Source organism: Rana temporaria, chromosome 3, assembly GCF_905171775.1.
Source record: "Rana temporaria chromosome 3, aRanTem1.1, whole genome shotgun sequence".
NCBI classification, from domain to species: domain Eukaryota; kingdom Metazoa; phylum Chordata; class Amphibia; order Anura; family Ranidae; genus Rana; species Rana temporaria.
In genome coordinates this window covers 237436106-237580284 of record NC_053491.1, presented here as the reverse complement: position 1 = coordinate 237580284, position 144179 = coordinate 237436106, and the positions used below count along the sequence as shown (strand labels likewise).

The following is a 144179-nucleotide window of genomic DNA, read 5'->3' as shown; positions in this document are numbered from 1 at the left end:
AAACCGTTCAATTCGAACATTGGGACCATCCCTACTCCATCACCAATAAGGTTATGTTCTTTTTCAAGCAGTTTTGCCAGGAACTTACCTGTGATCCTCTCACTGTGTCCACCTGTTTCATTTGTGTCTGTTCCTCAGGCCCGGACTGGCCATAGGGCACACCGGGCATTTGCCCGGTGGGCCGGTAGCCGCGAGTTCATGTCTCCCCACTCTCAGCTGCTTGGCCGGCCTCTCAGTGACAAGTTCGTGGCCGGCTCCGCGGCTGACGTCCGCATTTATTTCAGGCAGAGTTCCGGCCGGGTCCCCACTCTCAAGTCAGCGAGCTTGGCTTCTGCTTGTGCCGGTGCTGGCGCCGCTCACCACGGCCAGCTCCACGGCCGGCTCCACGGCTGTCCAGCCAGCCTTCTCAAGCTTAGAAGGAGGAAATTAAGAGGTCAAGACCGGTCATGTGACCATGAAGGGGGAGGAGATGCCTGGAGGAATCTCTTCTGCCTGATGTCGGAAAGATGCATCTGCAGCCACAGATACCAGGGCCTGGAAAAGACTGCTAAAACGTAAGTGATGGCAGCATGTCTGTTTTTGCAAAAAAGTATGTTTTACACCCGCATTTACACAGCATTATGAGAGCATGCTTTGGTCTGGCCAGCGGTCTCTTTTACACAGTAAAAAGTAGTTCAGCATCACTCTTTACTATGTAAAAGAGACCACTGACCAGACCAAAGCATGCTCTCATAATGCTGTGTAAATGCGGGTGTAAAACATTGTGTGAGAGAGGGACAGTTCTTGGGCACAAAATGTGTCCTGCATTTAAAGTGTATATGTGATTTTTTTTTTTTTTTCTTGTGTTTGTAATTGTGGTATATTTAGTACTGGTTGGCTTGGTAAGTGTGGTGCAGTGTTAACAAAAAAATCATACAGTATATACACTTTAATTGGATTATTTTATATATAATTTTGGGTAATATATTTTTAATGTGCCCTAAAATTAACTGTTATCTCTTAGCCTGGGGTCACACTAGATGTGATGTGAATTCACAGAAAATTTGCTGCGGTTTCAGCACTGAATCTAAAATCACAACCTGTCCATGTGAACCAATTGCAGAGTGTGTGTTAAATTAATGACACCCCGCAATCGGTTTACAAAACGCAGCTCAGTTTGACGAATCAGATTGCATGGGTGTGAACACCCATGCAATCTGATTCTGGTGTGGACAACAAAGGGTCCTGCACCAGTTTGGTTTGAATGCAGTGCGATTTGAGCCATACAAATCCATGGCTCAAATCGCACCCCAGAGACACCACATGAAATTCACGCAGGAATGTGCTGTGATTCCTGTGCGAATTACATGTGGTGTCTCACACCGCAGTAGTGTGAACCCGAGCTGAGGCCTTAAAGCCAGCTGCAGCATTGCACTTGGCAGGAGTGAGCTCAGGTGTGTATGGATCCCAGTCTAAACTATCCTGAGCTTTCCAGCCAGGATAGCCCCGCAGCTGCACACTCCTCTTGTATATGTACAGCTACAGACCATGAAATGTCTCAGATGCTTACAATTGGGGGCGCACTTTGACAGGAGGGGGCCGGGGTTTGATTAAATAACAAACATGTCATGCTTCCCTGATCTGTATTAAAAAAAAAAAAAAAAAAAAATGGGCTGCTCAGCCTAAAATGCCCGGGCCTATTTTTTGTCCCAGTCCGGGCCTGCTGTTCCTTATGTCCTTTCTGGTCCCAATTGCCTATCAGTTTCAACTTCTGAGTTTATTAGGTTTTCTGCAGTTATGTCTGTCTCACTGGGTTCTAGTGCTAGGGCACTACCTTCATTTATCTGTTTATCTGGGCTGTGCGCATGCACGGTGTGGATAAAGGTGCCTCCTTATTGCTCTATACACCTTTACAAGGACGCAGTCAGATATGTTCCACTTGCCCATTAACCACTTTAATACTGGGCACTTTTAGCCTCTTCCTGCCAAGGCCAATTTTCAGCTTTCAGCGCTGTGACACTTTTAATGACAATTACACGGTCATTCATCACTATACCCAGACTACATTTTTATCATTTTGTTCACACAAATAGAGCTTTCTTTTGGTGGCAGAAAGATACATTTCTTTTTATATCTCTCTTTTAGCACTGTTGTTGCTTTTTTTTTTATAGCTGTGAGCAGGGAATGATGGTGAGGCGGGAATGATGAGCACGGTGAGGCGGCAATGATGGGCACGGGTTGGGGGACTTTCAGAGTTTTTTTTTGGGCAGGGAGGGGTAGCACTGAAGGACCCGGCCTTGGGGCGGCAAAGGGAGTAAATCTGTGCCTGCCTCTTGGAGTAATTTTTGTAGGCCGGCCACTCCTGGGAAGGTTCCCCACTGTTCCTAGTTATCTCCATTTGTGGCTAATGGCTCTCCCCGTGGTTCACTGGAATTCCAAAGCCTTAGAAATGGCTTTGAAACCCTTCCTAGACCAATACATGAACAATACTTTGTTTCTAATCTGTTCTTTTTAGATTGTGGCATGATGTGTGGCTTTTTGTGATCCGTTAGCGTGCTTCACTTTGTCAGACAGCTTCTATTTATGGGATTTCTTGATTCAACAGGACTGGCAGTAATCAGGCCTGGGTGTGGCAAGTGAAATTTAACTCAGCTTTCCAAAACATTGTGGTTAATCACAGTTCATTCATGATTCAGCATGGGAGGGGGCAATTACTTTTTCACATAGGGCCAGGCAGGTTCGAACAGCTTTTTTTCCCTTAATAAATGAAATAATTTGAAAACTGCATCTTGGATTAACTTGGGTTATCTTTGTGTAATATAATTTTTTTTTTGATGATGATTTGAATCCTTTAAGTGTGAGGAATATGCAAAGAAAATATATAAAAAAAAAATCAGGAAGGGGGCAAATACTCTCACAGCACGTTATATATACACATATTGTAGCATAGCGTCCCAGAGAGAGCCTGGAAAAGTCCTGTTCGGGGTTTACACCTCTCCAAGGCTCCTCTCTTATACGTTAAGGGATCTCTGAGCTCTGATCCAGTACTGGTGTTGGCCCTCTCCCCCAGGCCAATTTAAGCTCACCTGTGCAGACAGTCATTGCTCTGCCCTGGGACACACAGATAGTGTTGGTCTGTGAGAGCAAGAAGGTTGGTAAACACAACTGTTAAGCAATCTATGTGAAAGCTGACAAGCTGTAGGTTTGTTTAGCCTGGTAGTGAGGGCGTGCATATTGTATAGTTAGAGCAGGGACACGGCTAGGCTTTTGTTTAATTACTTTTGTTTTGCTTTTCTGCACACTGTACAGCACCTGTAAAAAGACTTTGTATATAGCACCAATAAACACCCCACTGTTTGTCACTTATATTATGGACTTGGTATCTGTGCCTGCTCATCCCAGGGAGCTTTTGTACCTGCTACCTATCCCCCAGCTTACAATACACACACTATATGGTCAAAAGTATTGGGACCCCTGCCTTTATAGGGTTCAATATAGAGTTGGCTTACCCCTTGCAACTAGAACAGCTTCAACTCTTCTGGGAAGGCTGTCCACAGGGTTTAGGAGAGTGTCTATGGGAATTTTTGACCATTCTTCCAAAAATGCATTTATGAGGTCAGGCATTGATGTTGGACGAGAAGGCCTGACTTGCAGTCTGGCTCACAGTCTCCAGTCTAATTCATCCTAAGGGTGTTCCATTTAGTTGAGGTCAGGACTCTGTGCTGGCCAGTTAAGTTTCTCCACCCCAAACTCGCTCATCCATGACTTTATGGACCCTGTTTTGTGAACGGGTGAGCAGTCAGTTTGAAACAGGAAGGGGCCATCTCCAAACTGTTAGCACAAAGTTGGGAGCATGAGATTGTCAAAAATGGACTCTGGAGTGATGAGACCAAGATGCATGTTTTTTGGAACTGATGGCTTCAAAACTATATGGTGTCGCAGAGTACAAAGAAAAATGCATTGTGCCTACAGTGAAACATGGCGGTGGCAGTGTCCTTCTATGAGACTGCATGAGTGCTGCTGGTGTCGGGGAGCTGCATTTCATTGATGGTATCATAAATTCACAGATGTACTGCTCTATATTGAAAGAGAAGATGCTACCATTACTCCGAGCCCTTGGTCGTCGTACACTTTTCCAACATGACAATGATCCAAAACACACATCTAATGCCGCGTACACACAACAGTTTTTCAATATGTGAAAAATTACATTTCTTTTTAATGTCATTAAAAACGATCGTGTGTGGGCTCCAGAGCATTTTTCATGACGTGAAAAATGACCATTAAAAATTTAGAACATGCTCTATTTTTTCACCCCGTTTTTCACGTTGTCGTTTTTCATGTCGTAAAAGTGTGTAAGCTTTAACGACGTGAAAAAAAACGTGAAAAAAAACGTGCATGCTCAGAAGCAAGTTATGAGGCAGGAGCACTTGTTCTGGTAAAACTAGCGTTCGCAATGGAGATAGCACATTCGTCACGCTGTAACAGACAGAAAAGCATGAAGACTGAAAAGCACGAATTGTCTCTCACCAAACTTTTACTAACACAAAATCAGCAAAAGCAACCCAAAGGGTGGCGCCATCCGAATGGAACTTCCCCTTTATAGTGCCGTCTTACGTGTTGTGCGTTACCACTAGGGATGAGCTCCGCGTTCGATTCGAACTGTATGTCCCGCATGCTTGGCCAATCACAGCGCTCAAAAAACGAAGAGCCATAATTGGCCAAAGCCAGGGTGGCTTTGGCCAATTATGGCTCAGGGGGATTAGTACACGCCCCACACTATAAAAGGCAGCCTGCACGGCTGCCTTCTGTAGTGTGTTCCAGCTTGTTACAGAGAGGAGATCAGTCAGACAGAGAGAGATAGATAGAGACGTGTCTTTTCTACCAGATAGATAGATAGAGTAGGAAGTGTAGTCAGTATAGTTAAAACTACAGTTTGTAGAGAATATATTCACATCCTTAGGCGTTGTCAATATATTTATAAACTGTATAGCTCATCTAGTTGATCTATTAGTATCTGTCAGGCAGGAGATTGTTCTACATGCAGTGCTCTAACGTGTTGTATTGCCTGCATTAGGGATTAGCTTGAAAATATTATTCTGAGTTATTGAACGTGTGCTAGTTTAATTGCACACACAGACGCATTACCTGTTATTGCATGTGTGCAATTTATTTGCACAGAAGCGCAGTCGCGGTTAATGCAACTGGGCTATTGAATTGCACAGAAACGCAGACATTCTTACTGCGTGTGTGCTGTTTAATAGCAACTAAACGCATTTGGTGTCATTGCATGTGTGCTGTTAAATCGCATTTGACCACAGTCGCTGTTACTGCGTGTGTGCTGTTTAATAGCAATTAAACGCAGTCGGTGTCACTGCGTGTGTGCTGTTAAATCGCATTTGACCGCAGTCGCTCTTACTGTGTGGTTGCAATTTAATACCATCTGAACGCAGTTGGTGTGACTGCGACTATTTTGTTACATAACACCTGAACGCATAACTATGGCTGGAAGGACAAAGAGAGGCAGAGAGTCACGAGGGCAAGCAGGCTCTGCATCTAGAGGTAACGCTGGTGATGGATGTGGTGCATCCTCTTCAGCACGTGGCCGTGGCCGCTCATCCTTCTTTTCGGGAGCTGGCCGTGTTGAGCCTCAACATGCTGAGAAATTAGTTGAGTGGATGACCAAGCCGTCCTCATCCTCTCTCACACAGACTGATCATAGTTTGTCTGGCAAAGCAGCTGCCAAGGCGTCCTCTACCCTCTGCACAATGGCATCACACAATCCTTCCCTAGTCCCACCGTGTCCTTCTGAGGAGTCCCCCGAACTGTTTCAACACAGTGTTGGGTACATGCTAGCTGAAGATGCGCAGCGTTTTGAAGACTCCAATGATGGAACACTGATAGAGGAAGGCATTGATGTGAGCCCAGGGAGAGGGGGTGGCCGAGAGGGACAACAATCTGGGAGTGATGTTCCCCCAGCTGGAGCATACTGCCAGGTTGTCGCCAGTGATGATGATGAGGAGGGAGGGGATGACGAGGTCATTGACTCTACCTGGGTGCCTGATAGGAGAGAGGAGGAGGAGGAAGAGGAGGACGAGGCACAGGCACATCTCCAAAGAGGCAGGATGCCCTCCAGGGGTCAGCTTAAGGGCAGCACACCAACTGCATTACGTGGCGCTGCTGTGTCTCAACGGTACAGCAAAAGTTCTTTGGTGTGGGCCTTTCTTGAAACCTGTCCATCAGATCGTACCTTTGCTGTTTGCAACATATGTCTCAAGCGTATCTCGCGTGGCCAAAACATCACCCGCTTGGGCACCACATGCTTGTCCAGACATATGTCGACCTGCCATGCAGCTCGTTGGCAGGCATACCAAAAAGACCCACACCAAAGACCAAAGCGGTCCTCCCCTTGCCCTTCTGTGACCTCCAACCCCACTAGACCCCCAGTCCTCTCTGCAGCCTGCACCGAAGGTGTAGAAATAGGTGTGTCACAATGTAGTTATGGTAGTACATGCGGGCAATCTACTGATATTACCAGACAAATTTCCATGCCCCAACTGCTGCAGCGCCGAAAGAAGTACGCTCCCAGCCATCCACATGCCCAGCGGTTGAATGCTAGCTTAGCAAAATTGCTAGCACTTCAACTGCTACCTTTTCAGTTGGTAGATTCTGCCCCCTTCCGTGAGTTTGTGGAATGTGCAGTACCTCAGTGGCAAGTACCCAAACGCCACTTTTTCTCACGGAAGGCGATTCCAGCTCTCTACCGGCATGTGGAAGGCAATGTCCATGCCTCGCTGGACAGGGCGGTCAGTGGTAAGGTGCATCTTACCGCTGACTCATGGTCCAGCAGGCATGGACAGGGACGTTACTTGTCTTTTACGGCCCATTGGGTGACTCTGCTGGCAGCTGGGAAAGACGCAGGGCAAGGTACAGTAGTTTTGGAGGTTGTTCCGCCACCACGCCTCCAAAACACTACTACTGCTTGTGACACACCTCTCTCCTCCACCCCCTCCTCTTCTTCTTCCTCTGTGGCCTCTTCCTGTGGTGATGTTGGCTCAGAACCAGCCGTGCTCCGTAGGCGTACGACGGGCTACGCAGGAATGCAGGCCAAGAGATGCCATGCGGTGCTAGAGCTGGTGTGCTTGGGAGACAGGAGCCACACTGGGGAAGAGGTTCTTTCAGCTCTGCAGGGGCAGGCTCAGAGGTGGTTGACGCCACGCCAGCTGAAGCCTGGAATGGTGGTCAGCGATAATGGCACCAACCTCCTCTCTGCCCTGCGACGTGGAAAACTCACCCATGTGCCCTGTTTTGCGCATGTTCTCAATTTGGTGGTGCAGCGGTTCTTGGGCAGGTACCCTGGCTTACAGGATGTCCTGAGGCAGGCCAGGAAAGTCTGTGTGCATTTCCGGAGGTCATATAATGCCACTGCTCGGCTAACAGACCTCCAGAGGGAATACAACCTGCCCAAGAACCGCCTAATCTGTGACATGCCCACCAGATGGAACTCTACGTTGGCCATGCTGCAGCGGCTGCACACGCAGCAGAGGGCCATCAATGAGTACCTGTGCCAATATGGCAGCAGAACTGGCTCAGGGGAGCTTGGGTTTTTTTCACCACGCCAGTGGACCTTGATCAGGGATGCATGCACTGTCCTGTCACCATTTGAGGAGGCCACGAGGATGGTGAGCAGTGACAGTGCATGCATCAGTGAGACTGTCCCGCTTATTCACATGTTGGAGCACACCCTACGTGGAATAATGGACAGGGCCCTTGAGGCAGGATGATGATGATTACGATGACGATGATGATTACGACGATGATGATTACTACAGACGATGATGATTACTACAGACGATGATGATGATGATTACTACAGACGATGATGATTACTACAGACGATGATGATTACTACAGACGATGATGATTACTACAGACGATGATGATGATGATTTCAGACGATGATGATTTCAGACGATGATGATGATGATTTCAGACGATGATGATGATGATTTCAGACGACGATGATGATGATGATTTCAGACAATTTTTTAGTCCGCAGCCCCAAGGTCTGACCGGTTCCAGCAACCATCGCCGGCGTCTGGTTTACATGGTCCGGGAATACCTAGCGGCAAGATCCGACTTGGACACCTTCCCCACGAAAAATCCTCTGGCTTACTGGGTCTTGAGGATGGATCACTGGCCAGAGCTTGCACAGTACGCAATTGAGCTACTGGCTTGCCCTGCATCCAGTGTTCTTTCAGAACGCACATTCAGTGCTGCTGGAGGCTTTGTGACTGATCACAGGGTACGCCTCTCCACCGACTCTGTTGATCGACTGACCTTCATCAAAATGAATCAGGCTTGGATCAACACCGGCTACCAAGCACCTGATGCTGATGTTACTGAATAAGAATTTTGTGTTAAAATATCAGATCCCTTTGAGACTGCTGATGCTGAGTGACTGTCCTGTTGTGCTGCTGATGGAATATCCTTCTCCTCCTCACTTTTCATGCTGTTAGCTAGTAAGAAATGTTGTTTTTCTGTGCTCCGCCACCAGTGCCTAAGGCCTAATTTTTCTGCCACTGTGTAACAGGGGCGTCTAATAACAATTTTTGATGCAATATTTTGCATGTGGCCTAAGGCACAATTTTTGTGCCCCTGTGTAACAGGGGCGTCTAATAACAATTTTTGAGGGGTGCCATTTTTTCTACAATTTTGCTTTCCCAAAAAGATAATGCCACCCCCCCACCACCCCTAAAATAATCAAGATATTGTTCCCACACAGCACGTGCGCAAGCAGTATTAAATTACTTTGTTCTTATAATAATTTAATGTTGTGCAGGGACATTTCTAAACACGTGCCACTACTAGAGACACACAGCAGGTGTAATATTTGAAGGAATTTTTCATTTTTTTTCTTTCACTTTAAACATCATTAAAATCGCTGCTCCGCAAAAACGGCCGTTTTTAAAATATTTTTTCCGATTGATACATGTTCCCTGGGGCAAGACCCTGGTTCTGAAAGACGTTTACCAACATTAAATTGAATATTGGTCTTTAAAATGATCGTTTTTGAATTCGAACGTTCCCATAGACTTCAATGGGGTTCTAAATGTTCGCGCGAACCCGCGGTCTGTTCGAACGTTCTGATGCGAACCGAACCCGGGTATGTTCGGCTCATCCCTAGTTACCACGCTTTGCTCGAGCATTTTTCACGATCGTGTGTAGGCAAGGCAGGCTTAACATGAAATCGGGTTGAAAAAAACATTTTTTTCTAGACCATTAAAAATGGTCACGTGTACGCGGCATAAGGCATTTCTGAAGAACAGGATGAAAGGGATTCAGTGGTCAATCATGTCTCCTGCTCTAAACCCAATCGAACACCTATGAGGAATTCTGAAGAGACAAGTTGAACATCACTCTCCATGCAGGCTTTAAAAGGGGTTGTTCTTGAAGAATAGAGAAAGATAGATGTTGCAATATGTCGCCAACTTGTTTATTCATTTTTGCATTAATGAATTTGAACGGAAGATTTTGTACTCCAAGTTATATTATTAACCTTGCTTTCATGTAATGAGCTAAACAAATGTTCTATAAAACTCAGTTTTGTCAAAAAGTTTGAAATTTTTCTTGTGTTCATCCTTTCAAAAGGGGTGTATACATTTATGCTGACTTGCTGAGCACTGTATATATACACATTTCTTTTCTTTCTTCTATTTCTTCGTTTTACTTGGAAATATTTTTTAATTGGGCTATTGAAGAGTTATTGTACCCCAGTGACAGTGTAATTGCATGGTTTTGTTTCGCATTGTTGCTGTTTTTGTTTGTTACTCTCAAAAAGTCTGATGAATCAGGGCCCTTGAGTGCTATACAGTGGTCTGCATATTGGATTATTTATAGTCCTATTTAATAATTGTCTGCGTAAAAAAGGCAACTGTATGTACTTTTGTGTTGTGCCCAGCTGGTTGAAGGGAAAAAAAAAACTGACTCATCTATGGGCTGCCTAAGTGAGGATTTTTTCTTCACTTGGAGAGATTTCCTGTAACTTTCAGGTGTAGCTCCAGGACTGGCAGCGAAAGGAAATCTACCCAATGGAACACAGGTAGCAAAAAATAAACTAACAAGGTTTAACCCTTGGATTATACTGTACATAAAAAACTTTAATTCATAAAAAAGGAATCACAAGCAATATAGGACTACAAATCTCTGCCATTTATCACACGAGTCAAAACAAGCAAGTTTTTTTTCCCGTTCTAGAATCCAAAATGAAAAACAAAAATGATAATTACCTAAATAAGGGGAGTTGACTATTTAACCACTTAAGCCCCGGACCAATATGCAGCTAAAGGACCAAAGGTGTTTTTACAATTTGGCACTGCGCTGCTTTAATTGGTAAGTGCGCGGTCATGCAATGTTGTACCGAAACAAAAATTTGCGTCCTTTTCTTCCCACAAATAGAGATTTCTTTTGATGGTATTTGATTGCCTCTGCGATTTTTATTTTTTGCGATATAAATGGAAAAAGACTGTAAATTTTGAAAAAAATTGATTTTTCTTATAACAAAAAGTAAAAAATATTGAATAAACTAGATTTCAGTCAAACATTTAGGCCAAAATGTATTCAGCCACATGTCTTTAGTAAAAAAAAAAAAAAATCGCAATAAGCGTATATTTATTGGTTTTCGCAAAAGTTATAGCGTCTACAAACTAGGGTACATTTTCTGGAATTTACACAGCTTTTAACTAGGGCGGTGATCAAGAGGTTAAACCTTTATTAAAGGGGGGGGGGGTAGGGGGCTACCCTGGACCTAAAGCTAACTGCCCTAAAACTTTTTTCTGTCACAAATGACACTAAATGCAGTGATCAGAAAATAAATGATCACTGCAATTAGTGACACTGTGACAGGGGGCTGGAGGGGGGGTGATCGGGGGGTTGTGTGCCTATGTGTGACTGTGTCAGTGTACTGTTAAGTGCAACTCACAGTTCTGATGTCTTCTCTCTTCTCAGCGTCGGTCGAAAAGACCGCCATGAGGAGGGATGATATCACTTCCCCCTGCCTGTGTTTACACTTACACAGGCAGGGCGGGCAGAGGCGGCAGATGATTCACTGGGAGCGATCGCAAGGGGGTGGCTAGAAACGAATAGCCACCCCCTCATCCCGGATCGCTCCCAGACGATTACCGACCACCGCATGTACTGGGGGGTCCCGATCAGACCCCCGACCCACGTCTAGGCAGGGATGTACCAGCACGTCCATCTGCCTGGACGTGCCATTCTGCCGATGTATATTTACATGTGGCGGTCGTTAAGTGGTTGACTACTTTGCCACCCAAGCTTTTTTTGTATTATCTGCACGTGTTAAAATCTGTATTTTTGGCTAGAAAATTACTTCATATGCCTTTATATTTTCTAAAAAAAAAAAGCAGATGACTTGCATTCTACAAGAAGGTGTTTTCACAACGGTTTATCAAAATACTAAAACATGTCAAGCTTCAAAAATGTGTGTGTGCAAAACAAAATGGGGTGCTTTTAATTGTAATTATACTTAAATTGTTGTAACACTTGTTTTTTACTTACGGTAATCTTATTGCTATCACAACGGAGTCTGACAAACCCCCTACCTGATAGCATTAGGCAGGTGACTTGTGTTGTGAAAATTAATAAATAATAATTAAGAAATTATTGTTATTGTCATGGAAACAGGAAGCATCTGGATAGAATGCAACCTTGTTAAAGCAACCCCAGTTCTTTTCCAGAAAGTGTAGCGTTTATTGGGTCTCAGCAACAGATGACAAGTCCAACAAATTATATACAAAATAATACAATAAAAAACCAAGACCTTTAAATCCCCTTCAGAATAGTCATTCTGTTCATATTGTAGCAAGTATATAGACACTCCACACATCCAGTATATATATTATATATATATATATATCCATCCAATCTATATACACTCATCGGCCACTTTATTAGGTACCTGTTCAATTGCTTGGTAACACAAATTGCTAATCAGCCAATCACATGGCAGCAACTCAATGCATTTAGGCATCTACATGTGGTGAAGATGACTTGCTGAAGCTCAAACCAAGCATCCATTTATCCAGCAACCCAAAGGTGGAATGGCATACATGGGGGGGAAGGGGGGGGCGCGAGTACCCACTCCCCCAGCCACTGAGGTATAAATAATCCCACCACATGGTGCCTATTGTTTGTACAGGGTCAGCCTGATCTAGTAAAAAAAAGGGGGGGGGGGGGACAGAGAGATATAGAAATATCTCCGAGTGGGCTGAACTAGGGCAAGATTAATTCAAAAGAAGTAGAAGTCCATGCAAAATGTAAAATCTCTGCATCTACAGACACCAGGGATCTAACACCAACATCTCTATCCCTGAAAACAAAACATTTGTATACATACCTTTTTGGAAGCCGATCTGACCTGCTCCGTCCGGATCCCATGCTAAGCGGTCAGCCGTGGCTTCCCTATTGGGGTGGGTGCAGATTAGACGGAACGAAAACAAAATCACCATTCTATAGGCGACGTCACTTCCCATTCATTTCACAGGCATTGTCGGCCATGTTCTCGGCAGAGCTTCAGCTGATGAAGATCGGGTCAGAGTGGGTCAGATCGGCTTTCAAAAAAGGTATGTATACTCATTTATTCTTTATAGGGATAGAGAGGTTAGCGTTAAGCCCTGTACACACGATTGGTTTGTCCGATGAAAACAGACCGATGGACTGTTTTCATCGGACAAATCGATCGTTTGTGGGCCCCATCAGTTTGTTTTCCATCGGTGAAAAAAAATAGAACAGGTTTTAAATTTTTCCTATGGATAAAAAAACCGACAGAAAAAAAAAAAACAATAGAAAAAAAAAACAATAGTCTGTGTGGAAGTCCATCGGTCAAAAATCCACGCATGTTTAGAATCAAGTCGACGCATGCTCGGAAGCATTGAATTTCATTTTTTTCAGCACGTCATAATGTTTTACATCACCGCATTTTGGCACGATCGGATTTTTGACTGATGGTGTGTAGGCAAGACTGATGAAAGTCCGCTTCATCGGATATCTGACAAAAAAAAAAAAAACATCGGATTAGATTCCATCAGATATCTGATCGTGTGTACAGGGCTTTAGATCTGTGCAGTCTATAGATGCAGGGATTTTAGTTTTTGCAAGGACTTCCACTTTAAATTAACTTACCTGAGTTTCCTAGAGATATTGGTAGGCACAAGAATATCCTAATAAAAAGGACAGCAAGCCCATTAGATTTTATGGCAGGATTCACTGGGATAGAGATGGACATGACAATGAGTTCCCTGAACTCCAATGGCCTCTATAGTCACCAGATCTCAATCCAATAGAGCACCTTTGGGATGTGGTGGATGCTGTTGTCTACAGATACACCGATATTCTGGGTTTAGTTGTGGATTTGTATCATGTGACACACTGTATAGCCTGCCGATAGACTCGGCCCACTCCAAAGTCACTTCCTGCAGCAGCTAAAGTCTGTACACTCCCCTTTGTAGTCTTTCAGAAAATTATGTAACTTTCTTCACAGCTCTGATGGCGGATGGGATGGAATACATCCTCATTAGGATTTGTAACGGAATGACCTGGGATCCTGCCCAGTCACACCTAGAAGATTCTAAACCTCCTAAGTCTCACCTCACAGATCACATTACTCAAGGAGGAAACCCCTTCATACAAAGCCTGTTCTAAAAGCTAGCTGTGCTGCTGCTGGGCAGGATTGAATGGATTACAATTAGAATTCGGTCCTGCCCAGTTAAATATGCCAACCAGTGTTACCAGGGATAGTCCCATCCCTCAGATCCTGCCCTCCCAGAGCCCTGTTCTCTGTGAAGTGATTAATTTACATATACAAAAGGAAACACCTTCATAATAACCTCCCATGACCCTTCCTTTGTAGCATTGCATTGTGTTATTATTCTTTGGCATACTGCAAGACAGGAATGACACAGGAGGAGGCATGACATATTTATACCTTTCACCACCCACATGAAGGCTCAGAAACACCCGAAGTAACCCTAAGACCCACCCACATCAACTCCCAAAACTGGTACAAGTGACTCACATAGCCTACCCTGAAACTACAGAGGCCCAAAGAATTATGGGACATGTAGTCAGGACTGGAAACAGGAAGTCAGAGATCTTTGAAATTCAGCCAGAAGGAAGTGACATCACAGACACAGAAACCTGCTGTATAAAGCTAAAATAGGGGCCACTTACACACAAACGGACACTAAGGTTGCAATTCATTTACATAAACAATGCTGAAGTTCTTCTTTAAATCACCCCCTTGATCATTCATGTTTAGTTTATCCATGCGTGCATCTCTGGTCAAATTGGGAGATCTTCATTTATTCTTTTTTATAATGCCCCGACAGTATATCCTGACTGGTTTTCTTTCGTAGTATGATTTTTCTATTGGTATTGCCATGTTCTATTATATAATAAAGGCACATTGAACAACAAATCACCCCTTTATATACAGGTTAATACCAATAACTAAAAGGTAGGCCATAGACGGTGCAAATGTATTTCTTGCAACCAAGGAAGCCATCCCCAGCAGGAGAAGACAGTGTTGAGAATGGCCGATATGTTTTTCTGCATTGTACAATCGATAACAGAATGTATGTAATGGCAAATATTTATGTTCCTCCACCTTTCAAAATTGATATAATGCTTAGATTAAATGAATTTATGCTGGGAAAGGAAGAAATACCGGTTTTAGTAGTAGGAGACTTTAATGAGGTCTTAGACCAAAAGGTTGATAGGTTTCCCGCACCGTTGTGTCCAGACCCTATAAAGAAGAGCCGACTGAGCCAATTTATGGAAAAAGTTGGCTTAATGGATATTTGGAGAGTGAGGAGTCCAAGCGTTCAGCAATATTCCTGCTATTCAAGCATGCACGCCACACTCTCCAGGATAGATATGGCCTTGGGGAATGATAGAGCTTTACAGACCATGGGAAAGATAATATACTTGCCAAGAGGTGTGTTGGACCATTCCCCAATGGTTTAAACTTTAAACTTAGGGGGACAAAAAACCCAGAGAGAGTGGAAAATCAATCCATATTGGTTTGAGCTAATAAAGGAATCGGAAGAGATCCTGCCCAAATTGAGGGAATTTGTAGACTTTGACGAAGGCACCACAGGCACCAGGATACTATGGGACACCATGAAGGCATACCTTAGGGGTATCCTGATCCAGCAGGTGGCCAAACTTAATAAAAAAGTTAAAGGGGAGGAAAAGTCCCGTAGAGAGGCATTGAAGGCAGAAAATAACTATGTAATAGATCCAACATTTCACCACCCACATGAAGGCTCAGAAACACCCGAAGTAACCCTAAGACCCACCCACATCAACTCCCAAAACTGGTACAAGTGACTCACATAGCCTACCCTGAAACTACAGAGGTTCTTTTTTTTGTCGGGGCAAAAAAAAGAACCTGTTTAAATTTTTCGTATGGTTAAAAAACGATAGTCTGTGGGGAAATCCATTGGTCAAAATCCAGGCATGCTCAGAATCAAGTCGACGCATGCTCGGAAGCATTGAACTTCATTTTTCTCAGCACGTCGTTGTTTTTTACATCACCGCGTTGGACACGATCGGATTTTTAACCAATGGTGTGTAGGCAAGTCTGATAAAAGTCAGCTTCAACGGATATCTTAAGAAAAAATCCATCGGTTTGGTTTCATCAGACGAACCGATCGAGTGTACAGGGCATAACTCCTCTAACTCAAAACTGGTAACCTGTAGACATTTTAAACATCACCTATGGAGATTTTAAAGGGTCAGTTTGTCGCCATTCCACGAGTGGGCGCAATTTTAAAGCGCAACATGTTGGGGTAACATTAGCTTTCACAATATAAAGAATGGGTAAACTTTACTGTTGTCTTAATTCAAAAGTGGATTTTTTTCCCCCAAAAATTGCGCTTACAAGAAGCACAAATACGGTGTGACAAAGTATTGCAACGACTGACATTTTATTTTCTAGGGCGTCTGAAAAAAATATATAATGTTTGGGGGTTCTAAGTAATTTTAACTTGTAAACACCAAGTCTGAAAAATAGGCTTGGTCCTAAACTAGTTAAAGGGGTTGTAAACCCTGTGTTTTTTCACCTTAATGCGTCCTTTGCATGAAGATGTAAAAACACTTCTGACACTAAGCCCTAGACCCCCCGTTTTACTCACCTAAGCCCGTTCGTTCCCTCGGCGGAGACAAACTGTACCTCTCTGCCTGGGGTTCTTGGCTCGATCGGATAAATTGATAGCAGCACAGCCATTATCTCCCACTGCGGTCAATCAAATCCAATGACACGGCGCAAATGCTGGACTCGAGAGCGCACCCGCAAGGTAACCCCCAGGGAGAGCGCTTCTTCCAGGGGTTTACTGATGTGAGGAGGAGCCGCAAGCTCCTTCGGGGGACCCCAGAAGACAGTGATCGAGGCCACACTGTGCAAAACGAACTGCACAGTAGAGGCAAGTATGTTTGTTATTTAAAAAAAAAAAAAAAAAAAAAAAATGTGGGCAGCTGAAGCTACGGCCTGTTCACTTCCTGGATTTACACAGACACACGTCCAGCTCTGCAGCTCTCATTGGCCCTCTTATGACTCACCCCCTCCCTTCCTGGCAAACTCTCAGGAGAGAGCGCTGTGCATGATGTCATAAGCCTAGGCTTTTTACCAGACAAGAAACAGGAAGTGGGCTATATAAGGTATTTAATGGCAGAAAAAAATGTTTTACTACCCAAAGTTAAAACAAGGGCAGAGGATTTAATAGATGGAAAGATGAACAAATTACGGAAGTTCTGCTTTAACTTGTTATATTGCAACTAAAGGCTCCTGTATTGCTGTCTAAACAAGTACCCAATCCAGTTACTATGTATAAAGTAAGGATAAAACTTCAGTTACTGTCCCTGACTGAGCCAAATGCTTCTTCATTCATGTCTCACATGCTCTCCCTCCCAGACACTGAAGATCACAGTGGGAGGGTTTTAGCAATAGAGACAGGGCTGTCATCCATAAAGCCGTGAGCAGGGCTTTGCGTGGCAACATGTTGATTGGCAAGCTATAGGCTTACAAATCCACAGTGGTAATGCTGATAACCACACTCCATCATTTTCTCATCTGCAAAGCCTGCATGACAGTTGCAACTCTGAATTTAGTCCACAGTTCTACTTGAAGAGCATAAAAACATTTTGCCATCCTAACAAAGAGGTCACTTCTGTGACGTACATCATTTGTGTTGGCTGCTCTTGATTTTCAGAGACAAGTTTAGATTTTAAAGAAATACCCTTGAAAGTTTCTGTCAATGAAAAAAGTCCTTTGTTTTTCTTGTTAAACATTTGAACAGTAAAATTTGCCTTTATGTGTTAATATTGTTTTATCATTGGTTGGTTGATGATTGTTTTCAAAAGGCAGCAAACCACATATAAAGCAATCCAGGACCCGCCGCATGGCACAAAGGAGGTGGTCACAGCAACAATGGCCTTAATATTTGAAAAAGTTTGGCAGCTGTACATATAGCAGAACTTGAAAAAAGAAAATTATGACACATTATAAGAGAATATTAAGTGGATTGTGAAACTTTTTTTTATTCTTGCAACACATTAAACATATATATTTCAGAAAAGAATAAACAGGCAACAGATGGAGTACAAACCAGCGATTTTTAAAAAGAAAAAAAGACTATAGTAACTATGAAAAAGCCATTAATATATTGAATGATTGATCAGAGTGCATTGCTTGCTGTTATGTATAGAGGACATGGTTTAAAGAGTGGAAACATCTATGAAATTGAAATCGGACTCCAGAAAATTCTGCCCAGTCTTGCACTGTCGCAGAAAACTTGGCTGCACATCAGCGTTGTTCGTGCTGAAAGAACACATCAATTGCAATTACACAAGTTATTTTATAGCATGTTACAGAAGGTTGCAGCAAGATGTCAGACAGACATTCCATATAAAAAGGTATGGAGACTATTTAACAACAGTGACATCTAGTGCTGAAGTATGTAACGGCAGTCTGTAATTTTAAAGTTCAGATGGGAGTCAGCCCATCCAAGTTAATCATTAACCACTTAAGCCCTGGACCATTTGGCTAGCCAAAGACCAGGCCACTTTTTGCGATTCGGCACAGAGTCGCTTTAACTTACAATCGTGCGACGTGGCTTCCAAACAAAATTGACGACTCCCCCCTCCACAAATAGAGCTTTCTTTTGGTGGTATTTGATCACCTCTGCGATTTTTATTTTTTGCGCTATAAACAAAAATAGGAGTGACAATTTTGAAAAAAAGCAATATTTTTTACTTTTTGCTAGAATACATGATATATATATATATATATATATATATAACATTTTTTCCCCTCAGTTTAGGCCGATACGTATTCTTCTACATATCTTTGGTTAAAAAAAAAAAAAATGCAATAAGCGCTTCATTAGTTTGCGCAAAAGTTATAGCGTCTACGAAATAGGGGATAGTTTTATGGCATTTGTATTAATATATATATATTTTTTTACTAGTAATGGCGGGCGATCAGTGATTGTTATGGTGAATGCGACATTATGGCGGACACTTGATGCCATTTTGGGACCATTGTCATTGATACAGCGATCAGTGCTATAAAAATGCACCGATTACTTTAAAAATGATACTGGCAATGAAGGGGTTAACCAGTAGGGAGCGCTGAAGGGTTCAAGTGTATCCTGGGGAGTGCTTCTAACTGTAGTGGGGAATGGGCTGTGTGTCACACGACACTGATCACCGCTCCGGATTACAGGGAGCTGTGATCCGTGTCCTGTCACTAGAAGAATGGGGAAATGCTTGTTTACATCAGCATTTCCCCATTCTTCCTCTTCGTGAGACGATCGCGGGTATCCCCACGGACATTGAGTCGGCGGGACCCGTGCTCGGACTCACTGAGCTTGCGGCGGTGTGAGCGCGCCCACAATGCCGCATCTTAAAGGGGTCGTATATATAGACGTTGATCTGCCCACAGGAGGAATAGTGTCAACTTATATATGCGTGACCTGGTCGTTAAGCGGTTAAAAGGTGGGTTGTATCACCTATTTCGTCTCTCAGTGACTTTAAGCCAAACCTCAAGGAAAGTTCCCACTTGCAGTGGGGCTACTCTAGCATGCAAGGGTTAAGTGCTTTAGGTCTAGGGGACAAGAAAAGCAGTTCTACTTTCTGATCGCTGCTTCCCCAGCAGGCAGCTCTCCCCTACTCTCTTGCAGTGGAATGTCACTCTGCGTCCTCACATCCAATGTAGGGCCATGGGTCCTGTATCAGGCTTGCTGATGTCAGGACCCAGTGGTGGCCGGTGCTCCAAAATTTTGGGGGGGGGGGGGGGCGCAAACAAACGAAAAAAACCCCCCATCAATTGCAGCCTCACTGTGCCCATCAAACGTAGCTACTGTGCCCATCAATTGCCACCACTGTGCCCATCAAACGTCGCCACTGTGGCATGCCATCAATTGTCGCCACTGTGGCGTGCCATCAAACGCAGCCACTGTGCCATCAATTGTCACCACTGTGCCCATCAATTGTCACCACTGTGCCCATCAATTGCCGCCAGTTTTCCCCCCTCAAAAACCGCCAGATTGCTTCCCCCCATCCCCCAGCACTTACCTTTCTCGGGTCAGCCTTCATCCCTCGATGTCTTCTCCCGAGTCCCGCCCTTGATGTCTCTTCAGCCAATGAGGTTACTGGGTACCAGACTCAGTGAACTCGATTGGCCGAGATGTGTGTCAGTGTTAACCAGGGAACACACACCTTCTGCGTCCCCTGGTTAACTATTTGGAAGCCGATTACAGCTCTGATAGACACTTCCAAACACCAACCAACGAATGCCATTCAGATGGCCGGCGCTCACCAGGGGGCCGGCCATCTGAATAGTGGGCAGCAGCGGCCATAATACATAGAGATTCATGCAATGCATGAATCTCTATGTATTGTACACTTGAGTGAGTGACGGCGCAGGAGAGAGAGGGGGCAGGGCTCCTGCGCCCACTATGGACGCACCGCCGCTGTCAGGACCTGCGGATGCCAGAATATAAGAGTGAAGGGACTATGTCAGGTGTGGCAGCATGGAGGAGCCTGTGGGAACGGAGGATCAGGCAAGTAAAACTGCTTTTCATAGTCCCCTAGATATAAATGGGCACTTAACCCTTACAGTGCAGGGACATTTCCATTGCAAGGGAAAATTTGTACTTATCCCAGCATTTAGCTTTACATTTTTTGTTTTAAATCGATCCACACTGCTGGCTATAGGACAGAGAAGAATACAACAGCACAGCAGGAGGAAATCCCCCATCTACATCGAATGAGGAAATGTAGTAATTATATTTTATTCAACCTGCTGATGCTCAGCCTTACTTTATCACATGGGCTTCTGCTGGAGATCTGTCACAGTTTTCTGCCCAGGATTAACCACTTCAACCCCAGAAGAATTTACCCTCTTCCTGACCAGAGCGTTTTGCGATTCGGCACTGCTTCACTTTGACAATTGCGCGGTCATGCGACGTGGCTCCCAAACAAAATGGACATCCTCCCCCCCCCCCCACAAATAGAGCTTTCTTTTGGTGGTATTTGATCACCTCTGCGTTTTTTTTTTTTTTTGCGCTATAAACAAAAGAGCGACAATTTTGATAAAAAAAATTGCTATAATAAATATCCCCAAAAAATATATTTTTTTTTTCTCAGTTTAGGCCGATATGTATTCTTCTACATATTTTTGGTAAAAAAAAAAAAAAAAAAAAAAAAAAAAAAAAAAAAAAAAAAAAAATCGCAATAAGCACATATTGATTGGTTTGCGCAAAAGTTATAGCATCTACAAAACAAAGGATTATTTTATGGTACGTTTATTATTTTTTTATTAGTAATGGTGGAGATCTGCGATTTTTTTATCGTGACTGCGACAAGCCATGTCCTAGTAGTGACTTTCTGTGCCATTCACCTTTAAAATCAAGCTGTGCAAGCAGTGAATTTCACTTTTATTCCTTATGAGGTGTTCAATATCGATATATACCGTTGCAGATTGCTGGATATCATCTTAGCACCCGCTGCCTCTGTGTGTTTAGAACCTACAGGCACTTACCATTACCTGCGAGTCCGGACTGGATGAGGACTTACTGTGCTTTTTGTCTTGTTACAGGACTAACAGCGGGGTTCAAATTTCATTAATCAGACTTTACATCCATGCCCCAGGTGCAGCCGTCTGTCAGATTTCACTGCATTTACCCATAGTGGCTGTAAGGTGCAGTGTCCTCCACTCAGGTGTGAATGGGGCCTAAAGGTTCAAAATAGGGGGAACTTCACCTACAACTCCAATGTCTGCCCTTCAGCATATTGACAGGTCCCAGAACCTCCACAATGGTGTTGGTGGCAATTTTGGTTCCTCTCTGGGAGAATGGGATCTGTGTGCTATATTATCTGGATGATATACTAATCCTATCAAGAAGAGAGTCCTGGAGAACCACCTACAGAAAGTGATGGACACACTGATCAGATATGGATGGCTAATCAATTATACAAAAAGCCAGACTTCTTCCTGCACAGAGAAGTGCAATTTCACTTCTACTAGAGCTAACCCTTATGATCGTTGAGAAAGCAAAAAGCACTGGCAAGCAAGTCCATGTCAGCATTGGAATTCCAAAGTCTCCGGGGACTCTTCTCCTTGTGCAGCCCGATGGTAAAGTGGGTCCCCCAGCATCACCACAGTTTTCAACAGGGATTTCTAGTGGAGGAGAGCCCTGTCTCAGAGGATTCTGATCACACTAGCAATGAAGTCTAACCTGTAATGGACAAGACCACCCAATCTTCAAAATCACTGCCATCTTGGCCCCATCTCTTGGATCATGCTTACATCTGATTCAAGTCGGTTGGGTTGGGGCACCCTGAACAGATCAGTTGATCCAAAAGGAGATGGCAGTTAAACACAGGGGGCGAAGTCACCAACATTCTAGAACGGAGGGCAGCCTGTTGTAATCACACTTGGCACATCTTTTCAGAGGCAAGTCAATCCTGATACAAATGGACAACAGAGCGGCAATAGCCTACGTCCAGAACCAGGGGGGGGGGGGGGATATTGCCAATCTCAGAGCATCTTACATTCCAGCTCTCGAAAATCAACTGGAGGATTGCCTGTCGAGAGAGTTCACCAACAAGTGGTCTCTGGACCAAGGTGTTTTTTGGTGGATTTGTGATTAATAGGGCAGTCCTCAAATCTTTACGTCCCCCACTGAACACCAAGGCACCTCAATTTTTCACAAGATATCATGCCCAGTAATCATCGGGGGTGAATGCCCTGGTCCAACCATGGACTTCCCAGATGGGATATGCGTTCCTTCCGGTTCAACCAATTCTGAGATACCTTTGGCGCCTAATAGAGGAGGACGTGACCATCCCGGCAGTAATTCCTTACTGGTCGAAAAGACCTTTGTTCACACTCTTGACCCAGCTATCTCTTTGCAACCCCTTAGTCCTCCAAAAAACACACAACCTACTTATCCTGGGGGAAATTCATCCATCCACATCTAGAGATTATGGATTTGAGGGCTTGGAAACCGAGCGGAGAAGGCTGGAGGAGTTAGGACAAAGGAATACATACAGACACTGCTTCAAGCCAGAAAGTGATACACCAATAGCACCTACTACAAAAAATGGCAGAAGTTTGCAGAAGCCAACCAGTTTAACCTATTAAAACCAGGTGTTCAGGACATTCTTCTAAAAAAGGAGTTTAGATTTAGGTTTGGGGCTTAGTACTCTACAATCAATTCATAATTTCATCCCCAAAATTCCGTCTGTTTACCATCTTAATCAGGAATGGGTTCTCCTAGCTTTTGAAGACCCAGCTACTTTGATATTACATGAACTAGACATTGAAGGACTTTTCAACGGTACATTGAACACAGCCTTTTTCGCAAAGACCAACACCCGTTTGTTAGCCCTACTAGTATTAGGAGGATGGCAGCATCCAAAAGAACTATAGCAAGCTGGATTGTACATCTAATACTTAAAGCTAGTGGTCTTCCGGTTTCTAAGGCAATCAATGCTGATTAGACTCAGGTATTGCCTCTTCTTGGGCGGCTTTAGCGAAGGTCTCTCCAGAAACTATTTGTCGTGCAGCAAGTTGGTCTTTTACCACCTTCATAGCTCATAGCCTGGATCCAGCTGCACTGACCTCCGGGGATTTTGGGGAACAAAAAAAAAAAAAAAAAACAACCTTTACAATTGTCAGTTTTGTAAACCTAACTAAACAATATTTTTTTAAGCAACCCTCCCTTTGAGCAAGTTATTTACAATGTGTATGCTGCTTTGGAGGCACCAGGAAAACAACAAATTGTATACTTACCTTTCAGTAAATTTCCTTTCCTGGTGCCTATTCATAGCAGCATACGCCCTCCTCAGTTTTTGGAGACCAGTTAAAAGGAACGGCGTGGGAATATTTATTTTGTAGAGGTAAAGTGGTCCTGTGGGTTGGTTGTGGGCGGAGCAACCCACCATGTGGATGCTGCCATAGATCGGCACCAAGGAAAGTATTAAATTTAACATTATATCCACAATTATTCAACATGGTTTCCTTTTTTATAAAACAAATAAACTGTTTTAATCTTTCCAGCATGTGTTTGTTGTTTACAACATTAAATGATAATATAGGACTTATAATGTAGAATGGTACCGAGTTTGCATTAGAATATAGTATATGCAAATATTTACCATAGCATACCTCAGTATGGAGTATATAAAGAATCACACTTACCTGTGAACCACCAAGTACATATTTTCGATGTAGCACATATACAGGACATCCAATAATGTACAATCAGGGTAGAAGCATAGCCAGTGTGTAAATGAACAGTAAAGTGTCAGGTAAACAATGGGGATCTTGCATATATAAATTTATATTGAACACAGATGGCATCCAGCTTCGTGTACACATTGGTTTACGGTAATGGATGTACAGACATGCCACATGCGTCATAAAACTCCATCTGATAATGTAAGTTTTGTACTCTGTCACAGGAATCCTGACAGAACTAGTGTTAAACAACACTATGTAATGTATGTCTTGATAGAAACCTCATCAAGGATGCAACATGTATAACTTTTTTTTCCATACTGCAACATGCAGATGTGAGAAGGAAATGATAGCCATCAGTGTTATGCATTTCTGTTAAACCCGCATTTCCAACAAGCAGGCAAAACTGGAGATTTGGCTTCACCAGCTTTCAAATGTACCAGAATGTTTTAGATCAGTGCCTAAGTAGTAAACCCATCAGATTAGCCATGTAACCAGCACGTTGAGAACATTATGTCTGCAAAAGCCTCCGGATTCCCTTTAATGGGTTTGGGGGTTTACACAGCTGCATGAGCTTAAAATATCTGTAGTTATAGGCCCAGAACAGCAATACACAGCAGACTGGGAATGGGGTTGTGCTCTATTGTATCTATGCTGCCTGGTCATTAGAAGAATTGTAATCTAGATTCTTTTCCGAAGACACGTTACAAAACAGTAAATATGAAAGATACTATAATGAAAGAGTTGCATCACCAGAAATGTTTTGGAAGTCTACAGCTAAATGTGAAAATGACTAAATCAAAAGGATACTGGTTCCTCGGAAGACTCCAAATGAAAAACACAAACTGACAAGGTGACCAGTCCAATGAGCTTTTACTTGATGCGGTTATGTGGAAGGTGTAGGATATGGATTTAAAAATCGACACAAAGCTTATGGAAAAAGTTAACAAACTTATCTGTAATTAGGAAACAAAAATACAGGAAATATACAAACTTTTTCAGCTCTATGAACTGCTCTTTTATATCCTGATTTGCCTTCAATTCAGTGCAAAAGTCATGTTTCAAGGCCAACTCCACTCAAAAAGTGCCACTTCAGCTTCAGGTGGTTGGTGGCAGACTGATCCACAGGCTCCCTGTTCCCTCTGGGATGATGGCTACACAGCTCACCAAAAAGCCTCATTTCAAATTAAAGCAAGCAGCTATTACAAAGCCAGATAATGGTGTCAGGTTGTCATATTGTTTTCTTCACAGTGTAGAACAAATTGTATAATCCATTTTGTGGGAGGAAAGAACTGCTGCAGGAAAACCATCCTTTTCGATTCTTTAAGAGTCAGAAGTTACATTTAGTGGGCAATTCATCCAATTGGCATACAACCAAACCGGACAGTAATTTAAATGTGGCATTTGCATTAAAGGAAAAAAAATAAAAACGTAAAGTCTACTTTGTTTTGAACATGTGTGTAACCCATGGAACACAGTCAGTGCTGACTATTTAGCATGTTCTCTTGCAAATCAGTAGCCTCTACGATTAGGGACATCAGGTGCTCAATGTTTACAGAGATTAACTTGGTGGGCAATATATTCTAGTACCAGTTTTCCATCCCCAGCATATGCATCACTAATCTTCCAGCTAAATCACCACAACTGCTGTAAAAAGGCCAATTAAAACTGAAAAATCAGCACACAAATGTAAGACTTTGCCAATGGCAACCCAACATGGTTTCATTTTATGGAACATTTAAATAAGAATTGCACCATGGGCAGCAACTTCAGTTTTGCACTTACTTCCTTTCCTTCAGTTTTAAATGCAGCAGCTCCATACTACTTCTTATTAAAGACACTTAGGACATTGCCTTGTAATATTTAAATTCTAAGAACAAATGCCTCATTTCTATTAATTATTGTTACCAGAAGGTACTGACAAAGCCCAGATATCTCCTGCAGAGTTTTTTTTCTGGTATAATATCAGAATATCTGGAGACTGAAAAAAGAACGCCAGTCAGGCCAAAGATAATTACAACTACGTCTACTTAGTTGTTTCTTCAGTTGTTAGCTTCACAAGTCTCTTACCTGAACATTAAAGTGAACCTGTCATAATCTCAATGCCAACTTCATCAACACACAGTGCTTAGTACACTGACAATTAAGTTGTCCTAGTTCCATTTAGGTTTGTTTAGAATTGCTCATTAACCCAAATACTGATCTGTTGGAAGCTACCTGTGCCTGACTTACCAGTTTCCCTCCTTACTCGCAGTGATGTTCAACTGCTGCTTCGCTATCCTGGGATTAGCATGCAGCTTGCGAGTCAGACAATGGCATCCTCCTTCAGAAAGGCATCTAGGTTGATGAGATTTCCTTCACCTATTAACCAGCAGCACTGGTTTCAAGTATGCCTGCTTTGCTTTGGACTACTCAGTGAGCAGGATAATGGCATAGGATAATGGCATAGAATGGAGGACCACCGAACATGCTCAGAAATACTTGTGACACTTGGGTTTTAACAGACTCTCATCTACTGTGGATTGATGCCTCGTGCATCCAAAAATAAAATGCAGACATAGGTACACAGCTGTTCCAGTGGTTTATATACTAAATGTTGTGTTCACCTGAGGTTCTTCTTTAAGTAGCCAGATTTTTAGGAAGCCTATGCAGCCACAAATATAATAGGAATTAGTGAAGACTTGTTCAAATGCAAGTGCACCACTGTCACCAACAGTGTCAGAGCTTCCAGGAAGACGTGTACTAATAAAATAAAAGGGCGCATCGCTGCTTTCATAGCATTCTGGCCTTCAACAAAATATCCACCTGAACTTGAGCTGCACGGATTGCTTTCAGCCAAGTGGTCCAGTGGAAATGTTCATTTTCGTGGATCTCCTCTTGGTCTCTCTGTGCCTCCAGCAGAATCACAAGACTGATTTTACCTCTATATATAGTCATCTTCTACAGGTTCACCATTAACATCACAGTAATGTATAAATATGGCAACAACTCTCTGGAATACGCCTTTCTTCATCTGCCGCAGCTCTGAAATCTCCTCACCAATTGTTTCCATGCAGATGTCAGCTGAAAGTTGTCCTTTTCTTCGGGGAGCATATATGGTAGCTGGGATCAAGAAAAAAAAATGCATAGTTTGTTAAATTACTAGAACAGCCAATGGAAGCGTTACGCCAATTCCATTTTCTAAAAGGAATGCACAAAAGTTCTGCAACAGGAATCTGTCACAAAATGACATACAGTACGTTTAAGAAATATCAGAGGGATTTCACACAATGCTACATGAAAGCTGCTCTGTAATTGACTTTCTGGTCTCACTTTCAACAAGACTCTAAATTTGTCACTTTTGCCCAACTCACCTCGGACAGCCGTGTTCCATGTCTTGAGAAGTTTCGCTACCTTCAAATAAACAATAATTTTTTTAGTGCTCACTATTCCCCCTCTCACACTTCACCTCCTACCCTCAATTAAACCATAGGTCCTAAAAACCCGAGAGGTAAGGGTATTATATCGGACCTATATAAAACTGACTAATGATAACCTAATCCTAAATTACCATATATGTTAAAGTGGGAAGATGAAGGCGATTTACAACTCACCCCTGACAAATGGAACACTTCCATTAATAAAAAACGTAGAAAGCGTACCAAGTCTCTTATATTATCTCTCCTATTCCTCCCTATGATACCAGCAATGCGGCACTATTCCTCCCCCTAATACCAGATGTTTACTAACAATAAAGCCAGGAAAATTTCCACTCCCGCTGGCCAAAGTCCGGCCCTCCAAGAGTCTGAAGGACAATAAACTGGCCCTTTGTTTAGAATGTTTGGAGACCCCTGGATTAGAGAAACAGCCATGAAACAATTCACTAGATGGTATTTGACCCCAACCAAGCTTCATATATCTATCCTGCGGTCCCCCCCCCCAATTGCTTCAGGGGTTGTCTAATCCCAGGTACATTTTACACATTTTCTGGTCTTGTGAAAAGGTAGTGCCTCTATGGTGGAGAGTTGATACGTTAGCAGCTCACCGACTATGACTGTCTACTTTTTGCTCCCATACATGAGGCCTCTCGCACTTCGGAAAGGCTGAAACATACAGCCTGTGTAGCTGCTCAATGGGCCATCGCCTTCCAATGGAAATAAAGAGGTCCCATTCTATACTCATCAAAAATGGATTGGATTTGATTCTACTTATGGAACACACACACACACACACACACATTATATAATTTATACATTTATGTTTATATTATACGCTACATCACACAATGCCCCTTTTCCATAAACAATGGGATCACTGGTACGAATGTAGAGACACATTTCTATAACCCCTGGGGATTTTTTTTAAAGTTATCAGTCATTGAAATAATATTTCCTGGAAATATTTTTATCAGTTTGATGACATTTAGCATTCTACGGTCCATTTTTCAACTTTTGTATTGTCAGGACTTGTTCTTTTGAACTATAAATTTAAATATATGTCTCATTTCCTACCTCTCACCAATAGTCATATCAATGGCTTCATTACTGTGATGTACATGTATACTATTTTCTATGTACAATCTTTCTTCATAGGCTTCTTTGACGATTTTCTATGTATGATCGTAACTTTTCAATAAAAAGTTTGTAAACAAAAAATAAACCTCAGGAGGGTCTCTGCCACTCTAACTAAAAGGTGGTGTACTAGTTACAAGGCGGTGACACTAAAGCCTAGTACACAATGACATTGGACAAATTATCGTTTTTTGCATGCCAATCTTCAGATCGAAAAGGAAGCTACTAAAGTACGTAAATTCTTGATGACAGAATAAAACTTCTGAAGTCAGGTCATGTATTTGTATTGCATTGTATTGTATTTTCAGACAAACTGTACTGATTAACCACTTTAGCCCCAGAAGATATTACCCCCTTCCCGACCAGAGCACTTTTTACAATTTGGCATTGCATCACTTTAACCGACAATTGCGTGATCGTGCGATGCTGTACCCAAACAAGACTTGCGTCCTTTTTTTCCACCAAATAAAGCTTTCTTTTGGTGGCATTTGATCACCTCTGCGTTTTTTTATTTTGTGTGCTATAAAAACAATTTTTTTTTTTATTTTGCTATAATAAAATACACCCACAATTGTTTATTAAAAATAAAAATATTAGTTAAGGCCAATATACATTATTTGTTCCCGCAATATTGAGTGTAGATGCTATAACTTTAGCACAAACCAAACTATGAGAACGTTTTCTGGAATTTTTATCAAAATTTATTTTTTTACTAGTAATGGTGGTGATCTGCGATTTTTAGCAGTACTGCGATGGACAGATCGGACACTTTTGACACATTTTTGGGAGCATTGACATTTATACAGCAATCAGTGCTATAAATATGCACCGATTACTGTGTAAATGTCACTGGCAGGGAAAGGGCTCACACTAGGAGGCGATCAAGGGGTTAACTGTGTTCCCTGGGTGTTTTCTAACTGAATGGGGATGGGACTGAGTAGGGGAACACCACCGATCGGTGCTCCTATATACTAGGAACACACGATCAGTCTCCTCTGCTCTGACAGGACAGGGATTTGTGTGTCTATACACACATACCGCGCTGGCTTTCGCAATCTCCGGCCACGCACATCGGGTCCCCAGCCCTCTGGCGGCTCTTAAAGGAAAACTTGTATATGCACAGGAGAGCCATTGTGCCGCAGTAAATCTGAGTGAACCGGTCGAGAACCAGTTAAACAAAAATCGTATGATCTGGTACCGTACCAGGAAAACTTTCGCACTGGCCCCTTGGAAAATTTTCAGCTGAAAGCGGTGTACGAACGATCAAATTATTGTACAAGAGTTTCAAAATCGGTACATTTTGTACGATTTTCTGATTGTGTGTACAGGCCTTTAACCTATACATCAAGAGAACACTAGCCTGCTCTAATATGCACTTCTGAATTTAGAGAGCGCCAGTGTCCCTTATGGCAACCATTTTCCCACATGACGGATTTAATTTAGAACTGCTTTACAAATTATATATTTTCACCCACAAAGCAGGGTTATTCATAAATTACATTCTTTAAAGTGGATGTAAACCCAAAAATTTATTTTTTATTTTTTGATGTCACAATGTAGAGTATAAGATTTCCCATCATCTGTGCCCAGTCTTGCCACACAGAGTTAATCCAGCGCTGAGCAATCCTCTTTTAATGTTCAGTGAAAATTAACAGAATTCCAGATAAAAACTTGCCAAATTATAAAGTCCGTTTCTCTGTTCTTGCTTTGTGTTACAGTTTTTTTTACATATCTAGAGCTTGGACATGTTTATCATATGTTATGTTTATCATAATATGAGGTGATCCAAAGTTCATTGTATATTACCAGGATATGTAAATAACCTGTAACACAAAGCAAGAACAGAGAAACAGACTTTATAATTTGGCAGGTTTTTATCTGGAATTCTGTTAATTTTCACTGAACATTAAAAGAGGATTGCTCAGCGCTGGATTAACTCTGTGTGGCAAGACTGGGCACAGATGATAGGAAATCTTAAACTTTTTTTTTTTGGGTTTACATCCACTTTAACTAAACTGTACTAGGGCTGTGTGCAATTTGAACCAGCTCTGTCACAGGAGTGATGGGGCCTGATTGGACAGGGTTACGTACAGTTTTGTGGAGATGAGGGGGTGCATAAATAGCCCTATATAAAAATTTAAAAACTTGTAGAAAGTACAGCCTACTTAGTCAGCCTTTAATATATTTGATTACATATGCATGTTTAATTTTCAATTGCTTGTCTTTGACTTCTAATTTCCAATTCATCGCTTCAATAACAAATAACTGGCTGCTGGTTAGGTCTAGGAGTGACTTGTGTGCCGACACCTTTTACAATGGCTAGTCTATGCACAATTCTATTTTCTAGCTTACTTTTTTCATCATCCTCAAAGTCATATCTAGCATAGCTATTGGGTTCAGCAGTTCTGAGCGATCGCAGCCATGGAAAATCTGTGATCATGGAGTATGGAGCGCCATCTACAATGCCTAAAAAGAAGAATGGAAAAGTCAGCTAGCATTCAGAGTTCGTCATATAAAATCAACTGAAGTTAAATGGCAGCCTTATGTTTTTTCATAAAAGGGTAGAGGTTTACATAGATTGGCACAGTTCACAGTTTTTAATCTTGGTTCCCTGTTCCCACTAGTGGGAATCTATAAAAAAAACTTGCATATGTAATGCAATTGTAAAAAAATAAAGTCAAATTAGTTCAGGGCCCGCTCACACTGACCTGCTTCACGGCCATGCATTTCTTCGCATCACACAGTACATACACCAATACATAAAAGCTCATGAAAGAAAACATGAAGGATGTTCGGTCCTCTCCCATTTGGCTGCATCCTTGTACATATATCATTACAACATATTCCCAGAAACAAGGCTATAAAACATTAATATGCATGGATAAAATTATGTACATCCAGCCTGGGTTCACACTAGTATGATATCAGATACCCTTGCAATTTGCACCCACACGGCTGGTGTCGATCACATTCGATCTCTGAGCAATGAGAGCTCAGCCATACAGTTGTATGGCTGAACTCACATTGGATTCGCACAGGGACTGGTTTTTCCCTGCACTAGAATCAGATCACATGGGTGTTCTTACCTATGCAATTTAATTCCTTTGCAAGTTTACAGTTGGCAATGCGATCTGTGAACTAAACCGGGGGTATTGTTAACTTTGTTAATGACACCTGAAGCGATTCGCAGAAGGCAGTGTGAACTGCCTGTGGGAGGGATGCAAAGCGGGAAGCAGCGCTGTAATTGCACTGGTTTCCCCATCGCACTTATGTGAACCCAGGGTAAAGGGTACCTGTATGCAACAAAATAAGTAAACTGACCATAGGAACAACATGGAGGTACCCGCACACACACATGCCTACTGCCATTAGCAGGCCAAATCACCATCATGAGCAGCCAAGTACATTAAAAAGTGATTCTAAACCCAGGACCCTGCATTATATAAGGTCTCCCACAGTACACAGAATATGGAAATGCAATAGTTCTAGTAAATCTAAACTGCCAAATACCCTTTCTCCCCCCAACAGGTCAGGTTTTCAGGATTTCCCTCAGATGAAAAGGCTGTGGTGATTACTAAGGCAGTGAAACTGATCAAATCACCTGTGAAAAATAATGGAAATCCTGAAAACCTGACCTGTTGGGGGGGCCTGAGGACTGGAATTGAGAAACACTGGTTTAGTAACACTTTAAAAAGGAAAAGTCCAGCCAGAGTTTGTTTGGTTGGCCTTCTCCTATGGGTCGCAAGAGTACAATTTGTTTTGCACTCCTGCGACCCGTTTTCAGCAGAGAGCAGGCTGAAGTCTGCTCTCTGCTGACATCACAGCAATCAGTCCAGGCACCTCGTCATCATGACAAAGTCTGGATTCGCCAGGTGCCTCGAATGATGCCTGTCTCAGCCTCTCAGCGAGCCGCTGAGAGAGAGAGGCCGATCCCCGCCCCTCCACAGCTCAGCGCTCCAATGAGCTTGAAGGAGCAAAGAGAAGAGCTGCTGATTGACAATCATCAGCTCTCCGCTCAGGGATCTGTGAGAACCGAGCCATCGGCGATGTTCGATGGCTTGGTTCTGTGTAGAGTCGGCGGGGGAACGTTGTGGCATACACCTAGGCAAGTATAAATGGGCCAAAAAAACAAAGCATAATTCTCTTTTAAATAACCATGCCTTTATTTTGCCAAAATGTTGTTTATACCCTCTTCAACATACGCTTTTCGCACAACTTGAAATTGCCACTTCCCAAAGTGCAAGATAGCTCTAGCTCCCCTTGCTCATCATTTTCCCAATTATATGTCCACTTGCATGTCATAGCCCTGTCTCCAAGCAAAGTCTCACACAACCTGTGTTGACCTATAGCTGTGTGCAGCAGCGACAAGGTTCAGTAAAGAACATAACTCCCTGTCCTGTTTCACTGTATATTTGGGTCAATTCTCCAATCTACCCAACATGGACTTTGATTATAATATTTTCATTCCCACACACTCCTGTGTGGTTACATGACTGTGTAACGCTACAATAGGCACCGCAAACACACATTCTTTCTTGCATGTGCAAGATCAGTGCTACACCCTTTGATAGACTGAATTGTGGTAGTTGGGGCTGCTGACAAAAGGAGGTAATTTTGTCAGTGGGAAATAAAACATTCAGAAATCTGGTAAGGGGTATTTACCCTTGAAACCAGATGGCAAACATGTAAAAAGGAAACAAAAATTATAAAAAAAAAAAAGGGGGATTGGTCTCTTCAAAGCAGGACTCGTTCAAAACTTTTTTTTTCTGTGTTTGGACAGAGCAAGTTGTTTTTCTTGTCCAATTGGGGGGGATTTAGGATTTCCCTTCGTGCCCACAGCGGAAACAGGAAGTGTGAGGAAATCCCTCCAAAGTGAGGAAATTCTGGGGTGTCACTAGAACTAGTGTGCTCATTGGAAGATTTCCCCTGTCCTGTGTCAATTCAATTAAAATTACTTTTTTTATTTTCACTTTGATAACAGTAAACAGGACTAATAGAGAGGGTGAATCTCCCCAACATGGGCAGTGACAGCAATAAAACCTGACAGGTGCGCCAATCCTTTTCCACTCTATAAAAAAACAAAATTTTTTTGCCTTTAGTTATTCTTTAATTGTTACACACTTCTCGCCGATTGGGGGAGGCAGATAAATACCTTCTAGTGTGTATATGTCCCGGCCCCAAGGATACTTTGTATATTTTTTTACTTCATCTTCTGTCCGAGTGGCCTCAGGAAAGAATTCGTATTTAATAAGCTCTCTGTGGAAAGGAGGAGATCAAGGAGAGATTACAAATCAAAGCAGAGGATGAGAAAAAGGCAGAAAATGTCTGCGATATCAAAAGTGTAATAGTCTGATGCTTTGACAGAAAGTTTAAAATTGGAAAGAAAAATACCTTTTAACTAAAAATAGTTACTGCAGATCTCATTTTTTAACCAGGTTAAAACATCTTTCTTGGTTGAACTTGTACTGCTGTCTCCTACACATCTGAGGCATCAAAAAAAAGCAGATATTATGCAAATACTCACTGATTGATGTTAGCTATGGTGTCCATCCAGCTCCGCACACGGACTTTATTTCTTACATTAGGTGGATTGCTAAATTCATGTATGATACAGATGTGGTAAGGATATGGTCCACTAAATATCTGTCTCTCCAAGGTCAATGTATCTACCTGTTTGGAAAGAAAAATGATTGAGAATGGATTTAAAAAATACAGTTTACATGAGGAGCATTGGACAAGAAAAAAAATGGCAAGTATGAGCTTTATCCCAGGTCTATCAAATGTCCATGTACTGGCTATATCCTAGGTTTATCCCATACCCCAATGGCTTCATCAAAGAGTTTATGATTTGACCCAGGGGCAGAGATGCATTTTCCTCCTGGGCTGCTATCATTTGTTCTACAAAGACCGCTGTGTCGCCAGGGGGGTCTTAAATTGTACAAACTCTGAAAGTGAAAACTGAAAAACCTCCAGATTTTTAGAGCGTTGGTAATTTACAGTTTTGCATATTTTTCATTTTTACCATTTTGCAAAAAAGGCACAAATTAAAATTCACACGTTTGTTATTTATTGACTCAATACATGTTTAACTTGTATATTCATTAGGAATGTTGACAAAACATATTTTTTATTTTTTTTAGCAGATAAAAAACAGCAAAGAAATGCAAGTGTATTTTTAGCAACAATATTTTTATAAACATTTGCGCAAATATCACAGGCCTTCAAATTCAGTAGCGCCTTTTATTCTAGTGGTCTTAAGCTTTCATAAAATATATGGTTTGGGGGGTATTTTACAAACGCTAAAAGCTTTAAGTATAAAAAAAAAAAAAAATTAAAAATTGCTGCCGTCTATTTCTATGAGGGGAGAGAGAGCCAAGGGTCGCTGGGTTGAAATTGAGATCGGTCTCAGGTAAGCATAAAAGAGGACTGGGGGGGGGGGGTGGAGGAGAGCAGCAAGCTGCATAGAGGAGTTTTTTTTTATCCTGATGCATTAAAGGCAAAGTAAAAAAAAAAAAAAAAAAAAAAAAAAAACGTACCATCAGTATAAGTGTCCATTATCCGGATTCTTCAAATTTCAGCAGAAATCTTGCTGCGTCCTACAAACATTCTGCCTCCATAACTTTCATTGTGGGGGTTAGAACTACTAGTGGGCGGTCAGAAGCTCTCATCAAGGGAGTTGGAATATGCCCACCCTTTTTCTACAGCTTCTGTGAATGACACTAGATCTGTGAATGAAGAAAACAGAGCAATCATCCACCTGCCCCCCCACTCAAAGAAGCTGAATTACAGCTTCTATGAATGGCAGATTGGGTAGGAAAGGACGGGCATAGTTGTGCTCTCTCGATAAAGAGCTTCTGACAGTCCACTAGCTGTAGTAAGCTCAGCCACACGGAAGAAGGCAGAGATGGCAAAATGAATGCGGGTGGGAGAAAAAAACACAGCAAGATTTCTACTAAAAATAGAAGAATCCAGACAAGGGACTGTTATTATAAATGTAAGTTATGTCTTTTGTGCTGGTTCTTGTTTAGTTTCAGGTAACTTAGGCTTTAAGCCATGTATCCTAATCCATTTTACTAGAAAAAGATGAATTTTGATTTTTAAATTGTGTATCATGAAGTACAGTACAGAACACTGTTATCGATTCATAAACCATAGGGCATCTCCAAGAACGAACGAGAGGAGTGGGCAACAATACAGCTAAACCACTGCAACAGGCCCCCCAAGAAAAAACAAGGCTCAACAGACCAAATAAACGTAACAATAGAAAGATCTCGCTACTGGAGCAAGCAACAGTGGAGACAACAGCCACCTAGCAAACATAGGTTTGAGAGAAACAAAAAAACAGAAATTCAGGCGGTGGCTCTGATCAAAAGGAGTATAGACACTAGGTGCTGTATAGGCCCCAGAACTAGACCTCAATCAGGCAAGGAAGGACATAGGACAGAAACCCCATTTAAAAAAATAAAATAAAAAAATAACCATACATCTGAGTGAAAGCGGAGGGAGGAAACCCAAAAGGTAAACTTCCTGCAAGAAATGTAAAGTGGAACTTCACTCTCCCAATCAACATTGATTAGTTTTAGAGATAGAGATAGGAAAGTATGTCATATTTACTTGTTTTAAACTTTTTATTTTTTACATTTCTCAAGTTATTTTGCGATTTCTTGCCTAGGCAAATGATGTCATACTTCCCAGGAGACTTCAGGAGTAGAGGAAGGGTTTTCTCAGATAAGCACACTCTGCTGTTTGCATGCTTGAGGCAAGGGCAGATGATTCCAGGAAGTAAATGCTACATAAAACATTTGCCCTTACTCAAGATGGCCATGTCAGAAATGCTAGGGAGTTGTTTTTCAAAGATATTTTCCAACACAATAAAGCATAGACACATGGGTGAACGGGGGGAGTTGGCTTTGTATAATATAAATTAATTTGTGTTTTTTGGTTTGTGGTGCTCAGATGCAGTGAAGATCCACTTTAGGAGAAAAAGGGGGAGACCTGGCACATAGCCAGAGAGGTCATGCCCGACTCTTAAAGCATAACTAAAAGGCAAAACTGTATCTAGCTTTGGATAGAGTGGAAATAGCAAAAAAGAAAACCTGACAGGTGTTCTAATCTGTCTGTGCCCCTGTTGGGGAGATTCACCCTCTCTTCATTTGTCCTGTTTACCATCATCATTGAACGTTAAAGAAAATCCCAAATTTTGGGTTGTCTTCAGAAAATAATAGTGGGGAAATATTCCATTAGGGACATTTGTTCTGGTAACCTGGGGGTCTCCAGGAAATTCCCTTCATTTGCTCTCACTTCCTGTTTGGCTACAGGACAGGAAGTGATGCAAAATCTCCACAATAGTACACAGAAAAATCTGACGGTTATACTCCAAAATCGAAAAAAAAAAAAAAAAAAAGTTTTGCCTATAGATCTACTTTAAAAGCGGGTTCCAACCACAATTAGCATTTTTTAAATGTATGTCCTTTCATCATGCATTTTTATAATATAAATCCGGTCACTTACTATTTTACAATCCGCCGCCGCTCCGCATTGTTATTCAAAAAAGATAGTTTTATAAACTATGTCCACACCGTTGTCATTTTGCTTGTGGGCATTGTGAAGCCCACAAGCACTTACTTCCTGGAAGTCTTGGATGGGGAGTGATAATTGGGTAGCGCACTGCATCCTGGGAAATGACACACATTTCCCAGGAGCATTTGAGGGAGATGTCAGGATCCTAGGTGATTCCAAAGGCAGATTTCGTGGGACTGCATAGCAACAGGCATTTCCAGATGAGTAAAAGTTTTTTTTCTTTTTTAGGTCTAATGAGCACAATAATGAAAACATTTTTTGGGGATGGAAACGCCACTTTAAACCCCAAGGGGCGAAAATAAACAAAATGCCATGTTATCTAACAAGACATGACAGAGAAAGAATATATGAGTTGCCAAACAAAGGGAACCTTCAGGGAAACAAGCAGGAGAAGCGGTTTCTAGGCTACCATGTACACAAGTGGAAGGAGGAAGAACCCAAGGCAAAGTACCACTGCTGGTGGGAACGGAAGTAAAAACATCTACTTTTACAAGCATCACACAAAAAGGGAACCCCTGTGAATCAGAAAAACAGGGCTTGGTTTGGCAACAAGGTCCTAAAAAATTCCTAGCAGGTCACAGGAAAAGGTCATCTTCAGCAAAAAGTTACACAGGAGGTTCTCTCAGGAGATCCTCGGCAGAGGATGTACAGAATAAGAAGGAGTATAAAAAAAACTCCAGAGATTCCTTATCAGACTAGGTGAAATTATTCTTCTAGAGCAGGGGTGTCGAACTCGATTTCATAGTGGGCTGCATCAGCATTATGATTGCCCTCAAAAGGGCCGGTTGTATCTGTAAGATTAGATGTCCAGCGCATCCCCTCCCCTTACATTCGAGCCACCCCACCATCAGAAGTTGAGTCCCCCACTCTCCCTTACATCACAGTGCACCCCCCTTTCCTTATGCTGCTGCTGGGAAGAAGCTGGATGCATTGCTTGAAAGCAGAAAGTAAGGGTCTGGAGTAGGATCAGAGGGGGGCTGGAGCTCTTCTGCAGATGCAGGAGAGGTGCGAGGGCCACATGAAATGGCCTGGAGGGCCTGATTCGGCCCGCGGGCCTTGTGTTTGACATCTATGTTCTAGAGACTACAGAACAAGGAAACAACCTGCATAAATAAGGATGCAAGGGAGGCATCCAGAGCAAAGGATGGAATGCGCACAGAGGATATGACTGGCTGGACTGAGGAAGACAGCTGAGCTGTCAAGTGCCAAAACTCCTATAGGCCCCAGGTAGAGTGTAAAGGTAATTACCTGAGCAACTCTGGGGACAGAGGGGATGCCAACCATTTCCAATAAAATAAAAATCAGCAATTAAGTATTCCGATCAAAACCTAGGGAGGAAAGGGCAGGGTAGTCGCTGTACCCCAAAAAGGGTGAGTTGGCAATCTGCAACCATGGAAAGAGTAAAGAAGGGTGCATTAGGGTTCAGGGCCAAGGCACATGCCATGGAAAAATGGAGTAGCAGTCGCTTTAGGTTGTGGAACTAACCTCCTTAGTTGGAGCTTTGCCAGTGTCCATTCACCTGAAGGCAACGGTAAATAACCCACGGTTTATGAATCTATTCCTGTGTCCTGTACTGTACGATAAAGATAAGACAATTTACAGAACTCAAGCTGAAACGTACAAGAGCAAAGAGATATTACTTTGTCAGACAGCTTAGTTAACGTTTCAAGCAAACCAGAGCATTGAAATGTCTGCTGTGTGGTCTCAGTCTAGCTATCCCATATATTTATATTATACATACATTTAAAAAAAATGAGCATATGAAAGTAAAGTATAAAACTCGAAATATATAAAACTGATGCAAAAAAACAATATAGTTTACAATAAAATATAATATTTTACTACAACTCAAGCACAGGAATATAAAGAACATAAATCATTACATATATTAATCGTATGCATCTACTAAATTACTAGCATGACAGTGGAACTTTGAAAAACCGTGTTTCGCAACCTTTTTTCAGTCAAGGCACCCCTTTAAAGTGGTTGTAAACCCTTGCAGACCACTTTTCACTAAAAAGGTAAGCCTATAAAAAGGCGGCTTACCTGTACCTTAGAGGTGCACATCCTCACTGGTCTCACGATTCAATTGCGATTATCTGGTCAACGTTTCGATTCCCCGATGCATCACGATTACAGATACGCACCCACTTCCACTTGGGACGCCTAGGCGGTCCTTCCTCCCTGCAATATTCTGGGACACATTACAGGTCCCAGAAGATTGCCCGGTTATGCAGGACAGCGCAGCGAGACATGCGCACCCGGCTGTGAAGCTGCAAGCTGTCACAGCCGGATGCCCACAGTAGTACTGCAAGCGCCGTGGACAGGCAGGGGAGAGAATGGAGGGTTTGGGTGGCCACGTCGCTGGATTGTGGGACAGGTGAGTGTCTTTATTAAAAAGTCAGAAGATTTTGTAGCTGCTGACTTTAAACAAAAAATGTACTGAAACTCTGCTTTGAATTAAAAATAACCTCACTCCCTTAAAGCAGAATTCCACCCAAAAGTGGAACTTCCACTTTAAAGGACTCCTCGTCCCCCTACATGCCACATTTGGCATGTCTTTTTTTTGGGGGGGGTGTCCTCTTTAGTGGGACTTCCTGTCCCAGCCGCCTAGATGACTCCCCCTCTCGCCCTAGGCGGCCCCTCCCTGCCAGTGATCTTCTGGGACACAAAACAGACGATTCACTGGCCAATGGCAGAACGCAGTGCGCGCCCGGCTGTGAAGCCGTAATCTGTAACGGCCGGGTGCCCACAATAGATTTGATGATGCCAAGGAGAGGGGCTCTGTGTGCCCACATCGATGGACCATGGGACAGGTGAGCGGCTGTTTATTAAAAGGCAGCAGATAAACTTTTTGTAGCTGCTGACTTTTAATAAATGAAAAAACAGTGGAACTCTGCTTTAAAAAGTGTACCAATTCGATGCACTACAGGGTACAGGAATTCACACACACACACGGCTGCTGGGAGGTCAGGAGGGATTCGAATTCACAGCAAACAGCCCTGTGAAGTTCCCTGTACTGTCTCTGTGCTGACAGTTCCCCTGGCCTTTCCTGTTTGCACCTTCCGGCACACTAGGAGCTAACACAGTGGAATGTGCAAACGGGAAGACGGAGAAATGGCAGCACAGAGCACGCGTAGGAGGAGAGCAGAGTACAAACACATTTGTACTCTACTTACTGCTGTTAACATAACTGTGTTGTAATAAATGCAGTTATAATCCATTAAGTGCCCACCGCTGTATGTGTTTTTTTAAAATACATGGTGCTTCATACCCCATTTAATATTCTGTGTATACACTAATGCGACTGTCAGCCCGGTCTGGCCCACCTCTCTCCTCACACGTCTCTCCTGACGTCAGTGGGAGTTCTCAGCCCAGCCCACTGACCGTAGCTATCAGATCAGAAGAGGCGAGACGTGAGAGGAGAGAGGCGGGCCGGGCCAGGCAGTCACATGAGCGGAGTATACACAGAAATTAGGTATGAAGCTGCATACATTTAAAAAAGCACATACAGTGCTGGACACTTAATGGATAACTGCATTTATATTAAAAAAAAAAAATATTTTGATAGCCATGCTCGGAGCGCTCTCCCGGGTGGGGCAAGTCGGGATGATGTCACACCCGACATTGATTTTGCCAGTCGCATGCATCAATGCCGCATCGGGGACACCCGAATCACGATGCAGCGGTTAAATTCAGCACCCCTACTGTACATACCGGGGATATCTCCTAAACCTACATGGTTTAGGAGATATCCCCTGTATTGGCATGTACCAACGTCATCAGCAGAGCAGTGTGCTGGGACTGCTGCGGAGACTTCGATCTAAGGTGAGTATTTCATAATCAGCTAGTATGCCATGTACTAGCTCATTAAGCCTTGGTCTTGTTTTTTCGTGGGTTTACAAACACTTTAAAAATTTACAATCTTGAGGCATCCCATTCTAAAATGTAAAAACAATTCTAATCGTTTTACATAAAGCAGCAAGATCCACACATGTAGGACACCTAATGTTAGAGGCGATTTATTCTTCCAAAGTAAATACACTTACAAAAACAAACTGGTACTGACTAGTATGACAAGGTTTCTCTTCTCCCTCAATTTTTTTTCCATCACTAAGCCAACATGACCCCAATGCCTGGGCACCCTATTTGAAAAAGGCTGTTTTAAAGTGGATGCAAACCTTCACATACACCCAGTGAAGTGAACAGCCTCAGATGATACACAGAGATGAAACAAATGTTGTTTCATAAGTTTTACATATATATGTGTGGTCCTCAGCTTTCTACATTCTTTAGAAAGTGTACATTGTGTTAGCAATGCTTCATCCTGTTTCAGCAGTGGGAGGAGAGTCTGGGCATACACCGTATGCGAGCTGATTGGAGGAAAGGCATCCACCACTCCACATAGGCAGAGGATTGAAGAAACTTGCAGAGCTGTGAATGGACTAGCTCTCGGCTAATCTAGTTATAGCACCCACCCAACACAAAATTTTCAGCTGCTTATATCTCCTGTGTCAGAGAGCTTGTCAGGAGTTATAATTCTAATAACAGAGGAACAGAGTAGCAGAAAGACACAGGACTTGGGGCTTTGGAGAGAGACAAGTAAACACTACAGATACACATATATGTGTCCAGGTCACATTTCATGAATCCGGTTTACATCCACTACTTTCCCAGTTATGCAATTCAGTAGCAGTTGATAAGAAACAAGCATTTGGAAAGAACTGCAGTTACTTACTTGCTGCATTGGACGCAAGTAGATTATGCGATTCCGTTCAGGAGGCATTCTAAGAATCTGGTCCAATACCTGTTCCATATTAAGCTTTTTACATTGTGCATAGTCAAAGCGATTTACAATGGCAGCATTTTCAACCTTCAAGTGCTTTAAAACACGGCATCGTGTTGCTTTAAAATAAACAAAAGGAAAAAGATTTACACAGTGTAGAAGTTTTTATTTGCTCCATTTATTAGTCATCATTTACATCAGTGCGATGCAACTTTTTTTTATTTGTGTGGGTTTGCCGCAACAAAAAGTAGTTCAAGTACTTTTTTGGCACTGAGCCAAGCACGTTTTGCCACATTTTTCGTGTAATAAATTGCAGGACTGCCAAGAAAAAAAAAAAAAAATAGCACTGCAAGTGCATTTTGCAACATTTTACACCATGTTTCTGAAAACGCAGGCAGAAACAAGTGATTTTTCCCACGTTTTCAGAACTGTGGAAGGGTAAAAAGTGCTGCACTTCACATGTACATTGGTATACAGGGACTTCTTCAAAAAGTGACAAAGTGTATCAAACTGCAATATTGATAGAAGAAAGCCTCATTACTCCAAAGATCACCATGGTGTGCAAGTCGTCACCAGTATATAGGTTCAAATACGCTTACCAGATTGTGTGGACTCAAATATTATATTATGAGTCAGATGGGCATCAGGAGACTGTGGCAAATACACGATCTGTTCCCACGTCAGTCACGGTAAATTTCTTACTCAGTAGGTCAATTTTCACAGAAGCAGAGAAAATCTCAACATAGTGTAAAACCATTTATATCGAATATGTTAAAAGAATATTGCACTTGCATCCAACAAAAAAAAAGGCATGTCATCATAAAATTTAATAGAACGTATTAATCGAAACGCAGTGTTTAGATGAACATCAACCCGACATGTTTTGTCTGATAAGACACCATCTGGAGTCTGAATATGCCATCTTTCACTGCGTTTATATAGTAATATCCATTAAAAAATCACTAAACATTGATTGTTTCCATCAGTGACACTTCCTACCTCCAAAATCTCTTACAAGATGGAATTTTTTGTTGTTGAATAAATTCTACCAAACATATAGCCCGATTGGCAGGTGTCCCTGCAGTGAAAGCTGTTTCTAGTGCTGCGAGACATGTCCGCAATCAAGGGGAGGCTGTGAATATATAAGAGCAATTTTTGGGTTCATTACACTCCTCCTGTTGGAGATGGAAAGTCATACGTGCTGCCCTAACAACTCTTGATCTGTCATGAGATCTAGGCTTGAATGGCACATGCGCAGTTGCATAAACTAAACCGAGGCTTGACACACACGCCAAGTGCCATCTTGGAAGCGATTTCCAAGGTAGGAAGGGTCACTGATAGAAACAATCAACGTTTAAATTTTAATGGATATTACAATATAAATCGCAGTGTAAGATGGGATATACAGAAGCCAGATGTCTTATCAGACGAAACATGTCGGGTTAATGTTCATTTAACCACTGCGTTAGAGTACTACGTTTTATTGGATTTTATGATGACATGCCTGTTTTTTCCTGTTGGATCTAAGTGCAATATTCTTTTAATAAATTCGATATTAATGGTTTCACATGTGGAGATTTTCTTTGCTTCTATGGCAATTGACCTACTGAGTAAGATGTTTACTGTGACCGACATGGGAATGAAAGGTGGATCTGCCACACAGTTTAAAGTCCGGTTGAGCTTAGTCTCCTGATGCCCATCTGACTCTTATGGTAACATTTGAATCCACACAATCCGGTAAGCGCATTTGAACCTATATTACACCGATGACAATTTGCACCCTGTGGTGATCTTTGGAGCAATAAGGCTTTTTTCTATCAATACTGACATTTGATATATTTGAGGGCTTTTCATTCTTATGAACATTATTCTTTTGAAGTTACTTATGGACTCTTATTCATATGCAATATAAATATATAAGCAGACGGTTCAATCTGGACAGGATTGTATGACACCATCTGTTGGAATTGTTTTTTAGTAATTTCATTAACATTTGTCACTTTTTGAACACGTCACTGTATACCAATGTGCATGTATAGCGCAGCACTTTTTAATCCTCCATATTTGTGCACATTTTGTCAAATTGTGGTGTTTGCAGTGGTTTAAGTCAAAGGTCTATAGCGCAGTATTACAACATATTCACGTTTTCAGAACGCCTAGGTGTAAAGGCAGCCTTATGGCCCATCGATAAGTCAACAATATATTCAGTATGTCAGTCATGTTTCCCCAGTGAGTTTACATGCAAAAAGCTAATATTTGCGTGAGGTGTATTATGTCAAATGTCATACAAATATAAGCTCAAATTTGAACCCATTTACCAGTCACAATTAATGTGTATGTAAACCCCAGCAATGCACACTTATTTAGTCCCTTTTGGTCTGTTAAGTATACAACTGAAGGAGCTATATCTGTTTGAAAAATGTAAAAAATATCTGTTCATCATTCCAGAACTCTTGTGAGCCGATAACAGTCAGCACAAACACAGAGCACAGGGGTTATCAATTTAATTGATGGTACAATCAGGGAGGGGAGGTAGGAGGAGGACACAGACATAGGGAGAGCTGCAGAGAGCAGGATGTGGCTGACAGAATCATGCAAATGGACCACAATGTCAGGGCTAAGCAGTCATAATTACCGTAGTCTGTTTACAGAGGGGAGGGTATAGTCAGGCAGGGTCAGACAGGTTTTTTTATGGTATACAGGGGGCCAAATGACACAGCACAAGCACTGTGCTGTATAACATGCTTTAAAAGGAACAGCATCTGTTTTTTTTAGGGGTTAATAAAATGCTTTAATCTCTACTCTCATCACTAATCTGACTTTATATTTTCTCCATGGTGTTACATGAAACTACTCAGGAGTATGATATTGCGTACTGGGCTCTAAAAGGAAAAAAATAAAAACAAACTCACAGAGGGGATACTTTTGTATATATGTATAATCGATTATACCCATGTATATATCTTTTACTCACCATGAATGAACATCATTTTTGGGCAATCCTTAAGAACCAAATCAGTAATGCCACAGTTGGTTAGTGTAATACCCACAAGATTCTTGGATTTAAGGTTCAAAACCTGGGTAAGGGATAAAAAGGTAAAAAATAGTCAAGAGTGTACTCACAAGGCTTTTCCAAATGGTTGTACATTGCTGCATTTGATTTATGCACAAAGTATGTAGATAACTGATAAAAAAAATAAAAAAATCCAGGGGCATGCTTGACCTGCATAAATTACTCAAATCTTGAACGTTATTTGCAACCCAAGTAAACTGCTTAAAAAAAAAAATATATATATATATATATATATATATATATATTCACAAAAGGGTTGCTGGTATATTGTTGCAGGTATTTTGAAAAAAGACCGTTAGCAGTTTGTATGCCCAAGTGCTGGGCCATTGTGATCCAGGCTCTGGTGCTATGTTTCTTTATCATACACCACAGGACACAGAGCCTTAATCATTACATAGTGGGTTGTATGGGTCACCAGAGGTGATTGGACACTGGCACAACCAATGAGAACAAGTTCCCCTCCATATAACCCCTCCCATACAGGAAGTACCTCCGTTTTTTCACCAGTGTCCAAGGTGTTGGCCGTGATTAGGATGTGCTAAAGGAAGCTCTGCCATAGAGGCCCCCTGGGGCAAAAGAGCTACAGTTCGGGTCCATCCAAGACGCTTAAGATATTTCACCAAAACTGGATGGTATACGGGCCTTGCGCACGAGGTGTCGCCTGTAATGTCTCTTTGGAGGACTGGGCTCTAGGGTCCAGCACTTTCGCTTTTTAAAAAATGCTAAAAAGTCCTGGCAGAGTCTTCTACAAGGCCCAGGGAGGAAGCATCCTTTAAGTAGGAACCCATATTTCTGAAGGTTGGCACACATGCCTGTCTGAAGGTTGGCACACATGCCCGCCGTGATGGGTGAAGATTGGTTTTGTCTGATTTTCAGCAAACCTGCGGCATAAGGCAAGCAGGAAAAAAGTCCTAAGCATGCATCTTAAAGACTTTTCCTTTGACTGGGTGTCTGTTTGCCATCAGGTCTTAACAGACCTGCCATGGATAGCAACCACATCCCTCACAAGCATGATGCAGGAGGACCTGTTTCCCTCTTTCCAGGTTGCTGCCATTCTCCCCTAGGTTGCGCGATTTATGGGGCACAGAAAGGGGCGGGTCGCGCGCGGGCACATCATTCCACGGTGCTCAGGAAGTGCAATAAAGCCTCTTAAACCTGCAGCTCTCCCCTGATCGGTAACACATCGGCTTAGAGGCACGCAAGGTCTCTTGGGAGTGCTCAATAACCAACCACATAAAGAGGACAGCCACTTAGCATGAAACTGTGATTAGTTGCATACTGTATGTAGATTGCTTAACTAGCACAGGAGTATATGCATCGATAGTACCTTGGCTTTTTGCTTAGTAATATGTCTTCCCAGAGGAGAAATTTAGGGACTAAAAAATACAAAAAAGCATCGCCACCTGAGACGAGAGCCTCTAGGCGGGCCGCTTTGTACTTTCCTGTCCGGTAATATATGATGCACCTGTACAGGATGAGCCATTGTCTCCATCAGGAGTAGCAGCCTCTCCTATGGTGCCTGGGCCTGCACATGTCACTGAGGACACTTTGGCAGCAGCCCTGAACAATTTAGAAGGAAGAATCGATACATTAAATCGCAAAAGGACAAAAAGCGAAGCAGAGCTCCTTCTGTTACAGATATCTCTTCAGAAAGGTCTGAAGATAATGAGGATGAGGACGACATAGCACAATCAGAGGATAAGGATGAGGATAAGGATGGATCTGGGATTTCAGAAGAACCTTTTTCTGCTTCCCAGGTTCTTAAAAATTGCAGGTGCAATATTATTACTGAAACCGTACGCTCTGCATTCAAATTACCTTCTTCGGAGTTAACCGAGTCACCCGTCTCCTCCCTGGGTTCAATAAAATCCCCACAGTGCAACACCGCATGTTCCTTTAAGGTTCATAGTTTATTGGAGAATCTGATTCACGCAGACTGGAAACATCTAGATAAGCGTTTCTCTCCTCCTAGAAAGTTTGAAGTCCTTTATCCCATGGAGGAGAAGTTTACCAAGAAGTGGCGTCTGTCTTCAGTGGATGCGGCTATTTCTTGTGCAAATAAAAGCTTAACCTGGCCAGTGGACAATGCCCATGGTAATTAAAGATCCTTCTGAGAAGTCTTACTTTCGTCTGTCAGGCGCAGTGACCCAACCTGCTGTTGCGGCAGTTGGTATGTGTCAGGTCTTAAAGGATCAGGTGAAACAGGGGCTGAAAGATCTGCCTCCGGAGCAGATCAAACTTTGGGAGAATATGTTTAGGGCTTTATGTTTCACAGTGGATGCCATTAGAGATTCTATTCAACAAGGAATTCTTTGGCTAAAGAATTGGTCAGCGGAAGCCCAATGCAAAAATAGGATTTTTATAACAGCTTACCTGTAAAATCCTTTTCTTGGAGTACATCGCGGGACAGAGTCTAGTAATTACTAAGTGGGTTATATTCCACCTTCAGGTGCTGGACACTGGTGTAAATCAATTAGAACAGGAAGTTCGCTCCTATACTGGGAGCACCTCAGTTTTTGTCGCCAAGCAATAAGTGTCCCAATATCTCCATACAAGAGGGGTGGGAACTCTGTGTCCCGTGATGTACTCCAAGAAAAGGATTTTACAGGTAAGCCGTTATAAAAATCCTATTTTGTTTATCGTACATCACGGGACACAGAGTCTAGTAATTACTAAGTGGGACGTCCTAAAGCAATGCTTACTGAGGGGAGGGAGACACCAACAACGCAAACCGCCATCAGACATGAGGACCTATAATGCTGCCTGCAGCATACTGCGCCAAAAAAGGCTGCATTCTCCTGCCGTCTTATGTTCACCTGATAGGGATTAGTGAACGTAAGCACAAACGGCCAAGTTGTGGCCTGGCAAATCTGAGTCATAAAGGCTTGGTAATGCACCACGCATGAAGTGCTTACTATCCTGGTTGAGTGCACCCCAAAAGGGGGAAGCCCTCTCTTTAAACCACAAGCCTGAATAACGACCTGATGAATCAACATTTGACAACAGTTGATTTGGACGCTGCCTGCCCTTTCCTGGGGCCTCCTGGTAGCGCAACATCAGTTTTCCATATCCGAGCAGCTGCTTCAGATAGGTCTTGACCTCTCTTACTCCAACGAGAGAGCGTGTAGCCATTTTAATAGCCGATCCGAACACTGCCCGCCCACATCTAGGGTCTTCTGGCAGCAAAACAAAACATTAAAAATCTGAAAGCTTCAGATATAGAAACCTAACTGCTCTCATCTTATGTAGAGAAAGCAATAACCTTTTCTTCCGTGGACCAAAGTCTTGAAAAAAGAAAAGGCAGGCAAGAATATCTAGATTCAAATCAACACTAGATCCTACTAGTAAATAAAGGTTGGGTGAGGATTTAACATCGCCCTTCTTGAAAAAATAATTAAGTATGGCTCTATACAAAGAAAGTTGCCAATACTCTCTTGCCGAGGCAACCGCAACCAAGAACACCAATTTCCTCCTTAGAAGGATGAAGGGAATTATGGCGCATCAGCCCCAGGTGCTGACTCTGTAAGCCAGCAACACTAGATCCAATCCTTCGAGCACAAGGGCGACCTAACTGGCAGACTTATACCCGTCACCCCTTGTATAACGGCCCGGATCAAGAGTGTGACACAAGCGACCCTTGAAAATATTGACAAGGCCGAGATTGGATCCTTGATGGAACTTAAGGCTAGCTCCATCACCTTTCCAATGTAGGAAGGCAAGAACTTTACCCAAGACATGCTACCAAGGGTGCCACCTCTTGATTTCACACCAGGAACATGGGTCTTCCAGATCCTAGGACATCTGGTCCTGGAGGCCAGCTCTCCTGTATGAATGGTAATTGCTGCCGATTCTGAAAGCCCCGATCCTCAAGAACGTGAGCTATAACAGCCAGACCCTTAATACCCCTGTATGCAAGACAGGATGTAACCCTGCAAAGCAGGCCTGGACAAGCTGTAAGGGCCCCTAGTTACTCTACGATCACCTCTGCTGTGCCTGCACAGTCAGGTCGTATGGGCTATGCCGGAGCAATTAGGCCAGCTTCCGTTCTCTTCTGATGTAGCCTGGAAGCCACGAAAGTTGCGGCCCTGGGGGGAGAAACACAAACCAGCGACAACTGGTCCCCCAGGATCACTAACACATCTGTCCCGCATGCGGGTGGATCCTTTGTCCTTGACCCAAAAGTTGCTCAATTTCTTCTTGAACCTGGACATCAACACCCTTTATGTACAGGGTACCGTTTCTGTGACATTTGGTCAGAAAAAAGTCGGGGTGTAGAGGTCAATCTCCCGGACACTATTGTTGACGGCTCCAGCGAATCGCCCGTCAATCTAGTATTCCATGAAATGATAATTGACAATAGGCAAGGCCCAAGCTCCTCCCTGGTAAACAAAGTAAACCACTAGAGAAGTATAGTCAGATTGTATCCAGCCAGAGCAATCTTGTAACCTTAAACGTTCAGGCCCTTCAGCCAGATGCTCCATCCTTAGCTCCAGAAAGCTAGCAGATAAGGCTCCCTTGGAGCTTGACCACCTTCCCTGCGCCGTGGTCTCTACCAGGCCTGGATTCTATCCCTAGAGGCCAGCCCTCGCAACCTGCTCCCAGGTAACGGGTATGAAGGATATTCTCTTCTGCCAATCATTCAGTTAAGAACCCTAAACTGAAATTCCAGCATATCCCTGGGACCAGACTCCTGGGATAATGCTAGGTTAGGATCCATGCGTTCCAGGCCGACAGAATAGTGTTTATATCAGCTTTGAATAAAACTGAGCATAGGGAACTGTGTTTGAATGAAGCCGCATATTCCCTCCAGACTGGGATCCTAACCCAGGAGTTCTAGATATTTAACCATGCTGGACTCCCCTAGGCCTAGTCATGCTACTGACTGATCTGTCAGCAGGAGTTTTGCCTTGGTATGCCATTGCTGCTATACCCTGGGCCTTTAGACCTGCTAGAGGCGGGCCCTAGCAGCCTTGTAAAACAAACACACACGCAAAAAAAACTCCCCATATGTGCATGTGGCCAGCTTTAAAGCCACATGCCTCTATGGAAGCGTGTGTTCATGGAAGCGTGAATTCATACAAATACGTTCTCAGCAAAAAACATAAAAAGGGGGCGTTCATAGCTCACATGTAGCACGTGAGCTATGAACAAGCATCTTGCAAGTATGCGCTATGAACGTGTTATGCAGCATTATGCAACCCGTACCCCTGCAGACACGTATTCCTATGTAAGGCCAAGGAATCCTGTAATTAAGGAAACCTAATTATCATGCCTCACAACGCAAAATCTAGGCAAACATGCATCCTTATGCGATTTAGCAATTTTCATGCGATCCAACATCTATGCATCTTAAGCACTCTGCTCGAGCACCCCTCCGCGATCCAGCATTTTTATGCAATTAAGCATTTTAATGCGATTTTTGGCATTTCTGCGGACACATCCTCTGTATGACCAAATGTGCCTGAGTAATCCAGGACTCAGGTGATTAGATAACCATGTGTGATCCTGCAACTTTATGCACTCCAGCATCTTTATGCGATTTCAGGCATTCCTGTGGAAACAAGCCTCTCTGTGTGGCCCAATATCCTTGATAATCAAGGACTCGGGTTATCAGGTAACCATGTGTGATGCTGCATTTCTATGCACTCCAGCATTTTTATTCGATTTTAGGCATTCCTGTGGAAACAAGCCTCTCCATGTGACCAAATATCCTTGGGTAATCAAGGACTCAGGTTATCAGGTAACCATGTGTGATCCCGCATCTTTATGCACTTTAAGCATTTTAGGCACCTTGCTGTGATGCAACACCCCTATGTGACCATGTAAAATCATACAAACAAAAAACATGTATATTTATGTGATGCACAATAAAACATGCTCGGTTACCTGTTTTTACCCCACATGCATTTTGAACATTCCAAACATGCAGACTGGTAAAGAGGCAGTTATGCTCTGCAGATGTGCGTCTCCGCAAACCTGCGACGTTAGCCATGTGCACAGCAACAAATGTGCATCCCCATTGCATACGGTTAGCCTGAAGCCAACACCAGGATGAGGACTTAATAGAGACAGAGGCTCTGGCCGTTTAGGCTGAGGGAAGTTATATGCAGCTTGAATCTCTGAAAAGACTGCAGCTGCAACTAGAGCTTGTGGGGCTTCTGATAGTTTCTCCTCATTAGGCCGCATCTGTTTATCTGTTCTCCGACAGTGAGTCTTTTAATCCCCTTGTTTGAGAATTTAGAGCAGGGAAAGGGACACACCCTGTTTTCTGCTTGTGAGGATGCTGTGAATATCGCAGTTAACCTCTTATAGACCCATAAATGCAATGCAAAAAACATATGCAGAGTGACTGCAATGTTGGGGGAGGCTGCAACGCCTGACAGGGCTGATAGCTCATTATGTGAGCCGTCTTAAGTCTCTACACAGGGGAGGATAGTATCATGCAAGCATGATAAAGGGCCACCAGATTCAGGTGGTGATCCCCATTCCTACCCCTGAAACCTCTTTTACGGGGAGACAAAAGAAAAGTCTTAAGCCAAAAGGCAGAGGAACTTAACCCTGGAGCATCAACAGCTGAACTTAGTCTAGCAAAATAATGCCTGCTAATCTTCACAGCTTGATGCCGAGTAGGTGTCTTAGATAAATCTGTTTTCAACTTCCCATGAGGTGCTTACATGCCCCAAGCTACTGTGTGCCCCTGGCTTTACAGAGCTCTGATGTCTGGGCCTTTCGAAGAGGCGGCCCTGCGTCTGCATCATGAGCCGGCGAGCATGTGCGCCAGCGGCAACCACATCTTCCCCGCCTACAAAGCGCCCCCCCTTGCGCACGTAGGGGAATGGTGGAAGCAAGGGGGGAGAGGGAGATCCCCCAAGGAGCACCGTGGACCCGGACTACGAGGGACCCCCCCATTGTGGCAGAGCCTGAAGCGGAGGAAGTAAGCCGCACCATAGATCAGAAAACCTTGAGCTTCCGTTCCTGGAAAGCATGGTAAGCGAAGCACCAGGCATGTCGTTTTACTGCCTTTAGTGGTGAAAAACAGATAAGACATGCAGCTATTCATGACAATCCTTTGCATAGGACTTAGGGGTACCAGCCTCCTGAAGGGGAGATCTATGGGTACTACAGCCATCCTGTCTCGACATAGTGGTTTCTTTGCCCAGGCACACATGCATTATAGGCAAGACCCAATAGCCCCTTCAGCAGAGGACTAGAACCAACTAGGGAAGGTATATGGGTGCCAGAGCCATCCTGTCTCAGAAGACATAGTGGTTAAGTTGCCCATGCATAGAAGCATAAAAATAGGCGAGACCCATAGTCCCCATACAAGGAAGACCTACTGTCGGACCAAGTCCTGTAGGTACCTCCGCTTACCTTTCCACGCTGCAGGGTATTGCAAATCAAGAGGCCCAGCCTTCACCCCTCACCGTGGGCTTCGTCTCAGACCTTCAGGGACTGGGGTCCATAGCAGGTAACCTCTTCCCTGGACCTATATAGCACCCTGGCAACAGAAAAAACATTTGGTCTTTGGCATAGACCAATGTACTGGAACCCAGGGTCCAGCTCTCAGAGAGAAGCATTATAGGCAAAACCTTGTTCTTCGTATCGAGGCCCGGGTACCGTCCTCTTTGGCTATGAAGCACCTTGGACGGATCCGGATTTTATGGAGGCTTTTTAAAACCAGCATGGATCCCTCCAGTGGAGCTCCTCAGAGCACATGTTCACTCGTGACCAACACCTTAGACACTGGTGAAAAAAAACTGAGGTGCTCCCAGTATGGGAGGGGTTATATAGGGAGGGAACTTCCTGTTCTAATTGATTACACCAGTGTCCAGCACCTGAAGGTGAAATACAACCCACTTAGTAACTACTAGACTCTGTGTCCCGTGATGTACAATAAAGAAAAGCTTTTGACCAGTTTCCCCTTCCATGGTGAACGCCTCTTTGGGGATGATTTTTAAAAGTATATCCAAAAGCCATCAAGCAGCAAGACTACTCTATTGCCGAAGAAGAAAAACAAGCGCCCTTGTTTTAAATGCTCTCTCGCCCTGTTTTTCCGAAACATCTGCCTCCAGGCAGTAGCGACAGCATTCTCAGCCAGCCTCAAAGGCTAAAGACCAAGGCCAGGCCCAGAAAAACAAGCAGTGGGGGCAAAGAGCCAAAAAGCAAAGCCACAAATCTTCATGAAGGGGAGCCCCCGCTCGGCTGGCTTCGGCAGTTTTCAGCAGCTTGGCAGACAGAGATCCAGGACAAGTGGGTAGTTTCTGCTGTATCCCTAGGGTACAAGCTGGAATTTCAAGAGACCCCACCTTATCGGTTCCGAATTTCAAAAGGTCTCCAAAAGATCCAGTAAAGAGAGAATCCTTCGAGGATTGGATCATTTGTGGTCCCAGGGGGTAATCAAGGAAGTCCCCCTAAAAGCTCTAAACCAGTTTCTGAACATTCGCCATTTCCGAATGGAATCCATTCGGTCCGTGGTCGCCACCCTACAAGGTGGGGAATATCTGGCGTCTATAGACATCAAGGACGCTCATTTACATGTGCCTATTTATCCCACTCACCAAAAGTTCCTAAGGTTCGCGGTACAACATCACCACTTTCAGTTTGTGGCTCTGTCTTTTGGTTTGGCCACCGCACCCTGGGTATTTACAAAAGTTCTGGCCCCACTGTTAGCAAACTTGAGAGCACAGGGCATAACGGTGACAGCCTATCTAGACAATCTACTTGTGATAGATCAGATCACGTGGTGCTCGATACAGTAAGATACCCGGAGCATTTAGGATGGATCATAAGTAAATCAAAGCAGGGTATTCTTGCCAAAGATCAAGTCTCCAAGAGAATTGATCCACAAGGTCAGGGTGAAGAAGTGACCATCAATTCGCCATTGCATGAGGCTATTAGGGAAGATGGTGGCCTCCTTCGAGGCTGTTCCTTACGCCCAGTTTCATTCGAGACTACTGCAAGGCAGAATTCTAGCTGCCTGCAACAGGAGAAGCCAACCTCTGGATTTACCCATGCGCCTGTCTCCACAGGTGCGCTAAAGCTTCAGTTGGTGGTTAAAGACCGTAAACTTGGGGAAAGGAAGGTCCTTTCTCCCAGTCACCTGGAGGGTGGTGTCTACGGATGTCAGCCTGTTGGGCTGGGGAGCAGTAATGGGCCAATACCGAAAAGAGCCTTCCCATCAACATACTGGAGATTTGGGCAGTATACTTAGCTTTCAGAACCTGGACACACAGGTTACAGGGTCACCCTGTTCGGATTCAATCTGACAATGCTACTGCAGGCAGTAGCTTATATCAATCACCAAGGAGGCACCCGGAGTCAGGATGCTCAGGTGAATCGGATTTTGACATGGGCAGAAAAACATGTTCCTCGTCTTTCTGCAATCTTCATTCCAGGGGTAGAAAACTGGCAAGCGGACTATCTAAGTCGCCAGAAACTTTCACCAGGAGAGTGGTCTCTCCACCCTGATGTCTTTCAGGCAATATGCCAGAGATGGGGGACCCCGGATGTAGACCTGCTAGCTTCCAGGCTCAAAGGGAAGTTGGAAACCTTTGTGTCCAGGACGAGAGATCTCCGGGCCTACAGAACGGATGCTCTGACAATTCCTTGGAATCAGTTTTCACTGATCTATGCATTCCCCCCGATCCCTCCCTTACAGAGATAACTGTGCAGGATTCAAGGAAGAGAATACCAGTACTCCTAGTGGTTCCGAATTGGCCCAGGAGGTCCTAGTACGTCGAGATCATAAAGATGGCGGTAGGAAGACCTTGGGTGCTTCTGCTACGTCACAACCTGCTGTCACAGGGTCCAGTGTTCTATTCCTTCCTTACAGAAGCTAAAAATTTGACGGTCTGGCTACTTAGACCCACATTTTGAAGAAACGAGGGCTCTCGGGTCCAGTTCTTTCTACACTCATTAATGCTAGAAAGCCAGCCTCCAGGCTAATCTACTACAGAGTCTGGAAGGCGTAGGTTTCCTGGTGTGAATCCAGAGGGTAGAATCCTCAAAAGTATGCCATAAATAAGATTATCGTCTTTTGACAATTTAGAAAATGGATATGAAATTAGGCCCGAGTGCCATCAAGGGTCAAATATCAGCTCTATCAGTCTTTTCAGAGAGCGCTGGCTTCTCATTCACTTGTCCGGGCATTCATGGAGTACTGCGGCTAAATCTGCCAGTCAAGTCGCCCTTGTGTCCCTGGGATTTGAACTTGGTATTATCAGTCTTGCAAAAGCAACCTTTTGAACCCATCGGCCATATTCCTTTGATTATTTTGAGCAGAAAATTGGCCATTTTGATTGCCATCTCTTCTGCTAAAGGGTATTGGAGTTAGCAGCTCTTTCTTGTAAATAGCCTTATTTAATTTGTTACAAAGACAAAATTGTATTACACCCTCATCCTACCTTTCTTCCAAAGGTGGTGTCAGCGTTTCATTTAAATCAAGACATTGTTTTGCCTTCCTATTTTCCTGAACCGCGGACAGTGGGGGAAAAGTTATTGCACTCTCTAGATGTAGTGAGAGCAGTAAAAGTTTATCTGCAGGCAACGGCTCAGATACGTGAAATAGATGTTTTGTTTATTGTGCCAGATGGTCCCAGGAAGGGCCAAGCGGCATCTAGATCCACTATTGCTAGGTGGATTCGACAAGTAATAGTTCAAGCTTGTGGTTTAAGAAACAAGGTTCCTCCTTTTCCTGTTAAGGTGCACTTGACCAGGACAATAAGGGTTTCATGGGCAGTGCATCACCAGGCTTCGATGGCTCAGATCTGGAAAGCTGCAACTTGGTCTTCAGTGCATACATTTACCAAATTCTATCAAATAGATGCAAGAGGACAGGAGGATTCTGCCTTCGGGCGTAGTGTGCTGCAGGCAGCGGTCTAGGGCTTCTTGTCCGTTGGCGGCCGGATTGATCTGCGTCTCCCACCCTTCATATTGAGCATTGCTCTGGGACATCCCACTATGCAATGATTAAGGCTTTGTGTCCCGTGGTGTACGATAAAGTAGGATTTTTTAATAACAGCTTACCTGTAAAATCCTTTTCTTGGAGTACACCACGGCACACAGAGGTCCCCGCTTCTATGGGATCTTTACTGCTTTGCTACAAAAACTGAGGAACTTCCTGTATGGGAGGGGTTATATGGAGGGGAACTTGTTCTCATTGGTTGTACCAGTGTCCAATCACCTCTGGTAACCCATACAACCCACTATGTAATGATTAAGGCTCTGTGTCCCGTGGTGTACGCCAACAAAGGGAGTTTACAGGTAAGTCGTTATTAACCACTTAACGCTCGGCGCACGCCTATTTACGTCCACAGAATGGCACGTACAGGCAGATGGGCGTATATATATATACACATGTCCTTGCCTTCTAGCGGGTGGGGGGTCCGATCGGGACCCCCCCCCCGCTGCGTGCGGCTTACCTCGGGGAGCGATCCAGGGCGACGGCGCGGCTATTCGTTTATAGCCGCTCCGTCGCGATCGCTCCCCGGAGCTGAAGAACGGGGAGAGCCGTATGTAAACACGGCTTCCCCGTGCTTCACTGTGGCGGCGTATCGATTGAGTGATCCCTTTTATAGGGAGACTCGATCGATGACGTCAGTCCTACAGCCACACCCCTCTACAGTTGTAAACACACACTAGGTGAACCCTAACTCCTACAGCGCCCCCTGTGGTTAACTCCCAAACGGCAACTATCATTTTCACAATAAACAATGCAATTTAAATGCATTTTTTGCTGTGAAAATGACAATGGTCCCAAAAATGTGTCAAAATTGTCCGAAGTGTCCGCCATAATGTCGCAGTCACGAGAAAAAAAAAAAAAAAAAAAAAAAAAAAAAAAAAAAAAAAAAAAAAATCGCTGATCGCCGCCAATAGTAGTAAAAAAAAATAAAAAAATTATAAAAATGCAATAAAACTATCCCCTATTTTGTAAACGCTATAAATTTTGCGCAAACCAATCGATAAACACTTATTGCGATTTTTTTTTACCAAAAATAGGTAGAAGAATACGTATCGGCCTAAACTGAGAAAAAAAAATTATATATGTTTGAGGGATAATTATTATAGCAAAAAGTAAAAAATATTGAATTTTTTTCAAAATTGTCGCTCTATTTTTGTTTATATCGCAAAAAATAAAAACCGCAGAGGTGATCAAATACCACCAAAAGAAAGCTCTATTTGTGGGGAAAAAGGACGGCAATTTTGTTTGGGAGCCACGTCGCACGACCGCGCAATTGTCTGTTAAGCGACGCAGTGCCGAATCGCAAAACCTGGCCTGGGCATTTAGCTGCCTAAAGGTCCGGGGCTTAAGTGGTTAAAAATCCTACTTTTTATGAGAGCTTGCCTGCTCCTTTAACATCTTATGCATTCCTATTGGTCGATGAGAAAGCTCCCCCAAGAATGATGGGCAAAACAGAAGTGTAGTGAGCAGACACGCAACAACGCTACACAAAACAAATTCAGCTTTACTTCTTTAAAACAGCCTTGCATTTGGGTGTAAAGGCTGCTGCAGTAACTTGTAGGCATGTTTAGGTGCCTGAACACTATACTTTGTTTTTGTCTTTTTGTGTTAGGCACTCAAAGTATTAAAACCACTGGATCAGCACGACAGCCATACAACCAGCTTCAATTCAGAATGAGATGTCAGCAATGTTCAAAGCATCGATTCTAATTAGCGTGTACCAAACATACAGATTATATATCAATCTATTAAGGCCTTTCCCAAAAAAAGAGTTTGTGAAGTGTACTTCGAAATTTTCCAACCAATGGACTTTCAAAACCTTCAGTAGAGAAGCAGTTTAGGAAACACTACTTTGTTAGTTTAAAAGGTGTCCACTGAAACAGATTATCTGTTATACTCCGCTTCACTACACACATCGCAGCCCACCATTCATAACAATTCCGACTGCAGGGTGTAGCTGCAGAGCCCCATTGAGTTATTTCTGTTTCACAACAGACAGAGCGAATTGATTGGAGCAGAATTTGACCTGCAACTTTGAAATGTCCCATGACCTGGTTCTCCTCTGGTCACAGTTACCTGCTCTAGATTCTGTCTGCTCCAGTCTTCGCAAATTCCCCCAATTAGGACCACATTTGTCAATATGTGGCCATACACAACCATTCCACATGTACAGTATATCAGTTTGTTGACCCACCACAGTACTTGTACTGCGACGGGGCAGATCCTACAGACACAGCGATGTACCTGTACATCATGTGCGGGCATGTCCCTACTTCTCCAACTTCTACAAAGAAGTTTTTTTTTTTTTAAAGCAGGTCCCGGCCATGAACGATCATCAACTCAGCCCAGAGCCCTGTGTGACAATCAACACAGGCATCTATACAGAGGGAACAATCACTTTGTTTATTGTCCCTACAAAGCAGGGAAAAAACAAAACAAAAATCAATCTGTAGTAAAAAGCAGCACACATTACACATGGTTAGGCACATAATTAACCCATTGATTGCCCCATAGCTGCCAACTCCTTCCCAGCCAGTGTTTAACCACTTAAGCCCCGGACCAATATGCTGCCTAAAGACCCAAGGGGTTTTTACAGTTCGGGACTGCGTCGCTTTAACAGACAATTGCGCGGTCGTGCGACGTGGCTCCCAAACAAAATTGGCGTCCTTTTTTCCCCACAAATAGAGCTTTCTTTTGGTGGTATTTGATGACCTCTGCGGTTTTTATTTTTTGCGCTATAAACAAAAATAGAGCGACAATTTTGGAAAAAAATGCAATATTTTTTACTATAATAAATATCCCCCAAAAACATATATAAATTTTTTTCCCCCCTCAGTTTAGGCCGATACGTATTCTTCTACCTATTTTTGGTAAAAAAAAAAAAAAAAAAAACAAAAAAAAATCGCAATAATCGTTTATCGGTTGGTTTGCGCAAAATTTATAGCGTTTACAAAATAGGGGATAGTTTTATTGCATTTTTTTTTTTTTTTTACTACTAATGGTGGCGATCAGCGATTTTTTTCATGACTGCGACATTATGGCGGACACTTCGGACAATTTTTACACATTTTTGGGACCATTGTCATTTTCACAGCAAAAAATGCATTTAAATTGCATTCTTTATTGTGAAAATGACAGTTGCAGTTTGGGAGTTATACACAGGGGGCGCTGTAACATTTAGTGGTCACTTAGTGTGTGTTTACTACTGTAGGCTGTAGGACTGACCTCATCGATCGAGTCTCCCCTATAAAAGGGATCACTCGATCGATGCGCCGCCATAGTGAAGCACGGGGAAGCCGTGTTTACATACGGCTCTCCCCGTTCTTCAGCTCCGGGGAGCGATCGCGACGGGGCGGCTATAAACGAATAGCCGCGCCGTCGTCCCGGATCGCTCCGCCAGGCTTACCGACCGCCGCATGTAGCGGAGGGGGTCCCGATCGGACCCCCCACCCACGTCAAGCAGAGCACGTACAGGTACGTTGATGTGCCTGTCCATGCCATTCTGCTGACGTATATCTACATGAGGAGGTCGGCAAGTGGTTAATACAGTGACAGTGTATATTAGCACGAAACAGTGTATTATTTTCACTAGAGATGCCAGTGGCATTTAGTCAGTTCAAACAAAGTGTCAGAATGCCTGCCGTACTACCACAGTCAGTCACACTATAAAAAGTTGCTGATCGCTGCCATTACTAGTATTAAAAAAAAAAATAATAAAAATTCCAGTATATTTACACACCGTAGTCTGTAGACATAATATTACGCAAACCAGTTAATATACACTTATTGGAATTTTTTGCTAATCTTCTCTGTATCATTCCAATCTTAGTATGTGCTGTCGAAGCAAGCACTTACTGGAATTTATTTACCAAAGATATGTAGAAAAATATATTTTTGCCTTAAATTTATGAAGAAATTCGTTTTTTCAAATATTTATTATAGAATAGATTTTATAGCAGAAAGTAAATAAAAAGGTTTGTTTGTTCTTTCAACTTTTTGGTAATTTCTTTATTTATATAATAAAAAACCCATTGGTGATCGAATCTCTATTTGTGTGATTTTTTTTTTTTTTTACTGGTATATAAAATTTCATTTGGCTACAGCACTGCATGACCACCCAATTGCCAGTTAAATTTGCGCAGTATAGGATGAATAGGAAAAAATGGCTTGGTCATGAAGGGGGTAAAACCTTCCCGAGCTCAAGTGGTTAAATATTTAACAATGCACAACACAGGTATATTCAAAAACAGGAAGGCTTCAAAATAAATAAACACACACACACACACACACACACACACACACTCTATACCTGTACATGGTCATCCTCAATGACTGGGTCACTAGTGCTTGTAGATTTATCTGCCGTGCGTTTCCTCTTCACAGCTTTCCTGTTATTTGGTGTTGCTTCTTAAAGATAAACATTAAAAGAAAAACATTTGTTCCAAAAGGTAAACTTACCAAATTGCAACAAAAAAATAAGCCAAAAGGTTGAAAATGTAAAAAAACACACTGAGAAACAGTAAAGGCACTCACCACCATCAGAGACCAGTGACACCTGAGAAAGCTTTGATCTTGCCCTTGTGAGAGGCCTCTGGGGATTGCGTTCATGATGTTCTGCCCGGCATAAGGAAGGAGCTAAATCTGTTTCTGAATTAGTCCTTTGTGCTGCACTTTGTGGAGTCCTGAGTGTGTACTCTGGGCCATTTCCTGGAAAGGATCGACTAGTTGAGGGCTGAGGCCCCTCGCCAACTCCACCATTTCCTCTTTGCATTGTCAGCTCAAGGTTCATATTTCTGGAACAATGGGGGCACCGCGTGCTAGACGCTTGCTCTGGAGCAGCACTGGGTTCTCCGGTCCTATTGCATGTACAAAAATCTGATTCTTCAGTAAGGTCAGAACTTTCATTCAAAGAGTGATCACTGTCTATATGTTGCGGAGCAGACTCACAAGCATTTATAACTCCACCTGCTGTGCCCACCTCACCACAACCATCTTTGCCTTTGTTCCTCTCAGATGGATCGCTGGCTGCTTTCATATCTGCCTTGATTTGTTCACTAGTTACCTGGCACCCTTTTTCACAACTGCTCTCTTCACATGGTGTTGCCTGCTCTGGCGGACTCTTGGCTGTAACACTGGACTTCTTACGCAAAGGTGCTTTGCCTTTCCCGCTTACAGCTGTAAAGAATGTAGGTACATATTGAAAAGCACAGTAAAGCTTCGACAAATCTTATTTACACTAGCTGTACATAGCCACACTATAGAGGTGCTTTAAAGTTTGTGTGTAGCCAAAACATTTAACTTTTAGATAGAATAGACAAAAAGGTTCAAATACCGGTCAGTTATTTTTTCCTGCCTGTGAGCCATTGGGAACATTTTCCTTCACTTTCTGCTCCACAGATGGAACCGGAATGCTACCCGAGTGAATTTCCTTCTTACAGAATTGTCCAGGAAACATTTTGGATATCCCCCTCACTGTCCATTTCTGTAGCAAGGTTACCAGTACAGAGGGGTGAATTTCCCCGATGGGGGAACTAGTAAAAAAAACATGACCTAACCCTTTCTCACTATTCAAAAACACATAAAAATTGCAAAAAGATCCACTTTAAAGAAAACATGTACTAGGCTGCCATTGCTGACCTCTTGTTTCATGTTGATTTAAAAAATTATTAACGCTTCATATATATTTTTTTTAAACATTAAAATAAACAAACCTGTCATACTTACCCACTCTGTGTAATGGTTTTGCACAGGGCAGCCCTGATCCACCTCTTTGAGTCCCCTGCCGGCGCTCCTGGTCCCTCTCCCCTGCCCAGATACCCCAGACAGGGCAGGCTCGCTCTCGAGCCGCTGCTCTGCATGTCCATTTGCACACAGAGCTGCAGCTTGGCCCCGCTCTCTCCTCATTGGCTGCTATTGACAACAGTGGCAGCCAATGAGGGGGGAGTTCCTGGAGAGCCCAGCCACTGGTGGAAGACCAGTCACAGGTAAGTACTGGGTGAGGGAGGCATAGTTTCCATGAAGGTATATAAAAAAATAAAAAAAACACCTTGAGTCTTTAGAGCCACTTTAAAAGCTTTAATACTTTGTCATTGTCCGACAACAAGTATGGAGGAGATCAGTAGTGCTGGATTCACTGGTTACATGTTTAGTCTCAATCTATAGTACTCAAACCAGGCAGCAACAAATATGTTTATAAGGACATCAGCAATTGTTGCCTTCATAGATTTCTCAGTATTGGGTTCCATTAATTGTTTCACTGCCAGGGACTTATTTTCCCTCATCTTTTGCACATATGTTAAAAATACCATTTTAGGTCGGTTGATACTTAAAACCCTCAAAATATATAATATTTTCTAAAAGAAAGTTCCAATTTTGTCACACAATATTTTTGCTACCGTCTATCAAATCTATATTTTCAGTAAAAATATACTCACATTTTAGAGCACAGAAAAAACAAGCTTATGATTTGACAAACAAATTGGGTAATAAACATGAGGTTGTGCTGTCAAGCCTCAAAATTGTACGCACCATAGACAGCAAGTTTAAAGCCACTACAGCTCATCTCTCTAGAGAGAATAAATTATTGCCCCAACACTACTTCTCACTCAGGAATGTGCAGGGATACCCAATACGTATGGTACAATCGTCATTTTCGGAAATGTGGGGGCTTTTATAATAGCTTTGTGAAAGTTTAATTCTTTAAAAAAATATATATATACGTTTTTTTTACATAATGCTATGCAATGTGTATGTGATAGTCTTGTGATGTCTGCTGAATGAGAACCTATTAGATCCCCAAAAATACCCTCAGCACTCTGCTAATCGAGCATAGACTGTGTATATGTAAAATTGATCAGGCAGCTTCACAGCCAGAATCACTTCTACAAGACAGCTGCCACCTTAACCTGGCTGTCAACAAGATTGCTCTGGCTTCAATGCCTTATGAGTTTGTGACCTAAGAAAGTATGTAGTGTGGGAGCTGAATGCTTACCTCAAAAATCAGTGACTTAGAAATATATGGAAGTCAGATAGAGCAAGCAACTATTTACAGATTAATGTAAGATATAGGGGCTTCTGCATTTCTCTATGTGGGATGGGGGTAAAGAAACTGTTGATAGAACAATTTCTAATATAGAGATTGTTCTCACTGTAAATCCCTTTACTTGGAGTCTATTGGGGGGGGGACACAAAACATCCATAACCTTCCGATTTTACTGCCATTTCTGGTTGAACTGAACACTGGCAAAAAATAAACATTTTATAAAATCACAGAAGGTTGGGACCTATGTCCCTCAAACTCGAAAAGGATTTTGCACAAAGTATTAAAATCTTATTTTCTCTCTTTTTCACCAAAGGATGCAGAAAGTCCTAACCTTTGGAGGTGTCTAAGGCTGCATTCACACCTGAGCGTTTTATCGCCTGAAGCGCAAAGCTCAAAAACGCTAGAGGGGAAAAAATACATTATTCCCTATGGAGATGGTTCACATCTCCACTCCAAAACGCCTGAAGCTCAAACAAGTTCCGGACCCTTTTTTGTCGCGCGAATCGGGCGTTTTTGAGCGTTTCTATTTCCCATAGAAAGTAATGGAAACGCTCGATTCAAGCGACTAGCGCGACAACGAGCGTTTTCTACGGGCGTTTTGTCGCTTTAATCAATAGAACATTTCACCCAGGCAGAAGATAAAAAAATCTACCAACATGTGATGAAAAGATGATAATTTTTCCTATTGGCTAAAATAAAAAACGTTGAAGTACAAAAACGTCGGACGACGCTGTATGCAAACGCCCAAATAAGCATAAATACGCGTGAAAAAACGACCTACGCTCAGGTGTGAATGCAACCTAAAAGTCTAATAAAGAAGTAAAGACCACAGCAAGCAAACCCCAATAGGCCCAAGAAAGAGCAAGAAACTTGTGGGGTGTGCCTGCAGCTCAAAGGTTCACATAGATGAGGCTGAAATGTCTATCTGGTAGAACGTAGAGGACATATGAACAGAAGACCAGGTGGCAGCCTTGCAGTTCTGGAAAATCCAAGAAGTACTTTGAGATTTAGTGGAGAGTGACCATGAATTGGGATGGGAAAGAATATCCTTGGGACCAAGCCAACGATTGCTCGGGCCTGGAAACAACCGACTGTACCCTTTCTTTTGGTCAAAAGGAAAATATCATGGATTATGGTCCAGGAGAAGACAGCTTGTATCCTCTTGGATACTGCTGATAAAAACACGATGCTACCTGGGAACCCTGGTCCAAATACTTATCCCTACAGCCTATCGCATTTCTCACACCTGGGTCCATGTAGATGGGCAAGTACCACACGTCTTACAAGATATCACCACTACTTCTCTCTCTTTTATTTCCCTCCTTCTTTCCCCCCCTTTTCTACATTTCACCATCACCCCACAGGTATCACTAATAGACTACTGCCTTAAGACACTGTATGTATCCTTACATAAAAAAAGCGGTGCAGTGGAAAAAAACAAAACAAAAAAAAACACAATAAAATAAATCAAGTCCAAAAAATGATCAGAGTGGAAAGAGTAATGCTGCCTCTTGGATAATCAATGGGGTGTTCAGATCAAACTCCTTAAACACAGCAAACAGGTATCCTCTACCAGAAGTACAAACCGCTCACCTGAACACAAGGACCTCTGTGTGAGCAGCAGGTCAAATGCGCTGTCCCTCAAATAAGGGGGGGTTATTAGGCGGCGTCTCCACAAGAAATCCTTTTCTCCAAAGACTCCAGATGATGGATGGTCATCCGATACACTCACAACGTGGAATGATGTCATGGAAAAGTATAAAGCAAACACATAGTGCTCTCCGTATGATCACAGTACATCATTCCACGTTGTGAGTGTATCGGATGACCATCCATCATCTGGAGTTTGCGGGCTTCCCTTTTGGGTGGGGCCTCGCTTTAGGGTTTCTTCCACCACCAGATGGGTGCTACTGCCACCAATAGCATCACTGATAATAGTGTCAACAGTCAATTTAAAAAAGGGACATTGTCCCTCAAAGGTCTTGTGGATCAAACATTTCTCACACAAGGTTTTCACAATCCAGCACTTTAACAAATTACCCCATGTACCCAGGAAACCCATTTGAGAGAAGCCAGGACATTTTCAGCAGATCTTCACAACTAAAATTAAAAGCTACAGCCATTTGCTTCACACGGTCTAAAAAAAAATCAACGGATTAACTGCAGCGGTTGTGAGATCACTTTTAAAGCATTTTTCCAAAATAGGGGAGGGCTCCAATACCTGTGCCAGATCCAGAATTAAAAATATAAAGCAAAAAAACAGCTGAAACAGATGGCTGGGCTTTTGAGGCACTACATATTGACCAAATTGATTTAAAATGAAAAAAAAAAAATTAAATAAAAAAAAAAAAAACGGTTTAAAAAATATTAAAACCAAACCGAAAAAGTAATACAATGCAGTGAACTTCTTTACAAGTAAATGCTTTATCATTTGTCAAGGATAATTTCAAATATACATGGTAGGGACAATGTCCATTACGCTCATGGTTACATTTCTAGACATGATTTATGGACATGCCCACTTGAACTCAAAAGGTTTTCAGAAATTTTCAAATCTAAATTTTTTTTTTTCTTGTTTTTGGCTTTTGTTTCATTAAAATGTATTGTATGCACCATTTTGTTGTAGCAACTAGTGACAAAAGTTCTAAGACAGCTTAGCCAGTCAAAAGAACATCCTATACTGACATGCTGAGTGACATTAAAGCGGAGGTCCAACTGATTTTTTTTTTTTTAAAGCCAGCAGCTACAAATACTGCAGCTGCTGACTTTTAAAAAATAGACACTTACCTGTCCAGCGTGCCCTCGATGTCAGCAGCTGAGGCCGAGCAATTGCTCGTCTCTCGGCTGCCCTCGCCGCCATCCTGGGTAAGGGAATCAGGAAGTGAAGCATTGCGGCTTCACTGCCTGGTTCCCTACTGCACATGGGCGAGCGGCACGGCCCGTCCTCACTGGTCCCCACTGTTTCCTGGGACCAGTGTATTTTCCAGAAGACAGCGGGGGATGGGAGGGGGCGTGACTCCTATGGGAGTCTATTCCCGGAAGTGGGTGCAAATACAGGTATCTGCACCCCCCTCCCCCTGAAAGGTGCCAAATGTGACACCGTAGGGGGGAGGCATCCGAAAAGCGGAGGTTCATTTTGTGTGGACCTCCTCTTTAAGAAATGTATTGTCTGAAGTGGCTCTCTTGATCAGTTAGAAGCCCCCCAAAAAAAAAAAAAAAAAAACACATTAATGCTATTTTTTTTTTTTACATCTGAAGCCTTTAAAAGAACAATGGATAGAACTTTGAAGAACATAGGGTATCTTTAAATACTCTACTTATTGGCATATAACACTCACTTTTTTACTCTGAGGGTAAACTGTGCCTGCATGTTACACGCCAATATTTTTTGTTACCAACGGGGGGGCGTTCCGCACAGGTGCCACCCATTGGGGGGATGTCAGGTCGGCTGCCCCGCCAGTATACTTTAAAGTTAAGAAAACTTTACTGCCCATCATTTCTTGCTCCTCCTGTGCCACCCTCAATGTAAATGGAAGCCTCTAAATACCTCAAATACCTTAGAGCTGCTTTTTCTGGCCGCTCTCCTCCTCCCGCTCTGCCTCCTTGAGTGTAGCTTTTGATTGGAGGAAGAGAGCAGTCATGGGACCGTCAATGAATCAGCAGAGGAGAGCAGTCACATGAGGGTCCACGAGAGAGCGGCGTTAATTGAGGTTTTTAGAAGCTTCAATTTACAACAGTGACACAGGAGAAGCGGTGTATGAGAAGAGGCCGACAGTGATGTTCTCTCAACTTTAGAGTATGCTGGCAATGCTGACTGGGGGTCTCCTGGGAGTGCAGGAGGGCTTTATAATAAATGGGTGTCTGTGTCCCGGGCAGGGCGTCTGTGTAATTTGTAGGGGCCAGGGGGTCCGTGCAAATTTTTTTTCCTGAAACTTCCCTCTTAAAGTTATGGCGCGCGTTACACGCCTGTACGTGTTATATTCCGATAAATACGGTAATAAGTAATTTTGTAAGCACTTGTTATTGTCAGTAGATGCCTGGATTAGATATACCATATTTGTACACTCGTTTTTGCATTTTTACTTTTCGATATGCTACGTTAATTGCAAACATATTGGAGTGTAGTTTAGAATATTACATTTTCTTTCTTACAGTATATCAATCTCATTCGGGATCAAATGGGATTTGTAAGGTTTTAGACCTCTTCCATAGGGCTAGTCTGCCCTACAATAGTGGATCCTGCGCCTACACTTTATATCTGGATTATATAGGTTGCTTATTACACAGTTTCATACAAAAGCACACATTTATTATCTTACTTTTTTCTCCATCTGTAAATACTTCCAGATATAGTGTTCCACCATGCGTTATGTGTCAAACTTGATTAAAACCTTCCAGTGCCCCCTTAATGGACACTAAAATTCATTTTGATTGCAATTAGTAAGGATGAATTCAGGGGAGGGGGATGCTTGCTCCCTTGGAGTGTGGCTGCCCTTGCATTGCAAGGCTTAGAAGCTTAGTTAGGCACAAGAAAAGCATTTACTTACCTGATCATTTTCTCCCACAGGATTCTCTGTACTGTAAAGCCTCATGCACACGATCGGATTTTCATCGGAAAAAAAGCGTAGGACTTTTGTCGTTGGCCATAAACTTGTATTGCATACAAAAAACGGCAAAAAATTGTCGACCAAACACAAAACAATGTGTTTTCAGCTCTTTAGCGCCACCCTTTGGGCAACTTCTGCTAATTTTCTGTTCTAGTTAGCATTGCTTCTGAGCATGCGTGTTTGTACTTTGGAGGAGTTTTGTCCGACGGACTTGTGTACACACGATCGGGTATTTCGACAACAAACATTTGTTGGCGGACAATTTTAAAACATGCTATCCCACATTTGTTGGCGGAAAATCCGACAATTATCCGATGGAGCATACAAATGGTTGGATTTTCCGACAACAGCCTGTCACACAATTCCCATCGGATAATCCAATCGTGTGTATGAAGCTTAAGACTGGCCCTTACAGCCTCTTTCCTATGCCTTCGCAGTTGCAGGTCCTCTGATGTCATCAAGACCAATGCAGAGTCATTAGGTCTGCTTTAAACATGAGGATGGCAAGAACAGACGGCCCATAGAGCATAGGGGAGCACTGGCTGCCAGGGAAGCAGGGATCAGGCAAGTAAAACTGCTTTTCTTGTCCACTAGTCCTAAATACATAATTAACCATTGTATGCAGGAGCATTCCCACAGCAAGGGAGAATTTTTTTTCCCTGAAGTTGGACTTTAAGTGCAGAATGAGACAAAATTGTGTTCTACAACAGGGCATACAATTCCAATGTAGTTGCTCCTGATAAACCTGGCGTACACCACCAACTAGACTAAGTTTACAAGCAATGGATAAGCCCATTCACTCACTTATTGTGCTGTCCTGGGATTCTGACAACTGTTCACCTTTGTTGTCTTCAGGAGTGTAGTCAACCGAGGTGCCACACTCACCGTGACTACCAACAAGATCATCATCATCTTCGCTGTCTGAGTCATGCACTGTGATTGGTGCAGCTTTCACAACTGGCTGTAACCCACTGGGCCCTAAAGAAGAAGAAGAAAAAAAAAAAAAAAGAAGGCCATTAAAAACCAATAAACAAACAAAACTGCCATGGTACGGTAGCACAGTTTAACACGTTACTCTGCAATTGTGTGAGGTCACTGGGTTTTCAGGAAACTCCAGTTGGAGCCAGGCATTGGAGCGATGCTTATGGGTGAGCAATTCTAAACAAAAAGGTGATTAAAGTGGACATGCGAGAATAAAAAAAATATAGGATTTGCTGTTGCCAGATTGTGTAGAGATGCAGACTCTGGGGTTGGGGGTTGTCATCCTCATTCCTGGCCTCACCATCTACCGAATCATTAAAGTCATTCTAAACCCACAACAGTAAAATCAGTCTGTATGCAGGAAAGCATGCTTGCTATACACACTTTGGAACCTAGTTCCTGGGTTTAGTAACTTTAAATCATGCATTAATCTGCATGAAGCATGTAGCCAGTGAATCCCAGCCCTACTACTCTGCAAGATTGATCCAGCTCAGTGACTGGCTAGATATTAAGCGCGATGGGAGTTACTTTGGGCAGGGGGGGTGGGGTAAAGGTAAGGTAGTTGGAGCAGCCGGATTAACTTCCCATTTTGCAGTTCCAGGGCTGAGAAGAGAAAGACATTCTCATTCCCCAGATTACAGAATGTATGGATTTAATGGACTTTTCATCAGAGGATGTTATGAATGATGAGTCAAATGCCAAAGTGTTGGCACTGGGCCCAAGGGCCACCAGCCCATGTCTTGGACGACTTTAAGCAATTCCAGAGACTGGGGATTTAAACAGAGATATTTCTGTAGAAGAGGAACCACCTAGCGAACCCCCAGCAAAAGTGTTGGCAGCAGGACAGAGTACTGTAGATCTCTGTTCCACACCTGTGGCAGTTTCGGAGGCCCGAAGTGAGAAGGTGGTGGTTCTTCCCCAGTGGATTTCATAGATGCAGGGAGGGGGAAGCAGCCATCCTCCCTTCCCCACCAAGGATTTGTGCACCTGGGAGACAGTACCAGAGAAAGTGCGTCCCAGCAGCAGACAGTGCCCCAGAATGATGACACCAAGCCAGCTGAAGTGTTGGCAACTGGACAGAGGGTCCAAGACATCTGCCCCACAGCTGCGACAGCTCTGAAGGCCCAGTGTGAGGAGGTGGCGATCACTCCTGAGCAGATCAGGATCCAAAAGGGAAAAAGGGAGAGGAGGTTGTCTTCCTTGGACGTTCATGTGAGAAGACGTGCCTCACATTAGCTCCTGCATCCTGGCCTACATAATCCTGCTGTGAGCCCATTATACCGCCGACATAGACCGGACACTTGGCTCCCGCTGTGGAGCCTCCCCTACAGCGACACCCGGTCGCTCCAAATACTACGCAGGGATGTCCAAGAAGAAGCAGGAGGAACAGGACTCAGGCGGCCTGGCCCAACATGGCGGCTTCCCGCTCCAGCAGCGTGCAGGAAAGTTCACCTTTGCCTCAGCAGCGGCCAAGCTCGGCCAATTCGCCCACATCCCAGCCAGCCCCAAGCCTGGTTTACAGAATCAGCCTACCTGCCCCACCAAACCGGCGAAAAACTGAGTCCATCCAGCTGCTCCACAGGCTGCACATGTGCCTGAGAAAATGGTGTCCGAGGCCTCAGGTTGCACAGTGAGTAACTATTCCTCCCCTCTCTCTCCCCATGACATGGCTGATCCCTCTGCTGAGGGACGAGATGAGTCTTCGCTGCAGGATGTCCTGAATGCAGTCCACTCCTATGGCTCTCATATCACTGAATTGCCCACTGAGATTAAGAGCATGAAGGAGGGCCTATTACATATTAGGCAGGACATGCAGAAAACTAGAGAAAGGGCCACTGCTTTGGAGGGTCAGGTGAGCTCTATTGAGGATGATTTACCCCCCGTGGTCCAAGAATTACACACCACCTCAGCCAGAGCAGATGAGACAGCTGAGAACAGACTCAGAAGGTCTAATATACGTATAGTAGGAATGCCTGAAAAAGCTGAGGGGAAACATCCTGCTGAATTTATTGAAGCATGGCTGACAGACACATTTGGAAAAAATAACCTCACTCCCTTCGTTTCTGTGGAAAGAGCTCATAGGGTGCCATCCCGTCCACCGCCACCGGGGGGCCACGATAGATCATTCTTGTTGAAACGACTGCATTACAAAGACAGAGACATTATACTCCGTATGGCAGGGATCCAAAGTATCCATATACCCAGACTTTTCAGCCGCTATCCAAAAACAAAGAGCCAAATTTACAGATGTTAACAAACGGATGCGTGCAATCTCCTTACTCTATTCCATGCTATACCCAGCTAAGCTGCGTGTGATGGCAGATGGGTCAGTTCATTTTTTCTAAAACCCAACCATGGCTGCTAACTGGCTTGACCGACATGAGAGACAACTATGTGGAGCCACCAGGGATCTGGCACAAGATTGAAAATGATGCACACCCTGCAGCTCACCCCCTTTACTATAGGAGCTTGAAGTGAGACACTGATGACATACTTTGCTCATCCCTCACCTACTACCAATATCTCTTGTACGTTTACTTTAGAGATACAGGGTCCTTGCCCTCATTAATACCCCTTAAACAGCACTGGCATTTTTGCTGCTGGAATTATCTCAGGTTATGACTATCTTGCCTAATTTTGTTTTTGGCAGACTTTTTTTGTGTTTTTGTTGTTTTTCAGCCCGGGTTGGGTGGGCTGTATCTCCACAGCTACCGATGCTCTGTGGTTCCGCTTCACATGACTTCTTACTGGACTGATCGACTTCTGGATATGGAGGAACTTCATTTTTCACTTTATGACTGCACAGGTAACCTTTGGGTATGGGCGTGTTGTTGCACCTCATCGGGCCGAGCCCCCCAGAGACTGGGAGTCCTGACGTTACACCCCTCCCATCTAAATGGGTAAGCAGGTAGACACAATCTTATCCTGGAATGTCAGGGGTCTGCATGACCCCATAAAAAGGACTGCCTTATTTACTTTTTTCTCGCAACAGAATCCCACCTTACTGGTGACACTACCCAGTTGTTGCGTACCCTGTGCAATACCTCTCTGTGCATACTAGATACTCCAGGGGTGTCAGAATATTGTTTTCTAGAGCTACTGCCTTTACTAAAACAGGATTAGCTAGTAGACCCTGAGGGCAGATTTATTTTTCCAATGGGGATGTGGGAGTCTCGGCTATGCGTTATTGCCAATGTATATGTACCTCCGCCCTTTACACTGACGGTATTACAATGTCTAGCTAGGTTCCTGGCCAAACATCCCCAGCTCCCTGTATATGTCCTTGGGGACTTTAACAGTGCAATCAGGGCCGTCTTTACCACAGGGCAAATGGGGCAGCTGCCCAGGGCCCTGTCACTGTTGGGGGCCCAAAGCAAGCCCCCTTTAAAAAAAAAAAAAAACTTTTTTTTTTTTTTTTTTTAGGGGTCCGGATGTCCCCAGGGGCCCGGAGGCCCCCAGGGCCCCAGATGGCAATCCCCCTTTTTTTATTTATTTTAAAATTAAAAAAATATATATTTTTAATATATTTTATTTTATTTTTTATTAAAGGGCCAATTTTTTTTTAGAGTTTTTTTTTCAAAGGGACAATTTTTTAAGGGGTTCCCAGGGGCCCAGAGGCCCCCAGGGGAACAGATGGCAACCCCCTTTTTTTATTTATTTTTAAATAAAAAAAATATATTTTTTTTATTTATTTTTATTTTATTTTTTATTAAAGAACCAATTTTTTTTTAGAGGTTTGGGGGTCCCCAGGGGCCCGTAGTTCCCCAGGGCCCTGGATGACAACCCCCCTTTTTTTATAAAAAAAATATTTTTTTATATATTTCTTTATTTCTTTTATTTTTTATATATATATATATATATATATATATATATATATATATATATATATATATATATATATATATATATATATATATATATATATATATATATATATATATATTTTATTATTATTATTATTATTATTATTAAAGGTTTCAGAGGTCCCCAGGGCCCCGGATGGCAACCCCCCTTTTTGTATAATTTTTTTTCATATTTTATTTCTTTTTTTTTTTTTATTTCTTTTTTATATATTTTATTAAAGGGCTCAGAGGTCCCCAGGGCCCCATGTGGCAAACACCCTTTTTTATTATAAATGTTTATTTTTTTATTTTTGTTTATATATATATTTTTATTATTATTAAAGGGCCCAGAGGTCCCCAGGGCCCTGGATGGCAACCCCTCCTTTTTTTATAAATGTTTCTTTTTTATATATATTTTTTTTATTTTTTATTAAAGGGCCCAGAGGTCCCGGATGGCAACCCCCTTTTTTTGTAATTTATTTTTATAAAAAAATTTATTAAAGGGCCCAGAGGTCCCCAGGGCCCCAGATGGCAACCCCCTTTTTAAAAAAAAAAAAATATATATATATATATGTTATATATATTTTTTATTTCTTTTTTTCTTTTTATTAAAGGGCTCAGATGTCCCCAGGGCCCCGGATGGCTACACCCCTTTTTTTATATATATTTTACTTTATTTTTTTTGTAAAGGGTCCCCCGCTTCTAAATTCGCGGCAGCCCCCCCCCCCCCTGCTTCTCAATTTCAGGTGGCAGCACCCCCCCCCGGTTCTCTCCTCCAGGGGCCCCATGCCTGAAGCTGTGTAAGTGGCCCCATAATTCCTGATCCCTGACGCCCGTTAAGCCCCTGTGCTGCCCACAAATCAGGCTGAAAATCATCAGCGGCACGCAGCCAGTGACAGTACTGCTTCCCTTCCCAGTGTTTTAAAATGTACAGCACCCCTGGCTTCCCTTTTAGAATGTGATTTTATAACATCCCCAGTTAGCTCTTCCTGAGGCTGACTTCTACATGTCCTGCTCCTCAAGGTATGTCACTGTTTGCTAATCTATATTGTAAATAGAAGTTTTCTGTAGAGTGTGCCCAAAGTCTTTATAATATTTGATGATTCACTGCAGGTCTGGTCAGTGTTTTAAAAAGTTCCTCTATTTTACACATGGCATGGCATGGGGGTTACAGCACCGTCTGTCCATTCTGCTTTAGCACCATGGGACCCCATGCCATGCCATGTGTAAAATTGAGGAACTCTTTAAATCACAGACCAGACCTGCAGTCCAGGCTGAGTAAGGCCTCAGAGCACATGGCATTACTGTCTGTATTTAACTGCTTGATGTGCTTATTTTGAGCCTGGCTGGTTCACATGTATGTGTTTTGGCGGCCCACATTTGCGCAGGCACAGCAGCCCATTCATTTGAATGGGCCGCCATGCCTGCGTTTCCTGCAAAGAAAAGCGCATGCCTCATGTAATAGGCTGCGCACACGGCATGCCTATGCCCATCAAGCACTGAAACACAGCACTGTCTGTCTATTCTGCTGTCTGCTGTGACTTATCTGCAGTTCCCGCACTGTCAAACTTGCTGCATTTTTAGACGTTTAGGTCACGCTTTTAAAAACACAGTGCGTTTGTGTGTGTGCAAGAACTGCAGGTTAGTAGCATGGTGCAAAAGCAGAATGGATTTCAAGGCAACTGTATTTTTAAAATGCTGAATGTACCTTCTGCAGGAAACAAAAACATGGCAGCCCATTCAAATCAATGGGCTGCTGTACCTGCACAAATGAGGACCGCCAAAACATACATGTGAACCAGCCAGGCCCAAAATAAGCTGGAGGGGGGCCCCAAAAAAATGTTTGCCCAGGGCCCAAACCATATTAAAGACGGCCCTGAGTGCAATGGACACCTCCCTGGATGTACATAAAAAGTTCTTTCCACAGGGCCCTAGGGTGTACACCCCGCTCGCCAGATGTGTGGCTGAGCTGGGACTAGTGGACCTGTGGATATGTAAATCCCCCTTCAGGCCCAGTTCTCCTGTCACTCTGTCTCTCTACGCTGTCTCGCATAGACTTTGCTCTAGGTAATGATCTAACATTATTCCCCTTTGATCCGGTGGCGACGTACCTGGCCAGAGGCATGTCCGACCACTCCCCAGTGCAGCTCTCCTTGGATTTCCATAAAACATACCTCCTATGCACTGGAAAATGAACCCCTTTTGGCTCCAACTGTTTACTGACACAGAGAGCATACGGATGCAAATCCAATATTTTTTGGACGCCAACAAACCATCGGCTGCACCTGGGGTGGTGTGGGACATGCTAAAAGCCTTTATTAGAGGGATATGTATAAAAGAAATCAATCAGTTCCATTAAAACTGGGAGCAGGCAGTGGGCCAGGGATGCTGAGAGAGCGGAGGAGTTGTTTTTGCAGGATCCCACTCCCGACGATGGGAGGAAGTGGACAGATGCACAAAAACTTTACTGTACTATTTATTTACAGCAAGCTGACAATAAGATTTTTCACCTCCCAGACGTACTTTGAGGAGGGGGAAAAAAAACTGGCCACATGTTGGCTACGATAGCCAGGTCGCAGCAGCCGCCCCAAGAGGTACACAGTATTACAACGTCATCGGACCTGACTGTCACAGACACGCCCTCTATACTGAAGGAGTTCTCCTCCTTCTACCAAGACTTATACTCCTTTAAAGGTGACATACCCAGTAGATGATTTGACACGCTTCCTAGAGTCCATCACAATGCCCCAACTCCAGGAGGCAGATAGGGAGCGCCTCAATGCGCCTTTCACCCTCGAGGAATTGCAGATCGCGCTGGCCACTTTCCCAAACTCAAAAGCCCCGGGCAATGATGGACTGCCAATTGAACTGTACAAAAAGTTTGGTGGAGTGCTTCTACCGGAGCTACTCCATACGCTTAAAGAGGCACTTGACTCAGATTCCCTGCCCAGATCTATGTATGAAGCTGTGGTGGTAGTAATATTGAAACCAGGGAAGGAACCTGACAAGCCTGACTCGTATAGACGTATCTCACTGTTAAATACAGACTTGAAACTCCTCACTAAAAAGGTAATTGCCATGAGACTCTCGGCGGTGGTGACTGCACTGGTGCACCCGGACCAGTCCGGTTTCATACCAAACAGATCTACAGCAAATAACTTGCAACGACTTTTCCTTAACATGCAGATCCCCACTGATAACCAGGGACATAGATCTGTCCTTTCGCTAGACGCCGCTAAGGCTTTTGAGAGTTTTTGTGGAGAGTACTAGAGAAGTTTAATTTGGGTGGGGGTATAATTTCTTGGATTAAATTACTGTATAAAGCACCAAAAGCTTGCATTAGGATAAATAATACCCTTTCACCTTCCTTTGATTTACACAGGGGAACGAGGCAGGGCTGCCCCCTGTCCCCCCTGCTTTTCGCCCTGGCCAGAGAGCCTTTGGTGGCTGCCATAAGAGGGAATTCAGACATACATGGATTCAGGCGGGGAGAACTCAAGGATAAACTGGCACTATATGCGGACGATGCGCTTTTGTTTCTGGGCGACACGTCTGCCTCCTTGGCTAATCTCATTGAACTGGTTCACACCTTCGAGACTTTTTCCGGTTTTAAAATAAACTGGAAAAAGTCCACACTCCTACCCCTGGACCTGCTTTTGGGGCCTTTGCCGCAGATTGCTGATCAGATTAAAGTTGTGGATAAATTCAAGTATTTAGGTATTATGGTCCATCCTAATCTAGATCAATATATCAAGTTGAATGTAGAACAATTCTTAAAAAATTTCAGGGGAAAAAAACAACTAGCTGGATCAAGTGTTGTCTGTTGTCGGGCGCTGTAAATTGATCAAGATGATCTGGAACCCTCAGTTACTTTATGTGCTTCACAATGCCCCCACCTGGATCCCTATTCATGTGTTTAAGAGATGTAACACCATGTACCGTGCACTAATATGGAGGAAACAGGTCCCGAGAATTAAACTGGAAACTTTACAGGAGATGCAGGACTCGGGAGGTCTAGCAGTACCAAACCCATTTTATTATTTTGTTGTGGCCCAGCTACAACACTTAACAGGATGGCCAATACCCCACGCTCATTCTTATAGATAAGATATGGAACAAAACTAAACAGCATCTGTGATACACGGGGGTACACAAACTGGTCACGTATATGGAAAAATAGTATTACCCCAGAACTCAAACAAACTACAAAACTTCTCTAATTGGTCGAGACAGGGAGTGAACTATATCTCACAATTATACTGTGGAGGCGTGCTCAGGGATTTCCAGTCCCTGCGTGCGGAATTTGACCTGCCCAACACTTTCCAATACTTACAGCTTCGGCATGCTATTGCGGCGCAGGCCACAACCTCCACATGGGAGGTCACTAGACCGGTGGTGCTCACGCAGTCGACTATGGCATCATCCAGGAAAGGACAAATTTCGTCTTTGTATAGCTCCCTTCTTGGTCACGTCTCTAAGGCGATGACTTTGAGGTGCAGAGCTGGCTGGGGAGACGACATGAGGCATATTTCTGATGAGTGGGATGCAATATTGGGCAATGTTCTCAAGGTGTCGCTCTCCTCGGCTCAGAAGCTCACCCAACTTTTCATTATTCACCGTACATACCGCACACCTAAAAAGCTACATAAATGGCACAGAAGAGATGACCCGCTCTGTCCCCGTTGCCTTGTGGACAATGGGACGCTTGTACATATGCTGTGGAGGTGCCCGAAACTGCAGCACTATTGGGCTGCGGTGATGGCCACTATCAATAGCATATGGAACCTTAAACTTCAGATTGACCCTAAACTCTGCCTGCTGGGGTGGCTAGATGAAGAATTATACACGCCACACACATTCCTTGCCATTCTTAGGGTCTTGTTTTTGGCTAGGAAACTTATTGCCAGGAAATGGTTGTCTGCAACGGCCCCCACACACACAGAATGGATAGTATCCATAAATGATTTTCTTTTTAGGGAACAACTCACGTACAAGCATCGGAACAACTCACGTACAAGCATCCGGATAGTCCAGGGAAAATTGAGAATATACGAGATCCCTGGCTGGACAACCCAGGTTTGGCACCACTGCGGCTTGTACAAAACAGAATTCTTGGTGGCAGATCCACATCAGCTACTACATCGGCCTAGGTGGTTGTATTAGATAGGGATCTAGTAGGCTGGTGAGAGGGAGAGGAGCTACCACTGTATTCAGGCAGTTTCCCGGGAGGAGTCCGATATATGGTTACAGGTCCCTGCGGAGCTAGTCTGTTTCTTGTCTGTTTTACCCAGTTATTTGTTAATGGTTTATAGCCAATTCAGGCCGCTCCCTGCTGTTTAGGGGAGATTGGCACCCGGTCCTGCTCACTGATCCTTTTTTTTGGGGGGTCGGAGGCGGGGGGGGGGGGGGGGGGGGTTATGGATGGGTCCTCAGTCTCCAGCTGTATACCCCAAGGATATTAAGCACCTGGCCCAGATCCCAAACAGCATGATGAAGCGAGCCCAGCCACCCTGTTTTCTCTCCAGAAGTGGGCATGTTCTACGAGAGAGGCAGAGGTTGGCTGGGTGAGTAAAAATCTGTTTGGGGTACTGTGTGGGTATGGGCATTGGGGGACTGGAACTACGAACTAACTTCAAAGTCAACCCGCTTGGGGTTTCCTTCTGTGTTAGTCTTCTGTCAAAAAGGGAGTCACTTTGGGTGGAACCCAGCTTGCCTTAGAGAGCACTGGAATCTCTTTGTCCAGCTCCAGCCCCTCCTATGTGCAAGTCGCCCCGTGTCTATTATTAAGAAACCCAGCCTGATCTGCACTAATCAGACTCACTGTACAACCACACTGGAATATTATATATAACACAAAACTGCAAGTGCCCAATTGCGAGAGGATGTTCTTTATAAAAAGAAAATGCATAAAAAAACAAAAAAAAAACAAAAAAAAAAAAAACACACAAAAACACTGAAGGCAGACCTGCTCGTTCCTCATCCATTTCCATTGGTATCACAGCTACATTTGCAGTTGCAACTTCATTTTCTTGCTCTGGAAGTTTTAATTCATCTTGAGACACATCTTCCATGTCATTTAGAGCTGTCGATTCAAGGGAAATGCACATAAGGTGAAGGGAAAGAGGGGAAAAAAAATAAATACAAAAAAATAAAAACACCACACAGAAACACCAAGTAGTTACTGAAAGCCAATATTGAAAGTATAAATGAAGGCAAAACTATTTTCCCAAGAGGCCCATATACAACGGTAAACAGGACAAAGAGGGTAAATCTACCTTACTGGGACACTAACAGCAATGACAACCTGACAGGTGTCCATATACAGTCTGTCCAAAACAGAGTTTTGCTTTTAGGTATACTTTAACACTACAGCCAATCCCACGGCAACTAAAAAATTGATTCTACAGCGTATGCAGGGCTGAGCCGACCCCTTTGTGCCTGAAAAAAAAAAAAAAAGGAAGTACCGTACAAGACAGAAAAGGTAGGTTGTTTTGCCCTCATCTGCCAAATTGAATGGGAGCAAAAGGAAGATAAATATAAGTCAAAACAAATGCCAGCATTAAAACTGACCACGCAAGAAAAAGCACAGGTCCAACTTGCAAAGAAATGAAAGGGGTTGTATGGGTTCAGTTTATTTTTTGATTTTTTTTAAACAAACATGTTATACTTGCCTCCACTGTGCAGTTTGTTTTGCAGAGTGGCCCCCGATCGTCTTCTAGGGTCCCACAGCGTTTCTCGCGGCTTCTCCCCAGAAGAGCTAACCCCCTCTGGGAAGCATTCTCAGTGGGGGTTATCTTGTGGGTGTGCTCCCGTGTGATAAACTTAGTGGCCATAGCCGCCAAGTGTATGACTCGGCCCCACCCCCCACATCATTGATTTGATTGACTGCAGCGGGAGCCAATGGTTGCGCTACTATCAATGTAACCAACAAACAGCCGATGAGCCGTTTGGAAAGCGATGCGGGAACGAGCCCACAGAAGTTCGGGGCTCAGGTAAGTAAAACGTGGGCACAGGGGAGCCAGAGTACAAGGTGTTTTTTCCCCTTAATGCATAGGATGAATTAAGGGGGGGAAAAAACACAAAGCTTTACAACCACTTGAACTTCCCAATGTAATTAGTAAATTATTTTTGCTTAATTTCATCTAACCTTACCTAGAAATACGACAGAAGTTATTCAATTGCTATGCTATATATGTTTACTTCTAGGATACACCTTGGTCTTCCAATATATTAGATGTAAAGCTCACCCTCAGCAGCAATATGCTTTTCTTCCACATTGTTTTCTGGCCTGAGGTCTGGTTCTTCATTTCCTTCTTCTTGCTGTGGGGGAGGAGGTGGTGGTGGTGGAGGAGGTGGAGGTGGAGGAGGAGGTGGTGGTATGTGAGGTGGCTGTTGGTTATTATGCTGTAGGTTGTTGTTGTTGTTTTGATGATTGTTATTGTTTTCATTCTCATTGTTGGAGTTCTGATTGCTTACCAAGGCAGAAGACACACCAATTCCAGTACCTGCACTAAGGCCCACACGGGCACAGCCCTATAAAAAAATAAAAATACTTGTAAAACATTACCTTTTATGACCGTTTACTTTGGGGGGGGACTGTTCCATAATATAAAGAAAAAAATGGGGTGCATTGAACTACAAAACTTAACCATGCCCATTTATGGTCTTAAAACACAAGAAAGGCCAATAAATCCGTTACCAACTATGCAACTAGATAAAACATTAAAAAGGTGTGGGTGGAGGAGGCGCATGCGCGCAGCTTTCAAGATGGCCACCGGCGTCTGAAGCTCCGCTCCACCACGGCCTAACGCTGCCCACCGGAGCTGACTGAACGCCTCCACAGCTACCACACCGGGCCGATCAGGTAGGGGAGACACCCCCGAACCCGCAGATGTCGTTACCGCCAGTCCGGAGGGACTTATCAAGCCAAATGGCGGCGTCTCCTGGCCCCCTCAGCTATGCCAAGATGGCGGCTCCACGAGGCCTAGAAACGGAGCAGAAGGAGGACTCAATAGCCGACCAGGACCATTCCCCCCCGCAATCCCCAGGTACTGGATTCCCCCCCTTAGCAGCAGCAGCTTCTCCAGCATCCACGGAATCACTGCTGGGCAGGATGGGATCTGCATTCCCCACTACTCCCATGCTAGACCCACATACAGGCCTGCTGCTTACTGTCAGTGAGGTGCAGGAGGAGGCCCCCATTCCCACTGACTTTCCCTCTATGATGGCTGCTTTCTCCCAAATGCTGTCCAGGAGCCTGGCACTGAACGCAGCACAAATTACATCATCCATCCATGCAGACTTGCTGCAGTTGGGGATGAGGATGGACACTATAGAGCAAAAGGCGGACCAGGCAGTGGCGCGAATCAATCAGAATTCCACTAGGTTACAAGAGGTACAGGATCAACTGGAGATGGCATTTTCTAAAATCGACGACCTCGAGAACCGTTCGAGACGCTATAATTTTAGGGTGCGGGGGCTCCCGGAGTCGGACAAGGAGGTACAAGCTGCGGTGAAAACCCTGATTAAAAGCCTCATCCCTGATATCGCTGAGCACCGTCTTGAGCTAGATAGAGCACACAGAGCCTTACAATCCCCCCGTTCGGATGGCCTGCCCAGGGATATCATTGTGAAACCGCACTACTATGCTGTCAAAGAAGAGGTGATGAGGAGAGCTAGGAGATCGGACAACCTCACTTTAAACGGCCACAATATCCAAATTTTTGCGGATCTGTCACCTTACACAGTGCAGAAGAGGCGCTCACTCAAACCGCTGCTGCAGGTCCTTATGGGAAAAGAAATCACGTACAGATGGTTCTTCCCGCTACGAGTGAACTTTTCCTACAGAAACAAAAATTTTGGCTTCTCATCATTCACAGAGGGGGAACGCCTGCTAACGCAACTAGGACTGATTGCCCTGGAACCGCCATCCTCACAGTCCGGCAGGGGGACACCTGGATCCACGAAGAGACCGCCGCCCGCAAGCCCGCTGCAGAAGAATTGGCTGACACAGAATCACAAGCGTTCCAAGGAGAACTCTTTCACATGAGATTCATCGGCTGAAGTACTACCAGTCCTGACTGGTAGGAACCACTGAAGAACTACCCATCCCGTATGGGGGTGGAGGGTCCCTCTTTCCCCCCCGGTCCCATCGTTGGCCCTTATGGGAACTGACTTCCTATACCACTATCTGGTTGCCTTGTTGAGGCCTATCGGAACTCTGATAAGCAGTTTTATTTTTTCCTCTATTTTACTGTTAGCGTGGGTTGCGCTTTGGTCATGGTATAGGGACTGGGACTTTGGGCTGGGACTCTGGGGGGGGGTTACAGTTTCGGGAGCTCTGGGGCTCCTGGGGGGACTATTTTCTTCAGCATGGTCGCTAGGGATTGTTTAACATCACACATCGTATCCTTGCTTGGGAGGCTAGGGGGAAAATCAAGATCACAGTTTGGTAGAGCGGGGGGGGAGGAGGGGTCTCAGTTTGTTTAATACTAATGTACTAGGAGAAAGGGGTGGGTATTACGTGGCCCACAGGCTGGCATATTTGAATGCGGGTTAAGTCACTGGATACTGGCCCTTCTCCTTCTCTCCCTCCTCCGGTTAGTTCATGTTGGGGGCTCGGTTACAGTTTGTGGGTCTTGCCTACACGGAAGGGGCGTTCAGTTTTTGTGTATCATAGGCTCCCGGTTAGCCCTAAGTGATAGAATAGAGGTGACGGGCCGTGGTGGACTCAGTGCACCTCCATTGGATCAGGATCACCCTTGGTGAAGCCAGATCCGTTACCGGTAGCCCGGTTTTAGGGTTATTTCGGTGCCCTAAACTTTTTGGGGTGAGGGCAGGGTTGCCCACTACACCCCGGGGTGGGGGGGGGGGTCAGGGGACCCCAGGAATACGGTCAAGAAATGTCCACTGAGTTTGAGGTTTGATTTGCTCGGCGGCAGCTATGTATTAATGTTGTCTTTTCTTCTCCCTTCTTTCTCTTTTTCACCTCTTTTACTTCTGACTTCTTCACATTTCCCTAGGGGTGCTCCACGGTTCCGGGGTGTGTTCCGGTGCCTCAGCCCAGACCCAGGGCTCGCAACGCTACAAGTGCCAGAGCTACGGAGGGGATACTCCCGACAGGACACAGGTAGGCTGCATTGGTATAGGGGGGCTCCTGAACCACTGATCCATGGCTGACACATGTCCCCCTCCACCAACACTCAAGATCATCTCCCATAACACTCAGGGCCTAAATTCCCCCGTTAAACGCAGGAAGCTCCTCCAGTCATACCACTCTATGCACGCTGAAGTCCTTCTACTGCAGGAGACGCATTTCCCGTCCACCTACAGACCCACATTCCTCCACCACAGCTACCCCCAATTTTACCTTGCCTCGGCCGACACTAAAACGAAGGGGGTGGCCATATGTTTCGCCAGACACATCAACCTGTCCCTGACGGAATCTATAGTGGACCCGCTGGGACGCTATATCCTGGTTTCAGGCCATATCGACGGGGAACTATACACCTTCGTCTCCTACTACACACCGAATAAGGGCCAAAGACCCTTTTTTGAATCACTATTACGCAAACTACAACCACACTTGAGGGGCACTGTCTTCCTGGGGGGAGACTCAAATACGGCGTTTGACTTCTCACTGGATAAGACGGCTAATGGCACACCTAAACCTAAACGCCCCTCCAAACAGAGCTCTAATATAGCCAAGCTCCTCCACTCGGTGGGGTTGATAGATGTTTGGCGGGAGGTAAACCCACGCACAAAAGATTACACCCACTTTTCTGCCCCCCACAACTCCTATGCCAGGATTGACCACATTTTCACCCACGCCACGACACTGCCTTTAATATGTAACGCCAGGATTGTAGACACCCCCCTGTCAGACCACTCAATGGTCACTCTGCTTACTGGGAGGCCAACGGGCTCTAGAAACCCGCCTCGCTGGCGCCTGAATGAGTCGCTTCTAAGCGATCCGGTCCAATGCTCCTTACTAGAGGAGGACATTAAGGAATATTTCCTTATCAATACAACGTCTGAAGTCTCCCCTTCCACGGTATGGGCAGCGCACAAAACGGTCATCAGGGGAAAACTGATACAGGTAGCCGCTAAACTCAAAAAGGAACATAGGGCTGACATTACCAGGCTTACAGAGACCTTTTACAAGCTGAAAAAAGCACACAAATGCCAACCCACGGCTGACTCACTTGCCCGACTGGACGAAGCGAGAGCGCTTCTTAACTTATCACTGACGACTGCGGCCGAGAAGCACCTCAGATGGTCCGGGGCTAGGTTTTACTCCCAAACTGACAGGATAGGCTCACGCCTGGCCACCAAACTGAGCCCCAAACAGCGGGCGCTTGCTTTCCCTAAAATACGGGTCCCCACAGGGGAGCTGACGCAGAACCCAACTAAAATAATGGACTCATTCCTTCAATTTTATTTGGGGCTATACAAGCCTGCTCAAACTCCCCCTTCCCCGACAGGAAGGGATTTTCTAGACGACCTCCCATTGCCATCCCTGACGGGGGAACATAGGGACATCATGGAATCAAGAGGAAGTATTGTCCACAATTAAGGCCCTCAAACTGGGCTCATCGCCGGGGCCGGATGGCTTCTCCACCGGTTACTACAAGAAATTTGGCTCATGCCTGGCCCCACACCTGACACGACTGTTCAATTCTCTCAGGGATGGAGCCCAACTGGGGACAGACCTAAACTCTGCCTACATCTCGGTCATTCCGAAACCGGATAAGGACCCTAGCGAGGTGTGTAATTACCGCCCCATTTCACTGATTAACAACGATATTAAAATCATGACAAAAATACTAGCGAATAGGCTGTCCGGCTTCATAGCCTCATATGTACACAAAGACCAGGTGGGCTTCATCCCTGGGAGACAGGGGACAGACCAGATCAGACGGGCCATAGACATCGTTTCACTTCTGCAATCACAGTGGGACGGAGGACCGCGGCAGGAGGGCTTCCTATTATCTATAGACCTACATAAGGCCTTTGACACTATAGACTGGGAGTACTTGAGGGAGGTTCTGAAAAGGTGGGGGTTTGGACCCAACTTCATGAGCCTCATTGGGTCACTTTACTCCAGCCCTTCCGCCCAGGTGCGACTTATGGGCAGATACTCTAAATCCTTCCCAGTTGGCAGAGGGACCAGGCAGGGGTGCCCCCTTTCCCCGCTCCTGTTTGCGGTGGCTATCGAAACGTTGGCAGTTGCACTTAGGACGAATCCTGATATCAGGGGGGTATCCTGTGGACCAAAGGAACACAAATGTGCCCTGTACGCGGACGACCTCCTACTCTTTGTCACTTCACCCCTTACTTCCACAACAAAGATTCTCCAGACCCTAGGGGTATTCAGTGATGTGTCGGGCCTGCGGGTGAATGTGGGCAAATCTCTAGCTATTAATATTTCAGTCCCCCCGGACCTACTTAAACAGCTTACTGATACCTTCGACTTCCAATGGGCTTCCTCACATATTACGTACCTAGGCATTAAGCTCACACCCCATATCGAAGGCCTCTTTAAAGAGAACTACCCCCCGATGATCAGCAAGTGTAGAGGGGATTTGGGGAGGTGGGCCAAATGTGGGCTGTCCTGGCTGGGCCGGGTGAACGCGGTAAAAATGACCCTTCTGCCACGTTTACTATACCTGTTCCGCTCGCTCCCGATCGCGGTACCGAAGCATTTTCTTAATAAATTCCAGGCAGAGATTACCCGGTTTGTGTGGGGGAAAAAGGGGTATAGGTGTCCGTCGGGAGTTCTCTATCGTTTAAAAACACAAGGAGGTATGGGGCTTCCAAGTTTATGGGGGTATTTTCAAGCGGCCCAACTAACACAAATTTCGACGGCCTTCTTCCAGGGTTCGAAACCGGACTGGCTTGCAATGGAGAGGCAGGCCATCCCATCACATACCATTGATTATGTCTTGGGGTGTGACCCCAAACGCAGACCAGCCATTTTAGCGCCCACGCTATCTCACTCCGTAGCCCTATGTTCTAAACTATTTTCACGTCCCGGACTGATTTCCCCTCTGAAACCCCTCTCGCACATATTCCATAACCCAGACTTTCCCCCAGGGATGGACATCAAGGCGTTCCGGTGGTGGACAGATAAGGGAATGTACAGGATAGGTCACTTCCTGGCTAGAGAGGGCCCACTGTCACTAAATCATTGCAAAAAACAACTGGATATGCCCAATGAGGAGCTCTTTAGGCTATCTCAAATCTCCCACTATCTCCACACTATCTGGAAGGACAAGCCAGCTCCCCCCAGGATAACGCCATATGAAAACTGGTGCGCAAACTCTAGGGATCAGAGGGGTGGGATCTCGTTAATTTATGTGACCCTGGAGTCTAAGACGGATAAGCCCTCGTATGCCTGGGTCTGGGAGGAGGAACTGAACACATCTTGGAGCACTGCAGTCTGGCACCGAGCAACGGAGCGAGCATATAAAGGTATTCTCAATACATGTCTCATTGAAGCTAGTCTTAAAGTGATGTTTAGGTGGTATTACGTCCCCTCTAGACTGGCTAGAATGTTCCCGGGGTCCTCCCCATTATGTTTTAGGGGATGCGAACTGGAAGGTAACATGTTACACACTTGGTGGACCTGCCCCCGCATCAGATCCTTTTGGAAAAGAGTTTTCCGCACTATGGGCTCCGTACTAGAGAAAAGGATACCTCCACAGCCTAACACGGCGCTCCTAAATCAGTGCATCCCAACCCTACATAAACACTCCAGGATTTTATCAGTTTTCATTTTATTGGGGGCCAGGATGACCATAGCTAAAGCTTGGAAGAAACCCGCAGTTTTTTTCCGGATGTTTAGGAGGAAAGTCTCCTGGATAATGTCACAAGAACAAATAGTAGCGAAGCGGGCGGATCAGACTGACAAATTCAGGTCAATTTGGGAACCTTGGGCTGCCTTCTGCAATGTTTCTCTCCTGCCTGGGGTACCGCCTGGAAACGGGAACACTCCAACCTGATCTTATCTATGCCTCTCTGTCATTTCTCTCTTTACCACGTTTCTCTATCTCTTTCCCTCTCTCCCCCTGTAAGCACCTCCCTTGGTGCTAGATGCTGCTGTCGGGCAGGTTGTTACACTCCAGGTTACGCCCCTCTTAGGGGGGTGGCCTCGAGAGCGGGCAGACTTTGTCCCCCAAGGGGGCAGAGCGCGGCTGATTTATTCCGGCCCAGGCCCCTGACCCTGGTACGCGGGACGCAGCGTGATCCCTTGTAGGGGCGTGCGGTGTGCCATGGGTCATGGGAACTGGGCGGTACTAATGTATCAGGAGGAACCCTGAAATGGCGCTCAGACTACTTGATTTAACAATGTGCTCTGCTCGCTCTTCAGGAGTTCACTGAATATGTTTTTTGTTGGGAATGGGGAGATTCTCTCCGGACATGTATTTGTGAGATGGAACTGTAGCTTCGTAAACATGTACCAATGTTAACTGACATGTTGTGCTTTGATAAAATATCAATAAAAACATTTAAACAAAAAAAAGGTGTGGGTGATTATTAAATCACTTTGTATTTCTCCATCAGAGTGGATAGTAAAACCACCATGAACCAGCAGGATTTATCATTCAAAAGAAAAGCTCACCTTGGGAGGTTCTCGAAACATCTGGTCCAGCGAAATAAACTCCAAGCTGGGGAGTAGTTCAACAAACTGACTGAAGGATTCCAACTTTATGGCATGGCAGCGAACCAGGCTAAGATCAACCAGCCGGTTCCAACGAGAGTGATCTTCAAAAAAGTACAGTTCAGATTATGAACAAATGTTTTAAATGTTGTTAATTAAAAATAAAATGCATATAACAAATACAAACATAACAGTACAAGTAAAAAAAAAAAAAAAAAATAATATATATATATATATATATATATATATATATATATATATATATATATATATATATATATATATATATATATATATATATATATATATATATATATATATATATATATATATATATCTCTCTCTATCAATAAAAAAAAATTATCACATCGACATTTTGTTTTTTGTGTATGTTGGCTGAAAAAGTTCTGCCGTGTTAATGGGCATTGGCCATGAACAAGTTCATGGCCAATGCCCTTCGGACAAAAATCCACGGATTTGTCCGACAGAAATCCGATCGTGTGTACAAGGCTTTATGCCGACAGGCCAATATATGGAACTGGCCAGCAGTCTGATAGACCTAGAGGAGGTGAAGGCCTACGATGCATTAAAATTGTATTTTTTAAAACAACTTACCTGTAAAATCCTTTTCTTGGAGTACATCACAGGACACAGAGCTCTTGTTAATTACTTAGTGGGTTATAGCTCACCATTAGGCGACTTGACACTGGCACACTCCAATTAAAAGAGAAGTTGCCCTCTATATAACCCCTCCCATATGAAGAGTACCACAGTTTTTATAGCAAAGTAACAAGTATCCCAAAACATATAGAAAACATCCCCAAAAAGAGGGGAGGAAGCTCTGTGTCCCGTGATGTACTCCAAGAAAAGGATTTTACGGGTAAGTGGTTTTAAAAAAAAAAATCCTATTTTCTTTTGTACATCACGGGACACAGAGCTCTGGTTAATTACTTAGTAGGATGTTCCAGAGCAATGCCCAACTTGAGGGGAGGGGGAGAGAGAGAGAGAGAGAGAGACAGATCAAAAAGCAGACTGCCATCGGACGTGAGGACCTATACTGCTGCCTGCAGCACACTGCGCCCAAAGGCGGTATCCTCATGCCCGCTCACATCCACTTGGTAACATTTTGTGAACGTATTGACTGAAGACCAGGTTGCAGCCTTGCAGATCTGAGCCATGGAGGCCTGGTGATGCTCTGCCCATGAAGCACCCACTGCCCTGGTCGAGTGCGCTTTTACATGAAAAGGAGGAATTTTCTTCTTCTTTAAGGGTTTACTTACAGCCACTTTACAGACTGATTACTGTGTAAATTGACTGGCAGGGAAGGGGTTAACACTAGGGGGCGCTGAAGGGGTTAAATGTTCCCTAGTAAGTGATTCCAACTGTAGGGGGAGGGGACCGATCCGTGTTCCTCTGTACTGGGAACACACATTGGTCTCCTCACTCAACAGGACTGTGGATCTGTGTGTATACACACACACACACACACACACACACACACACACACACACACACACACCCACACACACACACACCCCCACACACACACCCCCACACACACACCCCCACACACACACACCCCCACACCCACCCACGGTCCTGCTGCGATTGCGGGCACCGGGTCCCGCGCGATGCTGAGGGCGTGCGCCCCCCTAGACGGCCAGGACGCCATAGGACGTCCACCCAGTATGGGAGATCCCATCTGTGGACATCATATGACTATGGGCGGGATGTCAATTTGTTAAATACCTGACACACGCCAAACGCTGCCACGGCAGGTTAGGTTACAGCGCCAGCCATACTAAAAGGAGCGTTGTCCAGACTTTTATTCACACAAGAAATGGCCGCGTCTATTGTCAGCAAGCGCCACTTTTTGGTGAATTTCTCCTCCATTGGATAAAGAAAGGCAACATTTTTTGGGAGAAGAAAATAGCTTATCTAGGTGTTCCCAGTCAGCATAAATACGTTTTTCCAATAAAGAATGGACCGGGAAGATATATGCTGCCTGCAAGGATTTTAATGGATCCCAAGGAGGAGACGGGGTCTCAGCAGATTCAGTAGAGGGCAACTTGTACGTAGTACGCACAGCTTCTGTATAGCATTGCACCTGCACACTTGAGAGCCTGAGAGGCAGAAAATAGTTCCTCTGAATCCCCCGAATCATCCAACTGCTCCTGATCCTTGTCCCCTGATGGTGTTACATCATTATCACTATCAGAATCATCTGAATGGGGATCTAGAGCAGCAGAAGGGGACCTATCTCGCTTTCTGCAAGGATGCTGCAATCCATTGTTCCCTCTAAACCAGGGGTCCTCAAACTATGGCCCTCCAGTTGTTCAGGAACTACAATTCCCATCATGCCTAGTCATGTCAGTGAATGTCAGAGTCTTGCAATGCCTCATGGGATGTGTAGTTCCGCAACAGCTGGAGGGCCGTAGTTTGAAGATCCCTGCTCTAAACCCTCCAATGCTGCTGCTAAAGAGTCCTCAACGACATATGCAGGAGCCAAAATGTTGGGAGAGGCTGCAAAGCCTGACAGGGGCAATGGCTCATCCTGTGCGGCTGCCTCAGGTCTTTCAGGGGAGGATGGGATCAGGCCGACATGTCTAGGACCCCTAGATCCAGATGGCGATACCTTAGTGCCCTTTTCCCCTGCCCCTGAACCCCTTCTACGGGGAGACATAGTCCCAAACTAAAAAGCAGAGATACTAAATACAGGTGCATCCACTGCTGAGCTAGTCCAGCAATAAACTAAAATGCCGCTAAATTTGTGAGGCCTGGTGCTTAGTAGGCGTCTTAGGGAATGCCTAAATTTCACTCCACACAGAGGTGCTTACGTGCCCCAAAGCCGTTGAGTCCCTCTTGCTTACATGGCTCTGGCGTCTGAGGCTTTAAACATCAGCCCTGCGCTCGCGGTGTGGGTCGGCGGCAACCACAGCCCCCCTGCTTCCCGCCGTTTAGCGTACAAAAGCGGGGGAAGCAGAGGGGGAGAGGTCCTCCAAACGAGTGCCGTGGGACCCGGGAAGAGGAACCCCCCTCAACATGACATTGGCAGAGCCTGAAGCGGAGGAAGTGAGGCGATCAACAGGCCGACTGACACTGAGCTTTTAGTCCTGGAGATCATGGCAAGTAACACACCAGGTATGTCTCTTTATTCCCTCTAGTGGCGGATTTAGGCAAGACATGCAGCTACTCACAGAAGAAAATCCTTAAGATTTTTCTCAGGATTTTCTTCACCTACATTTTCCCTGCCGCAGGATACAGCTGAAGATCAGACAGATCCAACCTTCACCCATCACCCATCACGGCGGGCTGTGTTGTGCCAACCTTCAGGGTTCCTATTTAAAAGGAGCAAGAGGGACCTGTAGAAGACTCTGCCAGAAAACTTTGCGCATTTTTAAATACGTGCCAAAAGTGCTTGATCCCAGAGCCCAGTCCTACAAGAGACATTACAGGCAAAACCTTGTTCTTCCACGGGGCCCAGGTACCATCCATTTTGTAATTTTTTTCGGGCCTTCTTGGATGGATGCGGATGTACAGCTCCTTGACCCCCGGTGGGATCCCTCAGTAGAGCTTTCTTCTTGGCACATCTTTAACCGTGACCAACACCTTAACCGCGTCCAACACTGGCAAAAAACAAAACAAAACGTGGTACTCTCCATATAGGAGGGGTTATATAGGAGGGGAACTTCTCTTCTAATTAGGGTGTGCCAGTGCCCAATCACCTAATGGTGAGCTATAACCCAGTAATTAACAAGAGCTCTGTGTCCCGTAATGTACAAAAAAGAAATAAGGCTTCAACCTAATAAAACTATACACCACAAAATATGTGTAATGATTGTAGTGCAACATTAATGTTCTAGTCACACTCACGGTTATATATAGTTTTAATTATTTGTTTTGTTACGTTGCATCAATAGAGTACATTTTTTCTTGAACCCAAGAATAATATTTAGCCTTGGTCCACATAAGTGCAGCAGGATGCCTTTTCTGTGCTTTTTTTAATGGTGTGACATTGCACATTTTTATTACTGCTGCATTTTTTATGGGAGGAAGAGGCGAATGGGTTTTATACAACAAACAAAAATCAGCTAGTTTGCCAGGGACTGGCTGAATTTCGATGAGCGCATGGCTATCCCTGCTCAACTTTTGTCGAGTGGCAAGCTGGAAAAACTTTTTTTGATCAGCGGCTGATCAGGGTATTCTGACAGCAGAGTCCCACTGTCCAAATACAATGTCGGGGCAGCGATTGCTCTATCCATTTTGTTTATGTGGATGGAGAAATCTGATTTTTTTTTTTTGGGACAGCCTGCAGGCTTAATGGAAAAAAATAAATAGTTTGTGTCCAACTAAGTTTTCATAGCCAGGATAATGAGGTTTACCACCTTAGAATAATGAGTAACCTACAGTATAAAGTCTAATCAATCAGCTTTTATTACCTGTAATCCAGTTTTTTGGGTTGTGCAGGTGAGGGCAGTTATAGATAACCAAGTACTTGATGCAGGAGAAGACTTCATTTACAGCTTTCATGCCAATGTCAGTGATAATGCCGGGGTTCTCTGCCACATCTGCCAGGCCATACTTCATTAGATCAGCATTAGTCATCTTACCTGAACACAAAAACAAGCCTTGTAAGATGTCATGCATAGAAAAGATAATGTGATTTTTGGTTTACTTGTAAAGCCTTTTCTTGAATACATCACAGGACATCATCTCCATTATGGTAAGGTTATGTTGCCACCTTCAGATGGCTTGACACTGGCAAAAAAAAAAAAAACAGGAAATACTAGGGTTGTCCCAATACCGAGTATCGGTACCGATATCGAGCATTTGCCCGAGTACATGTACTCGGGCAAATGCTCCGATGCTTCACCCGATACCTGGACAATCAGGGTGATCAGTGCGGTGGGGGGAGTTACAAGCTCTGATCACCCTGTATAGATTTTAATAAGGCCTGACAGCCGCACACCACCCCCCCCCCCCTTCGGCTGCTTTAGTGAAATCTATACAGGGTGATCGCGCTTGTAACTCCCCCCACCGCACCGATCACCGCGGACTGTCCTTGTATCCTCCTCCAGTCCCCCTCTGTTCTGCTGCTGTCCCCTCCGTGCTGCTCCATGCACCCCTCTGTGTCCTCCTCCGCCCCCTCTGTCCACGATCTGCCAGGATGGAGAGCAGAGGTAGGAGCCAGTAAACACGGCTCCTTCCTTTTGCAAAGGATGAAGGAAGTGATCACTGACTGTCCATTTACATAACTGAAACAACGTAACCTGCGATTACGATGTCTCAGTTTAAGAAAGGAGAGGCGCCGCGGTCTTTCCATTAATTTTCAGTGCTGCTGAGAAAGGGACTGGGGAATCTCTATCCTTAGTCCCTTTCTCGGTCTCAAAAGGGGAAATGTAAGCAGTCTTAAGACCCCTGATATCTCACCAAAGCCCCACAACAGGGCTGATAAAAAAAAAATGCAATAAATTAAAAAAGAAAAATTAGAAAAAAATCAAAAATTTTAATAAAAAAACAAAACAAAACAAAACAAAAAAAACACGACACATCCACCCTCCCCTCAAAAAAATAAATAAATATAAAAAAGTATTGTAAAAAATGATTTTTTTTTTTTTTTTAAATACACACACACACACACACACACACACACACACACAAATGCAGAAGGGTAGGGTCCATGTGTCCTGTGATAAACGTCAAGATAAGGATTTTACAGGTAAAACAAAAAATCCCAATTTTCTTTATCAAACATTCCAGGACATAGGGTATCTCCAGCTCCATTACTATAGTGATATCCCAAAGCACTGAAAATGAGGGGAAGGTAACATGGCAATAAGTCAACAATTCAAAGAACTAAAGAAGAACAGGTTAGAACTGCTCATACCAGCCTGCAAAACTCACAAACTGAAAGTGAAGCCCCTTCAGACCATAAGCTTAAAAAATAAGCTGACAGATCCATTGAGAAACCATACATTTTAAAGCTGCTCGACTACCTTGGGCCTTCAGGAAGCACAAAGCCGAAAACGTCAAACAGCCGAAATGCAGCAGTCGACTTTAGGCACCACCTGACAGCATGAATCACATCCAAAGTGTGGAAAGCCTTGTCCTCCTGTGTGTGAAGCTTAGAGCAGAAAGATAGCAACACAATGGGGGTTATTTCCGAAAGGCAAATCCAATTTGCACTACAAGTGCAAAGTGCACCTGAAATTGCACGTGCAGTCGCTGGTAATCTGAGGGGTAGATCTGCTGATTTTATTATTCAATCATGTGCAAGCTAAAATGCTTTTTTTTTTTAATTTTCCTTGCATGTCCGCCTCGGATCAACAGCAACTGCACTTCCAAGTGCACTTTGCATTTGTAGTTTGCACTTGTAGTGCAAAGTGGTTTTTGCCTTTAGTATAAAACCCCCAATGTCTTTTTTTGCCAGTGTCCAATCACCTGAAGGTCGCAGCAGAACCCTATAATAATGGAGATGAAAAAGCCTCATGTCCTGGGAAGTAGTATAAAGAAACATATGGCGTGAAAGAGTAAAAAGACTGTCAAGATTGTTAAACATTATAATTGCATACCATCTGACACAAAACAAAAAATAAAACAAGGAGAGAAGTTATGTGGTGGCGCAATAATTTAAATAATTAAATATTTAAGTCAGCAGCTACAAACACTGCCGCCATCTTCAGTAAGGGAAACAAGCAGTGAAGCCGTGCGGCTTCACTGCCCGTTTCCTACTGCGCATGCGCGAGCCTCTTTGTGAATGGGCCGGCTGCTCTCTGGGATACACACAGTTCCCAGAAGGCAGTGCGCCCCATTCACCAGAGGACACCGCGACTAGGACGGAGGAAGAAAAACCGGAGTTAGGCTTACCGGTAACTCTGTTTCTAGGAGTCTTCCAGGACAGCCTCTTGAGACCTTGGGCTCCTCCCTCCGGGACAGGAAACACGTACACCCTTTTCTTTAAAGGGCAGTCCTCCAGGTCTCCTCCTCAGTTTGTCCGAGAAATAACAGAAGACTCTGAAAGACACAATCTACACATCGTTAGATCATTACCACACTACCAGTTCCTAGATTGACACCGGGTGGGAAAAACTCCGGCTGTCCTGGAAGACTCCTAGAAACAGAGTTACCGGTAAGCCTAACTCCGGTTTTTCTCTAGTCGTCTTCCAGGACAGCCTCTTGAGATAAGCAAGAAACTTACTCTTTTTAGGGTGGGACCACTGTCTGTAGGACCCTTCGTCCGAAGGCCTGATCTTTATCTGACATAAGGTCCAACCGATAATGCCTTGCAAAGGTTGAATAGGAAGTCCAGGCTGCCGCCTTACAGATCTCTTCCGGGGAAGCTCCGGCTCTCTCTGCCCAAGAAACTGCAACTGCCCGGGTAGAGTGGGCTTTGACAATCGGTGGTTCTTTACCCCCTATCTGATAAGCCTCAGTAATTAGCATCCTTAGCCATCTGGCTATAGAGGATTTAGACGTACCGTAACCTTTACGGGTACCAGAAAAATTAACAAAAAGGGAATCACTAAGTCTAAACTGCTTAGTGGCCTCTAAATAAAATAAAATATTTCTTTTAACGTCCAGTAGGGACAACAATTCCCCCTTATCATTCTCTGACGAGGAATGCAGAGTTGGTAGGATAATATCCTGAGTTCTGTGGAAGGTAGATGCCACTTTTGGCAAATAATTTGGGTCCGTCCTAAGAATGACCCTATCATCTAAAACCTTCAGGAAGGGCTCTCTAATAGAGAGGGCCTGAAGATCACTAACTCTTCTAGCCGAGGTTATGGCGACTAGGAATGCTGTCTTTAATGTCACATGTTTCAGAGAAGATTCCTCCAGCGGCTCAAAAGGCTTGTTGGTGAGAGCTTTTAGTACCAGCGAGAGATCCCACGTAGGGCATGCTTTAACCCTAACGGGCTTGGATCTTGCCAGGCTTTTGAAAAAGTTTCTAACAAAGCGATCTTGCTGAAGGGGAGTCTCCAAAAAAATGCTTAAGGCCGCAGCCTGTACCTTGAGGGTGCTTAAGGATAAGCCCAGTTCTACCCCAGCTTGCAGAAAATCCAGCACTGCTGGAATATTAGTTTGGAAAGACCCTTGCTCCAACCTCCAGAAATTGAACTTTTTCCAGATCTTGGAGTAGATAGCCCTTGTCACTGGCTTGCGACATTCCAGTAGGGTTTTCACTACCCTATCTGAAAAGCCACGGGCTTTTAAGAGTTGTTCCTCAGAAACCAAACAGTTAATTTCATGCTCTTTATCCGAGGGTGAAGAACCGGACCTATGGACAGTAGGTCCTCTCTTTCCGGAAGTGACCAAGGTGGATATAGAGCCAGTCTCTTTAGGCTGGTGAACCAAGGTCGCTTCGGCCAAAACGGCGTGCCGTGCATTCCCTGATAAACTTCTGAATTACCCTGGGAATTATGCTCGAACACAACCTGGTTCAGACACCACTCGTCCTGATTTACTGACTGTCTGCTGAGAAAGTCGGCCAGGGTATTTAGAGATCCTTTCAAGTGGACTGCCGAAAGGTATATCAAATTCTTCTCTGCCCAGCTTAGAATTTGTGTCGCCGTGGCCTGAAGGGCTGGACTTCTTGTGCCCCCTTGTTTGTTTAGGTAGGCTACCGTAGACGCATTGTCTGTCCTTACTTGTAGGTGTTGTCCTACTAGGCGACTCCCGAAAGTCTGTATGGCCCTCAGGACGGCCAACAGCTCCTTTTGGTTTGATGACTTTAGGACTTCTGAAGAGGACCATTGTCCCTGGGTCCAAGTCTCCTCTAAGTGGGCTCCCCAACCCTTTCCGCTGGCGTCCCAACAGCTCCTTTTGGGGTGGTCAGCACCAGGGCAGTTGGGGGTTGCCATGAGAGCCCTCCCTCTAGGTTCTTTTTGGACCGCCACCACCACAGATCTCTTTTGATTCTGTCTGGGATAGGCATTGGAAGGTCCAACCCTTCCTTCCTGCCATTCCAATGTTTGAGCATAAGCCCCTGTAGGGGGCGTAGGTGGAACCGGGCCCAGGGCACCGCTGGGAAACAGGCTGACATGAGTCCCAAGACTCTCATCACTTCCCTGATGCTGGCTTCTAAATTTGTTTGAAGCTGTGCAATTGCTTGTTCCGATTTGTGGAATTTTTCCAGTGGGAGAAAGGTCTTTCTTTCCACCGAGGAAATTCTGTATCCCAAATACATGACTTCTTGGGAAGGTACCAGTTGTGATTTGTCCTTGTTGACCAACCACCCTAAGGAGCTCAGGAAGGACAGGGCCACCCTTAGGTCGCTCTCTAGTTGGGGACCTGATGGGGCTAAGAATAAGAGGTCGTCCAAGTATGGAATTACTGTGATATTCCGTGTTCTCAGGTGCGCCAAGGCTTCTGCCAGCACTTTGGTGAAGATTCTTGGGGAGGACGACAGTCCAAAGGGGAGAGCCCTGAACTGGAAGTGTTTGATTGTCGTCCCCATCTTCACTGCCAACCTCAGAAATTTCTGACTTTCCGGGCGAATTGGGATATGCAGGTATGCATCCCTCAGATCCACCGTGGCCATAAAGCAATTTGGAAAGATAAGATTGGTCACTGAAAAAATTGACTCCATTCTGAAGCGCTTGTACCTGACAAACTTGTTCAGGGGGCGCAAATTCAATATCAGTCTGTATTTTCCTGAGGGTTTTTTCACCACGAACACGTGTGAATACACTCCTAGACCCTTTTCCGCTAGGGGAACCTCCACCAAGACTCTCTGGTCTAATAAGTCTCCTATTAGGAGGCTTAAGGCTTCCGCTTTCTCCCGATCTTTTGGTAGTTGGGTGATTAGAAGTAATGGAGGGGGAGGGGACAGGAATTCTAGTCTGTAACCGTTTTTTATTATATCCAAAACAAACGGACTGACTGTAGACTTTGTCCATTGCAGGAGGAACTCCCCCAGTCTTCCTCCCACGGGGACCTGAATGTCACTGGGTTTTGGGGGTAGCCTGAGGAGGGTTGAACAAGATACCCCCTCGACCTCGTCCTTTCTGGTTAGCCCAGTGTTTTTTAGGACGGTTATCGTCTTTATGGTTCTGCTTGAACCCTCGAAAAAACTTTCTATTCCCATCTTTTTTCTTTCTCTCGGGAAAAGCTTTCTTTTTATCCTGCGTCCTTTCCAGAGCCTCTTGGAGGCCCGGACCAAACAAATGGTCCCCCGAAAAAGGCAAGCCGCAGAGTTTTAGTTTTGACGCTGCATCTCTGGTCCACGTCTTTAACCAGACTGACCTTCTGGCCGCATTAACCAGGGCAGCTGATCTAGCTGCCAGCTTCACTGATTCAGAAGAAGCATCAGCTAGAAAGCCTACAGCTTTCATAAGCAACGGGAAAGATTTCAGAATCTGTTGCCTAGAAGTACCCGCTGTAATGTGGGCTTGAAGCGGATTGAGCCAACATTCTAGATTTCTAGCCACGCACGTAGCCGCCAGAGCAGGTTTTAGTGCAATGGTGGAGGCATCCCATGCTCTTTTGAGTAGTATTTCACCCCTTTTGTCCATGGGATCCTTAAGACATCCAAGGTCGTCAAAGGCCAGGTCGGTTCTTTTAGAGACCTTGGCTAGGGGTGCATCAAGCTTGGGGTTTTTGTTCCAGGGCTGTGATGCATTATCCTCAAAAGGGAATCTCCTTTTTAAATTCCCCGCAAAAAAGGGCCTTTTTTCAGGCTGCTCCCACTCCTGCAAGATAGCTTCTATTAGCGACTTGTGGACAGGGAAGACCTTGGTCTTTTGAGCACTGCACCCTTGGTATAACTGGTCGTGCTTTGATAACTGGACCGGTTCCTCTCGAATCTCTAAGGTTTCGTAGATAGCATTAAGCAATTCTCCTACGTCCTCTAGAGATAACTTGTATCTTGTCCCCCTGGAGGAATCTTCCTCTACCTCTGAGCCCGATGCTGAGTCCATCTGGGAAGAGGCTTGGGACCGTGTGGACCCACCAGCCTCTTCCTCCTGCTCAAACACTCCGGGAGTGGCCACCAAGGATGGTGCACTAGAGGCTTTATAAATTGGGGATGGCATTTGCACCCTATCCATCATCCCCCTAAAGGAGCTGAATGTGGATGCCAATTCGTCCCTGACAGATGTCAAAACTTTATGACATTCCGCAGTGGAGTCGTCTTTAACTAAACTGGCGATGCACTCAGCACATAGAGGCTTTTTCCAGCTAGAGCCTAACTTCTCCCCACACACAGCGCACTTTCTTTTTGGGGCCTGGACTGCTGCCTTGTCCTGAGCTTTGACCTGCAAGCAAACACATAGCCAAGCATAATCGTCAGAAACAGCCCCTATGACCACACACCACTGTGAGATTAGTCAGAAAATAAGTGCGGGGGAGTCCCTCCACCAAGTTCCCCACCCAGGGAGGGAGAAGTGATAGTGGTCTGTTTCCAGACCTAATCCCCCAGAGTAAGGCAGAACGGCCTCGCCCCCTTACCTGGGAGATGCCGGAGCCGGTGGACCCGGAGTCTGTAGCCCTCGCTTCCTCCATCAGTCCCCGTGTTGTAAACAGCGCTGCTGCCGTGAAACACGCCGCTCCGGAGCCTTCGTTCCTCTGCTGCGCCTGTTGACGGACGGGACCACATCCGTCGGCGCCCCTTGATGACTCGTTCCTCTGACGCACTTCCGCCCGAGGAACGAATCCGCCCCGCCCCTCAGCGCCGCTCCGGAAGAGGAAGTAAGTGCCGGGCGGCATGGCTAAGCCAGCGTCACTCACCGCCGCCATGCTGAGTCCCTGCTGTGGAAATCCACGCTACTGAGGCCAGGTACTGGGGATAGGGGGGAGGATTTTAAGCCCCAAGGGTCCCCGCTCTCCCCGAGCGTAAAGGACAGCAGCAGGAACTTGGTGACCTCCTCTTCCGACCAGGAACAGAGGGGTACCAAGGCAGAGAGGGAAGTCCAGCATTTTCTTAGTCCCTTGACGTGCTCCTTCCCTTCTGGCAGGAAACACAAATAACTGAGGAGGAGACCTGGAGGACTGCCCTTTAAAGAAAAGGGTGTACGTGTTTCCTGTCCCGGAGGGAGGAGCCCAAGGTCTCAAGAGGCTGTCCTGGAAGACGACTAGAGAAAATTGGATTGGATTAAGGCGACCTGTGGAGCTAATAATGTTGGGGTATATTTTGGACAAGCAATTAGAATGAGTGTTAAAAGATATTTAACATTAAAAAGCAAGATCGGTTGCATGTGATTAACAACCATTATGCCACAAGTTTGATAAATGAGAACTTTCAGACAACTACCGATATGCATATTTGCTCTGCGTTAGTGACTCAGTTTGGTCAGTTACCTCTGAAAGGAGAGCTATATGTTTTTAAGGCCATTATTTAAAAAGTAAACATGTGCCCACACTATAGTGTTTAAATATTCAGCACAAGCAGTAAAAGCAATTAAAAAAATATAAAATTCTCTCTCTATTCTATTTTCCATCTCTCTATCCTCATTCTCTGTAGATGCAAGCATTGTGGAACAATTCATCTTCACAACAGAAGCACAGACATTTTAGCAACATTTTCATTTAAGCAGAATCATGGCAACCTGCAAGACTTCTGATGTAAAACAAACGTGTGTTTGTTAGAAACGAACTAAAACCTTATTAAAATTTCTGCAAACTCCCCATTTGGTCCCTCATCTCTCCCGTACCTGTGTGGAAAAATCACATTTCATTTCTATTAAGAGACTGTCTATTGTGCGTGCCAACAATAGATGGCATCTTTATAGGAATAAATAAAGCTTTTCTGCATGTAGGAGAATAAAGTGGGAGCAGACAGAATAGTTTACACTGCGCAGGAAAAGGGTGGGAACAAGATTTTGGAGACGTTAGGTGCAACCTAAAAAGACAACTATATGAAAGTATACTTTAACCACTTCCATACCATGCACTTACGCACCTTCCTGCCCAAGCCAATTTTCAGCTTTCAGCGCTGTTGCACTTTGAATGACAATTGCGCAGTCATGCTACACTGTACCTAAACAATTTTTTTATCTTTTTGTTCCCACAAATAGAGCTTTCTTTTGGCGGTATTTGATCACCTCTGCGATTTTTATTTTTTGCGCAACAACTAAAAAAAGACCAAAAATTGTGAAAAATAAAGTTTATTTGTTTCGGTTACTTTTTTTGTGAATACGTTTTCTTCTTCGATTACGGGCACTGATATGGTGGCACTGATGGGCACCGGGCTTGGGTGGGCACTGGGCATGGATGGACACTGAGGGGTGGCACTGATGGACACCGAGGGGTGGCACTGATGGCATTGCTGGGCATCACTTGTTCATCCCAGTGCCCATGTTGCCAGTCAGTGCCCATTTGTGGGCACTGATTGGCATCTCATTTTTTTTACTGCCCCCTTCCCTGGTGCTCCAGTGTGGGCTTCCGAGGGGGGGCTGCACTGATAAACAATCAGCGCGAACCCCCCATCAGGAGAGCCGCCGATCGGCTCGCGTCTGTCAGACGCGAGTGAGGAAGAGCCATCAACGGCTCTTCCTGTTTACATCGTGATCAGCCGTGTATGGACACGGCTGATCACGTGGTAAAGAGGCTCCCCCGGAGGCTCTTTACCGAGATCGGAGATGCAGGGTGTCAGACTGACACCCTGCATCACCGATCGCCGCGTGCCCCCACGGGCGCGCGCCGGCATGAAATCCTGCAGGACGTCAATAGACATCCAGTCAGGATTTCACAACCACTTCCCGGACGTCAATTGTCCATTGACCGGGCGAGAAGTGGTTAAAAAAGTTGCAAAGATTTCTTCCTGAAATGTTTCAGGCTTTACAGGTATCAGGATATTCATCGACAGCAACATATGCTGGTTTTATCGGGTACTGGCATCCCCAGTTTACTTAGGAAACCACACTTGCAGTTACATTTACTCAGAATTCTATTAAAATGCTCTAAGAATTTAAAAGACAAGCAATTTGAAAAAGTTAGACTGGCCTATTACACAGTTTCCTTACATTGTAGCAAAAACTCGTCAACGTATCCCAGATGTAAAGTTTCAAATTGCGGGAACTCGAGCTCTGCCATCTTCAGTGCAGAAAACACTCCGTCTTTGGTCAGAGAGGGCTGAATGCGTACTTCGTGTAACCTTCATGTAAGCATATACAGCATTAGCATACAATACATAAGCAGAAAATTCAGGAGCATTACAACACAATGAATGCATTTCAGATATGTGCCTTGTGCAAGTCTTATGCTAGAATCACCTTGGTCATTATGGTGCATGAAATGAAGGCTTGTGACCCACAGTGAAAAGCTGTGTTAGGCCGGCCATACACAGTTTGAATCTGATCCTGCTGAACCGGTCGAGATTCGAACCGTTAATGGGCAGGCTGAATGTACCAAGTTGTTCAATCAACTTTGTGATAACCAAGCTGCCGGATTCGCTTCCGATCATAGTCTTCTCCCGGTATGGACAGCTTCCCCAACCCATGCTACCGCCAGGAGCAGACAATTGTTCGGTAGGAGGGATTCTCCCGTCGGCACTGTCTTTGTTGATAGGGGAATCATGCAAATGTATTTTCTGCAACCCGTGGCAGCAGGAAATAAACTTACACGGTGTATGGTTGGCCTAAAAACTGAGATTATATTGTACTTCTATTAATCTGCAAAACCAACAACGGTATATACACTGTATGTTTGACAAGCCAGCTTACACATATCAGTCTTTTTTCAAAATTTCAGTCTGCGAAATTGTGTGCATATTGACCCGATTTTGTTTGTACGTCTGAAGAACTTTAAAACCAGTGAAATTTACTTTAATGCCTTTTGCACAATGCAGCTTGAAAAAGCAGCGTACAGCGTTTTTTTAAGTGATCTAAAATGAATCCTATGGTTTACACAAGTGCATAAACAAGCACTGTATTCTTGAGTAAAAAATAAATTTAAAAATCTGCCTTCCCGCACATATACTGTACATGCAAATACGTGTAAACACAAATGCCTGAAATTATGTCCAGATATGCTAAATGCTCAAACATCAGTACCATGTACAAGAGGACTAAAAAAGGGCATACCGGTAGGTATGATTTTTTTTGCCAGGTCCCTACCCAGGACCCCTGTGATAGCACTAACGATATGGTCCGTTACTTTTTATACAGATGTTTACAAGGCCGATGAGCCTCTCTCTTTTGTACGATATCATCACTTATTGAACGCCTCAGCATTCAGAGATGTACATCTGTATGTTTCCAGGTATTCTTACATAAAGCACCCTGTATGTTTTTAAATAAAATCAATAAAAATACTGAGCAAGAAAGTGATTTTCTAAAGCTGTGTGGGAAAAACTGAACTATAAAAGCCAGTTGTTAGCTATGGACAACAGAAGCAGTTGGGGAACTTGTCTCAGACACTTTTTATGAATTCCTCCCACTATATTGACTCACAGCAAACACTACATCAATTGTGGAGTGATTTCTACCTAGTACATTTGATTTGCACCTTGACAAAGTTTTAACTAGATGTACTCTCAAAATATAAGTAGAGAAAACAGCGATTGTAAAAAGTACTATGCACAATATACCTACCTTCTAGCAGCTGTTATTATGAGGTAGCCAAGGTCCACTTCAAGAGCATTCTTACAAGCTCCCAAAACAATCGTATGTAAATTCCGAAACCCTCCTGAAAAAGACCAGCACACAGTAAAACAGCTAGCTAGGAGGTGCAATTATATTTAAATTCTAGAAGAACCCATTACTAAAATACCTAAAATGGAGAACGAAAAAGAAAAAGAAAAAGAAAAAGAAAAAGAAAAAGAAAAAGAAAAAGCCCAAGCCCAAGTGGGGACAAGCCCAAGTGGGGAACTCGTATTAAGGTTAGGTTAAATTGGCAGTAAATGTTTTTTCTAAATACAGGTAAGCTCATCATAAAGCTAACCTGTAGGTTAAATATATCCTACACGTGCACAGTTTAGGAAATATTCTAGTAAGCAGCCGGTGAGGTCATAAATAAAAAAGTTTTGGTGTCTAGTGAGGATACTTGCATGAGATGCAAAGAGCATACAGTAAATATTGGCCATAGAATGTTACGTGTAAAAAAGGTAGCACCAAGGCAGTATCCCACATGCATTTTTATTTTTTAAATACAGCCTGCCGATATACCTAGATTGAACCAGGGATCGTCAAACTACGGCTCTCCAGCTGTTGCGGAACTACAAGTCCCATGAGGCATTGTAAAACTCAGATTCACAGACATGATGGGAATTGTAGTTCCTGAACAACTGGAGGGCCATTAGTTTAAAGGACCCCTGCACCATAAACTGTAAACATTTTTTAATCAACTTCTAATGAAGTATTAACATACCAGACCGCCAGCTGTCCTCCACCACATGTTGGATAAGTCCTCCAAGAAATGGAACTCTAACCAACTCCAAATGTTCCAAGTTGCGAGCAGAAGCCAAACCAGTCACCAGTGGCACATACTTTAAAGAGTTTGTGGGTCCTTAAAATAAAGTGAATACATAACTTAAGGAATGGAAAGGGACTTCAAAATGGAGTGAATAATTCATAATTTGTCTCTACATTACTAACATACTGTATAAAAGTCAAATCAAAATTAGTGGATATGCAATGCTTGTAACAAGCTTACTCAGGTTTCGTTAAGGCCCCTTTCACACTGGGGCGGGAGGTGCGGTGGCGTTATAGCGGCGCTATTTTTAGCGGCGCTATACCGCCAGAATTGCTGCGGTATTCGGCCGCTAGTGGTGCGGTTTTAACCCCCGCTAGCGGCTGAAAAAGGGTCAATACCGCCGGCAATGCGCCTCTGCATTGCCAGCAGTATAGCCACGGCTTCCCATTGCTTTCAATGGGGAAAAAAAAATAATAATCGGTAAACACACCGCTCCTCACACCGCTCAAAAAATGCTGCTAGCAGGACTTTTGGAGCGGTCCTGCTAGCGCACCGCTCCAGTGTGAAAGCCCTCAGGCTTTCACACTGGAGAAACAGAAAGTGGCTGTTTAGGGTCGGTTTGCAGGTGCTATTTTTAGCGCAATAGCGCCTGCAAACCGCCTCAGTGTGAAAGGGGCGTAAAGCCCAACTCTGACAAAAATTTATTCCAAAAAGTTATTTTTGACTTGGCTGCAAAATCCATTTCTTGGAGTACAGTATAGGACGCAGGCATAATGTTGGATGGCTGGGTAATATGGTGCTACCTTTAGCTGCTCAGACAGTGGAAAACAGAACTCTCAGCATCCCAATATAACCCCGTCACATTACCAGTTATTTCTTTTGCAAAAGGTTTTACAGAGGCAAAAGTAAAAGGGCACAGTACTGTAATCCAAGAAATGGATTTTACAGGCAAGTTAACAAAAAAAATACAAATGTTTTATTGTACAGTACAAGACACAAGCATAGTCTTAGACAACTGGCAAGTCCACACGCAATACAAAAAAAAAAAAAAAAGGGGTAAGGTGTGGGGGTATCACAAATTTCCATGGAAGCAATCACAGGCTGCAGCACAGGGCCAAGGAGCTCAAAATGAGCTTTAAAGAGCAACTTAAATCTCTTGCCTACAATGTATTTCTCACCATCAGTCCTGAGATGTCACACAGCCTAGCCCGACTTTACAGCCATGTTGGTAAATCCAGATTTCTCTACTGCAATTAACCAAAAGGACTAGGCCACCTCCCTACTGTTAGAGAAATTAGAGACAGGCTTTGTAATCATTTATGCATGCTTGCAAAAGATTGCTTAGAAGTAGAATGGTTTCATGTTACTCGTTTCGTCCTAGAAGTGCACATAAAATCAGAGATAAGAAGTTTCACTTCGACACAAGAAATTTGTTTCGTTTTTGGAAAAATACGTAATCACAGCTAGATTCATTTTTTATTTTAGTTTGTAAGACTGAGCCCGCCTACTTCGAAGATATGAAAATAAAGGTTACAGCCCAGACATACGTCAACCAATCATATCTAGGAGTGGTGGCTAAGACAAGGCTTGTAAAAGGTATATAAAAATGCAAGTTTTACAATTGCCAAGCAGACAAGTCAGATAGGCACCCATAAGGCTGAACTCTATGTATGCTGCCCTATTGCACGGGTCATAGAGATGAGAACCAATGGGCAAATATCTGTCCTTTTGTTGCAACTTGTCTCCTTGTATGATTCAAATAAAGAAAAATACCAGTTACACTTACGGTAGCTGTTTTTCTGTAAGTCTTACAGGACGGCACCTTGAGAGTAGACTGGCTCCACCTGACAGGAAACACAATCAGAAAGAGGTTTAAAAGCCCCGCCCCTCCCCGTGCAACTCAGTTAGTGATAAAGTAACCACCATTAGAGCACGGGAACCAGTATATAAAAATACAAACCATATAAATTCCTCAGGGTGGGAAATAGGCCTGCCGTCCTGTAAGACTTACAGAAAAACAGCTACCGTAAGTGTAACTGGTATTTTCTCAAGTCGTCTTCCAGGACGGCACCTTGAGAGATAAGCAAGTAACCCTCAGGCCTACTTTAGGGCGGGACAACTGCCTGCAGGATTCTTCTGCCAAACGTCAAGTCTTGGGGTGACAGAAGTTCCACACGGTAGTGTTTGAGAAAGGTGTTCTGGCTTGACCACGTTGCTGATCTACAGATTTGTTCCACTGAAACTCCTGCTCTCTCTGCCCAGGAGGTTGCTATAGATCTCGTGGAATGTGCCTTGACTTTAGGTACTGTTTTGCCAGCCTTAATGTATGCTAATGAAATTGCCTGTCTTATCCACCTAGATATAGAGGCTCTAGATGCTTGGCAACCCTTTTTCTGTCCTGAAAAATTAATTAGCAAGTGAGATGAGCGTCTGAACTCGCTCACCCTTTCCAAATAACTTAACAAACAGCGTCTTACATCCAAACAGTGGAAGGTCTTTTCCCTTTCGTTCTGTGGATTTGCGCAAAATGAAGGAAGAATAATTTCTTGTGACCTATGAAATTTCGTTACCACCTTAGGTAGGTACAGGGGATCCTGACTTAGGACTACCCTGTCTTCAAAAAGACAAAAATAAGGCTCTTTGATTGAGAGCGCCTGCATGTCTCCTATTCTTTTGGCTGTAGTAATAGCCAGAAGAAAGGAGAATTTAAACGTCAACAGCCTAACCGGAATGCTGTCTATCGGTTCAAACAGAGGTTTGGATAAATGGTCTAGTACCAAGGTGAGGTCCCAGGGGGGAACCCTGGAGATCTGAATAGGGGATAACCTATCCCTAGCCGACAGGAACCTCTTGATCAGCGGATCCAGGGCCAGCCTCTTGTCTAAAAAGTAGGACAAGGCGGCTACTTGTACTCTTAAGGTTCTTGTGGCTAGTCCTAGATCAACTCCTTCCTGGAGAAATTCCAGGATGATAGATATTTCAGGTAGTGGGGCTTGCCTGGCTGCACACCAGCGTGAAAACACCCCCCAGGTCTTAGCATAGATCTTTCTAGTGACCTCCTTATGACTAGCCAAAAAGGGTATTTATTACCTTCTCCGAACATCCTCTCCGCTGCAGGTTCCACCTCTCAAGTACCAGGCCATCAGACTGAAAAAGTCGGGCTCTGGGTGAAAGATCGGTCACTGCCGCAGAAGGTCCACTCGGACCGGAAGAGGAAGGGGGGGAAGAACTGACCAACGTTCTAACATTGGGAACCAAGCTCTTTTGGGCCACTGTGGAGCGATCAGGATCAGCTTCCCTCGTGAGCGACTCAGTTTCTGTAGGACCCTTGGGATCAGACTCAGGGGAGGGAAGGCATAGGCCAGATGAAATGTCCAGGCCTGGGTCAACGCGTCCACACCCTCCGATCCCTGATCCCGGGAGAGGGAGGAGAATCTTTCTACCTTCCTGTTCTTCCTGTTCGCGAAGAGGTCTATTTTTGGGTTGCCGAAACGATGTCGAACCCAGTCGAAGACTTCTCGATTTAATTCCCACTCCCCCTGGAGGATGGGTTGGCGGCTTAGAAAGTCCGCTTCTAGGTTTAAGACTCCCCTGATGTAAATTGCTGAAAGGGAGAGGACTCTCTGTTCTGCCCAACCTAGAATTTCTAAGGACAGCCTTAGGAGAGAACGGGACCTGGTGCCTCCCTGGTGATTTATGAACGCCACCGTGGTTGCGTTGTCGGAGAGAATCTGTATTTCTTGGTTCATGACTCTCTCCTCGAATGCCTCCAAGGCCTTCCCGACCGCTAATAATTTGCGGAAGTTGGAAGAGGACCTGCTTTGTTGTCGATCCCAGGGCCCCTGGGCCTGGAGACCCGACATGTGGGCTCCCCACCCCCAGGAGCTGGCATCCGTGGTTATCCTGAGAGGATTTGTCTGGTTCCATGGGAGGCCTTCCTCCAAATTCTGAGGAATGAGCCACCACCCCAGTGTGCATTTTACAGACTCCGGGATGCTGACCCTGGAGTCTAGGGATGAGTCCTTCCCGTCCCAGGAGGAGAGCAGGAAGGCCTGCAGGGTTCTGTAATGAAGCTGGGCCCATGGGACCGCTGGGATGCATGAGGTCATCAGTCCCAGTAACCTCATGATCTGCCTGAGGGAAATTTCTATTGAACCCATGACGGACCTGACCACTGACCCGAGTCTCCGGATCTTGTCCTCTGGAAGGACCAGCTTTTTCTCTACGGAATCTATCAGGAACCCCAGATACATTTTTCTCTGTTCTGGGAGGAGAGAAGATTTTTCTCTGTTTACAATCCATCCCAAAGATTCCAGAGTAGTCAGGACGGTGGCCAGATTCGAGAGAAGAAGCTCTCGGCTGGGGTTAAAAAGCAGTAGGTTGTCCAGGTAGGGGACAAGGGAGATCCCTTTCAGATGTAGAAAGGCGACCACCTCTGCCAGGACCTTCGTGAAAACCCTTGGGCTGGAGGCCAGACCAAAGGGGAGTGCGGTGAACTGCCAGTGCTGAATCCCCTGAGGGGAGGCAATGGCAAATCGGAGGAACCTTTGATGGTCCCTGAAGATTGGGACATGGAGGTAGGCGTCCCTCAAGTCTATGGTTACCAAAAAGACTCCTTCTAACAACAGTCCCTTGAGACTGTAAATGTTTTCCATGCGGAACTTCTTGTAGAGGAGAAAGGTATTTAAAGGTTTTAAATTTATGATCAATCTGAATTTCCCCGAAGGTTTGGGCACCATGAAAATATGTGAGTACACCCCCTGACCCTGTTGTCCTGGCGGAACTGGGATTATGACTCCCTGCTGAGCTAGATCTGTCACATTTCCCAGAAGGGCAGCTGCCTTGAGGGGATCTTGGGGTAGATGAGTGAGGAGAAATATTGGGGGGGGAAGTTGGCGGAATTCCAATCTGTAACCTTCCCTCACTATTTGCAAAATGTGAGGACTCCGTGTTATACTCTCCCAGGCTTGGAAAAAATTGGGAGAGTCTTCCCCCGACTCTTAAGTCACTTGGGAGTCCTTACCTGCGGGTTTGGGATCGGGGAAAAGGATACCCCCTTTAGGCTTATCCTTTCCCGTGATCCATCGCTTATTAAAGGCCGATCTTCGGTCAGAAGGTCGGTTTTTATTCTGGGGGCCTCGAAAAAATCTTCTCCTGTTAGGTCTGGGTTTTGGGGGAAACCGTTTCCCCTTTTCTGAGGCCCTAGTTAGAGCTTGATCAAGTCCTGCCCCAAAGAGAAGAGTGCCTTCAAAGGGCAGGGCACATAGACGGGTCTTGGAGGCAAGATCACCTTCCCACGTCTTGAGCCATACCGCCCTTCTGGCGGCGTTGACAAGAGCACCCGTCTTAGCAGAGGATCGGACTGTTTCAATCGATGCATCTGCAAGATAGGCTACCGCACTGCCTATGACTGTAAGAGAATCTCTAATTTCTTTAAACTTGGAGGTCTGAGGTACATGCTCCAGAAGTCTGGTTAACCAGGTATCTGCATTCCTAGCGATGCAGGAAGAGGCCAAAGCGGGTCCAAGGGCGGCCGCATTAGCCTCCCAGGCCCTGCGAAGGGAGGTGTCTGCCCGCCTGTCTAAGGAATCCTTTAAGTTCCCTGCATCCTCAAACGAGAGGTCAGACTGCCTGGAGAGTTGGGCTAGAGATGCATCCAGTTTAGGAGTTTTAAACAAAGTATTTTCTAACTCCTCCTTAAAGGGACAGCGCTTTTTCCAGGTCTTGTACCTTAGCAGTTTCTTTTCAGGCTCAGCCCATTCCCTCAGAACTATATCTTTGAGTGACTGATGGACTGGGATAACCTTTGGCTGGGGTTTAGCTAGACCCTGGTGCATTCTGTCCTGAGGCGACACCAGCTCTGCTGGCTGCTGGACCCCTTCAGAGGCAAAGACAGCAGACAGCAGACCCCCCATGTCATCTGCAGAAAAAATATATTTGCCTGATCTGGCATCCTCATCCTCAGAATGGCTATCAATTACCCCATCTTCTGGGGCCTCTGAATCTTCGGTGTCAGATAGGAGAGACTCCCTGGCCCTGGAAACTCGTGGCACTGGGGTGGATGAGCTCTCTTGGGAAGAGGGGCCGGCTGCTATGGGCTCAGGATCCCTATTTTTTAAGGTGTCCTTAAATTCCTTTAATGTGGAGAGCATTTGGGATTGGACAGTTAGGAATTCTTTCATAATCAGGGAAGTTTCCTTTCCTGCCAGCTTTTGTATGCATTTGGCACAAAGAAGTTTGGAGTAATCTGCAGCCAGCTTAATGCTACAGTTACCACACCTCTTGGTTTTGGAAGTGTGTTTTAGGGAGAGATTAGCAGCTTCCCCCTGGGCAGAAACCTCCTCCCCTGTAAGGGGAGAGAAAAAATATATCACAGTCCATACATACAAGTGTGAGAGGAGGGGGGGGGGGAAGGAGAGGACCCAGTCCAATATGCCCCCCTGACATTCTGAGGCAGACTCACCCTTGGTGGTGTCCTCGGCAGCGGCTGCTAGCGAACGATCCTCGCGCTCCATAGCGAAGTCGTGCAGGCGCCACTCTCCTCCTTGCTGCAGTGAGAACAGCGAGGAGCCGACGCCGCTGGCGGCCGCAATTTTGGTGAAGACCGGAAGCTTCGTCATCACCGCGCGCCGCCTGTGACGCGGCGTCGACTGCTGGCTCCATTCGAAAATGTCCCCGGGAGGACAGTACACCGGAGCCACGCTGAGGAAGCCCTCACACCCGCCCAGCAGGTAAGGGGTCCTGGAGGAGAGGGAACATGGCCAAATAGGAGTACTGGGATAGCCACTATCCCAGGGATTCCTATAGAAAGGAAAGAAGGGGGGTATTGTTTGCAATCTTCCTCCCCCCCCCCTATCACACGGGGAAAACCCCCCGGGACAGGCATTACACCTTTAGCTGAGGCAGGGACGGCCTCCCAGGACCCACTGCTCAGTACCCGGAGGGGGACCACCAGCCCCAGGCCTTAGGTCTGACAAAAAATAACAAACTGTTTCGCTGGTGGGAAACACAATCAATAACTGAGTTGCACGGGGAGGGGCGGGGCTTTTAAACCTCTTTCTGATTGTGTTTCCTGTCAGGTGGAGCCAGTCTACTCTCAAGGTGCCGTCCTGGAAGACGACTTGAGAAAATGAACTTGATCCTGAGTGCGGTCCAAGGTGAATATCCCTCACAACCACCCCCATCCTATGCAGACTCTGCCCTCTCCTCCTGGCAGCATGTTCCTGGTCAGCACACGTGCATACAGCAACCAGTGCCGGTTCTACCTTTCAGTTTGAGTTCTACAGTGTACTATATTGCAAGGGGGTGGACAACAATTAAATGTTTTTTTTTTTTTTTAGCTATCTGGAGTTTGGCTTTAATCATAGAATTTGTACGAAGAACTAATGTGAACATTGAACATGTACTCTATAAAAGCACCAACATGACAACTTACTCTATGTAAACATAAAAAGAAAAACCTTACCAGCACAATTTCGCATTACAAATGTTCTCAGACTGATGCACAGGAAGTCCTTAAAAGGCTGAGGTTTGGTTAAGCGCACCCATTTCAAATATAAATGGCGCAGCATTGGGATACAAGGAATTTCAGGCACATTTACTCCTTTTCATGGGATAAAAAGGGACAATGGGTTAATAAATATGCAATACACACATAATCATAATTTCAAAGATCAATTTAACGCTTACCTACTAAATGTAAGGTCTGAATTTTGGCAGCAATCGGTATTTTCAGCTTGTTTTCTGGTGGTATGGGAAAAGCCCCATTTCGATTTCGAAATTTCCCTAAAATATGCACCTGTGGCATGTATGTCCATATAGCTTCTACAAGCTCCAGATGTGAAGTCTCCACACCCTAAGTAAAAGCATAGCAAATCTGTGATACAGTGGTCATTAAACACAGGGAACTAATATAAACTTAACAGATTTGTTCTGTGATATTTAGCTTCCGATTTCTTTCTAAAAGCACACACCATCTGTCAACCTCATCACTAATCAAAAACCATGTCACCTTGCCCATTCAAAGCAAAATTACAGGGTTTAAAAAGAAAAAAAAGCTAATTAAAAAGCAGAGGAAAAAAAAAAGGGAGGTTTGAGCAACTGTCACTAAAAACAGTATACATCAAAATATCTGCCAATTGAATATACAAGCACACAAAATTAATCAGCAATATTTTACAAAGGAAAAATACAGATGTTTCCTCAGCTTAGTCATCATAAATTCACAAATAAAGATCATTGTTCAATTAAACATATTATCCAAGGGTTACATAGTTGGTAGGGTTGAATAAAGACACCAGTCCATCCAGTTTGACCTGTGTGGGTGTGTGCTCGCATCTAAAATCATATCCCTGTATACTGTACTCGCCAAGATGCCCACCTAAAAGTTTTTTGAAGCCATCAATAATTGCCGCTGACATCACCAATTGTGGAAGAGAGTTCCACATCCTTACTGCCATGATAGTGAAAAAACCCCTATGCAGTTTAAAAGGATTTTTTCCCCCTAAATAGCTTCCTTTAGTGCAGTCCTCCTTCGCTTACCTCATCCTTTGATTTTGCTTTTAAATGTCCTTATTTCTTCTGAGAAATCCTCACTTCCTGTTCTTCCGTCTAGAACTACACACAGTAATGTGAGGCTTTCTCCCTGGTGTGGAAAAAGCCTCGAGGGGGGAGGGGGTGAGCAGGAGTGTGAGGACGCCCACTAACACACAGCTCCTTTCTCTGTCTGCAAAGTAGAGAGTGTCCTGACCCTCCTGCTTGCCCCCTCAAGAGGCTTTCTCCACACCAGGGAGAAAGCCTTGCATTACTGTGTGGAGTTAGACAGAAGAACAGGAAGGATTTCTCAGACGAAATAAGGACATTTAAAAGCAAAATCGAAGGATGAGGTAAGTGAAGGAGGACTGCACTAAGGTAAAGGGAGCTATTTAGGAGGGGGGGGGGGGAAATGACCTTTACAACCCCTTTAACCAGTTAGCAACCGCCCTATAGACGAAATACGTCTACAAGGCGGTTGCTTAACTCTAGGAGGGCGTCAATGTACGTCCTCCTAGAATCGCGCTCCCGCGCGCCCTGTGGGGTGCGCACACGGGAGTCTCCTCCGGACCCGGCTGATCACGGATCACGGTAAATCGCCGCTGATAGCGGCGGTTTACCACGTGATCGCTCCGTCCAATGACGGAGTGATCACTAGTAAACAAACCGGCGTCATGTGATGACGCCGGTTCCTCCCTCTCCTCTCTGTACCGAACGGTACAGTGTGAGAGAGGAGAGGGGAGAGAGCGGAAGCAGCAGCAGCTGCTGCTGCTGCTGCGGGCTGGATCTGTGACACATGCAGTCACAGATCCAGCCATCGATCCCTCCCTGTGCAATACTCTGCAGTACCAGCCACACTCCACAATACTCCCACAATACTCCCACAATACTCCCACAATACTCCCACAATACTCCCACAATACTCCCACAATACTCCCACAATACTCCCACAATACTCCCACAATACTCCCACAATACTCCCACAATACTCCCACAATACTCCCACAATACTCCCACAATACCCTGCAACGTCGTCTATGGGGATTTTTAAGTAGCGAAGTTTGGCGCCATTCCACGAGCGTGTGCAATTTTGAAGGGTGACATGTTGGGTATCTATTTACTCTGCGTAACTTCATCTTTCACATTTATGCAAAAGAATGAAGAAAAAATACTAAATTTGCCAAATTTTATAACCGAAACAAAGAAAAATTATTTTTTTTTACAGAATTTTTAGTCTTTTTTCTTTTATAGCGCAAAAAATAAAAAACCCAACGGTGACTAAATACCACCAAAAGAAAGCTCTATTTGTGTGAAAAAAAGGACGAAAATTCCATTTGGGTACAGTGTTGTATGACTGAGTAATTGTCATTCAAATTGTGAGAGCACCGAAAGCTGAAAATTGGTCTGGTTATTAAGGGGGTTTACATGCCTAGTGGTCAAGTGGTTAAGGTTAAACTGCTTCCTTTCCAATCTCATTGGAGTGGCCCGTCTGCTTAAACTCCCTGAAACTGAAAAAGTTTCCTCCCTATGCTGGTCTCACCATTGAGGTATTTGTATATCGCCATCATATCTCCTTCCAAGCGTCTCTTCTCCAGGGAGAATATGTTTAAAGTGTGTAGTCTTTCCTCATAACTGAGATCTGCCAATCCCCTTATTAGCTTGGTCTCCCTTCTCTGGACTCTTGCCAGTTCCAGCACATTCTTCTTTAGGATTGGTGACCAGAACTGGACAGCATACTCCAGATGTGGCCAAACCAGGATTTTATAAAGTGTCAGGATTATCGTTTTATCCCTTGAGTAAATGCCCTTTTTTTATTAATGCATGCCAATATTCTGCTGGCTTTGCTTGTTGCAGCTCGACATTGCATGCTATTGCTGAGACAATCATCTACTTGGACCCCCAGATCTTTTCCCACCCTGCAATCCCCCAGAGGTTCTCACCCTTGTTTGTAACTTGCGTTCATATTCTTAGCCCCAAGTACATTACTTTGTTTTTCAACATTAAAACTAATTTGCCATGGACAAAGGGCACATCCTTCCCCCTCTTCTACCCTCCCTGTCCCTCCGATACAAGGAATACCCCCTGGATAGTTGCCAGCCAGTCGTGGTACTCATGTTAGTAATCCAGTCCTGTGGGGACCAAATATACAAGACAAAACATAAAATTGTAATTGTTAAGCCTCATTAATTGTGCCAAGGACGGTGTCCCAGCATCCATGTCATAAGATATGAATCAGGTTACCATGAGCCCTTCCACACTTAAGATAAAGAGGGTACACCAGTAAGCCCATTTTATGACGTTTGAGAGGAGTATAATGAACTCGAATGTATAAAGCTGTGAGAGGTGTTGCAACACGTTCAGGGAGTTCTAACAGACTGTCTTCATAGCGTCCTCCCATTGATCTCCTGTCAATTCCCCCACATCTGGTTCCCATTCTAGCTTTACAGGGGCATTTTTTCAAATAAGCCCCAAGCAGCAGCGAGTAACAATTAAAAATAAAACCCCTAGTGAACGTGACTTGCTGCATCATATGAAACACCAGGGTAGGTGTAAGACAAAAAAACAAAAACAAAAAAAATCAGGGGGGGATGCTGAGCCGTCACAGCATGCCGTAATTGCAAATAGTAATAATCTATATGGTGAGGTAGACCAAATTTGGTTTGCAGAGCAGAAAAGGGCAGCCATCAATAACTTGCATTATGTGTATAATACCGTAAGCTTGCCACTTGGTGGCGTACTGAAGCATGGCTAGTTCCAGGTATGCAAGAATGTGCCATAGGGTGCAGAAGCGAACAGGCATGCAAGTCCCGCCCACATATGTAAATGCCGTTCAAACCCCACATATGAGGTATCGTCGCGTGCGTTAGAGCGTGTGCAACAATTCTAGCACTAGACCTCCTCTGTTACTCGAAAATAGTAACATGTAAAAAAAAAATTCAAGCGTCGCCTATGGAGATTTTGAAGTACCGAAGTTTGGCGCCATTAGGACATGTTAGGTATCTATTTACTCGGCGTAACATCATCTTTCACATTATACAGAAAAATTGGGCTAACTTTACGGTTTTGTTATTTTTTAATTCATGAAACCGTTTTTTTCCCAAAAAAAGGAGTTTGAAAAAATACTGTGTGAGAAAAAAAAAAGTTACAATGACTGCCATTTTATTCCCTAGGATGTCTGCTAAATATATATAATGTTTGGGAGTTCCGATTAATTTTCTAGCAAAAAAATTTTGATTTTTACATGAAGGAGAGAAGTGCCAAAATAGGCCCGGTGGTCAAGTGGTTAAAGATGACAGCAACAACACTGAAGAGATGCATATTTGCGCTTGCTACACGGCAAGTTAGGCAGACAAAGCTTTTATTGGTTGTGATATGCCGTTATAGGTCTATAAAAGGATGAGCTACGTAGAATATAGGACTACATAAAATTACAGAATAGTGTGTCAACTTAAAATAGCAGAAGACTTCACAATAGAGAGACAAAAGAAGCACTCACCAGAAGATTAGGGCAGGACTGCAAAGCTTCTAATACACCAGGAATGCTAAAGGCTTCATGGCCTCTAACTCTGCGTCTTTCCAAATACCTTGGATGAAGGCCATAAAGTTGTTCAATATCCGGCATCTTTTTGAGCAGTTTCAGGAAACTTGAATCGGTAAAACCTACCAAAAATATAGGGAGAAAGCGCAATTCAACAATGCCATCTGCCACAGAACACACAAAACAATTAAAGGCAGTCCCCGAGTTACAAACAAGATAGGGACTGTAGGCTTGTTCTTAACTTGAATCTGTTTGCAAGTCAGAACAGGTACATTTTTTAGCTTCAGCACAAAAATCTATTTTTAGGCTTTTTGGATATCATAGGGAAGGGTTATCACCCCTGTAGCATTTGTTTTGCTGTCTGTGCCCCCGTTTAGAAGAATTCACCTCACTTCCTGTCCCAATGACAATTGGATTTTGAAAATGTTGGATTGTTAGGGAAACAAGGATTGGTGATAAAGCATCAGTGGAGAGGAGACCCCTTTTTCCCATATTAACTCTGAGGCCCCGTACACACGACCGAGTTTCTCGGCAGAATTCAGCCAGAAACTCGGTCGGAGCTGGATTCTGGCGAGAAACTCGGTCGTGTGTACACTTTTCAGCGAGGAAGCCGACGAGGAACTCGTCGGGCCGAATAGAGAACATGTTCTCTATTTTCTCGTTAGTCAATGGGAAAAGTCGGCCTGCCGAGTTGCTCGGCGGCTTCCACACTGAACTCGACGAGGAACTCGATGTGTTTGGCACGTCGAGTTCCTTGGTCGTGTGTACGGGGCCTCACAGGAAAGAATTTCCCTTCATAGGGGTAGATTTCCTCTCACTTCCTGTTGTCTCCCTCCGTTTTGTAAGTAGGAGTTGTTCAAGTCTGATGTTTGCAAGTAGGGGACCGCCTGTATATGGATAGAATTTCTGGGAATTTTTAAAGCCCTGCTCCAGGCTAAAAAAAAAATAAAAAATAAAAAAAAAAATGTTTTATCCCCACGCACCTCCAACCTACCCTTCTAGCCATTTTTTTCCCCCTAACTTGTGAAACCTGATAAACTCCCGAGTCAGCCCTAAAATGGAAAAATGGAATCAAAGATTGCTGGTCCCCAAATGGACCCCCTCCCCGAGAGGACATGAGTCCTCTTCTGAAAGGACCCGACTTCTGGACATAGGATGTGTACAAGTCATGTAGACACTCTTCAGGTTTAGGAATTTGCGCCCAAAGATTTAGTCAGATGAACTCAAGGTGGTATAACTTAAAATATGTGCACCCAGCTCCTAAGAGAACATATTCTTGTAATCTACGTTATTTACAGTATTTCAAAGACTACTCACAAAAAGCAGACTAGTTTACTTGGCAGGTAGAGAAAGTTTGGATCCAAAATGTGCAAACCACGTTAAAAGAAATAAAAATATACAATTTATATAAAATACATATTTTTAATTTTTGTAGCAGATCGCAAATGCACTGCCAGGCTCCTGCAGACACTGTGTACACCTTTGTGCCATCAGCCCCGCCTCATCCTGGAATGCAACAGGATGGGGCAGGGCATCAGAAGATGAAGATTTGGAAAAAAATAAATAAAAAATAAAAAAATAGGACAAAAGCAGCACAAGGGACACATCTCATTAAAGGCAAGTAATGTTCCTTGTGCTATATTTCATATAATTTTTTTTTTAGTTAACCACTTCCATACAGGGCACGTATCCCGCCCAAGCCAATTTTCAGCTTTCAGCACTGTCGCACTTTGAATGGCAATTGCGCGGTCATGCTACACTGTGCCCAAACAAAATTGCCGTCCTTTTTTCCCCACAAATGGAGCTTTCTTTTGGTGGTATTTGATCACCTCTGCGATTTTTTTTTTTTTGCGCAACAACTAAAAAAAGACTGAAAATTTTGAAAAAAAAATACGTTTTTATTTTTTTCTGTAAATTTTTTTGTAAATAAGTAAGTTTTCTCTTTCAATTACGGGCACTGATATGACGGCACTGATGGGCACCGATGAGATGGCACTGATGGACATCGATTAGGTAGTACTGACGGGCACAGATGAGGTGGCACTGATTGGCGGCGCTTGTATGCGGCACTGATGGGCACTCATGGGCGGCACTGATGGGCACTCATGGGCGGCACAGATGGGCACTCATGGGCGGCACAGATGGGCACTCATGGGCGGCACAGATGGGCACTCATGGGCGGCACAGATGGGCACTCATGGGCGGCACAGATGGGCGGCACAGGGCATGGATGGGCACTGTGGGGTGGCACTGATGGACACTGTAGAGTGGCACTGATGGACAATGTGGGGTGGCACTGATGGACAATGTGGGGCGACACTGATTTACCTATGTTGCCAATCAGTGCCCATTTGTGGGCACTGATTGGCATCTTTTTTTTTTTTTTAAATGCTTTTTTTTTTTTTTCATCTGCCCTTCCCTGGTGGTCCAGGGTGGGCATCCCTGGTGGTCCATGTGGCGATCCGAGGGGGGGCTGCGCTGATAAACAATCAGCGCGAACCCCCCCTGTCAGGAGAGCCGCCGATCGGCTCGCGTCTGTCAGACGCGAGTGAGGAAGGGCCATCAACGGCTCTTCCTGTTTACATCGTGATCAGCCGTGATTCGACATGGCTGATCACGTGGTAAAGAGTCTCCGTGAGAGACTCTTTACCGAGATCGGTGTTGCAGGGTGTCAGACTGACACCCCGCAACAACGATCGCCGCGATGCGCGCCCCCGGGGGCGCGCAGCGGCATAGAATCCTGAGGACGTCATATGACGTCCAGTCAGGATTCTACAACCACTTTGCCGACGTCAATCTGTCATTGGCGGGCGGCAAGTGGTTAAACATGGGCTTTAAAGAACACTATATGAAGGCACTTACCTGTAGGCATATACTCCCACCAACGTCCAGCACAAAGGTCTACCATTTTGACTACACGTAGGTAGAGAATCACGGCTTCTTTCAGTTTCCGTGACAAACATTCCATACACATTATATCCTGCAGGGGGAGGTATCTATGAAAAGAACAAATTCTCTGTTAGATATTGAACATTATTTCACAAAAACAAAATTTGTTAACTGGAAGGGTTAATCATTTCAGTTACTTCTAGGACAAAACGGAAGCAAATTCTTAAACATGCTGTGCATCAGTAGAACCTTTTACTGGCAATTGCTCAGCAGATTAAAGTCTGTTATTTTAAATGCAAATGTCCTCATACTCAATTACAATATTCGAATGGTTGTGCTGCCGAGTCAGATTCCACTTGTATGTGGCATTGAAGGCAAAATCTGAAATCATGATTCTTGGTGCCTAATCCCAATAAAACAGACATCATTAGATGATGGACCCATTTCTGTACTGCTGCGTGTTTGTACACCCCTACAGCTTTGCTGCATCACTGCTCTCCACTGCTTTGCTGCTGCTCTTCCGGTATTGTGATTCTATGAGCCGGAAGAGATTTAGTCAGTTTGTCTGGTGTTTGATCAGCAGGCAGCCAGATGACACTGTGGAACAGACGCTAGTGTGTGGTTTAACCACTTGAGACCCGCGCTATTGACAAAAGACGTCAACAGCGCGGCTCTCAGGTGCCAACTGGACGTCATTTCAAGTGCATTACCAGCGCGCGCCTCTGGGGGGCGCGCAGCGGGTAAACACTGTCCCGGCGCATCGTTGGGAAGCCGATGCGTGTGCCTGGCGGCCGCGATGTCCGCCGGGTACACGCGATCGTCGGTAACTGAGCAGGGACATGGAGCTCTGTGTGTAAACACAGAGCTCCACGTGCTGTCAGAGGAGAGGAGACCGATCTGTGTCCCTTGTACATAGGGACACAGCATCCGTCACCTCCCCCAGTCTCCCCCCACACAGTTAGAACACACCCAGGCTACACATTTAACCCCTTCCTCACCCCCTAGTGTTAACCCCTTCACTGCCAGTCACATTTATACAGTAATTAGTGCATTTTTATAGCACTGATCGCTGTATAAATGTGAATGGTCCCAAATTTGTGTCAAAAGCATCCGATACGTCCGCCGCAATATCGCAGTCCCAATAAAAAAAAAAAATCAGAATTCTGTTCCCCATTTTGTAGGCGCTATAACTTTTGCGCAAACCAGTTGCTTATTGCGATTTTTTTTTTTTTTTTTTTACAAAAATACGTCGAAAAATACGTATCGGCCTTAACTGAGAAAAAAAAATTATTTTTTTAAAAAAAAAATTGGGATATTTATTATAGCAACAAGTAAAAAATATATATATATTTTTTTAAATTGTCGCTCTTTTTTTGTTTATATCGCAAAAAATAAAAACCGCAGAGGTGATCAAATACCACCAAAATAAAGCTCTATGTGTGGGGAAAAAAGGACGTCAATTTTGTTTGGGAGCCACATCGCACAAATGTCAGTTAAAGCGACGCAGTGCCGGAAGCTGGAATTTCGCCTGGGAACGAAGGGGGTTTATGTGCCCAGTAAGCAAGTGGTTAAAGACCCGTCTGTATTACAACTTACTTGTTGGCTTATGATGACTATAGACCACTGGATATGACGACATCTGCCTCTACGATTAAGCGTAGGTGAACATGTTAGAGGGGCTTTCCTGATGGGTGGAGAGCCAGATGAAGCCATTTTGTGATTTACTACACTGGTGTGCAATCCTGGGAAACATTTGTTACTTCCACTACCGTGTTTCCCCGAAAATAAGACCTACCCCGAAAATAAGACCTAGCGTTATTTTCCAGGAGGGCTGCAATATAAGCCCTACCCCGAAAATAAGCCCTAGTTTAAAATGTTTGTAACATCCTATAATCCACTCTATTACAGTAGTATATAATGTTCAATGTGTGTGTTTCTGTAATATAATTGCAGGGAAGAGAGCTCCGGCGGGTCACAGAAGCGCTATAACGAAGGTATTTGGCACAATTATATTACAGAAACACACACATTGTACATTATATACTACTGTAATAGAGTGTATTATAGGATTTTACAAGCATTTTAACTCAGTTTACACTAGGGATTCCTGTTAGGCAGAGAGAGAGGGGGAGAGAAGACAGCACATTACATGGCAAGACCTACCCCGAAAATAAGCCCTACTGTGTCCTTTGTTGCCAAAATTAATATAAGACCCAGGCTTATTTTCGGGGAAACACGGTACTTTATGACAAAGTGGGGTTGAGTTACTCAAACTGGAGTGCAAAATCTGGTGCAGCTCTGCATGGTAGCCAATCAGCTTCTAGCTTCAGCTTGTTTAATTAAGCTTTGAAAAAAAAACCTGGAAGCCGTTTGGTTTCCATGCAGATCTGCATGAGATTTTGCACTCACCATTTTTAGTAAATCAACCCCAGCAAATAGTTTTGCAAGTGCCCAAAACTCAATTACTCAGTAAGGCCCCTTTCAGACTGGGGCGGGAGCCGCGGTGGCGGTTATAACGCCGTTAAAAATAGCGGCGCTATACCGCCGGGATTGCCGCGGGAACCAGCCGCTAGCGGCCGATAAAGGGTTAATACTGCCCGCAATGCGCCTCTATAGAGGCGCAATGTGGGCGGTATTGCCGCGGTTTCCCATTGTTTTCAATGGGAAGGAGCGGTGAAGGAGCGGTATACATGCCACTCCTCTCACCGCTCCAGAGATGCTGCTGACAGGAGATTTTTTTGTCTCCCGCCAGCGCATCGCCTCAGTGTGAAAGCCCTCAGGCTTTCACATTGAGTCTGCAGTGAAGGAGTTTTTCAGGCGGGATAGCAGCGCTATTTTTAGCGCTGTACCGCCTGAAAAAACTCCTCAATGTGAAAGGAGCCTAATGCACAAAATAAACACTGGTAAAGAGAAACATATTATCATAATACAAGGCATTTGAAAAGTGAGTAGCGGTGCTTTAATAAAAACAATCAGCTGGTGGTTAGGTGTGGATCCATTTAAGGCAGAAATGTTACAAATCTTCAAAAATCAACCTGCATTTGGTTGAAAACATTCTCCATTGATGAGCAATTTCTAACAATGATCAGATAAAGAATGCCAGTACAGTGACTAGATCTGCAGGCAAATAAACTCATCGCACTACAACTTACTTTATTCCCTGTATAATTTGTATGATTAATGTTCAAGTGCACGACAGACAGGCGTTTCAGGTTTGACCATAAGCAATTATTATTACCGTTCTGTTTCTGTAGCATAATTAGAGCTGGACTGGCAAGTTTCATAAAAATTGACATATGCACATATCTGAAACAGACCTTTTTCTTACAGTGACTATAAACAACTAACTTGCTCTGTTGCTAAGAATTGGGTGCAGAAGGGATGTAGAGCATATTTTTAAGTTATAACAATTACTCTACTCACTTAAATATATGGCAAAGCACTTCATGGGATAGCTGGTTCATGTAATCTTTAGGATCGCTGGATTTATTTTCAACACTTTCAGCATTTGTTTTGCATGGTTTTACATATTTTCGTCGAGGCCCCATCTTAAAAACCGAAGATGAGGAATCACTTCATAAACTGCAAAGTAAAAATAAATGTAAATATAGGAAGAAGCAGCAATATCACAAGATAGAGAATCACACAGATACCAGATCAAAGGCTCATTTTTTTTCTACAATTCATGCATTCCTTGTGCAGCAGCTCCCTCAATACATACCTGGGCCCCACCATGATCCAGCGATGTGTACGAGAGACTCGGCTCTCCCTTCTCATTGCCAAAGGAAGAGAACGAGCCCAAGCAGTGGCTCGAGAGCGAGCCTGCTTAGGTGCCCCCATAGTAAGCTGCTTGCTTCAGTGACACTTGGCAGGAGGGAGGGGCCAGGATGCCGGCATGGGACCCTAAAAGAGGATGATCTGGGCTGCTCTGTTCAAACCTCTGCACAGAGCAGGCAAGTATAGCATGTTTTTGTTTTTTAAAACAAACACAAACCATATCACTTTTAACTGTACTATCTCCCTTGAACTTGTCAAGATTTTTTTCAAGATTTTTAAGGGTAAAAGTTTGACGCCATGCCACGAGCGGGCGCAATTTTAAAGCGTGACATGTTGGGTATCATTTTACTCAGCGTAACATTATCTTTCACAATATATAAAAAAATTGGGCCAAATTTATTGTTGTCTTATTGTTTAATTCAAAAAAGTAAATTTTTTCCAAAAAAAGTGCGCTTGTAAGACCGCTGCGAAAATACGGTGTGACAAAAAGTATTGCGATGACCGCCATTTTATTCTCTAGGGTGTTACAAAAAAAATATATATAATTTTTGGGGGTTTTAAGTAATTTTCTAGCAAAAAAAACTGTTTTAGTCTTGTAAATCCCGAATCTGAAAAAGAGGCTTGGGGCTTAAGTGGTTAACATGGCTGGTGTAAAGTTAATCCATGAAAAACCAGGCTTAACTTTGCGACGGGAAAAAACGACTTGCGACGACGTAACGCACGCGAGTATCTTCGTGGATCGCCGTAAAAGCTAATTTGCATACCCGACGCTGGAAAACGACGCAAACTCCACCCAGCGGCGGCCGAAGTATTGCAGCCTAAGATCCGAAGGCGTACGAAGCCATAAAGCCAGTCGGATCTTAGCCAAATGCCGTCGTATCTTGTTTGTGAATCACAAATTAAGATACGACGCGTTTTCCCAGAACTTTGCACAAAGATACAAGTCAGATTTTAGGCATCCTCTGCAAGAAAAATGTTGTTGAGATCAAAGGGTTAATTCTAAAGGGATGCAGGCCCTGCACTTTCTTCATTAGAACACTGCAAGTGCATCAGCTGAATAATGAAAAGTTCCTCCCATTGAGATTCACAGCTCAGAGCAGAAACAGGTAGGGAACTAAAACAAAGTTTGTTAAAATTCTTTGCAAGGTACACGGATCACCTAGATGGGATTGTTTTATTCCCCCCTCAACAAAAGTGGAGTAACTCTTAAAGTCAAAATTACCCAGGTCTTGAGACATTTAAAAAGAGTAATTTAATGTATGGATATTTTATAAATGGTTATGCTAGTCCAGCTTGGAGAGGTTACCATCCCGCCTCTCCACAGCATCCAGAGATCACTTTCCTTTACTTCAGAAAATGCAACAAGGCACCACTTGGCACAAGACTCGAAAGCAAGTGGAGCCCACAGGAGTAGCAAAGTCTATTTCAGTGCCTTGCAGAGGCACTGGTCAGGGATGGCAGGGCTTGACAAATTTGCTTTGAATCTAGGAGCAGGGTGGATTTGATTTAAATAACAAATTTCAAATCGCTAGTAAAAACTGACTAATTTTTTAAGAGCAACTATCATCTCTGTCCTGCAGCAATTCCTCCTCTTACCTGCTGTTGACTCACCGACAGTCCCATTCACTTTAATGAGACGGCTGGTGATGTGGCAGTAACGAGGTGAAGGACGTGGCTGTAGCAGGTGAGTGGATGCCCGCTAACAAGCGCTGCCATGATGGATCTGAAATGACAAGTGCTCTTAAACGTAAAGACTTATTCTTGCTGGTAGTTAGAATCTTAAACATTTTCAAACAAAATAAAAGTTGTCGACTTCGACTAATAAGCTGTCAGATTAGTAAAACAGCATTATTAGAACCGATTCAATAAGTTTGTAGTGTACCTAGAGGAATATCCCTGAACTTTGTTTTATCTCATGGTTACTGTGAAATTGCATGAATGCATCAATGCAAGAGTTTGGACGAGTTTACCAAAAATGCAAATATTGCAGAATATACAGCCTCATGCTACATAACTAAGCTCCATTTCATGCTGAATAAACTAAATTATTAATGTATATTAAAAATCTTTAAATAGATTTTTACTCCAAAAGCATTTTTTTTTTTTTAAATCATTAATTTAAAGCAGAATTCCACCCGCAATTTTTATTTTTTTTGTTTAAAGTTAGCAGCTACTAACACTGTAGCTGCCGACTTTTAATAAAGACACTTACCTGTCCTAGTCGCCCGTGATGTCGGTCCCCCGACGGCGATGGTTCGGTCCTGGCACCCCATCCTTACTAAGGGAAAAAGGCCTTACGGCTTTACTCCCTCGTTTCCTACTGTGCATGCGCGGCGCTATGTGAGTGAGTGGCTGCCTCCTGGGATACACACAGATCCCAGAAGGCAGCGCACCCCATTCACCAGAAGATACCGCGATGGAGGACGAGGCAGAAGAGCTACTTTCGCATAGCAACCGCCCTTTCAGGTGAGTATAAAACATTTTTTTTTCTATTTATTTTAAGATTATTATTTTTTTTTTTGGGGGGGGGGGGGGTACTCCACTTTAAATCCACCCTGTGTAGGAGCCAGCTAAAAAAGTTAGGATTTTTATTTTATTTTTTGCGAACAACGTTTACGGGTAAAACATGTAACATATTCGTGAACTTTATCCCATTCGCAGCCAAGAGCAGTTTCTTGGATTTTTTGCACAAGTTTAAAAAATGTATTTAGGCCTGAAAATTTTATAAACTCCCACACATTATATATTTCCTGAAAGCAGACACCCAAAAACATAAAAAAGTGGAAGTTCCAATACTTTATGTCACACGATAATATCCCAAAGGTATATATTTCAGTAAAAAACACATGAATCACTTGCCTGCAGTTATACCTGCTGTTTAATGAAAAAGTAAACCCCAGCAGTTCTCATCCCTGACAGCCGCTTCCCAATGAAGAGGGCAGCGTCAAACATCCACGGGCCTGGTGCCCATGAATTAATCACGGCACTGACGGGCCGGACATTCAGGGGCAGCGGGCCAAGTGCGGCCTGCCAACCCCTGACCTTGGAGACTTTATCCCCCATTTTGGTGAAAGGTTCTCTTTATTGAGCCATACAGGATCTAAAAGACCCTGCATGTCTCCTATGTGCTCCACTGAGTGTCATGCAATGCACATCGCACTGCATTACATTCTTTCCTGGCCAGGGAAACGATCAACAGGGACTCAGAAGTAACATCACATGCGGGGTGTGTGCAGCCAGGACAACATTTCTCGTCATTGCAACCTGGGGTTTATGGAACCCTGAGGTACGGTATAAACCTTGTTACATTGGTGCAACCTGGACCAGTGTAATCATGCATAAAATATCCATACCTTTTGTTACACTTTTTTCTTCGTTTTGGATAGAGTAGGGAATAGTTACCAATTTTTTTTGCCATTGGTGTCCCATTAGGGAGATTATATTATTTTCTGTCACAACAGAAATTAAGAGGAAATCTCTCCAAAGTGAGGCAATGCCCTCTTAGACAGTTGTCACCGGAACAAGTGTCCCCATTGTATTTCCCCTCTTCTCCTTTTCTTTTGACAACTCAACATTTTAGATGTTCCCATAATTTCCAGTGATAATGATCATTGGGACAAAGAGAGTGACTCCTTGTAACAGACAGCGTCATAAACCTGACACCTGGTTCTAAAGCTCTACTCCAGCAAATACATCCGCTTGCCGAACGAACACACAACTTTCATATACGGCGGCAACTTTCTGCGCTGGATCACGTACCTAGTACATGATCAGTGCTTCTGGATAGGGGCACATGGCCGCCCACCCATATTTGCGGCGATTCATTACAGCACAAGCCAATCAGCAGGTCCGGCCACTGACTGCCAGCACCCGCTGATCAGCTCAGTGATTCACAGACAGAGCTCTGTGATGCTAAGCAGGGGGGAAAAAACATCCCTTAGTAAAATCAGTACACATTAACACTTTCTAGACACACAGTTAACCCTTTGATCACCACCAACACTGGGTAGGAAGGGGTCGACATTGGGAGTGATCAAAGGGTTAACTGTGTGCCTAGAAAGTGTTAATGTGTACTGATTTTACCAAGGGATGTTTTTTTTCCCTGCTTAGCATCACAGAGCTCTGTCTGTGAATCACTGAGCTGATCAGCGGATGCCAGTGCATAGTTTTAGCACTCATCACTGTATTAATGTCACTGGTGATGTCAGTTCCTGTTATAAAAGTTGCCGATTGCCACCATTACTTTTATATAAAAAATGAATAAAAAATTATTCCAATCTATACCATGCTATAATATTCATGCAAACCAATTAATGCACAAATAGATATAGATCTCTACATATTTTTCTTTTCAAAAACAGGTAGCAGAAAAATTTGGCCTAAATTTATTGGAGATGTTTTATAGCAAAAAGTAAAATTCAGATATGTTTAGTTTATATATAATAAAACACACACACACACACACACAGTGATGATCAAATTCCACTAAAAGAAAACGATGTGTATAAAAAAATATATATATATTATATTAAATTTGGGTACAGCATTGCATGACCGCTCAATTGTCAGGTAAAGTAGCACAGTGCTGCATAGCAAAAAATGGCCTAGTCATGAAGGGGGGTCAAATCTTTCAGGGGCAAAGTGGATATATTTTTCTTAAAATATTAAAATGGATGTAAACCCTCCATACACCCAGTGAAGTGAACAGCCTCAATGATACACAGAGATGAAACAAATCCCCCCTACATAAGTTTTACATGTATATCTGCTGTATTTGACTTTATATACCGTTTAGATCGTGTTAGGAGATTTTCTCTACCTGGTTAACACTGCAGTGAAGCCTGGGCATACAGCCGATAGGTAGAGACTTTCACAGCTGATCGTTGAATAGTTCAGGGCTCTGCTAATCCATTTATAGCAGATTCCTCCCCAATACAAAACTCAGGCAAGAAAGTAATAGAATTCCTGCGAACCTCAATCAACCCAAAGCCTAAGGCTCCATGCACACTGAAGCTAAAAAAAAAAAAGCTTTAAAAAAAAAAAAAGCCAGTAGCTTTGCAGGGAGCCTTTCAACTTTTTTTTGCGTTTTTGCAATAGCTTTAATCAGCGTTTTTAAGTGTAGCTTTTTTTTTTATATTCAATGGATAAAAAAAAAAAAACTGCTAAAAAAACACTGGCGCCAGCGTTTTGCGTTTTTTTTTTTTTTTTATGGTTACTGAGATGAGAGGGGAGATGCTTACATTTTAAAGTTATCACCAAAAAAAGATTGGGGGAAAATCTTCCAATAGAGACACCTGTTCTGGCGAAAACTAAGGGGGGGCTCCTCACTTTGGAGAAACATCCTCTCACTCATTGTTGCATCTACGAAATGAAAGAAAGTTTCCCTAAAGACAAACAGAGGTTTTCAATGATAAGCATACTTTCTTTTTAAAGTGTTTGTTACCCCAAGATTTCATATTCGCGATATGTGCCTTCTGTACCATGTACGTGTATGAATACGTATCCTGTTCTTTTTGTATTGCTTCCTTTGTGTTAAATCCCTGGCGTTCCTGCTAGTCCCCTTGCTTTCCTATTAAAAACTGACCACACTAAGAATGGGAACACAGTGTGGTTAGTTCTCTAGCTATGCTGGGAGCTCAGTGCGTTCTCCTCCAATGATCAGACTTGTCCTGACACACACCTCCTGCACAGCATATCGCTGGGAAGCTCAGTGTACAGTTGCTTCTCCTCCCCTCAGCTCTTATGCAGCTGAGAACAGATGGAATGTGATCACTTAAAAGAAAGGGGGGGGGGGGGTTAAAAAAAAAAAAAAGCATACACATATATACATCTGCAATGCCCCTTATGCTGACCTAACCCACCCTCCAGGAAGTATGAATCTGTGAAAGTGGAGGGTGGGGTAGGGTAGGCAAGGTCAGGGCAAAAGGGAATAAGGGAATGGCGTACTCAGCTTTAGACCCCTTTTACACTCAGCGCGGCCGCGTTAGAGGTAAAGTTTTAGCAGCACTTTACTGTTGTTTTATTGGCGCTTTCAACACCCGCTAGTGGCCGCAGAAAGGGTTAAATGCTCCCGAAAAGCGCCCTTACCGAAGCGCTTTGCAGGAGCTTCGGCAGCGGTGCCCATTGATTTCAATGGGCAAGGGCAGCGTATACATCGCTCCAAAGATGCTGCTTGCAGGACTTTTTCCAACATCCTGTAAGTGTACCACCCCAGTGTAAAAGTTTGCATTCATTTTACAATTTAACATCATTGCAAGGATCTTTCACCCTACACCAGTGTTTCTCAATTCCAGTCCTCAGGCCCCCCCAACAGGTCAGGTTTTCAGGATTTCCCTCAGATGAAAAGGCTGTGGTGATTACTAAGGCAGTGAAACTGATCAAATCACCTGTGCAAAATAATGGAAATCCTGAAAACCTGACCTGTTGGGGGGGCCTGAGGACTGGAATTGAGAAACACTGCCCTACACTAAGGTGACCAGTTTTTAAAATTAAATCCGGGGACTTTTTTTTTTTTTAACTAGTAATGGCGGCAATCAGCGACTCTCTGCCCCTCGTCGCCCACTTTGCAGCCTGTCAAGTCTTACTTTCCGGGGCTCCCGGCTACTACAGGGTGGAGAGCAGAGAAAGATCACTCCACCAGTGAAGGCAAGGAAATAAGCAGACAGGCGACTGGGCGGGACTTGAGCCAAGGCAGAAGAACATGCGAGCGGAGCTGAATGGGCATGTGCCCGAAACTGAAAAAAACGTTCCCTCCGCTCCAACCAGCACATGGCCATCAGAAAGGGGCACAGAACATGGAATGAAATAGACCCCCCCCATGGCTAGTAGGAGCGGCGGTGTGAAATTTGTATTATTTTTTTTGTTATTCTACACCGACTGTCTTTGAAATTGCCCCAGCCCCTGTTCAAATCCAATCCGGGGACAGACTTGGTCCAGGGACAGTGTCCTCAATCCGGGTACTGTCCCCAGAAACCAGGGATGTCTGGTCACCCTATCTTACACAGTGGGGAGCCGGACACCTATACCCAGAGGGAGCTCTGCGGACACCATTGCATCTTCCTTGCTGTGGACCAGTTTAGGGTGGAGCTCTGCTTTAATTCTAGTAGCTATACTAGATAACAGCATTGGGATCATATCAAAGGAAATTACAATACAACAAGGATAACCTAATAGTTCTAAATTTGCTACACCCTGTTATCAAGGATCACTTTAGTTTGAAGGAGTACCCTTTTACCTTTTTTTTTTTTTTTTTTATCCTCCCCCCCCCCATTTACTTTAATTGCATTGGACTTCATCTAAAAAGGGAGCCAGCCAATTTGAATATAATAGTCTGTATATTGTGAAAGATTTAATAGCCTGTGAGTTGAGGAGGCAGAAAAGAGAAATCTGACACAGAAGCTATGGTTCCAGTTATCTGCTATCCTATTCACATAGGTTTCTGTGATCAGGTTAATTACCGTATTTTCCGGCGTATAAGACGACTTTCTAACCCCTTAAAATCTTCTTGAAAGTCGGGGGTCGTCTTATAAGCCGGTAACCTAACCTTACCTTATCCTAAAGACATGCAGAATCGCGGTCGTATGTTTTTTCAAAAGCCGCACCTCCTACGTCTTCTGTTCCGTGATAGGCGGAACACTCAGCTTCCCAGGAGGCACTGTGTTCAGTGTCCGCCTATCACGGAGGCCCTCTCGTCCTCGGACGAGAGGGCTTCCGTGATAGGTGAACACTGAACACAGTGCCTCCTGGGAAGCTGACTGTTCTGCCTATCACGGAACAGAAGGCTTTTGAAAAAACGTACAGTACGGCCGAGATTCTGCATGTCTTAGGATAAGGTAAGGGCACAGCGAGGGGGACCGCGGACGGGGAGAACAGCACAATGGAGGGGTAATGTAATGTAATGGGGCACAGTCTGGCATGTAATGGTGGCACTGTGAGGCAAGGCATGACTAGTAGGAAGGGGTAGTCTTATACGGTGAGTAGATCCCAAAACCACAATTTTGGCTGGAAAATTAGGGGGTCGTCTTATACGCCGGCAAATACGGTATGTGTGTTCATTCACTGTTAAAGGAACTTTTCATCATTATTGTGCTCTTTTGAGCAGTATATAACCATCTGTGTGCAAGAGTGTTTCTTTGGATTTGACAAAGTTGAGATATACCCATTTTGTGTTCTCACCAATACAGTAAACATATTTGAACTGTTTCTTCAATACTGTGCGAGTCTCCATTTAATAAAACAGCTGGTAAGATGATTGAAGTCTATTAGAAGCCCCCCATGGGGGTACTGCTACATAAGGTTCTTGAATAAGGGAGAGTGTGCGTTCCAGTGATGCCGGAAGCATACTCAATGCATGGGGTCTCCAAGATCACAGGCAGGACAGTGCTGATCTCTTCCAATTGTAGTTTTTTAATGGGGAAAGCTGCGATTGGTCTACAGATATTGCACTTCTACTCCAAATTTTAAAGCTACACAGTGTTTTTACACTTGTGTCTCATTGGGGAGATTCCCCTTCACTTCCTGTAAAAACAGGAAATGAGAAGAAATCCCTTCAAAAGTGAGTGTGTTCATGTGTCATTGGGGTTACCAGAACTAGTGCCCCCTATTGTACAATTTCCCCTCTACTACCAAAATGTTTCTTTTGTTTTCAGTGATAATGGTAAACCGGGCAAGTAGAGAGGGTCACAGACAGCAGCAACCACCCGATAGGTGCTCTCTAATTTTTCTCCACTCTATCCAAAACAAAAAAAAAGTACCTTTTTTTTTTTTATATACTTTAAGCCTTGGTTCACACTGATGTGATTTGGCATGCGATTTGACATGTCAAATTGCATGCCAAATCAGCGGCCATTGCCCGCAATGGAACTGTCCAAATCGGTGCGACACCAACTTTGCAGCGCCACACCATTTGCAAACAGTAGTTTCTGTACCACTTTTGTGGATTTCAGTAGACGCCTGTGCAGGACACCGCACAGATGTCTCTAAAAATCTTCCCAGCAGCCAATGAGAGGAGTTGGGCCTCGCTGTGCGTGCTTTGAGGGAGTATTTCTGTGGCGGAGGCCGTTCTGGGTTTTTCGCGGGTTTCTGGTTCCGGGTGCGGCACCCACCTTTAGGGTGTGCGCACATCGCGGGCCCCATCACTATGGCCCACCTGGCCTGGGGTCACGCGCTACGCGGAGTTCCTGACTCTGGGCCCTCCTGGCCTAGAGCAACTGATGCCACAAAGGGGCCCCAGTGACTGACTGGGTCCCCCTTCTACTGAGGAGTTCCCAGGCTGTATGCCGTTCGGTGGGGAATCGGCTTGAGGAAAACCCGGAGGCAGGTTATCTGGTGACCGAATACTGACAGGTACGCTGAAACTGTCAGACGGTGACCCTAACGTGATTTATTGGGAAGATTCGCTCTGCTGTTCACATTGCCAGCATTGAGCCTGTGGCAGAGGCCTCAACTGGAATCTTAATCCAATCAGAGCCAGGCCTGTTCCTCCCAGCAACCTTAAAGTGACGCTCCGGCTACCAGGTCTGTGGCAGGGGTCTGTCCGGGGGCACTTCACCCACTCTGGCTAGAGTGGCGACGTTTGATGTAACTGCAGAAAACAGGATTGCTTTCCTTCTATCCAAAGCCTGATACCGCAAAGTTCCTTTACTTCATCAACCTTTTCTGTCTACCTCAAGTTGACGTTGGTCGTGTTGGGCCAAGAAATAAAAGCATTCAGAAAATCTTATCTGTAGATTGGACATTCGCTTATTGCTCTACTCACTGCCTTCACCCCTAGACACTACACCAAGGTAACTCAATACGCCGATCCCAAATCAACCAGCGGCTCCTGAGGGGGTAGCGCTACATGTATTTAGAGTGTAATATATTGGTAATCACCAGCCCCCTCACCCTCTGAGCCACTTTCATTGTGAGAGCGGGCGGGGTTCTTCTCCCCACAGCCACTGTCACATTTAAAGTGACTCCGGCTGTGTGGGGCTACACCCGCATCATTCTGTCACAGTGCGATTAACCACAAGTCTTGTCTGCCACTGAGCCAGATGGTCTTGTACGGACTTCCTCCAGCTCAGTGACTGTCTATCAAGGTACAGGCAGATAGCTTCAGGTAATGTCTGCAGGAGCCCCGACAATGCACCATCGATTCACTGATTGTTGGTACAGTGCTTTGTAGGCTCCTGCATATGAATATATATATATAAAATTTTATTTTTATTTTTTTATTAAAAATAAACACAATTTTTATTTAACCCTGCATTCTCCTCTACGGAGTATCCGTCCATTTACACAGACTGGCATTGAAACCGATCCAATAAAAAGAAGAGTGATGCACAAGGACTCGCTCCCCATCCATCTACGTCAGGGGTCTCCAAACATTCTAAACAAAGGGCCGGTTTATTGTCCTTCAGACTCTTCGAGGGCCGGACTTTGGCCAGTGGGAGTGGAAATTTTCCTGGCATCATTGTTAGTAAACATCTGATATTGGGGGGAGGAATAGTGCCCCATTGCTGGTATCATAGGGAGTAATAGTGCTCTATTAGTTGTGTCAGTGGGAGAAATGGTTCTCCATTGTCGGTGTCAGATGGCAGAATAGTGTCTCGTATCAGTGGGAGGGATAGTGCCCCCAAGGGCCAGATAAAGGCAAGCAAAGGGCCGCAGTTTGGAGACCACTGATCTACGTGATGGATCATATGGCAGTCGGGTGTAAACAGACAGAGGGTCCATTTACACTGACCGCCCACAGAGGAGCGAAAAACGGACACAGACCAGCCATCTGCCTGCTCAGCTTTTAAACAAAAGCTGTTAGTGCCTCACGGAGACTGCCATTGCTGATTCTCTCTTCTGAAAATGCTATTTGCCTGGCTGCCATTCCAGGTTTGAGTCCCTGGCCAGGAATTAGCACAGACATCAGGAATTGTGACACTTTTACAACACTCATTTCCACGGTGTTTTCAGGTCAGTGATTCAACTTCAGATACAGCCAGGCAAAAAGCATTTTAATAGGAAGCCAGCATCACAGGGTCACTTTAGAACCGTCACATACTTCTAAATGGCTGGCACCCACAATATAGGAGAGCCCATGGTGTCTAATGGAAATCCTAGCATTATATAAGTAGGAGGCTGCAGGAAGTATTACTCACACACATTCTTATTAAATCCATCTATACCGGCTATAATATATTCCTGAGGATCCATACCAGGGCTGCAGTCACGTTCCTATTACCAGTATACTGCTCTACCACCGTTGCCCAGCCATAATAACCGTGCTCCAACCGCCTACCCCCTGCCCGTGCTCTGCCATTACCTCCCGGTCACAACTCTCCAGTATACAGGGAACCCCGGGCCGTCCAGCAGCTGAGCCTCTGTGTACCGGAAACAGCTAGAAAGATGCCCAGACAAACACTTCCTGATTCAGCTCCGCCCCTCTCTTTCCACACAGCCAATCTGTTACCTTCCAGGGGCGAGCCAATGGTAGAGAAGCTGGGAGCCAGCGGCGGCAGGATTGGTTAGAGAAGAGCTTCCTCGTTAGGAAGAGGTCGCTGCTGTTTTGGTCACCTCAGCTCAGCTGCAGGGAACGGAAGAGCTGCGACTGGGCTGAGATGGGAGCAGATTGTCATTGACGAGATAGAATAATAATAATGTGTAGAGGCATGAGTTATATAAGTATATAGTAGATAGACTATGGAAGGAACATAGATACACAGAGATAGAGGCATGAGTTATATAAGTATATAGTAGACTATGGAAGGAGCATAGATACACAGAGATAGAGGCATGAGGTATATAAGTATATAGTAGATAGACTATGGAAGGAGCATAGATACACAGAGATAGAGGCATGAGGTATATAAGTATATAGTAGACTATGGAAGGAGCATAGATACACAGAGATAGAGGCATGAGGTATATAAGTATATAGTAGATAGACTATGGAAGGAGCATAGATACACAGAGATAGAGGCATGAGGTATATAAGTATATAGTAGATAGACTATGGAAGGAGCATAGATACACAGAGATAGAGGCATGAGGTATATAAGTATATAGTAGACTATGGAAGGAGCATAGATACACAGAGATAGAGGCATGAGGTATATAAGTATATAGTAGATAGACTATGGAAGGAGCATAGATACACAGAGATAGAGGCATGAGGTATATACGTATATAGTAGACTATGGAAGGAGCATAGATACACAGAGATAGAGGCATGAGGTATATAAGTATATAGTAGACTATGGAAGGAGCATAGATACACAGAGATAGAGGCATGAGGTATATAAGTATATAGTAGACTATGGAAGGAGCATAGATACACAGAGATAGAGGCATGAGGTATATAAGTATATAGTAGACTATGGAAGGAGCATAGATACACAGAGATAGAGGCATGAGGTATATAAGTATATAGTAGATAGACTATGGAAGGAGCATAGATACACAGAGATAGAGGCATGAGGTATATACGTATATAGTAGATAGACTATGGAAGGAGCATAGATACACAGAGATAGAGGCATGAGGTATATACGTATATAGTAGATAGACTATGGAAGGAGCATAGATACACAGAGATAGAGGCATGAGGTATATAAGTATATAGTAGATAGACTATGGAAGGAGCATAGATACACAGAGATAGAAGCATGAGTTATATAAGTGGAGAGTAGACAGACTATGGAAGGAGCACAGAAATCTCGAGCCTCATTTACTAAAGGAGTAGTGACCTTTCCCTTTGGGCCTCATTCACACAAGTGCACATCTGTGCGAAGGGCCAGCTGAGGTGTTCTGTTCATCCGTGTGTAAATATTCCCATTCATGTCTATCAGGATGTAGCGTCTGCGCAGACACAGCGGCTGCTCTCGGTTGTGAATGTATGTCCCTGAGAGCAAACACTTGAACCTGCGTGGCTGTTACTGTGCAGACACTGCGTCCCGATAGACATGACGGGGGACATGTGCGGACAAAGACAGTCCTTTGCGTGGGTACACACATGTGAATGAAGCCTAATGGCCCCTACACACAATCCGAATATTGTACGACTTTTTCCACTTATTAGTCGCAAGTAGAAATTGAATAGGTTATTAAAGTCATGAAAATTCTCGTACGACAGAAAAAAAAAAATCGGAAGTGATGTCATGTGTTGTAATGTATTTGTGTTGTATTTTCGGACGGCAACTATACTGACTAAAGAAAAATCGTACGATCTGGTATCGTACGATGAAAATTTTCTTGCTTTTCCGAATAATTAATAATCGGATGAACTGTCGTGATCGGCTCTCGAAAGTAGTGTACACGTGATTCGAAAATCGTACAATTCTTCCTCCGACGACACTTGGTCTGATATTCGGATCGTGTGTACGGGGCATTAGCCTAGGTTTACACTGACTGCGGGATTGAAATTGTGCCTGTTCAAGCTGAACGGGCACAATTTCATTCCTGCGTGTCAGTCTGACTTTGGGGGAGATTTTCTGAGACATCTGTGCAGGTTGCTGCACAGTTGTCTATACAAATCGCACACCAAAGTCACCAAAAGTAGTACAGAAACTACTTTTGGGAATCGGTTCAGCGCTACAAAGTCGGCATCACACCAATTCACACGGTGCCATTGCCGGCAAAAGCCGCCGATTTAGGCCAGGTTCACACCTATGCGAATTGAGTGCGGCTTAAACCGCATCCAATACGCAGAACATTTCTAAATACATTAATTTCAATGAGGCTGGTTCACATATGTGCGATGCATTCGCACTGCCAAAAAAACTTGTGCGTTTTCTAGGCATTGCGGTGAGAATTCAGGCCCATTATCTTCTATGGGCACGCATCTGATTCGCAGATGTATTCATTTCTCATCAGGATTTCTCTCATTCTACTCAATACCCTTCCCCTCCCCTCTCCCAGGTCTCCAAATTCACAGCTAAAACGGAGATGATCTGCTGAACAGCTCTCCTATATTTTTGCAGAGATAACAGAGCTGGAATTCGCAACGCACAAGTGTGAATCTGGCCTTATGCCAAATAGCTGCAATGTGAACTAGGCTTAATTCCACTGTTCTGAATCGATTTTTTTTTTCAGAAGTTATTCAGAAGATTGGCTATATTTGTTTAATGTGTTAAAGCGGAGTTCCATCTTTTACAACTTAGTCTTAAAGTAAAGACCACCCCTTGTGTTTGGATAACTATTTATTTATCTTAATCTTACTTTTTTTTAAGTACATAGTGTACTTCTGCCTTAGCTCAGCCGCGGCGCAGTGCATCATTTCCTCTTCTATGGCGAGCCCTCCTTCTCCACTGCTGCCTTCTGGGACCTGTGTGTGTCTCAGAAGACAACGGGGCCATTCAAAAAGCACTGCGCGACCCGCTTGAAGGCTTCAGTTTCCCTTAGTTGCAATGGCGGCACCTGCACCCGATCCAATGGGCAGATCGGCCTTGGGGGCCAACATCGCAGGCTCCTTGCACAGTGTTTGTAGCTGCTGACTTAAAAAAAAAAAAAAAAACTGTAAGGGTGGAACTCCGCTTTAAAGCAGTTGTAAACAATCACGTTGTAAAACAACCCATTCAGTTTAACCACTTTAGCTCTGGAAGGTTTTACCCACTTCCTGACCAGGTCATTTTTTACGATACGGCCCATGCGACAATTGCGCAGTCATGCAACGCTGTACCCAAACAAAATTGATGCCGCCCCCCACAAATAGAACTTTCATTTGGTGGTATTTAATCATCTCTGCGGTTTTTATTTTTTTCGCTATAAACAAAAAAAAAAAAAAAAGATCGACAATTAAAAGAAAAATAAATATGACTATTTTTTATTTTCTGCTAGAATACATATCCAATAAATAAAAAAAAATAAAAAGCAACATTTCTTCATTAATTTAGGCCAATACATATTCTGGTACATATTTTTGGTATAAACATAAATAAAAAATAAATGTATATTGATTGGGTTGCGCTAAAGTTATAGCGTCTACGAAATAGGGGATAGATCGATGGCATTATTTTTTTTTTTTACTTGTAATGGCAGTGATTAGCGATTTCTAGTGGGACTGCGACATTGCAGCGGACAGATCGGACCCCTGACTTTTTTTTTTTAAAACATTTGGGGAACCAGTTAACATTTTTACAGTGATCCTTTCTAAAAATATGCACAGACATTGTACTAATGACACTGACAGAGAAGGGGTTAACATAGAGGCGATCAAGAGGTTAACGGTGTTCCCTGGGTGTGTTTACCAACTATTTGGGGGATGGGCTGCTTGGGATAGCACACAGATACGTCTTCCTGCATAGCAGAAAGATAAGATCTTTGTGTCATTCCCTGTCAGAATGGAAACCTGCCTTGTTTACCCGTTCTGTCTCTGCGGGGAACGATCGCGGATGGCCGGGGGACATTAAGTCCGCCAGACCCCCTCATTGGCTCCTCTGTGTGTCCACACAGGGCCGTGAAGGAGCCCAACGTACAACTACGGTGATTCACACAGCCGAGTCAGCTTGCCGCTGGTTGGCAAGCGCTTAAAGTGGAACTAAACCCATCGATTTAACGGTTTCAAAAAACAGTTGCATTCAATCCATACAGGGAATGCCAACAAGAGATGTGCATGAGTGGAGAATTAATTTTGTTAAAGCGGAAGTAAACCCATTTTTATGATAGTTTAAAAAAACAGTTAACATTCCCGGCATGCCGGAAATGCTAGATGTCACATTTGCTTGTGCTCTCAACCAAACTGTCAAACCATCCAATGGCTGGTTTCATAACTGATCACATGTGCAGCATCGTGGCAGTTGCAGATTAAACAGAGGCCAAGATGGCAGCTTCCTTGGCTGAAAACAATAGGAGGGTTTACTTCCACTTTAAGTAAATAATTTTGTCTCGTATTTCGTTACGTTAGGATAATTTGTTTTCAGTATTTGTTTTGTATATTCAGATTTGTTTCATATATTCGCTGTTCCGAATCAATTTGTGTTTTCAGAAGTTTATCAGAAGATTGTCTATATTCATTTTAACGTGTGTGATCACCTTTTTTCTATTTTTTTTGCGATACGGCATTGTGTTACTAGAAATGGTAATTGCGCAGTCGTGCAAAGCTGTACCCAAATAAAATGTATGTCCTTTTTTTCCCCCACAAATGGATCTTTCTTTTCGTAGTATTTGATTACCTCTGCGGTTTTTATTTTTTGTGCTATAAACAAAAAAATGCCTTAAAATGTTGGAAAAAAAACAATATTTTTTACTTTCTGCTATAATACAGTACATATCCAATAAAATAAAAAGTCTTCATCAATTTAGGCCAACGTGTTCTACTACATATTTTTGGTAAAATAAAATCCCAATAAGCATATATTGATTTGTTTGCGCAAAATTAATCACTTAAGGACCTCCTCCTGCACATATACGTCGGCAGAATGGCACAAGCATGTACCTGTACGTCCTCTTTAAGTGCCCAGCCGTGGGGTGGCGGGCACGCGCCACCCGGTCCGAAGCTCTGTGGCCGCGGGACCCGACCGCCGCCGGAGTCCCGCGATCGGTCCCCAGAGCTAAAGAACGGGGAGAGGTGTGTGTAAACACAGCTTCCCCGTTCTTCACTGTGGCACTGTCATTGCTCGTCTGTTCCCTGATATAGGGAAAGGCGATTAATGACGTCACGTCTAGCCCCGCCCCCTACAGTTAGAAACACATATGAGGTCACACTTAACCCCTTCAGCGCCCCCTATTTGTTAACTCTCAAACTGCAATTGTCATTTTCACAGTAAACAATGCATTTTTATAGCATTTTTTGCTATGACAATGGTCCCAAAAATGTGTCAAAATTGTTCGATGTGTCCGCCATAATGTCGCAGTCACGAAAAAAATCGATGATCGCCGCCATTAGTAGTAAAAGAAAAAAAAATTATAAAAATGCAATAAAACTATCCCCTATTTTGTAAAGGCTATAAATGTTGCGCAAACCAATCGATAAACGCTTATTGCGGGTTTTTTTACCAAAAATAGTAGAAGAATATGTATCGGCCTAAACCGAGAAAAAAAAAAGTTGTTTTATATATTTTTGGGAGATATTTATTATAGCAAAAAGTAAAAAATATTGAATTTTTTTCAAAATTGTCGCTCTATTTTTGTTTATAGCGCAAAAAATAAAAACCGCAGAGGTGATCAAATACCACCAAAAGAAAGCTCTATTTGTGGGAAAAAAAGGATGCTAATTTTGTTTGGGATTGTGGGAAAAAAAGGATGCTAATTTTGTTTGGCATTTTGGTCCGGGTCTTAAGTGGTTAATAGCATCTACAAACTATGGAATATATTTATGGATTTTTTCTTCTTTTTTTTTTACTAGTAATGGCGGAAATTAGCATATTTTAGTGGGACTGTGACATTGCGGCGGACGCAACTGACAAAGTGACACTTTTTTGGGGACCAGTCGCACCAATACAGTGATCAGCCCTAAAAAAAGAAAACACACTGTCATTATACTAATGACACTGGCAGGGAAGGGGTTAACATCAGGGGCGATTAAAGGGTTAAATGTGTTCTCTGGGAGTGCTTGCTAACTGTGTGGGGGTGCTTTGACTGGGGGAAGACAGATCTGTGTTCCTGCTTAGCAGAAACACAAGATCTCCATCATTCCCTCTGACAGAATGGTGATCTGCCTTGTTTACATGATCAGTGGGTTCTGGCAGACAATGGGTCTGCCGAACCTGCAGATTGGCTCCTGCAGTGTCCAATCACAGCGGGAGTGGGTTGACCGTGGCGCGTTCACATGCCCCAGACCCGAAGAAAAAAAATAAATCATGTACGGGTATGCGATTTTGCGCTTAAAGCGGAGGTTCACCCTTAGAGAGCATTTTTTAGCCTTAGATTCCTGCTCGTTTTGTCTAGGGGAATCGGCTATTTGTTTTAAAATATGAGCAGTACTTACCCGTTTACGAGATGCATCCTCTTCGTCGCTTCCGGGTATGGGCTGCGGGAATGGGCGTTCCTTCTTGATTGACAGTCTTCCGAGAGGCTTCCGACGGTCGCATCCATCACGTCATGATTTTCCGAAAGAAGCCGAACGTCGGTGCGCAGGCGCAGTATAGAGCCGCACCGACGTTCGACTTCTTTCGGCTACGAGTGACGCGATGGATGCGACCGTCGGAAGCCTCTCGGAAGACTGTCAATCAAGAAGGAACGCCCGCTCCCGAAGACCCATACCCGGAAGCGACGGAAGAAGATGCATCTCGAAAACGGGTAAGTACGGATCATATTTTAAAACAAATAGCCAATTCCCCTAGACAAAACGAGCAGGAAGCTAAGGGGAAAAAAAAAAAAAAAAAAGCAATTGGTTGAACTCCCGCTTTAAGGGCCGTCCTGCCGCAGTATATGTACTTGGGGCAGTCCGTAAGCGGTTGAAATAGAGATGAAAGGCAAAACGTTTTTTGTATATTGTCAGGGATTAGCTCAAGGAGGATCTCCTTCCCTGGGGAAAAGGCAGTCCAAACGGCAGGTTTTCTTAAAATCTGACTTGTAGCCAGTCTTATTTTAAAAAGTTGCATAGAAATAATACAAATAAAAACAGAAAATATATCCTTGCCATCCAGGCACTAACCAAACCCATGCAGGTTTCTTACTCGCAGGAGATGGGGCTTCTCCCAGTCACCCATAAAATAAAGATAATGCAAACCTTTTCTCTCACAAAAGCAAACTTCATATAAACAGGTTTCTCAGGTTTGTGGCTTCCTGAGTCCCAGTTCAAGAGAAATTCTTTGCTCCAGTCCTGTTTTATTTATACCACCTGTTGGTGGACATAAGTGGACTGCAAAATCTGGTCCGGAACCCACCCTTCTAAGGTGGCTGGTAAAACCCAGACCGGATTCCATCTTAGTTTCCGGCAAATGAACGCATGCAAGGTGATACATAACATCCGTCAATTACCTCACCTTTTATAACATCACATATCTCCCCCCTCTGCTCCAGCCCCTGCTCAATCAGACTTTTAATGCTCCACTGTGAAATTTAACACTTGACGGGCAAGGAACCACCTTGTCACCCAACTGTTTTTCTACTTGTTATCACACATCTATTTAAGAGAGGGGCATGATCAGTGACTAGTTTGAATGGTCTCACCAGCAGGTAATATTTTAGGGCATCTAAGGCCTATTTGATAGCTAAACCTTCCTCCTCAACAGTGGCATAGTTTTTCTCTTGTCTGCTAACCGTTCTGCACATGTAAACCACTGGGTGCTCCTCACTGTCTCTGATTTGGGATAGTACAGCATCCATTCCCACATCAGAGGCATCTGTCTTTATCACAAACTCTTTTATGAACTCTGGCTCAGGGGGGCTGCAATGGTGGCAAAATTGTGTATAAAACACCTGTAGTATCCTATGATCCCAAGAAATGCAAGAACTTGCTTTTGTTTATAGGTTGGGTCCACTTTTTAACCACTTAAATTGTATGGATCTGAAGGCTTGATCAGCTGTCGACCAATAAAGTAGCCATGGTATTTGGCCTCCTCCAAGCCAATGGCACACTTCCTGGGGTTGGCAGTGAGACCTGCTTTCCTAAGGGAATCTACCACTGCTTGCACCTGGGGCAAATGAGATTCCAAATCAGGGCTGTGGATGACTACATTGTCCAATAGGTGACTGCGTATTGGCCATGTGGTCTGTTTTCTCTTTTGCAGATTGTGTTAGGGGTATCTGCCAATAAACTTTAGACCCCTTTCACACTGAGCCGCCCCGAGTGTTGGCGGTAAAATGCCTCTATTTTTTGCGGCAATTTAAAATAGTTTTTGCTGTGCTTTTCGCCCGCTAGTGGGGCTCTTTTAACCCCTGCTAGCGGCCGAAAAAGGGTTAAAAGTGCCGCTACAGCAGGGCTTTGCAAGCGGTTCAGCGGCGCTGCTCACTGATTTAAATGGGCAGGAGCGCTTTAGGAGCGGTGTATTTTCCGATCCTAATGCGCTGCAAAGAAGCTGCTGGCAGTACTTTTTCTGACGCCCTGCCAGCGCACCGCTCCAGCATAAAAGCCCTCAGGCTTTCACACTGGATTGAATGGAACAGCACTTTCAGGGCTCTTTACAGGGCCTATTTTTAGCGCTATAGGGCCTGTAATGCGCCTCAGTGTGAAAGGGGCCTTAGTCAGATCTAAAGTAGTTATGCACCGAGCACTTCCCAATCTGTCAACAAGCTCATCGACTGGAGGCATTGGGTACGCATCAAATTTGGATACGCTGTTCAACTTCCTGAAATCAGTACAAAACCTTATAGTTCCATCTGGTTTTGGGACCAACACCAGTCACTATGGGACTCCTCTAACACTAACACAACTTTAACATGTTCTTTACTTCATTTGCAACTGCTTCTCACCTAGCTTTGGGTATTCTATAGGGCTTTACATTTACGTGGCTGCCTGGTTCCATAATTATGTCATGCTGTATAACTGTAGTCAGCCAGGTAAGAGAAAAAATCTCTATTCTTACTCACAAACTCTTTAACATCCTTCTGTTGGGCCACTGACAAGGTTTCAGTTATGAGTGCCTCAGGGGTCCCAGGGGACATGTCTTTTTGGTGTGTTTGGACTGCCAGTAAATCCTCTCTGTCCTTCCAAGGTTTCAAGAAGTTAACGTAATATATTTGCTCCTGTTTCCTTTTTCCTGGCTGGTAAACTTTGTAGTTTACATCCCCTAATCTTTCCATAATTCCAAAGGGACCTTTCCACTTTGCTAGGAATTTACTCTCAACTGTGGGGACTAGTACCAGCAGTCTATTCCCAGGGTTGAAGGTCCAGGTCTTGCACCCTGACCTTGTACATTCCCATACAAGTGGCATGACAGCGGCAATCCTATCTTACATCAATGAGATATACTCGATGACGCTTCTATAAAGGTGTGATCTCTCCCTCCAATGTTTTTTTGTGACATCTAGAAATGCCCTGGGATGTCTACCATACAGTAGTTCAACTGGGGAGTAACCTGTAAAGGCCTGAGGTACCTTTCATATAGCAAACATGAGGTAAAGCAGCAAAAAATCCCAATTCCTCCCAACTTTGTCCACCACCTTTAACATGCTTTTGAGCATTTTGTTAAATCTCTTCACAAGAGCATCAGTTTGGGGGTGGTAGACAGAGGTATGGAGATTGGAGATTTTGAACAACTTGCACAATTCTTTAGGGACTTTAATGTGCCTTGATCCATTAATATCCCTTTTGGAATACCCACATGACTAAATACCTGGACACGCTCTTTGGCAATAGTCTTAGCTGAGGTATTATGCAAGGGAATGGCTTCAGGATACTGTGTGGCATAGTCCAGTATTCGCTGATGGCCCTGGGCAGACTTTACTACTGGTCCGACCAGATCAATGCTAATTCTTTCAAAAGGCACTTCAATTATTGGTAATGGTAACAGTTATTCACTCCTTAGTTTTCTCTATAACCAGGTGTCCACCCATTATATGACCATGGGCTTAATCTAATACAATCTGACGATAGGGTTTGGGAACCACTTGTTGCTCTACCTCCTCCTCCCCTTGCTTTACCAATTGATACAGCAATTTATTTTTAAGAACCATGTAGGGAAAAGACACCCCTACATTAGGTTCAACAGATTCGCCATCAATCAGTTTAATATTTTCTCTGGCTCCTTTTAGTGTGGAGACTCTCATGCCCTGTACACACGACTGGTTTTCTTGACATGCCAAAACCCAACGTTTTTCCCGACGTGATTCCTCTCAAGCCTGCCTTGCATACACACGTTCAGTCAAAAAAATGCTCGACCAAAGCACAGTAAAGTCCTACACGTACGACAGGACTATAAAGGTTCTATTCAAACGGCGCCACCCTTTGTGCTGCTTTTGCTGATCCTCGTGTTAGTAAAAGTTTGGTGAGAGACGATTTGCGCTTTTCAGTTTTCTTGCTTTTCAGTCTGTTACAGCGTGACGAATGTGCTATCTCCATTCCGAATGCTAGTTTTACCAGAACAAGCACTCCCATCTCATACTTGATTCTGAGCATGCGCTTTTTTCCCCCCTCGGAAAAGCATACACATGAGCTGTTTTCGATTTTTTTGCGGGCAGTTGTCGGGAAAACCGCTATGGAGCATATACACGACCAGTTTTCCCGACCAATCTAAAAAATCATGTGTACGAGGCATTAGTTGTTCCATCCAAAAATCATCTTTCCTGACTTCTAAGTCAGACACCACATTCTGTCCACTCTCACTATTAGAGTCAGAGATAATTTCTTGTTCAT

The 144179-nt window shown here is 44.1% G+C and overlaps 1 protein-coding gene across 3 annotated transcripts; it reads right to left on the bottom strand.

Annotated features, from left to right (window-relative positions):
• Positions 1 to 24659: 24659 nt before the first annotated feature.
• Positions 24660 to 133386, bottom strand: FBXO38 (F-box protein 38). 3 transcript variants are annotated; one of them, XM_040344500.1, is made up of 23 exons: positions 133269 to 133385; positions 123569 to 123695; positions 121619 to 121777; positions 118169 to 118302; positions 115265 to 115428; positions 110926 to 111091; positions 110702 to 110839; positions 103192 to 103329; positions 102417 to 102510; positions 100848 to 100978; positions 91326 to 91496; positions 86848 to 86990; positions 79472 to 79757; positions 78190 to 78306; positions 68206 to 68379; positions 60286 to 60927; positions 60062 to 60159; positions 44694 to 44796; positions 41672 to 41838; positions 33878 to 34023; positions 33506 to 33609; positions 30706 to 30819; positions 24660 to 26905 (listed from the first exon to the last, which is right to left on the bottom strand). In XM_040344500.1, the coding sequence occupies exons 3-23, from the start codon at positions 121741 to 121743 to the stop codon at positions 26727 to 26729; spliced, it is 3534 nt and encodes a 1177-aa protein (XP_040200434.1). In that variant the 5' UTR covers positions 121744 to 121777; positions 123569 to 123695; positions 133269 to 133385; the 3' UTR covers positions 24660 to 26726. The 3 variants fall into 3 exon arrangements, with proteins under 3 accessions (XP_040200434.1, XP_040200435.1, XP_040200433.1); XM_040344501.1 differs by lacking the exon at positions 123569 to 123695 and having other exon boundaries at positions 60062 to 60156; positions 133269 to 133386; XM_040344499.1 differs by lacking the exon at positions 123569 to 123695.
• Between the last annotated feature and the right edge of the window lie 10793 nt (positions 133387 to 144179).

Coding starts and splice junctions, on each gene's coding strand:
- FBXO38 (XM_040344500.1), bottom strand. CDS start 121,743: ATGGGGCCTCGACGAAAATATGTAAAACCATGCAAAACAAATGCTGAA. Junction 79,758..86,847: donor TGTTTCGAGAACCTCCCAAG/GTGAGCTTTTCT, acceptor ATTTTTTTATAG/GGCTGTGCCCGTGTGGGCCT. Junction 30,820..33,505: donor GGACATATACACACTAGAAG/GTATTTATCTGC, acceptor TCTTCTTTTTAG/GCATTGTAGATGGCGCTCCA.